At 31.3% G+C, this 144,179-nt stretch overlaps 11 protein-coding genes, 1 long non-coding RNA gene and 1 pseudogene across 14 annotated transcripts in view; 8 read left to right on the plus strand and 5 right to left on the minus strand.

Moving 5' to 3' along the window:
- Nucleotides 1–2,283: 2,283 nt before the first annotated feature.
- On the plus strand, nt 2,284–5,527 carry LOC126666037 (vacuolar protein sorting-associated protein 24 homolog 1-like). Its single transcript, XM_050358982.2, has 6 exons — nt 2,284–2,500; nt 2,631–2,707; nt 3,068–3,170; nt 4,002–4,123; nt 4,848–5,033; nt 5,126–5,527. The coding sequence occupies exons 1-6, from the start codon at nt 2,389–2,391 to the stop codon at nt 5,204–5,206; spliced, it is 681 nt and encodes a 226-aa protein (XP_050214939.1). The 5' UTR covers nt 2,284–2,388; the 3' UTR covers nt 5,207–5,527.
- A 5,179-nt stretch (nt 5,528–10,706) lies between these two features.
- On the plus strand, nt 10,707–14,735 carry LOC126664220 (serine carboxypeptidase-like). The gene is made up of 9 exons (XM_050356501.1): nt 10,707–11,038; nt 11,670–11,838; nt 11,928–12,047; nt 12,413–12,556; nt 13,093–13,243; nt 13,334–13,422; nt 13,508–13,766; nt 14,233–14,366; nt 14,466–14,735. The coding sequence occupies exons 1-9, from the start codon at nt 10,707–10,709 to the stop codon at nt 14,583–14,585; spliced, it is 1,518 nt and encodes a 505-aa protein (XP_050212458.1). The 3' UTR covers nt 14,586–14,735.
- LOC126664221 (uncharacterized) lies at nt 13,003–16,605 on the minus strand. Its single transcript, XM_050356502.2, has 4 exons — nt 16,324–16,605; nt 16,100–16,220; nt 15,191–15,345; nt 13,003–13,360 (listed from the first exon to the last, which is right to left on the minus strand). Exons 1-4 carry the CDS (start codon nt 16,525–16,527, stop codon nt 13,349–13,351), a joined length of 492 nt encoding a protein of 163 aa, XP_050212459.1. The 5' UTR covers nt 16,528–16,605; the 3' UTR covers nt 13,003–13,348.
- A 991-nt stretch (nt 16,606–17,596) lies between these two features.
- On the minus strand, nt 17,597–19,671 carry LOC126655884 (S-adenosylmethionine synthase 1-like; annotated as a pseudogene).
- Nucleotides 19,672–21,598: 1,927 nt separating this feature from the next.
- Nucleotides 21,599–26,747, plus strand: LOC126655893 (uncharacterized). Of its 2 annotated transcripts, XM_050350242.2 has the most exons (10): nt 21,601–21,716; nt 22,139–22,197; nt 22,761–22,827; nt 23,164–23,229; nt 23,523–23,616; nt 24,039–24,155; nt 24,257–24,357; nt 24,767–24,841; nt 24,923–25,015; nt 26,151–26,747. In XM_050350242.2, exons 2-10 carry the CDS (start codon nt 22,184–22,186, stop codon nt 26,415–26,417), a joined length of 894 nt encoding a protein of 297 aa, XP_050206199.1. In that variant the 5' UTR covers nt 21,601–21,716; nt 22,139–22,183; the 3' UTR covers nt 26,418–26,747. The 2 variants fall into 2 exon arrangements, with proteins under 2 accessions (XP_050206209.1, XP_050206199.1); XM_050350252.2 differs by lacking the exon at nt 24,767–24,841 and having other exon boundaries at nt 21,599–21,716.
- On the minus strand, nt 26,708–29,691 carry LOC126655878 (alpha-L-fucosidase 1). The gene is made up of 3 exons (XM_050350221.1): nt 28,937–29,691; nt 28,286–28,525; nt 26,708–27,662 (listed from the first exon to the last, which is right to left on the minus strand). Exons 1-3 carry the CDS (start codon nt 29,518–29,520, stop codon nt 26,846–26,848), a joined length of 1,641 nt encoding a protein of 546 aa, XP_050206178.1. The 5' UTR covers nt 29,521–29,691; the 3' UTR covers nt 26,708–26,845.
- A 33,892-nt stretch (nt 29,692–63,583) lies between these two features.
- Nucleotides 63,584–66,875, plus strand: LOC126665800 (uncharacterized). Its single transcript, XM_050358718.2, has 4 exons — nt 63,584–63,802; nt 64,194–65,294; nt 65,376–65,822; nt 65,898–66,875. The coding sequence occupies exons 2-4, from the start codon at nt 64,196–64,198 to the stop codon at nt 66,740–66,742; spliced, it is 2,391 nt and encodes a 796-aa protein (XP_050214675.1). The 5' UTR covers nt 63,584–63,802; nt 64,194–64,195; the 3' UTR covers nt 66,743–66,875.
- Nucleotides 66,876–67,240: 365 nt separating this feature from the next.
- LOC126674742 (extensin-like) lies at nt 67,241–69,147 on the plus strand. Its single transcript, XM_050369244.2, has 4 exons — nt 67,241–67,349; nt 67,425–67,820; nt 67,895–68,284; nt 68,384–69,147. The coding sequence occupies exons 2-4, from the start codon at nt 67,473–67,475 to the stop codon at nt 69,041–69,043; spliced, it is 1,398 nt and encodes a 465-aa protein (XP_050225201.1). The 5' UTR covers nt 67,241–67,349; nt 67,425–67,472; the 3' UTR covers nt 69,044–69,147.
- A 6,488-nt stretch (nt 69,148–75,635) lies between these two features.
- On the plus strand, nt 75,636–77,485 carry LOC126677812 (transcription factor RAX2-like). Its single transcript, XM_050372610.2, has 3 exons — nt 75,636–75,991; nt 76,158–76,287; nt 76,717–77,485. Exons 1-3 carry the CDS (start codon nt 75,856–75,858, stop codon nt 77,447–77,449), a joined length of 999 nt encoding a protein of 332 aa, XP_050228567.1. The 5' UTR covers nt 75,636–75,855; the 3' UTR covers nt 77,450–77,485.
- A 14,743-nt stretch (nt 77,486–92,228) lies between these two features.
- On the minus strand, nt 92,229–97,173 carry LOC126665897 (lactoylglutathione lyase). Of its 2 annotated transcripts, none has more exons than XM_050358832.2 (9): nt 97,013–97,173; nt 96,807–96,929; nt 96,668–96,729; nt 96,228–96,288; nt 95,965–96,044; nt 95,789–95,859; nt 94,803–94,892; nt 94,366–94,488; nt 92,229–92,687 (listed from the first exon to the last, which is right to left on the minus strand). In XM_050358832.2, exons 1-8 carry the CDS (start codon nt 97,127–97,129, stop codon nt 94,388–94,390), a joined length of 705 nt encoding a protein of 234 aa, XP_050214789.1. In that variant the 5' UTR covers nt 97,130–97,173; the 3' UTR covers nt 92,229–92,687; nt 94,366–94,387. The 2 variants fall into 2 exon arrangements, with proteins under 2 accessions (XP_050214789.1, XP_050214790.1); XM_050358833.2 differs by having other exon boundaries at nt 97,022–97,172.
- Nucleotides 97,174–111,271: 14,098 nt separating this feature from the next.
- LOC126665397 (probable CoA ligase CCL7) lies at nt 111,272–115,041 on the plus strand. Its single transcript, XM_050358185.2, has 6 exons — nt 111,272–112,349; nt 113,397–113,586; nt 113,843–113,988; nt 114,117–114,184; nt 114,286–114,388; nt 114,748–115,041. The coding sequence occupies exons 1-6, from the start codon at nt 111,354–111,356 to the stop codon at nt 114,871–114,873; spliced, it is 1,629 nt and encodes a 542-aa protein (XP_050214142.1). The 5' UTR covers nt 111,272–111,353; the 3' UTR covers nt 114,874–115,041.
- A 5,299-nt stretch (nt 115,042–120,340) lies between these two features.
- On the minus strand, nt 120,341–122,733 carry LOC126665208 (uncharacterized). Its single transcript, XR_007637563.2, has 2 exons — nt 122,452–122,733; nt 120,341–121,998 (listed from the first exon to the last, which is right to left on the minus strand). It is a non-coding gene; the product is annotated as an uncharacterized LOC126665208 (long non-coding RNA).
- Nucleotides 122,734–143,752: 21,019 nt separating this feature from the next.
- Nucleotides 143,753–144,179, plus strand: part of LOC126666237 (heavy metal-associated isoprenylated plant protein 3) — a 1,811-nt gene continuing 1,384 nt past the window's right edge. Inside the window, exons 1-2 of the mRNA XM_050359245.2 lie at nt 143,753–143,900; nt 144,050–144,179. The exon at nt 144,050–144,179 is cut by the window's right edge and continues 66 nt beyond it. Of these exons, the coding sequence (XP_050215202.1) occupies nt 143,892–143,900; nt 144,050–144,179 (139 nt within the window). The 5' untranslated portion in view covers nt 143,753–143,891. The remainder of the gene's footprint in view (nt 143,901–144,049) is intronic.

Below are 144,179 nucleotides of genomic sequence, written 5' to 3' on the forward strand. Positions count from 1 at the left end.
AAGACAATACTACAATAGTACATATCATCCTTTTCAATTGCAGAAAAATTCATGTTGCCCCTTTGAAAGTCGAGGGCGTATTATATGGCCTACCGACACTTTGATGGTACCATTAATATGGATATTTGACTATATATTCCATTTAATTTTATAAGTTGAAATTTCAGTAAATAAATTATGGGTTTTCTAAATTATATGATTTTATATAGTTTCTAACTAATTGAATTGTGACATTATGCAATTTCAGTGATATTATAATAATCATTAGTTAAGTTAGGGTTTGGTTTTAATAATGTCTTTGAAGGAATAATAAAACAAAGTGCGACAAATTAATTGGTTTAGGTATATGATTGTATATTTCAATGATTTTGGATATTAGTATGTATTTTTTATAGATTCCTTGATGAACATTATCTTTGAAAATTGGATAATTATCATCACAATTAGGACAAGGCCTACAATGTCCTTAGCTATAACAGTCATATGCATATGTAAGTGAACCTGTTTTTGTTTTTATATTTAGTGGCATCGATTTGGAGAGTGCATATAAAAATATGTTTTAAGAACCGAAACTATAACCGAACCGGCGAGGCCACATTGAGTAGGTTGTACATAAAAAATTATTATAAATATGGATTAATGTCTAATCGGTTCAATTAACCAGTTTATTTGATGAACCAGTTTATTTAATCAGAATTTGTCAAGTATAAGGATTTAAAAGTGAACAACTTTATAGTAGGGGTCTTTCGAACAAAACCGGGGCATAGAGGGGCCTCTGTATGAGTTTTGTCAAGAATACAATAATATATATAAAAGAATTAATCATTGAAAAATATCCTATTCTTTTTATTTTTTTTTATTTATGGCCAAACTTACAAAATCCTCAATTTTAGACTATTTTTTAATTATTTTTTTATTTCAAAGTAGCCATTTATTTAAATTGGAGTGAAATAAAGTTCAAATATGTTCTTGTTTGGAGTTTTTGATGGTAAAAGGCAATATAAAACAATATGAAGTGTATATTTAATTTTTTTCCACTCCAATTTGGACAAATGGTTACAATTTGAAATTGAAAAATAAAAAATAGGATAAAATTGATAATTTTAGAAGTTTTGACCATAAATGAAAATAGTAAAAAAGATGGAGTATTTTTAGAAAATAAGCCTATATAAAATTGGCAGGATAACAATTTTATACCGCTAAAAATAGATAATAAGACTAAATGCTACTTATTAGAGTGTGTATTCAGTTCAAACCGATTCAAAATCAACCCAATTAATTGTACAATTATATAAAATATTTAAAACTGAACTAAGACAACTTCGAATTTTTTTATCATCAAAATTAAATCTGAAAATAAAATAAAATATTATGATTTCAAACTAAATCAAACCGTACTTATCAGGTTCGTTACTACACATGACCGTCTCTCTCTTCCTTCCATCCTTTCTATTAGGGGTGTGCTTTTGCTAAAAACTACCTAATATTGTTCGTTTAATTTTCCGGTTCAATTATTTTCGGTTAAATTTATATTAAAATCTAATTGGGAAATTTTTAATGTCAAAATTTAACCAACCGAATACTTGAAAAAATTATTCTATGACATTGCACCGAATTTATCGGTTCAATTGTTTGATTTTGGTCGGTTTTTGAATACCTTTACTCTCTCTCCCCTTGTCTCTCTCTAAGTAAGCTAAAAAATATTGTATAGACCGTCTATATTCAATTATATTTTGTTAAGTCATTTATTATGTAACAAATTATATTTAACATTTTAATGATGTGGTGGAATGTAATTGGCTATATTATTCTCATAAAAGCTATTGAAATAAATGTTAAGCATAAGCGAAATAAAAAAAGTGAGACAAGACAAAAGGTAGAATCAAATTATTAGATTAATTTCATTATTAGTGTTATATTTTATCTTGATAAGTACTATTTCTTAAAACTTGTATTTGTCTTAAAGTGCTTATTATTTTGGCTTATGGAGTATTTGTAAGAATTATTTTATCTTTTAGAGAGATTTTTGTCAAATTGAAAATGTTGAGGTAAAAATATAACACTATATCATTTTTAGGAGATTTGTGTAAAAAATCCATTTAAAAACTCAAGCTCAGTCGGATCTGTTCTGAATCCATACAAACCGAACCGATGAATATGCGTACGCCAGATTGATTCGGTCCAAATACACCTAAATGCGGCCAAATATCCATGGGCTTACATAGGCCCATGTTATTATTACATCCAATATATTCAGGCCAGTTGGGCTTTCTATACTAACGCCATGTTTGGCTCCCATTTTCACTTTGGCAAAAACACGCAAAGATTGAATCTTCATCTCCGACAACAATCACTCACGCCTCATTCATCTGTAATTCAACAAACACAATGGAGAAAATGATGAACATAATTAAGCCTAAAGCCAATCCCCAGCAACAGTTAAGAGATTGGCAACGCAGACTTCGTCAAGAATGTCGCAATATTGAGCGCCAAATCCGAGGTAATTACCTTAATTTCTTCATGGGCTGGTTTTGGTTTTACAAATCAACTAATTTTGATTGGTGGGCTGCTGTTAATTTTGTGTTAGTGTTGATGGTTTATTGTTAACTTAAGCTTTTTTATTTGTGTAGATATAGAGAGAGAAGAGAAGAGTGTACAAAAGGCGATTAAAGATGCTGCTAAGAGGAACGACATGGGTTCTGCTAAGGTATTATTATCACATTAAATTATTGATGCTGTTCATTAATTTCTTTGATTGATCCGATTTTGTACTTATAGGTTGTTGCTAGTCTTGTTTTTATCGTAATCGGGAACGAAAGCGATTCTTAATTTGTGTTGTAGCTGATTTTTTATGTGCATTTTCTCTGAATGTGTTGAAAGTTAATATGAAAAGTGTTTGAATCAACAATTCTTGATGTTGTTGATATTTGGTTTGTTTTAGAAGTTTTACATTTGCTCTTACAGGAGTACCATTTGTTAGCCTGGCCATGTAATCTTACTACGGGACATAATTGAGGGTGTGATGTTGACCTTTTTTCGTGCTTTATTTTCTTTTGTAATATATCAGGTGCTTGCTAAGGAAATTGTGAGATCTAGAAAGACAGTAAACCGCCTTTATGAAAATAAGGCACAAATGAATTCAATATCGATGCACCTTGGTGAAAGTGTAGGTATGTTGTTTCTCATGCTCAGCTCATGTTGTGCTTTTGCCTATATGCTGTTTAGATTTATCATTTCTCTAAGTATTGCTGCTGTGTGCGAGTGACCTTTTCTGTTTTATATACATATTAGTTGGTGTATTGAATTCCATTAACATAAATTTCTTGTGTTTATTTGCTTAGTTGTGATCAGAAACATGGGAGTAGATTGTTAGTGTCAAAATTAGAAATTTTGATCAAATTAGGCGAGGGGCACAAATTCGCCCTTATGTGCTGCTTGTCATTTAGGATACGGTTACTAGTGAGTATCGTTTCTGTGCTTTGGAGGGTTGTCGGGTGCAAATGCTTAAGCAATCCTTTCAAAAGATCGTATTCAGTTATTGGGAATTCCTATCCGTGTGTCTTTTCTCAGTCCTTTTAGTTTAGCCATAAAGAAAATAAGCTGTGTTTGATGGTGGCATGTTGAATGAGACATTAGAAAGTTTTGAGAGTAATACAACTAAACTTCCCTGGAGTTGAAGTTGAAGATTGGCATATGAGGCTTGAGTTTGACTGGCGATACTTGAAATGAAATGAGTATCGAAAAATCATAAAATACTATACTTTAGATGAAAGATTAGTTTGGAATTTTCTTTTACTTTATTATGTTGTCGTAATGCTTTGCTCTTTATTTTGTTATATTTATTACTAATCTCTATCTCTCTCTTGATTTTAACTCATTAGCAAAAGTACACATCATCAACGTATTGATTTAATCAAGTATTTTGTGGGCTTGTTGTCTATGTTTAGCTTTGTTTCTGTTTCTAATATGATTCTTTGTATTACTTCTGGTTGATTGTGCAGCCATTGCTCGCACAGTGGGCCATTTGTCGAAGAGTGCTGAAGTCATGAAGCTTGTGAATAATCTCATGAAGGCTCCAGCTGTTGCCGCTACAATGCAAGAGTTTAGCAAAGAAATGATGAAGGTATTTTATTCAACAATTTTTTGTACCTTAAGAAATGATGGCCTATTGTTTGTATACTAATTGTAATTTTCATGATTCATTTTGTTTTGTATTAGAGCATTTTCATATCAATTGGTTCCTGCTCATTATAATTTCATCTCTTCGTCTGTACTTTCCTGTTCAAAGACATTAGGGCTATGTTGTACGGAAATTTGTTGAATTCTACGTTTCGGTGTATTGTTTCTGTTTAAAGAAATATGTTTGAGACCCCCAGACTTTCTATATCTAACCTATTTTTATACTACTTATCATTTCATCGTTTTCCGTTTTAGTTTCTGTTTCCATTCAGCATCAGCGGGGTTCTTCTTTCTTTGTGATGTCATTGCCTTTAAATGTGCTTAAGTTTGCTTCTTGATCTCGTATGCTGATGAAATTTTGACACTAATATGGTGTATCTCAATATTTATCTTTGAATAGTTACACCTTTCAACTAAGTAGTTCGGACACTTCATTCAATCATCAATTTTGGATCCGAAAATATGATGGATACTTGGTGTTTCGGACACAACTTTATTTTTAACATTGAAAATCTTAAAATAACACTGTATTGCCGTGTGTCCAAATGTTCCTTTTTTTCCGTATCTGTGTCCGAGCTACACAGCCTATTAATAAACTTATTGGCGACTGTATTCATATTATTGCTGAATCCTTCAGTAATAGGTATTTTTTTCTTTGCAATTCTCAGGCAGGGGTGATTGAGGAATTTGTGAACGATGCTGTCGACAGCGCGTTGGACTCGGACGATATTGAAGATGAAATTGAGGAAGAAGTTGATAAGGTCTTGACTGCTATAGCCGGCGAAACCGCTGCACAGCTACCAGAAGCAGTTAGGAAGCAGAGAGTGAAGCAGTCAGCTGGAACAGCACAAGAGGTATGTTTGAAATACTGACACCGGCTAATGAGCATAGTTTCAGATTTGTTAGCAGAAGAACATAAAATATTATTTTTTATTTATTTTTATAGGAAGACGCAATTGCGGAGGGCGCAGATGATGAGGAAGAACTAGAAGAAATAAGGGCCCGTCTTGCCAAAGTTCGGTCATAATGTGAGGATTAGTGTATTATCTGAGCATAACCATTGATCGCAATGCAACTGCTGCCGACTGATAATTATTTTACGGAGTATATGAGATGAAAGAAATCAGTGTGTCATATTGAAATCGAGATGTATCCTATATGTATCATACCTAACTTGCAGTTTCAGGCATTGATCCGGTGCCAGTTGTACACATTTTGTATAAAAAAGAATACTCTCGTGTTGGAATAAACCATTCGTTGAGCTCTATTAACGCTATGGTCGTATGTAAATCTAGCCAGATTTGGTGCATATTTTTAATGCATGTGCTGTGTTCTCAGGTTCTTTTTACATGACAAACATGTGACCTATAACTGAATGTTTCGGCCCGGAACTGTATGCGTAATCAGATATATAAAGTGTGTGAACATATTTGGCACCCAGCATCAAGTGAACCGACTTTTATCTTTTGCTGCATTTCTGTCACGAGCTTTAACAAATTTACATCATAACATTCATTGAGATGTCACTTTGCAATCATAGACATTATAAGCGTTACATGCCGAACCTGTTATAACTTTAAAAAAATTAATACTATGTTAAAAATTTAACAAATTCTCTCATAATTTAAATGAATCTTTTATAATTTAATTATCAAAATAATTATAGTAAACTTAAAAAATATTAATGACTTATCATTAAGAAAGATACAGGCCAACTCCATTTTTAGGCTCTTGTACTTTTAAATTTTTATTTATCTTATCTTTTCTAAATTTTTGTCTTTATTTAGTCTCTATACTTCATTTATTTTAAATTTGTAGGTTCCTTTTTGGACGGAACAAAAAAACGTGCATTATCTTTGCCGTAAAATGCGCGTGAGATTAAATTTAAATTTACAACTGACTTGACACGTTGACAAATGAGTCATATCATCAAATCTGAAAAGAAACCCAGATAAAATAAAAATTTATAAATATAAGACTTAATAAATAAACAACTTGAAAAAGAGACCAAATAGCGGAATCGAATCGATCGAGGCACGCCCCTACTCTTAATCTCAACAGTTGGTTATGGTGAACCCATTATTAAAAACACTTATTTGCAATTTTAGGATTGCTTGAAAACAAAAGGATTAGATAGCCTGAAGAAACAACAATATTTGATGGTAATCTAATGTCTTACCATTCTTTGCAGCAAAGCATAGTTATAGATTGATAATACAGAGACACGTTTTTATGAAAAGAGGACACAAACTTTAGACGTTGAGTGAAGACAATGTTTTGTAGTATTATTAAACATATGTAATATAATAGTATATGTTAATCACCCTTGTCTTAAGCTACTAATCTCCTCCACGCAATATCATCCTCTCTTTTTCACTTCTATAAAACAAACCCTCTATTACCTTTTTAATTTTTTTTACTAAAGTACTATTAAACTAATCTAGTTGATTGAATTAAACCGAATTGACTAAACTAAACATCTATTTCATCTAAATCGGTTAAAGATTTTGGTTAATTATTTAGTTTGGTCAGTTCAGTTTGATTAATAACAAAATTGATTCCGTCATTGTTGAATATTTTAAAATTTTGATTAATGAATATCTTTATATTTATTTTTAATTGTTAAATTTTCATCGGTTTAAACAAATTAACCTGTTCAATTTTGTATTTTTGAATTTTTAGTTAATTTGGCATAATCAATTTCGATTAAAATTACTAATTCAATCATCTCAATTAAAAAACATAGAGTAATTACTCATTTGGTTTTGATTAAATCAGTTCTTTCTTAACCAATCCAATCGTATCTGTTCATTTATATTCAATAAAATTCATAGTTTTATTTTTTTATGGCTAATATTTCTGAAAAGATCTTCCACTTTAACACAAATTAATGGATTATAGTTCAAATAGTATAAACGATGGATATCATTATATTAAAGTTGTGGGTTCAATTCCTCTCAAAAAAAAGGCGCTCTCTTCTCGATTCAAAGTAATTAGGCCCAATAAATTCCAAAACTCAAAATTACAACCCTTTTTTTGGACCAATTGAGCTGGTCGGTTCACAGCTCCATTTTCTTAATTAAATGAAGACTTAATTACTAAATTAAAGAAATAAATGAATTTAGACTCACATTTGTAATTTTTTTTTATATAATTTAAGAAGGGGGAGCACTTGTGGAAGGAAACGAACCCACGACCTATCAGTTTTCTGCTTAGCGCTTATACCATTTGAGTTAAAGTTCATTGGTTTTGTAATATTGTTAATTAGCTAGGGATAGTCAATCTATTGAAGGGACAGCTCATTAAGGTAAGTTAAAAGAATAGATGAGAGGGACTCTTCCATGGCTTGTTGGTCCGAATATGTATGGAAACAATTCAATAAATCATTTTTGATGCCACTGATGTGACCATCTTGTTATTCCAATTATAGTTTCAATTAATTATGATTCAAGATATATTTATTTTTCTCTGTTAAAAAATATCCATTTTACCTCTCGATTATTTGATAAAAAAAATTAAATAAAAGTTATAACTTTAAATAAAAATATTTTTAAGTCTGATATTTTATCTTCTTTTGCCCCTTAAGATGAGATAACTGAAAATAATTGGAGCATTACATATAAATTGAAGCTGAAGTGTTGGAATATTATTAGATAATTTGAAGTTGAAAGGATAGAACGAGTCGGATTGCAGGTTTGGAGGTTTCTTTTAAAATAACGAGCTTGATATTATTTAATTTTTTTATGCCAAGGTTATTCGGTATTTTCAATTATACAAGTTTAATATTTATATTTAAAATGGTTAAAATTATAAAACGAATTTTTTTTGATAATTGAAAAGGGAGAGCGCATGTGGAAAGACTTGAATCCACGACCTAACAGTTTGATGTCCAAAATTTATATTATTTGAGTTATAACTCATTGATTAAAACAAATTAAAATTGACGATTCGTTTTGAAATTACCTATTTCTCAAACTGTATAAAATTGACAACATAGCATATTTCTTTAATTTCTTTTTAAGATTAAAAAGGTTTTTTATGGAGATTAATTGGAAAGTGATAACCAAGTGATTGGTTGATAAATTGAGCATAAAGTTTTCAGTTTGGTATGCATGTTTTGGGAATACTTTTCTAACAGCTTGATGACGATTCTCCTCTAAGTTTATCATCCAGAAAATCAAACGATTGATAAAATTCTAAGAGTTCCTCAACTTATGAATTATATCCTTATTATACATAGAACTTAAAACTCTAAACAATTTCATTTTTATTGCAATTAAATTTCTCGAGTCTCAATTATAAATATGTAGTTAACCCTAAAATTTAGTAGAAATTATTTTACCATTCATATACCTTTGCCGAGCTTGAATCGCTGGTATCATATAAAACAACCAGATGGGTGTATAAAAACAGAATAAAAATCTTCCAGTACTTAATTTTATGAGCCAAGTTCATATAACCATACACTTGAAGACTTGGTCCAGTTGGCTAAGCTCTAATGATATGTGTATGAGGTTGAGGGTTCGACCCTCAACACTCACGGGCAGTGTGCCTATTTAAAAAAGGTCTAACATTAACTTCCGCTAACCCCCACTAATAATTAGAGTAGACTATCTTTGACAAAAAAAAAGTTCATATAACCATAAATTTTTAAAATAACATCAATTACACCTACTTCAATATTTTCAAAGCCGTGAAAAATAATTATAAAAACATTTTAGTTAAGATTTTACACCAACAGTTTTATATTTAATATCTTCACATTCTACTTTCACGCGCTTTGAAATCACATAAATAAATATGATCGGGCTAATTTAAAGAGTTACGACTAAATCATTAAAATTAATCTAGTATGGTTAGTTTGAGCCCGATTTACAAGTTCGAGAATTGTAATGACCTTTTTTCTAAAAACAAGTACTTCCTCTGATCCATAATATTTGTCGCATTTGATCATTTCACATATATTAAAAAAAAAATAATGTCTTGATTTGTATATACTTTTACTAAACTGTCCATATTAATTACTTATTTTGTTACATAATATTTGTCACATTTGAACATTTCACATAAATTAAGAAAGTAATATATATATATATATCTTGATTTGTATATACTTTTCCAAAATTGTCCATATTAATTACTACTACTATTTTTATATCTGACTAGCCTTTTTAACCTTATTAAGTTATTTATTGTTAGAGATAAATTTAGAAAATTAGCAATCAATGCTTTTTTGAAACTTTTTTTTTTGAAATAAAAACTTCTATTAATCAAAAGCTGATTGATCAGCCAGTACATAGAATTTGATAATCGGAGGGACATGCCCCAACCAATTAGATAAACTAAAATAGTCATATGCTACCACATGAGATTTTCTATCGTAATTAAAACAACATATATGCATCTCAATTAAGCTAAAGTAGTCATGTGCTATCAAACTGATAATATTACAAAGCAAAGAGTTGTTGTTGAAGGCATCTATTACAACCTTTAAAATAAAGGGAATTAGATTAGCTTCGCTTGCCATGATAATACTAACTTTAATCGCACGACTGCTACAACTAGCAGCTATAACTTCATCATTAGAGCCCTTAATCACATCTTCAGTGACATATCTCTTCTCTTGAACATTAAAGACATCATCTATACTGACGCAGAACATACCGATATTTGGTGAAATCCGTCGTAAGATGGTGACTCTAATTGTTTTAGAGATCCAAATCGCTTGCATCGCAAAAAACAATTTCATCTCCAACGATGAAAAAAACTATTCTTAATTTCGATTAGAATAGATCTAATAAAATTAAGATATTAAGGTAGAAAATAATTTCTAAATCTAGACCAAAATTGGCCTATAAAGAAATTTTATTCAAAATTAAAGACAAAAACTATGGAAAAGGCTAAAAAAACTGAATTTGAGAGATTGAAGAGGTGATTTTTGGCCAAGAATGGCCAAAAACCACCTCCCAAATGAACAAAAAGGTAAAACTTACTAGGATTTGAGAGGTTTTTCAAAAGAAAGAGACGGCTAGGGTTTTTTTCTTTGAATTTCCTTTGTTTTCAAGTTGCTTTTTTGAAACTTTAAAATGATAAATGTTATAAATCAAAAACAATTTTCAAATGTGATAAATATTATAGACCGGATAGGATTGCTATTTTTATATTTCACTAGTTCTTTTAACTTTATTAAGTTATTTATAAATTTGAAAAGATAACAATAAATACTTTTTTAAAACTCTAAAGTGATAAATAATGGATAAAAAAATTCTCAAATGCGACAAATATTATGAACCGGAGGGAGTAATTGTTATGGAATCCCTCGTAAGAAAAAGGAAAAAAAATAAGGGTAGGCTAACCAATAAAAAACAACATTTCAAGAAACTAAATAAAGTAATCATACAAGTTTACATTTCTTGTTCACACACATATATATAAGTATACAACATCTTTACTCTACCAACTTACTTCATCAAACTTATATATACACATATATATTTTATAAACTCATCAAGATCCAATACAATTATATGTTTCAAATCTCTCAAATGGCATCATTACCATGCTTTTATTTAATTCTTTTTGTCACCATTTCAACTTTCTCATCATATGCAAATTCTTCTTCTTCTTACAATGACCAAATTGCCCCTAAACAACAAGGGGAGAAGCTAATTAGAGGATTTAACTTGTCTCCTAAGCACTCCATTAATCTGCCAGAGATTGGTGATGATTTTTTACAATCTAGTCCTGATCTTGTTGAAAATCCTTTGAAATTCAATGTTCTTGGTGATCCTGGTCCTTCTGTTCAAGATTTTGGTCACCATGCTGGCTATTTCAAGCTTCCTAACACTACAGCTGCAAGGTAAATATATCAAAACTGTCATTTTTTTTTTTGGTTTTGTTCCATTACAATAGGAAAGAAATAGGTATCGGAAATGAAACGCTGAAACAAAAAACGTCGAAATAGAAACGGGAAAAACAATAGCTTTTATACAAATACATTATAAATATAGGGTTTCAGCATTTCGGAAATTCTGAAACGCCAAAATGAGAAGCACCGAAACAGAAAACGTGCAGACCAATATTTTACACAAGGATATGTTGTAAATAGAGTTTGGAGTTTCAAAAGCGCTTCCAAAAACTGATATGCCAAAATGAGAAACAATGAAATGGGAACAAGCAAAAAAAATTTTGTTTACATGAAAAGGTTATAAATCATTTTTGGGAACCGAAACGCCGAAAGGAGAAACATCAAAACGGAAAATGGGCGAAACAACTATTTTACACAAATAGGTTATATATATAACTTCTAGAAATTTAGAGCACTCCCAGAAATGAAAAAGGAAACGCCGTAACGTAGGACTCAAGAAGTTTCCTTGTTACATAAGTCCACATGAGTAATGTAGCAAATTTAAAATTTATAAAGTTTAAATAAGTTTGTGTTCTTTTGGATTTCTGTCAAATATTTTAAATGTTGCTAATTTTTTTTACAGGATGTTCTATTTTTTCTTCGAATCAAGAAACACCAAGGAAGATCCTGTAGTTATATGGTTGACTGGAGGGCCAGGATGCAGCAGTGAATTAGCTTTGTTTTACGAAAATGGTCCTTACCATCTTTCTAATAATATGTCTCTTCAATGGAATGATTATGGCTGGGATAAGGTATATTACAGAAAATTAAAACACTTTTTATACCATTTTTGATTAAAAAAAAAAATTGGATTTGAAAAATCTTCTTATGTTCTTGACAGGCATCAAATCTCATTTTCGTCGATCAGCCGACTGGGACAGGATTTAGTTATACAACTGATCAGAGTGATCTGCGACATGATGAAAATGGTGTTAGCAATGACTTGTATGATTTCTTGCAGGTCAGTTTCTGTGTTTACATAAGGGTTTAATCGAGTCGAATCGAACCACTATTAAATTCGAGCTTGGACTGACTAAAATATGTGTAAAAATTAACCAACTCTTAGTTAGGTTTCCGAACTTGTCAAGCCGAGCATCTTGATGCTCTTAACAATTGACTCGAAATTAAAGCTCGACTCGATTAATATCAAATACATTTCAAGTATTTTTCAAGTCAATCCCGAGTAACTCGCAAATTGACTCGACTAGGTTATCCCCCTAATTTACATTGTAGTTACCTTTTCTGTTTTTAAATTATATGTTCTTTATTTTCAAGTGTAAAAATTTAGTCTAAAAGTTTTGATTCGATCTATTTATGGGACAATAGGCATTCTTCACAAAGCATCCCGAGTTGGCTAAAAATGATTTTTTCATAACTGGAGAGTCCTATGCTGGCCATTACATTCCTGCATTTGCTGCCAGGGTTCATCAAGGAAACAAGAACAATCAAGGGATTCATATAAATCTCAAGGTACGGAAACAAAACACAGAAACGGGTTCGGGCGAAATGATATTTTTTAGGGTTAATTACATATAAAATCACCACCTTTACACGAATTCTCAAAAATAACACGACCTTTAAAACGTGTCAATTTAGGGCATCACCTTTCATTTCTTTTCAAAAACAACATGGGCACGTTTTTTGATAAAATTTTGCTGACTTGAACATCCGATGGGAGTGCCACGTGTCGTGCCACGTCAGCAAAAACGCCACTAAAAATGTGCCCGTGTTATTTTTGAAAATAAATGAAAGGTGGTGCCCTGAATTGCCACGTTTTAAAGGTCGTGTTATTTTTGCAATTTCGTGTAAAGATGGTGATTTTATATGTAATTAACCCTATTTTTTATATGAATTGATTAGAATACAGTTTCAAAAGCGTTTCTGAAAGCGTTTAACAGAAACGGAACGTTGTAATGTAACACTCGGGAAGTTTCCGAGTAACTTAGGTTGCACCAACATTAGTAATTGGTGTTCAATTGTGTTGACCATGCAAAATTATTTGACAGGGATTCGCTATCGGTAATGGCCTAACAGATCCTTCTATCCAGTACAAAGCATATACTGATTATGCCTTGGAGAATGATTTAATTGAACAATCAGATTACCAGAGAATTAATGAACTGATGCCATCATGTGATCAGGCTATCAAAGCTTGTGGTAATTCCTCATGCTTAATCTAATTCCCTTTCCATTCTTCGTTCTATGTTGCTCTTCATTTTTTGTACTGAACTTGGAATTATTTACCAGGTACCAATGGAGAATCTACCTGTGAATCTGCATACAGTGTTTGCAATAACATATTCAATGAGATCATGCATGTTGCTGGCAATATTAACGTAAGGAAGCGTTTCAACTATTATTCAAACAAATTAAAAAAAAAATCCAATTTTTTGATGAAAATGCATACTCTTTGATCTGCAGTACTATGATATCAGAAAGCAATGCGAAGGGCAGTTATGTTATGATTTTTCAAACATGGAAACGTTTCTGAACGATAAAATAGTGAGGGATTCTCTAGGGGTAGGCAACAGAGAATTTGTGTCATGCAGTTCAGATGTTTATGATGCAATGCTAAGGGACTGGATGAGAAATCTTGAAGTAGGAATTCCTGCACTTCTTGAAGATGGTATCAGAGTACTCATCTATGCAGGAGAGGAGGATCTCATATGCAACTGGCTCGGTACGATTATATGGTTTTGTTAGAACTAGGGGTGTAACAGAGTTGAGTCAATTCACGAGCTACTCGAGATTGACTCAAAAAGTGCTCATAATTGACTCGATATTAATCGAGTTGAGTTCGAGTTCGAGCTTCTTCGAGTCAGTTATCGAGGAATTTGAGCATTACTCAGCCCGACAAGCTCACGAGTCTAATTGAATTTTGGTTAATTTGCCTTTTTATCCTTTACGCTTATAGATATTTATAATAATACCTTTCTTTCTATACTAAAAAATTTTAATTTTTAAATATTTAAATAGATAATTGAGTCATATCGAGATCGATTCTCAATTATTATACTGAACTCAATCCCGAGTTCCTAAAACAAAACTTGATCGAGTTGAGTTGAACTTGAACTTAACTATATTTTGACTCGACTTAACATTCTTTCTGCTGCAACAAAATTACCGATATGACTCTGTTTGTGCAGGAAATTCAAGGTGGGTTCATGCAATGGAATGGACGGGGCAGAAGGATTTCGAAGCAGCTTCAACTGTTCCGTTCACAGTTGAAGGCGCAGAAGCAGGGCAGTTAAAAAGCCATGGTCCTCTAGCTTTCCTCAAGGTCCACTCTCTATTTTCATAAATCTATGTGTCTCTCTCTTCTAAACTGCAATTACGAATTCTAACTTGAGCGACTTTGATTCTCTATAACAATAATCAGGTCAACAAGGCTGGTCATATGGTTCCAATGGATCAGCCAAAAGCAGCATTACAAATGCTAAAGAGCTGGATGCAAGGGAAGCTTGATGACACTAACAAAGACAGAATTTCTCCAATCTGATTGATACAGTCTTAACTTTCCTCCCTTTTCTTAGCATTGTTCGACATAGTTTCAGAATGTGCGAACTTCAAATATACTGTTTTTCAGTTTATTCTACAAATTTAAAATAAAAATGAAAGAAACAAAATAGATATATCCTTTTAGCAATTATATACCAGGTTTTTCCTAATCCTATGTTGCACCTTAAGGGACGGATGAAACAGCAACAACTAAAACGAAAAACTGCAAAATGATATTCTTTACAAGGATATGTTATCAAATTTTCAAGTATTAGAAATTTTTCAGAAACAAAAACGTAGGACTCGGTAAGTTTTCATGCACTATAGCCCTTTATCTCATCAGCATTCATTTATGTCACCAACAACAATTGGTTCTCGGTTAAGTGATCAGCAAATCTATATCACCAACAACAACCGATAACAAGAGAAGAAAGCCTCTTTTTTGTTTCAAGAATGAAATACAAATCAATATCATGAAGATCAACTAGCCGTAAAGGAAGAAGAAAAGTAAATCTTAGTTCCTAGTAAAAAAGATACACTACCCACCCATGGCAAGTTGCAAATGCATGCAGGAATTACAAAGAAGAATCATGAACTTGCTCTTACCCCATACAACTTCTTTAATGTCTCAATTGCTGGCTGGAAACCGGTCCTCAAAGGCAGAATTGACACTGCTCGCATATGTCGTGCATTACCATTCTTTGGTTTTGACAATGTCATTCTAAACATCTCTCCTTCAAGAACTTTACTAGCATTAGCACCTGCGGAAATGCATACTATCAATTAACAAAGACACGAAATTGGCTCAGCCCAATTGCCATAGCAACACCCAAAACATCGACACTCATCACAAACCTATGGTGCACGAAAACTTATCAAGTCCTACGTCTCAGCGATTTGTTTTCATTGTCAGAAATTCTTTTAAGCTCCAGGAGTTTATATTTATAACTTATCCTTTTTAAAATATTGCTCAACCCGTTTTTTCAATTTGCTGTTTTCCATTTCATCATACATTTCAAATTCAATTTTTTTCATTTCAACGTTTCTGTTTCTGTAAAATGTAGAACAAACCCTAGATCATAAAACCTTCGATGCAGGGAAACTTGTCGAGTCCCATATCTTGGCATTTCATTTTTATTTTCAGAAAAGCTTCTAAACCTATTCTTACAATAATATGGCTTCCTCCTTTTTTCATTTTTCTGTTTTACATTTCTTCATTTTATACTTCAACATTTTCGTTTCCGTAAGATGTGGCACAAAACCCAAATCATAAAAACTAAGGGGCACGGAAATTTACCGGGGCCTATGTCATGGCATTTGGTTTTTATTTTTCAGAAAAACTTCTAAATTATGTAATATTCTTACAAAACTATGGCTTCCTCCATTCCTATTTCGCCATTTTCCATTTTAATATTTTTCATTTCAACGTTTCCGATTCCGTAAAACATAGCACAAAACCCAAATCATAAAATACTTGCAAGATAATTGAACAAAAAAACAAGTTAAAATGTTTACCAGCCAAAGGGTGAATCTTGGCAAAGTCAAAAAACTGATCAGCAGAGCATCCAAATAAGATCCTAGCAGCTCTATCAAAGCAAATTACATTAAACACCTTGGTATCAGTAGCTATTGAAACCTGCCCACAAAAATTAAAAAACAAAATAATAAGAAATATAAATTAATAAACAAGAGATGGGGAATTTTCTGTAGAATCAAACAAGAATTAAGAAAATACTCACAATGAGACGAAAAAATCTCTTGGAAGAAGAAGGATTGAAGTTATTACAGAGTCCACACTGAGAATTTGGAGTGTCTGAAAGAGTGCGTTCACATGAAGAACAGGCTTTGTAAGAAAGATTGGAGTGATCAATGGCTAGTACTGAACACATTACTGTTGTTTGGCTGTTCTTATTGTTATTATTCATGGCAGCGCTGGTGGTCATGGCGGCGACGGTGGTGGTGGTGGTGGTGGGGGGGGGGGGGGAGTGAAAGATTTTGACTTTACTGAATACTCCTGCTAATTGAATTGTATGGGTGGATCTATTCATGGGTTCGGGTACCCGTCAGGTTCACTTTTAAACAAAACAAGAGATCAAATATTCATTTTTTTTATTTGGCTTAATCACTCAAAAACCCCTCACCTTTAAACTTTTTTTCAATTCCACCCCGACGTTGAAAATTTGTCAATTTTACCCACTTTTGAATTTTCCATTTTTAATTGTACCCCAATATTTTAATTTTTGTTAATTTTTTCACTTAAATGATGAAATCATTCAATTAATTAAGTCTAAACATGAAATTAAATTCTTTTTTATTCAAAAAAGTACAAATAAGTCCTTTATTTTTAAAAACTAACTAAAAACCATAATCAAATTAACACTAATTTAAATTCTTAATTAATTTAACTAAATTTAAATAAATTTTAAAATTATACAATTAATATATGCGAGACATGGAGAATGTTTTAAACAAATTTCCAAACGCAAAAGACGTTAATTTAATTTTTCAGGGTACAATTGAAACACAAAAATGTAAAATAGGGTAAAATTGACAAATTTTCAACGTCAGGGTATGATTGAAAAGGGGCTAAAAGGTCGGGGTTTTTTAAGACATTAGGCCTTTTTATTTTGATAATATTAAATACAAAATTTATTGTTAAATTGATTTATTTTTATTATTTTTGTATTTACGGATATGATAAAATAAAAGAGAGAAGAAGAAAATAAAGTATAAAGAGAGAAGAAATTAAAAAAAAGAAAAAAATAAATTAAATATTTAAATTTAGAGAGAATTTCTTACGCTACACTACTTTCTACTCAAAGCAAATGCAAACTGCATGCACTTTAACTAACATATTCAATGAAACAGTGAGGATATATTCCAACAGAAAATGATAATTCCAAAGGAAAGGAAAGCCAAATTATGACAAGAGTTTGAAAACTTGTCAAATTTATATTCCGACATTTTGTTTATATTTTCGAAAACGCTTCTAAAGTCTCTAAACTTTGAATTTATAAATCTATTCTTGTTAAAAATAATGTTCAGCATTTCACATTTTGCATTTCAAACATCTCTTGTTTCAGCATAAGTTATACAACTAAAACTTTTGGAGTTCCCTAAGTATTTTCTAAAACAGATATAAAATGCCGGAACATAGGATTCGATAAAATTCCGTGAAACATAGCCCTCTGCTTCAACTATAAATTTATGTACAACATAGTATTGACTCTACGTCTTGGCAGGTTTGAGAGGTTTCACAGTCTCCCAGGTGAAATCTGGGTCATCACGGCCAAAATGCCCGTAAGCAGCAGTCTTCTGATACCTGAAATTGCCCCCTCTCTTCAAATTAAGATTGCTAGCAATCATTCCTGGCCTGAAATCAAACTTTTCTTTAAATAAACCCAAGACATCTTTGTCCGCAATCTTCCGGTCTTGTACGTGTCGACAAAAACAGATAACGGTTCTGAAATACTAATTGCATACGAAACTTGAACAATGCAGCGTCTTGCTAGCCCTGAAGCCACTACACTTTTCGCAGCCTGCCTGACGATATAAGCACCACTTCGATCCACCTTCGTGGGATCCTTTCCGGAGAAGGTGCCCCCACCGTGGGCACCCCAGCCACCATAAGTATCAATGATAATCTTCCAACCTGTTAAGCCAGCATCCCCGTGTGGGCCACCGATGACAAATCGGCCAGACGGGTTAAGGTGGAAGATAGTGTTCTCATCGACATACTGTGGTGGAATGACCGGTTCAATCACGTGCTCCCTCAAGTCTTTAGCGATCTGTCCATTGGTGACGGTCTCATCATGCTGAGTTGAAATAAGAACCGTGTGAACCCTGAGCGGAATCATAGCTCCACCTTTGTTCCGATACTCGACAGTAACTTGAGTCTTTCCGTCAGGCCTTAACCTTGGGCATGTTCTGTTCTTCCTCACCTCGGTGAGATTAGCTCCGAGCTTGGTTGCGAGTACATGGGTTAGAGGCATTAGCTCGGGAGTCTCATCCGTGGCATATCCGAACATGTGGCCTTGATCACCCGCACCAATCTCCTCGGATTTCTTCGTAAAGTGACCGTGGACTCCCTGAGCAATATCGGGCTTTGTTGTTCGATATTAACAAGGACCTTGCATTTATCAGCATCAAGGCCAACATCAGCCGACACAAACCCGATGCCTCTGCACGTATCACGGACAATCTTCTCGTAGTCCACCTTCGCTTTGGTCGTAATTTCGCCAAAGACCGTCACCATGTCTGTCTTAGTACACATTTCACAGGCGACTTTACTTTCGGGATCTTGCTCCAAACATGCATCCAGAATAGCATCAGAGACTTGATCGCATAACTTGTCGGAATGCCCTTCATTGACAGATTCAGAAGTGAAAAGAAATGTATCCATCACTGTATTCAGACAATAATACGATACAAATATATATATGCATGTTAGTTGGAATCTCGGGACGAAACAAATCCTCTTATAACATCAAACTATGTTGCACGAAAATTTGGCGAGTTCTAACATTCCGGTTTCATTTCATTCCTGAAAATGTTTTTGAAACTCCGAAATTTTATAGTCATAACATATTCTTATAAAAATATTGTTTCACAAACACAAATGCATCATTTGGAATAACTCATATCATATGCCGAAACTGAACTGAATTGAAAATTCTGGCAAAACTGAGATTAACTATATAGAATATAATTCTTGCATCCATACGAAAAAGATTGATCATACATAAATTCATTGAGCCATTACAGATGCATTCAAAATTACAAAAAAATTATCATATTTACACCAAATAAAATACAATTCTAATCTATCAAGAGTGAGAAACCACAATAATATCATTCTACAGAGAGCAGAACAAATTAAGAAGCCAGCTACAGAAAGAAAAATTTTGCGGTGAAGTTTTGATTTTGGAACAGTGATATTATATCAAATCCACTGAAGAATATACAAACAATAAAAAAACCGAAAAATTTCAAATTATAAATTTAATAGAAGAAGAAGAAGAAGAAAGAGTTGTGAATAATTCAAGAGCACATACCTAACCGAAACAGTAAAAGCAGCTTCTAACACTTCTAATGTTCTCGTCCGATTTTGCCGCTAAAAATAGTTTGGTTTTCTTCTGTTTATTAAACTAGTACTTCTTTTACGTGCTACGCACGTGGCTCGTAATGTAACATGTCAATAATTGTATAATTTTTAATTAACAATAGTTTAAACTAATAAAGTTTTTATATATTTTTAAGGGATAATATTATATTGAAAGTGTAATTAAAAAAGTTTTTTGTTTATTTAATGCTCATTCTTTTTTTTTGTTCATTCGGTCCCCCGTAGCCATATGTATTTAACTTTATGATGAATTAATAACCACAAAAATATGTAAGTTTGATTTATGTAGCGTAAGGATATAAAATAGCTATTCATAAGAAATTGAATAATTTTTTTAATTTTTTTTAGAGTTTTAAGAGTTTTGATTAGAGAGATTTTCTGATATAATGGAATTTCTAATCTAATTATGATTTCGGTAGGTGGTTGTATATCTAATTCAAAGAGTGTATATTAATATTATAATTTATAAAATATATATTAATTATTATATGCAACGAACATAAAGCCAAAAAATAGACAAAAGTTATGGACCTAACACAAAATAAATGATATGATAGAGTTTGTAAATATTATATTCTATATTAATTAATTATATTCTCTAAGAAAAATATTAATTAATTATAGATAACTATAGATAATCAAGAGTTTTTATATTCCAGAGTTATTCTAGCATCATTATCTGATTTAATTATATCCAATTTGAGATGAGATAGTTAAAGCAGTAAAAGTTTAAATAAAAAATTTGTTTGTTTGTATAATTCTATGTTATCAAAACGTAAAAGAAGAAATAAAATATGACAGAATTTGCTTTGTTTGTAAACTTGAGTTAATCAAGAGTTTGTGTATTCACATCACGTGATATATGTGGCTCGTAACGTAACTCGTCAATATACATATTAATAAATTTATTATAATTATATCAATTATTTATTTATAATTAATATTAAATCAATTAAGAATTTTTGTAAAAATAAATATAATATATTCGGTTATTAATTTTTTTTCATACTGAATTTATTCTTCTTTTGGTTTTATAATAACCATAATTAAATAATTAATTTTATTTTATTAATAATATCTTTAAAAATAATAAGACTAAAATTTAAATAATAATAATATATTGACCAAATACAGTATTTTAATTTTATAGTTCAATCAAACTAAAAGATAGGTATTCCTACTAATTTAGAAACAATTTAGTTATTTTTTACATATTAAAAACTAAATTGGAGATAATTTAGCTACCTATTCTAATTAGAAATTTAATTATAATAGTGATTAATTAAATAACTAATTAGTTAATGACTATAAAACTTCTATTTAGTAATAAACTGAAAAGAATTATTCAGTAAATTTGCCTGTCCCCCCCCCCCCCCCATCCGTGCTTTTATATATAGTATAGATAAATAAATATTTAATTATATAGTACTCTCTCGGTTTTTATTTAGTTGTCCATCTAGTCTAAATTGCACATATTAAAAAACTTAATCTTTTTCTTAAATTACAGAAGCAAATATTAGTATAATCTTATTTTTTAATAAATATTTTGTAAATTGAGTCATATAATTATTTATTAAAACATATAAATTTATAGTTAAAATTATCTTGAAATTTTAAATGGAAAAATAAATATAAATAAATTCATTTGGCTAGATAGACAACTAATAAAACGGAGAATTTTTTTTTATATATATAATAGGTAATTTTTCACAAATATTAATTATTGAAATGATAATTACAAAATATATTAATTAATAAATAAATAAATATTTTAATTTAAAAAAATAACTAAACTTACGTATCGTAATATAATAAAATTAATAATAATTAAGTAAAAACATAAATATTTGTATTCGTATTTCAGTAGATAGCCTAATTTCATACTGCAATTTTTTCTTTTTGGAATTGTTAGTGTATTAAATTGAGGTACAAATAAATAAATAGAATCCTCTTCATCTTTTGCCTGCATATTACACCAAAAGGACTTCACAGTCTCTGTCTCCATCTCAGGTATCATCTACTTGTAATTTTGCTGTCTGAGTTATAAATTTATTATCTTTTTTATAAATGTTAATCGATAGGACCAGATTTTTGATTTTTATTGATGATTTCCATTTAAAAATAGAGAAAAGAAATCAACTTTACTATTCAGATTATGAATTTCCTTTCTGGGTTTTTCGTTTCTTCTTCTGATTTTTAATTTAGTTGTTGTGTTCCTGATGGAGTTTTTGTTGTCATTAGAGTGCAAAAATTGTTAGGAATATGATATCACAGGAACTTTGCGATTGTTTAATCCGAAAGTTTAAGCAGATGATAGCTGAATCACTTGATTTCATTGTAGTAGAAATTTTGCATTTTTATCCTTTGTGTGTTGTGTTCTTGCATTTCTCTACTTGAACTCACCTCTTTTTTTTTCTTTTTACTCATTGTAGTAAAGCATATAGCATCTTGGTACCTTTGCCTTAACTACTTCAACAATGGACCATGACAGGTTTTCTTCATCTCTATCTTCTTTTGTGTGGGATACAATTCTAAGTTCTACTATGATCCATTGTTTTTTTGTGTTTCTGTTAGTTTATTTCTTGCACATTTGGGACAATGTACCATAAATCCTAATTCTTTTAGTTTTGGGTGCTGCTATGTTTATCAAGCTCTAGTTTTGGCGTTTCGTTTTTGTTTTCTTAAGCACTTGTGCAACTTCAAAACTTTAAAATTTTAACATATCCTTGTAAAAATTGTCGTTTCACCGTTTTCCATTTTGACGTTTCCGTTTTCGTGCTACTCGGCTAATATGTTTTTGTCCTAGCTTCTTCTCTCAAAGTTTGGTTTCTTATAATAAAATGGAATTTCTATCTCATTCTTAGCTTTTACATATGATAAAATAATAGTATAGGAGTGTTGCGTACAGTCTTTTGGTGCTCTACTTCTTCTTTTGAGAAATTAAAAGTATATGGCTATTGTGGAAAATGTTCTAGAGATCGGCAGCTTGTAGTTTACCTTTATATCATGCGTCATATATAGGTTTTATGCTAATAATAATACTTTAATCATCAGGTTGAATTCTCCAAGCACCTCTATGATCTCACTTGAACTTTTGGGCCATCAACTACAATTCTCGCAGGTGCAAATTTTGTTTTAGTGCTTGAATAATTTTCATGTCACTTTTTTAGATACATTGGCTTGAGATTAACATATATTGCATTTATGGTTTTTTTAAAAAAAAAGTAAGCTCATTCATGAATTGAAAGATCTTTTTATTATGTGTTTTCGGTTTATCTATGGGCTCACTTTGTGGAGGATTTTGACTAGTAAATAACTATAAGGATTCAGAATCTGGTACCAAGCACCAATTTTATAGTGTGGATTTTTCATTTTTCTCACGCTACAGTTAGTTGCAAAAAATATTTTTGCATGTCTCATAAGATTATAACAGCATAATTTCTTGTCATGGTGACAGGATCCAAATTCCAAGCATTTAGGAACCACTGTTTGGGATGCATCCATGGTATTTGCCAAATTTTTGGTAAGTTCTCTCTCTTGCAATTTTTTTTTTGTGAACTTTTTTTGCCAACTTGTCAAGCTGGGATGTTTTGTTGACAAATTAGTGGGCTACCAGAGTTGGCTAAGAGGTGATTCATTTTGATATAAGCTCCTTATTTTTTATGATTTCTTAAAGGAATAGAAATAGTGGATGACTGAAAAAGCTCTTGAAAAAGAAAATTTGTTGGTGTCTTTAACATATTTGAGAGCGGTTTACTGTTCTGCAAATTTACAGCTTCGAAAGTTTACAAATTTACATTACCCTGGTTAATTCAGGAAAAAAATTCCAGAAAGGGAAAGTTTTGCCGTTCCAAACTCAAAGGAAAACGTGTTATTGAACTTGGAGCAGGTTGTGGAGTAGCTGGGTTTGGTGAGTTTCAATTTGTTGCATAAACGTAATGTTTCATAAATAAGCAACAAAGGTTCATTTCGACCTTCCAACTTGGGAGAAAGGATAAAAAGAGCCCAAGTTCGTGGCTTTAAGGAAAAAAAAGCCGTCAACTTGTCAATCTTGGGTCAGTTCCATCCTAATCGGACGTCAGTCTTGATTGTCAGAGGTGGTAATTGATCCAAAATTGACAAATTAAGGGGTTTCTTCAAAGCCACAAACGTGTACTCTTGATATGTTTTCTTCCAAGTTGGAGGTTGAAATGAACCTTTATTGCATAAATAACATTTGGGTAGCCAATTATCAAAAAAAAAAAAACACATTTGGATAGCTTTCTGCCCAATGTATAACCCAGTTTTATATTTTTCTGTACTTTTGACTCTGATACAAACTGCTATGTACAGGGATGGCTCTGCTGGGGTGTGATGTTGTTACAACAGACCAAGTCGAGGTTCTGCCATTGCTAATGAGAAATGTAGAGCGTAATACTTCAAGAATCATGCAGATGGATCCTAATTCAGGTGTACGTTATGATGATTTTGATGATATGCATGCATTTTTTTTTCTTGATCTGACCATCAGTTTTGAACATTTTCCTACATGAATTATGTTATCCTTGTAGATTCATTTGGTTCAATCAAGGTTGAAGAGTTAGACTGGGGAAATGACGACCACATAAGGGCTGTTCATCCACCATTTGACTACATTATCGGCACTGACGTTGTAAGTTTTTTATGACATTTTTTTGAACATGTAATCAGAAATGAATAATATCTAAGTTGACATCTGTTTATGATTCTCGGAAATTTGATGTCACAGTTTGCTTTATGCTTAAACCTTTGGAATCATTACTTTTTCTTTAAATTAAAAGAATCTTAATTTTATAATCGGCTTGACAGAAATTGTGATGTTAGTATGAAAAATAAAACCTACCATGTAAAAAGCAAATGGAAAGTCAGAAATGTTTAAAGTCGATTGGTGTATTGCATTTAAGCTCCCATGAATAGCAATATTTAGACTTTGAGCAAATATCTTGTCATTTACGCGTCATTCTGTTGATCATATGGAGGTGCAGTACCATTTTGATCTCACTTCAATCAGGCCAGTGATTTTTGATTTCTTTGCCTTTAAGGTTTATACAGAGCATCTCTTGGAGCCGCTGTTAAAGACGATTTTTGCTTTGTCAGGCCCCAAAACCACAGTCATGGTGCTCTATCTTATGGTGTTATATTTTGTTTTCGCTTCGAAATTTGATTCATGATGCACTCAAGTTTATTTTTTCTTGTAGATGGGGTATGAAATCCGTTCTACAAGTGTTCATGAGCAGATGCTTGGAATGTGGAAAAGAAACTTTGAAGTGAAAATAATTCCTCAAGTTAAGGTATTTGCTTGATTGATGCTAATCTTAAATGCTTAATTGTTCCTACCTGTTGTTACATGTTAAACTTCTGCTGCACATCTGATTTGCATTTAAATAGCCCAAACATAATATGATTCCCTGGAGGCTGGATATCATCCCAAGTGAGAATTAGCATTTTTGTGAATACTATACCAGTATGATGCACAGAAATAGAAATGTTGAAACAGAAACAACGAAACAAATATTTTAGAAGAATAAGTTATAAATATAAAGATTTGTTGAGAAGCGTTTTCAATAATTAAAACGAAATGCCAAACTATAGAACTCCATCCGTGCAACACAGATAGGGCTCTGCTCCGCAAGTGGAAATGTCTTACCAGGTACTTAATTGTATTGGTAACAACTAACATACCATTTCCTGCCTGCATTTTCAACAGTAGTTGGAAGTTCCTACATGCACGGAAACCTTGAAGAAGTTGTGTTTTTCCGTTTCGGAAACATTTCCTTTTCCGAAACTATCATGAATTCTTAGAAAACGTTTTTGGGCCGTTTCTGTAAATAATAAAAGTTAGATATTCGTTTTCTAAAAAATAATTCTTCAAGAGTTGCCTATAAATAAAAAAATTCTAAAGAGGAGTTTATAAATTAAAATAAAAACTTTATTAGTTACCCACAAACTTTATTATTCACATTGGTCACAATACACAAACAAAAACTATTCTTTACAAACAAAAAAAACCTAATGACTTATATTCAAACGATTTATTTTATTATTGTAAGTACTAGTTATTTATTCATAAAAAATATATATTTTTTAAATAAATTTTAATATATAATATTTTATAATTTTTAATATTTGTAAATATATTCCTTTCTTTTTTTATTATTTACTCGTTTCTCTCACGTTTCCGTTTCTTATATTTTTAGAAAAAGCCGTTTCACGGTGTCTGTTTCCGTGCAACATAGGTAGGAACCGGTTTTATGTCGACATTATCTTTCGTAAGTGATGATTGGATCAAACCATCTGTATAATTTTGATAAATAATGCTGACATCTGTATGGTTTTGATAGCAAGGCAGATGATCCGTAATTGCATACATTTCTTTTACTCCATTTCTTTTACTCCGAATCATTCTAATTAGATTGTTACACACAGATGGACAGTAAGTATCAGCATCCAAGCATTCAACTTTATGTCATGGGCTTAAAGCCGGTAGCTGACAGCACGGAAAGTATGACTCAAACCATTGGAAACGGTGAGGATAATAGTGAGGTGAATAAGACGGATAATTGTGGTAATGAAATAGTACGAGAGGACAGTGAACCAGAGGTAAAGCTCTCGAGGGGAAAGCTTTCTGACTGGGAAGCAAGAAGGCTTGGCTCCATGGCTGCTCGGCTTCTTAGAGATGTAAAGATTACATAAGTTTTTCAGCCCTCGAGTCACCCACCTTCTTTTTTTTGTCAAAGCAATCCGCACGTAAGGTACCATCTGGTTCATTGGAAATCAAATTTGAGAAGATCTAATTAATGGACCTCGAAGCGGACGGTATCAGCATGCTGAAAACTCTTGCGTTGCTTGCATGATACAACTTTGATTGAAAGCTGATTTTCAACATCCATAACAGATTTAAAGATCTTGTTTTGTCTATCATATTAGGAATTTTCGATTCTTGTATGTATCAAATTGCTCCTGAATTTGTATGTGTTGGTCAATTAACATAGAAATTAATATTATTATTAAATTAGTCTGAAATTTATTAATTACTACCAATTTTGCAATGAAGTGCTTAAAAGCTTGTACAAATTGAAAGAAATGAACATTCAGCTTCAGAGCAGTTGCAATTGAAATATTCACACATTATATTCCAGCAGCTTGAGAATCATTTTCTTTAGCTCGCCAAAGTACTTGCCAGCAAATGAAATGCTCAATTTGCTACTTTGCTGTTGAACTACTTCGCGGCTGTTGGGGTGCATTTGCAAGCTATTATCAAAATCGTGACCCGCAATGGAAAATTCATCCATAAAAATTCCCAGATAAGAAATAAGCGGATCTGCTCGACTCTTGTCTACGACAAACTTAATATGACGAGATACCACAGTCGGAAATTGCAATATCCGCTTAAATCCAACGGTGGTGCCATTGGTCACTTCTGTCCACGCCCCGTCTTTTAGTATCTCTAGATGGAACTCACTGATCCGTTGTCCCATGTGGATCGGCTCTTCAACTTGCAGGAGATTGAAAGATGCAAATTCTTCAAATTCGAAATACAACTCCCATTTAGATTGATCATCCTCTGGAGCCCAGTACGTGTCGATTCCTTCTTGAAGAACATTATAGGGAGCGAAATCCGAATCCTCAGCGCCTCCGCGTGAACTGCTGGCGCTGAGACGAGCAATCTTACCAATATTATATGAAAAGATAGAGCTTCGAAGCTGAGCGAATTCTTGAAGTACTTTTATGTCTTCTGTTGAGATAAGACCTGAAGAATTTGGAGGTACGTTCAGTAACAACGGACAATTTCGGCCGACGGATTTATAATATATATCGAGAAGCTGTTTTGCGGACTTTGGGGTTTCAGATGCATGCCAAAACCAACCAGGCCTAATGGAGACATCACATTCAGCAGGCACCCAATCATGACCTGATGGATCTCCTTCCTGTTTGTATCTGTTGAAAATGCCAAAAAGCGTTACAATCATAAATGAAAATGCTGAAACAAAAAACCAGCGGAACATATTTTTCACAAAAGTAGGTAATAAATTTGAAGTTTCAGAGTTTAGGAAATGAAAACGAAAAACTGAAACAGAAGATCGCCCCACAAGTTCTTGTGCAATATAGTTTCTGTCTTTCTGCTTAGAAGTAAAAGATGCAGTTGCTCGTTATAGAACTAATTGAATAAACAAATGTATCAAAATCTAATATGGCAAAGAATTGCTTCAAAATTGATAGATGCAACGGGGGCAAAATAATGCTAGAAAGTTAAGTAACAACACGAGAATGAGACCTTCAAATTTAGCTCACGCATAAACGTTTCGTTATTGATAACAGCAATAACGGATGCAATACATTGTCCACATTTTGATCATACTAATAGCTTGACTATGTTGCATGGAAACAGAAATGTTAAAACAAAAAACGGCAAAATGATACCTTTTATAAGAATATATTATAAATATTAAGTTTTAGAGTTTCAAAAAAATGCCAAAACACAGGATTTGACGAGTTCCATTCAACATAGTAGCTCGGGCATATTCCATTGTTAAACTAGAGAATGTATGAAAAAAACTCACTTCTGATGGGTGCTTCCTCCGATCTCTACAGCACTCCGGTTGAATAGAGACCAGCATGTAGACCCAGCAACTCCAGCCTCATCGCCAATCCACCTTATGTCAGGACCGGCATCCGTAAATATGACAGCCCCAGGCTGTAATTGATGAATTAAACTAAACCAACTGTCGAAAAAATAGTCCATATCCTTCTCTGCCTCCCCTTTTGCACCATCCAAAAATACCTCCTTGACCTCTCCATGCCTGCCACAATTGCATATTATTCCAATTCTCCAAGTTTCTTAATTAATGGAGTAAAAGGAAAAAGTTGCAAATCAAAAAGGAAGCAATTGCATCAAGAGTTAAGCTCGAAATTCGAGTTGAACTACTCAGATCAAGTTCAATGCTCACAAGCCTGTCAAGCGGAGCATCCGACTCGATAATTGTCTCGAGTAACTCGAACTCGAGCTCAACTCGATTAATCAAACATATTTCGAGTCAATCTCGAATTGCTCAAGAATTGACTCAACTCTATAACACCTTCAGCACGGAAATCGACAACAAATACAAGTAACAAAGTCAACATATCAAAATGATCAATGAATAAAAACTGCAGAACCAAAGAAATCAAAACAAAACACAGCATTATATATGTATAAAAGCCAACCGACTCACCGGGTCAACAACTCGGTCATCTGACCCAAATAGAACTCATTATACTCCAAAGTCTTCCCATAACAACTCTCATGCCTGTCCCAAGGAGATAAATAAAGCCCTAAATCAACACCAATCTCTTGAGCAGCCAAAGCAAGTTCTTTAACAACATCACCACTTCCATTTCTCCAAGAACTAGACTTTACAGAATAATCAGTATAATCACTTTGCCATAAACAAAACCCGTCATGGTGTTTTGCAGTGAGTACAACCCGGTTAAACCCAGATTCTTTAGCCACTTGAACCCATTGTTTTGGGTCAAAATGAATTGGGTTAAATACTGAAGGATCAGCTTGGCCAGAACCCCATTCAGAATCAGTAAATGTGTTGGTTCCAAAATGGAGAAAAAGCGCCATTGATGAGAGCTGCCATTGAAGCTGCCGAGCTGATGGAATTGGTAAAATTGGAAGTGGTGGTGGCTTCTTTAGAGATGAGTGAGAAATGGGTATTGATGATAATGAAAGAAAGATTATGACTTTGACTAGAATTGTGTGATTTGAGATGGGTTTTGGGTTTCTTGGATTAAAGATGCTGTTTTGGATCATTTTTGTTCTTCAATGGTGGAATGAGAGTAAGGTCAAGTTTCATAAAGTGGAAGTCAAGACAAGAGCTTCTTCATCTTCAACGTCAAGTTTAACCTTGAAAACTTAAGTCAAGTAGTAACTAGTCAGAGTAAAACTTCATCGTGATCCTAAAATTTTTAAAGGCTTAACCTATTAGATTTTTAAACTATACGTTTACACTAAAATTTTGTCTCTTTGTAGTCCTTAAAATCAGAAAAAACAAATCTTCAAGTTAGATGTCTCTTAGAAATTTCGTTAGTAATATGACATTTTTTAACAAGTAACTCACCATTTTTAAGGCGTAAATCGCACGCTCTTAATAGACAAATTTAAAGACACATTTTTTATAAGTTCATGAACAAAAATAAAATAAAATTCAATCTACAAACGAGTTAATCAAAAGATGTAAAGTCTAAAACCCTAATAATTGATTTATCTTTTTTTTTTTGTTATAAAAATCGACTACTAAAGTTACAATCTCTATACCAATATTGAAACCCCAAGTGCTTCAAGAGTGTCTCATAAGAGATTGGAAAATGCTTTATATTCCATCTTTTTAACTAACTCTTTTAACCCACTTTACGTGGCAAGGTTCCATTCATCCAATTCTTATCCGAAAATATATATTTCAAAAAACAACATTTAATCAATCTATTTTTTAATTGTCACGTCAAACGATACAAAAAATAGATTAAAAATATTGTATTATATAGCATTACTAAAAGATTTATATTTAAGGAGTGGGTATAAAGGTTTTAACAAAAGACATTTAGTATGGGGAAAAGAGTTTCACTATATCGCACAAGCTAGTTATGATATAGATTTAAAAAAATACCCTCTACACCTCATTTTTTGAAACTTTTACAAAAATATTTTTTTTACCTCTAATTTATCAATGAATTACCAATAATCTACTAATAAACTATCAAAAAAAGAGTATTTTTATAAAAATTTCAAAAAGTGAGATATTTATGAAAAGAACCCTATAGATTTAAGTTAGTATATTGTATAATTGTTTTAAAAATAAAATCAATCTCATTTACATTAACATTATATTTATATAACTATTTTAAATTTTTCAAAACTAATATTAAATAAAAATAATGTTTTATATAAAAGAGATATAATTGATTAATTATTAAATGATTATGGGTTAAATTATTAAATCAATCATATTCGATATATATGAACTCGAGCTACAAATTCAAAGATGAAAATGACTACTTTTTAAAACTAATTACGATAGAGATATCACTGTAAATTAATCGAGTAGAGCTTTTAAGTATTTATGTTTAGTTTATTATATGAATAGTGTGTTTATGTTCAATACATATTTGTTCGAATTTTGAACGAGATATTCATGTTCAGTCCATTTAACCAATTTTTCAAATACACACCGATTAAAAGAAATTAAAGAACAACCATCAAATATTTCAAGGTTAATTCAACTGATGACCATCCAAAACATCAGAATGAAATAAATATCAAATGACAATCATAAAATATTTAAAAATCATATAATTTTATAATTATATCTAAAATAAATACATTATGAATATGTGTATCAAATTAAAAATTAATATTTTGTATCTAATGTAAATACAAAACAATCTGCAAACATATAATCGATCTCATATATGAGCTAGTATGTGAACTTTTTATCAAGTTTATATACGAACAGTTCGCGAACTTTTAATTGAGTTTATATATATATATATATATATATATATATGTTCATGAACTATTAAACGAGATTATATACGAGATGCTTATAAGCGTAAACAAATAGAACACAAATATGTTCAATCTCGGATTTTTTTAAATAAATAAACAAAAAGTTAAATTCGACCTCAGTTTGTTTAAGATACGAACAAACATGAAACAAATTTTTACCGAGTTGAACGTTGAGCCACTTGTGAGTAGCTCGGGCAACTTATTGAAATATTTATTATTTAATGGATATGAAGGAAATGTGGGCTTAAAATATTTCAAGTCCATATATGAAGTTGGGATATGGGTTTTTGCTATTCCAGATCTGTCTGAAAATTGTTTCTTTCTTTTGCCAATAAAATAAAGAGAAGTAGCTTTTAAGCCTAATTGCCTTATTTGTTTGGCTTTTTTAAGGAGTAAACTGAGTGTAACTACAGATTTCTCTTTCTTCAAGGCAGTGTCATTCTTCATTTGTGAATGAATGACTTGTAACAAGAAAAAAAAACCACATAGAAACATCAATATATTTTTAGTATATGCCATTTCTTTATAATTGAAAGTAGAACTTTCCTGAAAATAGTAGTAATTTTTTTGTTTGATTTTATTTCATTTCTTGAAATATTGAGAAACAAATTATCAAAAAAATATTGAGAGACAATTTTTTTGTTCATTTAAGAGAATGGCCTAGAAAAACTAGATAAAATTTTATTTTAGATAACTTAATAGTAAAATATAATAGCATGCATATACTTTTGCCATCGGATTAATTCCAATAAAGTACCAAACATTTGTGGAGTTTGTCAGGTATAACCAAACCTTTCAAAATTGGCTAGTTTAGTCCATTTTGGGATATTTGAAACTTTTTTTAGCCATTTGTGAATCAAACCGAAAAATTTTGTCGTTCTTAGATAAGTTAAAATAGCCGATTTTGAATGATTGGGGATATTTGAAATATTTTATAGTAAAACCGATCAAAATCAGCTAGTTTAGCCCATTCACGAATAACAAATTTTTCGATTTTTTCGCGAATGGCAAGAAAAGGTTTCAAATATCCCAAAATAGGGTAAACTAGACGATTTTAAAAGATTTAGTTATAACTGTAAAATCCATAAACGTTTGATATTTTATTTACATGAACTCTTTGCCATCAGTCTAAAGAACATTTCCAATGAATTATTATAAAAAATTAAATTTTTAATTTAAAAAGATTAACAACGAAGCCTCATTTATTCAAAATTATTCAATATTTGGGAAGTATACTTTCTATAAAGTTAATTATACAAAGAAGTTAAAATAAAAATTATATTTAATTTATAATTAAACAATTTTAAAGACAATAATATTCTCAATAATTAACTGAACTATCAAATTAAGAGATATGATTGTATTTTGTATCAAGTTAACTAGAGAAGTATGACTTACCTAAAATATTTTAGGAAAGTCATTTACCTAGTTAAAAGTAAGTCAAATTATCCGGATAAGAAAAGTGAATCAAATAAAATATAAGTGTTGCTTTCCAAAAAAATTATATTTTTTGGCTAATATGCTCAAAAACTACCCCCCTTTATTTTATTTTTTCAATAACACCACGACGTTGCAATTTCGTCAATTACACTATATTTCGTATTTTTACGTTTCAATAGCACCCTGAAACATTAAATTAGACTCTTTTCATTTGGATAAAATTCAAAATAAATCCATCATATTTTTCAAAAGTCCTAAATATCAATATGATGTTTTAAATTATTAAGATAAACCCTCTTCTCCACAAAATAAAAAATATTTAAATTAATAAATTAAATAAAATATTTTCGTCACCGCCTCCCTTCGGGCCCGCCGCTCTCCGTCACAACCGTTTCCAGAGACGAGATGCTCGTCTTTCCCGCCGAAAGCCCAGATCTGCTGGTCTTGCTTTGGGGAAGACGAGCTGGTCTTCCTCAAAAGAAGACCAGCTACTGGTCTTCCTCAATGTCTTCCTTTGGGAAAGACGATGGTTTATTTGAATATATTTTAAGTTAAGGGGCTTGTTAAAATTTAGCCAAGTAAAAAAAAGTATAAAATGACTATTAGATTTAGTTGTTTTATAAAATTTAATCCTTATAATAATGAAATCATCTATTTTTTTTAATTTAGAGTGCTTTTGAAACATAAAAATTTGAAATAGGGTGCAATTGACGAAATTACAACGTCGTGGTTCTATTGAAAAAAAAGTAAAGGTGGGTGGTTTTTGAGCCTATTAGCCTAAATTACATAGATACACTAAAAAAACATAAAAAATATACGATAACGTAAATATACCAGAAAAACATAAATACACAAGACAAATACTAGAAGTACACTATTCTATTATTTTTGATATTTATTGATATTTTTATGTGTTTTGCGATGTTTTGATGATTTTAGTCAGTATTGTTTAAACTAATCCTTAGTTCGATCAAGACTGTCTAGTGGTTTTTTAAACTTCAACTTTAAATTTTTGGCCTAATACCTTAAAAAATTCCGACCTTTTAGCCCCTATTCAATTCTATCCTAATGTTGAAAACTGGTCAATTTTACCCTATTTTGTATTTTTGTGTTTCAATTGTACCCTGAAATATTAAATTGACGTTTTTTTATTTGGAAAAATTAAAAAAACGTTCTCCATGTCTAGCATATATTAATTGTATATGTTGAAAATTTATTTAGATTTAGTTAAATTAACTAAAAAATTAAATTAGTTTTAAATTGATTATGGTTTTTAGTTAGTTTTTAAAAATAAAAGACTTATTTGCACTTTTTTGAATAGACATAAATTTAATTTAATTTAAAATTAGTTAATTAAATGATTTCATCATTTAAATAAAAAAATTGTAAAAAATTAGAGTACAATTGAAACGAGAAAATGTGAAATAAGGTAAAATTGACCAGTTTTCAACGCTAGGGTAGAATTGAGAAGGGGCTAAAAGGTCGGGATTTTTTAAGGTATTAGGCCAAAAATTTAAAGTTGAAGTTCGAACAACCACTAGACAATCTTGATCGAACTAAGGATTAGTTTAAACAATACTAACTAAAATCATCAAAACATCGCAAAACACATAAAAACATCAATAAATATCAAAAATAATAGAATAATTTATTGAAACACAACTAAAATAAAATAGGAAAAAAATTAGACAGTAGGTTGATAAAATGAAATTCCGGCCTAAGGTTTATCACCTTTAAAACAAAGTCGTGTATGTATAAAGTTTGAAAAGATTTTTCGAGAGAAAAATAATTATTTATGATAAATTTGATAATCAATGGGTTTTAATCAAATTGAAGTAATATTTTCAGCTTTTTTTTTTATAAAATTTTACTTAAACCAATCGGTTAAAAGTTAGAGGATAGTTTAATAACCGACCCGGCCGTTGCTCGCCCCTATCTATAGGTTGTGTCTTAACAGAAAGATAAATTAGCTTAATACATATCCAGTGAAAACCTAGCCCAAAATTTTGAATCACACTCAAAGCAGAGCCTGGCCCCAAAACCCTAAAAGATTAGTCCATACCCCTACACTGAAGGGCTTACCCTCACTAGCTGAGCCTACGATTCTTTTATTATTGACTGACCCAAAATGAATTAATATTGTATGAAAAAGATTATTACATTAATTGTTTAATATTTAAAAGTAGACTGACAACGCCTCTAAACCAACCTGACCAACCAAATCAAATGGCTGATTTACAATTAAAAGGATTGAAACAAAGATGATGAAGGAAGCGTGCACTTTGCATGAATTGATTGATGCACTGTCTATTACTATATAATTTGCTAAATATAGTAATAAATAAAGAGAGAAAAATAAATACATTTTCTAATTTTTATTAATAAAAAAATAAATATTTTTTATTTAATGAAATGAATAGGAAAAATTGAAAAGAAAACTAAATAAATACTAAATGTTATGAATATAAGCTAATTAATTAATTTTACATGAATATTATTTTACGTGTCATTTAAAATTAATTAATATTTTTCTGTTCTACTTTTAAGTTACTTGGCAAAATTCTTTTTCAAAATCTCACATTGATCGTTGCTTGATTTCAGCTTCAGCAGGAGTTGTGTGGCCTTTCATGTCCTTATCTGCTTTGCCGGGTAATCTATCTGATCATACTCCTATCTGTTTTCGGTCTTGTAATGACATTGATTAGAGGCCTTAAACCCTTTCGCTCGATGGATGCTTGGTGGGATCATGATGACTTTCCTTCTGTTGTGGAGAATTTTTGGGCTTCAGCATGTAACTCTTCTCCGAGTTTAGTTGCTAAATTAAAGAAGCTGCGACATCTTCTCAAAGAATGGAACGATAAAGTCTTTGGTGAACAGAATAAAAAAAATAAAAGACCTTACGACTGAAATTTTTGTTAAGGAAGGGATGGCAGACTTGTCTCCAATTTCTGAGGAAGAACGGGTGTCCCTAAACAGTCTCAAAGCAGATTTATGGCAAGCTGGAAAAAGGGCGGAAATTATTTGGGCTCAGAAATCGCGTCTGAAGTGGAGTTTAGAAGGGGATAAGAATACTAAATTTTTTCATAGTGTTGCCTCCCAAACATTATAGAACTAATTTTATCTCCTCAGTTCAAGTGGGTGATGTGGTGTTTTCAGAACCGAGTGATATAAGATCTCTGGTTAGAGATTTTTTCAAATCTCTTTATAGCGCGCAGGAAAAAGTGGAGTTTGATCTTTCTGGCCTGAATTTCAGTGTTATCAATGAAGAGGAGGCCGAAGGGTTGTTGCTCCCTTTTGCCGAATCTGAGATCCTTGCAGCTCTAACAGCTTGTGGTGAGAAGAAGGCCCCTGGTCCAGACGACTTCAATTTTTATTTTTATAGGTGGGCATGGGTGTTTATGAAGCAGACTTTCATTGACTTCTTTGATGGTTTTCACAGTATCAACACATTACCTAAAGGTATTAACACTTCTTTTATGGTTCTTGTTCCGAAGGTTGTCGGTTCTGCGAACATCAAAGATTATAGACCAATTAGTTTGGTTAACGGCTTCTTTAAACTTCTTTCTAAAACACTTTCTCTGAGACTGGCGCCTATCTTGTCCAAGATTATTTCAGATAGTCAGCATGCCTTATTAAAAGGAAGAAGTAGCCTTGACTGTTCTATGATTGCTAATGAACTTATTCACTTCGCTTCAAGACGTAAGGAAAGGTTACTGGTGTTAAAACTTGATTTTCATAAAGCATTTGATAACATTAGTTGGAATTATTTGCTTGAGGTTATCCGCTGTATGGATTTTCCAGTTAAGTGGATGGAGTGGATATCAGTTTGTCTATCTACAGCTACTACTGCGGTGTTGGTAAATGGTAGCCCTGTAGAACCAATCTTTCTAAAGAGAGGTGTTCGACAAGGCGACCCAATCTCTCCCTATTTATTAATGATTGCGGTTGAGGGTCTGAAACGCATTCTTGATAAATCAATTGATTTGGGTTATACTAATGGGTTTAGCTTTGCAGGAGATCAAGATCAGATTGTCTTACTTCAGTTTGCAGACGATACTCTTCTGTTTCTTCCTTACAATATGGATTATCTGCAGAACTTGACAAGGATTTTACGTTGTTTTGAGCTTATCTCAGGATTGACTATTAACTTCCATAAAAGCTCACTAATGGGAATTAATGTCAATAATAGTGATCTTTTACAAGCTGCGGGCGTTGTTGGATGCAGAATTGACACACTGCCGATCACTTACCTGGGTCTACCATTAGCGAATCGAAGACTTTCAGTTGGGTCGTGGGATTATGTTGTGGAGCGTTTTAAGTCTCGTTTGGCTTTATGGAAAGGTTCTCTGTTGTCTCCGGCAGGTAGATTGGTGCTTATTAAATCTGTCCTTTTTAGTGCTCCTGTTTACTACATGTCCATCCATAATATGCCGTCTAGTGTTTCTTCTACGCTGGAGATGTATATTAAACGGTTCCTATGGAAAGGGGATACTGCTTCAAGGGTTCTTAGTAAGGTTTCATGGTCAAATATCTGCAAGGATTTTGAAAAGGTGGATTAGGCATCTACACTCTTCGGGTTCGCAACCAAAGTCTCATGTTTAAATGGGTTTGGCGAATTCGTATCAATCATGATAATAAGCTGTGGAATAAAGCCATTCTTCATTGTTCGACCGTTGCCCGTTGGGAGGATTTACATATTAGCGAACCGAAGAAATTTTCTTACATATGGAAGGGTATCCGAAAAAGTTGTTGTGTTGATAAACAGGCTTGGAATATTTTTATTTCGAATGCCACGTTTAGTGTAGGCGATGGGAGTTTGATATCACTCTGGCATGATAATTGGATGGGTAGAGGTTTAGCTTCGGTGATTTTTCCTCGTATCTTTAATCTGTCTAATATGAAAAGGGCAAATATAAGAGACGTTTGGATAAATGGGTGGAGATGGAGGCGTCGGCTTCGTGGCAATGAATTGATTTTATTTACAGCTCTGAATACGATTTTCACACGTCTTATCCAGAATGTAAATCAACGAGACGAGGTTATTTGGAACACTACAAGAGGGTACTACACAGCGGCATCTTTCTGCTCCTTCCATTCAAATGGCCGTTCATCTGCTGCACTGGAAGTTGGAGCTGCTGCTGTGGACGATCTTGGAGCTGTTGTGGTCGGCGATTCAGTTGCTGTTTCAGATGGCCAGTGAGCTGTTGTTGAGGAGCGGGGAACTGCTGAGGAGGGACGCGGTTTTGCTGCTGCTACTGCTGGGGGTAGAGCTGATGAGAGGCGCACTGTGGTTGTTAGGAATGTTGATGAAGATGCAGCGGGGAGGGAGTCATGTTTTACTGCCATTCCATTTATTCAAATTTGGAAGTCATATGTGCCTCCAAGAATCAAGTTCTTCATATGGGTGGCCTTTCATAATAGAGTGCCAACGCTTGACTTCTTAGCTAGACGACTAACCATTCAACGTGAGAATGATAAACATTCTTTGTGTGACGTGGAGGAAACACAAGTTCATTTATTTATTCATTGTCGTTTCGCTAAAGAGGTGTGGTATAGTACGTATTCTTCAAAAGCTTGATATCATGTGGGTTTTTTCAAACTCTTTTATTGATTTTTACAGGCAATGGTTAGAGATCGTTCCTAGGGGTCGGTACTTTGAATTATGGCGGATGCTTTGGTTTTTGACAGTGTGGGAGATTTGGAAGCATCAGAATAATCGTATCTTTTAAGGGAAAACCGGTTCAAGCATGGATGTCACGTACAACTGCCTCTCGAAAGTGGGTTTTTTATTTAAATGTAAGAATATGAGTTTTTCGTATTCAGGTTTGGATTTTTTCAGGAATCCTTACTGTATTCTTTTTCGAGATGTAACTTTTAACCTTCTCTCTTAGTCGTACGTAGCCTCTAGTGTGCCATCTAGTATGTGCCACTTCATATGCGAAAGCTTTGAGTAGGAAGTTTTTGTCTCCTTTGGTGGTTTTTAATATAATTCGATTCATAAAAAAAAGTTACTTTTTAATATTCCATTTAAAATGTCTTTATTTTTAGTAATATTTTAGGTTAAAATTATTCTGTGTCTTTATTATATTATTAAATGAATAACTAATACTACTTTAAACCTAATTTGCAAGAATCATTAATAGAAATAAATAAAGAATAAATTATAAATATGAAAACAAAAAACATAGGAGCAAACAAATGCATAAAAAAAAATCAGAAACATTATTCGAATTTACAATTTAGTTATATTGCTCTAAATAATAAAAAATTGGCATTACCTATTAAACTTTAACATACTTTGTCTTCCTATAAATCCATTCAACTATATTGTAACTCGTTCATTCTCTAATCGCAACAGCCAAGGGTTCACATGGAGAAAGTACAAATTTGTATTTATAGGTATACACGTGGGAAGTGATTGTGTGAGAGTGAGTGCACGTAAGGTATGACATCATCACAAACACAGATTCATCAGACATCTATCAAACGCTCTGTCTGTGTCGAATCCCAGTTAGAACTTGTTTGACTTTTGTTTTTCTGTTTTTTCCTATTTATTTCTAGCCCCCTCTACTCTTTTAATATTTCTCATTTGCCCCACCATCATTTTTTTTTTCAATTTGACAATTCAGTCTTCACAGAAACTGATATGTGAATGTCTGTTTCTGATTGTCCAAAAACAAAGGATGATTACTTCTCAAAGTCTGTTCCTCATTAATTTCAGTCTGCAATCTTAAAAGTACATTTTAAGTTAATTATACTTTACATTGCAAAATTATATTTTTATGATTATTTACATTGCAAAATTATATTTTTCCGTGTTAAAATTAATAGATTTTATTTTGTCGAAACAATGACATTTTACATAATGTATATTGAAATTTAATATTTCCGTTTACGAATGATATATTGGATAAAGTATATATAATTTTTTTGAAATAGATGGTAAGTTTAAATTAACAAATCCACATACCATACTAATTTTCAAAATTTATGTTTAAGTTAAATTAAAATTAGCAAAAGAAAAAATTTGTAAATTTCATTGGAAATTCAATTGACCAACTTGAAGTTTTGTCACAAAACTAATAATGAGAACTTTATAGTTTATTATTAGCTTGCCAACCTTTGAGAAAATGAGAGGAAGTGTGTGAATCTTTCTTGTCTTAAGAGTCAATTCATATGATGACATTTTTCTTTTTGTTATTTTATCCTTTTTTAATTTTGATAGTGATTTATTTTCTACTGTACTTGAAAAAAAATTGGTTCATATTTTTTGTCGCTTTATCATATCAAAAAAACATTAAATACTATTTTTTCATGTTTGTCCCCATTAAATTATTAAAAAAAATACAATAAACAAATAAAAATAGTAATTATAAATATAAATAAATTTTAATGTAGTGTTAACTTAGGAAAAGTGTTTATATTAAGAGATATTAATTGTTTTTTAGTTCTTATGTTAAAACTAAATGCGACAAATATTATGTAACGGAGGTACATAGTATTTAATTAATGATCTATATTATGTAGTGGATTCCTTCAAGTCTAAATTTTGTTTCCTTAAATACAGTTAGATGGATGATATACAAGCAAAATAATATTTAATATAATAATTTTATTATTATTTTATTTATGTCATTCATCTAAATAAATTTGAGGGAAATTGAGGAAATTTCAATTTGAGGGAGTCAATTCCGTTGTTAATAGAACAGTTTATATTATATACACCCTTCTTAGTTTTCAATATTCTAAAGATTTCATGAGACTTTAAGAAAATACATAGGGAATAAGTTACTATTTATAGTTAGAAAAGCTCAATTAAATTTTATAAATATTTCAATTTAATTAATTATGGTTTCTACAAAATAATTGTTTTCATTTAATATGAAATTATAATGCATTTTAATACAATATAATTCTTTCACAAGTAAGATATAGATTTAGACGGTTTCTAAAATCTAGCTTATGAAGTAGACTTTTAAAAGATTATTATTATTATTATTATTATTATTATTATCAATATTAATTAAGAAAACAAGAGATTTAAAAATCTTTGAGTTGTGGACTGGGAACATAAAATACCGTATATGAAAGCTTATGATTAATTATAATAATACCAACAACATTTATAGTAAAAACAATTGCATATATAGCAGCCACTTAATAGCAAAATTGTATAATATCATATAATATTATAGCAGCCATACATTGATTTTTAAGTTATAATAACAACTTGTTAACGGATTTACTTATTCTTATTTTTAAGCTTCTAACGACCTATTCTTAATTGTTTGACTAATGAGAAGTTTTTATTTTGAATACTTTACCCAAGATAAAATGTGTTGCTTATGAGTTATGATCAATATTGTGAATATATATTTAGGAATACTTATTTAATAAATTATTTACATATATTGAGCGATGGAATAAAGGGAGCATGACGGCGACGCATCTCTTTTATGTATAAATATCGGTTATTCTTTATTATTATTTTTATAATCGTTTATTATGTCGTCTTCTACAGTCATCGGACGCTTTTTTTACTTTCCTCCTTTATTTTTAAGTTTTTATTTTTATATATTACAATAATAAAATAAATTAATTGACATCAATGTAATTATCAAAGTTCAAATGGTCAAATTAAAAATGAAACGAATTCCAAATAGTTTACTTATATTGCCCTTAATCAGAAATGGTTTATGGTAGTAGTTCCAGTGAGGCACATCTTCTCAGATATTTACTTTAATTAGTAGAAAAATTTAGGAAATTAATTTGAAATAATTCATTTTCCTAACATACGATTTGTTTAGAGCCTTATTTTAATTTTTCATTTCAAGTTGAAGGAGTGAAATATATATATATATATATATATATATATATATATATATATAAAACGTAAAACTCATTATAACTTACTTAATTGCATGCAAAAACATGAGCACATGAGAAGATACATGATAACTGGTGATTAAAATAAATTAAAATTCATTATAATTTACTTAATTAGTATACTCTAAACACGTAATATTATAAAAAAAAGCTTATGATTAAGATGTAATTAAAATAAATTGACAACAACACATCAGTAACTTAAATAATATGTAGCAGCCACTATATGTAATAAAAAGAAGCGTTAAATTTTAATAAAATACCAAATATTTGCGAGTTTTGTCAGTTTTAACCACACCTTTTAAAATTGGTTAGTTTAACTCATTTTGAGATATGTGAAATCTTTTCTAACCATAAATTTAATCAAAAAATTTATCATTCATGAATAGGCTAAACTAGCCGACTTTAAATAATATGGGATATTTGAAACGTTTTCTAGCCAAAACAACTAAAATCAGATAGTTTAACCCATTCACTAGTTCATACTTTATCTATAGTTGTTCGTTTAAACTTTTAAATCATATGACTAACCAATTCTAATTTTATAATTCTATTTTGAATAGTCTAAGATTTAAACTCATATTCCTTAATAATTCGTTTTGCTCATAAATATTCGCTAGCTTCGTAGTAGGGCGAATTTCCTTTAAATGTATATCATATTGTGCGATCGCACAATATAGTATGTGCATTTGTATAGGACAGACTGTGCGAGTTGTGCGCTCGTGCAGCCAATCAATTTAATGAAATCATGGCGTTTTCATTCTCTGTTTATCCGTCAAACAACTACACCCAATCAATTCGTCATGCTATATCATCATTTACAACAACTAGAAACAACAATATTTACTTCAACTTGAAATTTTGAAAATTCAACTAAAACCTAAATCTTCAATTTGATTATAACAATTATCACCAATTCTAATCCAAACTCAACTTGAATCATAAAAATACCATGATTCTTACCTTATGAATTAAAATTAGACACTAATATTTAGTGTAACCCCAAAAATCAGATGTAGGAATCGATAATTCCGTTAACATCTTTGACAGTGTGCAGATTCTTGTTCTCAGCCACCAATTTGATGTTAAATTTGAGTTAGAAAGGGATTTATATGAAGATTTGAGCTTTAGAGATAGGTTAGATTCGAAATTTTTGTTCTCTGATCGAGCAAAATGAAAAAATGATATGTTCTTGTAAAACATGGGCTATTTATAGTCCTTTTTATCAAAGGCATATTGTGCGTTGGCACACCTCCATGTGTGTTTGCACACACAATTGTGTGCGATCGTTCCGATTAAAAATTCGTCCGTTTGAATTTTAGATATACCTCTTAGCAAACCTTGTATCCCTTTTTAGCTCGATTCAACGGTTCAATTGAGAGAGATCGTTGTTTTACTAAACTGTATGAAGGAAGCATCTATGTACTATTTTGTAAACTTTCCAAAAATGAATCAAAAAGATATTCAATTGATTCTCACATGAACACTCATAATACCACTTCATGTATGATTAACATATACTTATTTTACCTCATTATAATAAGTAATTCAAATCCGGTTATTAACCAAATCGATTAACAATATGTAGTCACATTTTAATATAATGCCTTTTTATCATATAACCCTTTCAATTTCGATAAGATTTAATATGAAATCTGTATAACTTTGATTTCAATACAGTTTACTTAATATATAACACGTGTCATGTCGAGATTTTGACTATCCACATATCATACGTCAATAGTTGATGTCACAAAAGTACGGGATATTATATTTTCGCCCCTTAAAATAATTTTTCCTTGAATTATAACATAACTTATTTTCCAAGAGACTTTATTTTCATTCCCTTAATATATAGCTTTAAACTTCCTCATAACTCGGTAAATTAATCACTTACAACTCTGAATTTCTGTTTTCTTTCTTCTTAAAAAGTTCACATTTTCACATATTTTCGAACAAAATTCATAAATCATAGGTCCGACGTTCAAATCTCGAGATATTATTTAAATACACATCATCTTAGCAGATCCATTATTATTCTTCTATTTTGATTAGTTTTATCACCTTTTTTACTAATTGTTCAATTTTACATTTAGTTTTACATAATATCTATATATGTTATCTTTCTTATGTTACGATACCTCGGTTTCACTTACCGAGTAATTTCATTTATGGATAATCTTCAACTGAAGATTCCTCGTGTATTCGATTCATTTCTTTATGAATCGGCTACCCTTTTGGTCTATTTACTTAACATATGGGCCATACGCGGTATTCATATCATATCGTGCACCTAACTTTTTTATTTGCTCTATCAAAATAAAGATAACTTCATTCTTAACTAAACGTTATCAATACAATTTTACACGTACTGTAAAGCTACATTGTTCATATATTTAGAGTCGACATAAGACCTTTATTTTATAATGTTCTTTTGAAGACCTTTTCATTCTAACTCAAAACCTTTCTGGTCTCATTACTCATTACTCCTTACTCCATACGCACCTTTTCTTACTTACACTATCATCGTCCTATATTTTTATTGTTATTATAGAGTCAATGTAGAAGCGTATTCACATTTAAAATTTATTTGTTTAAAATCATTTTACTTTTTCATATATAAAATAATATCACAATTGTGCACCGATGTGATGACTAATCTCATCACCAAGAGTTGCAATGACATTCCTCTTATCTTTTCATACATACATAATGTATGTGATGCAAGTTTTAATAATAAATGTAATATGAATGTAGTGATGAAATTTTACCAGTGTCAATGCAAATGCTGTCATGAATCATGTCCGGGCACAATTATATATCTCAATTTTTTTTTTCATATTTAGAATAAGTTTTACAAAATGGAGTTTAAATTTCTATAGACACAAGACTCTACAAATTTTTTTTATTTCATAACTATCAACATCATCCTTTCTACAAACTTTATACATTCTTTGTACTTTTACAAAGAGGTCTATTCTATTCATCAAGATCATGCATAAATTGTTGAGTTAATTCGAACATGCTTTCATGTCCTTGATTGGTTGAGAAGCTTGTACCATTGTTAGGCCTCCCGTATTTTGACTTCCACCACCCCTACCCTTACCTACGACATAACCGGTTCTACCTGATTGAGAGCTGTTGTATGAACAAATCCGGATTATTGAGGAAGAGGTTGGTTCATATTCACCATTTTGTTTCGTTGCACGAAATACGGACATCCCCTTACATGGTGACCTTGTTGGCCACACACAAAACATGCACCCGTAATAGCATGACAAACACCCAAATGTCTTTTTCCACAATGTTGACAATTGAGGTTTATAAAGCTGAAGCATCTTTGCCCAAAATTATGACTAACGGTTCAAGCATTCTTGCCTTATTTTTCGTACCATCTTTTCTTATGGGTTTGGCCATGTCGTTCATTTTATTCACTTATTTACTTGAAGTTTGATATTCATAATCAAAATGCTCATTAATAGATTGATTTAATTGTGACGGATCATGAATTTCAACAAAATAAATCAATGCCCTTTCCAATTTCCTTGCACTATCAAAAACTTACACAAATTCAATATTTGTCTGGGTTAAAAATCCTACAAATGTGGTCTCAATCCTTCACAAATCTGGTATTAACTCGAACGTCATTTGTTAGTAAATCTGAAGCAAACCTGCTCAGCCAATTAAACTCGGAAACATAATCATGAATATATTTCTTACCTCGGGTTAATGATAACAACTTGTCTTTGTTACCTTTAATCACAACAAATGGTAGGAAAAAAATCTTTAAATAGGGTCACAAATTCCAACCACGTTATTTAACCCGTTATCGGTCCACTTATTTGTCGAAATTAATCTTTTGCTGGACCTTTTATTGACATTTGAATTAACAACACCATTTGACTTTCATCAGCTTGAAGTCGGTGATCATTTTGCTCGACTTCCTCTAAAAAGTCTAATGCATTACATGTTCCATCAAATTCCTTTGGATTCAATTTCATGTATGATAACACCAAATCTTTGTCAGTATTATTTTCTTCTTGTTGATGTTGTTGTTACATTCAATGTCCTATCATTAACACATAATTTTGCATATCAGAGACTCCCAATATAAACTAAGACATGTCAATATTTTCTTGTTGCAACACTCATGGTGCTCGCACGTTCTCTATTCGTTCAACTTCGGGTCCTTCTTAACCTCTACCGCGTCTGCGGCCCCTACCTTCCGGTTCAACCGGTTCATGTTCACCTTCATTAACTAAAGCCTCTCCTCGGACCTCATTCACTTGTTGTGCAGCTGCATGCGCTCAGGTATTCCTGAGCTCAACCATTTCTATAGTTTAAACTAGAAACAAGAATCTCCACTTCATCCTGCCGTCGCCATAAGAAAGCTAACCCGCCCTTAAGACCCTCACAATCAACAGAAAATAACCCATCAAAACCAATATGAACTCTTAACGCTTCTAGTCTAATAGACATAATTAAAGATTCACATAAAAAAAATAAAACAAGGCGTTTACTACTAACCAAGTCTAGAAAAAAATCAAAATGTATGTGGGTTGATAGCACACTATAATTCTATTAAGACACTCATTACTTTTAGCATGCCTTTTCTCCATGGCCTGTCGGACTAAAACTCACTGGGTCGAAAATCATATATGTACTTAGAAACATCGGCCCAAATTCACTAATCCTAAAACTCGTCAAGTTATTTTAAATCAAAAAATCTTATTGTAAATGTTAGCAAAAATACTAACTTGTAGTAATCCGGAAATACGGAATCGATCCCACGAAGACAAGAGGTTTAAAGTGAGCGAACACGTAATTGAAAATTCAATTCGGAAAGCAACGATCAATTGAAGGTTCAAGTATCCAATTACTAACTAAGAATTAAACTAACGTGAAATTGCAATTTAACAAGTAAGAGAATTAATTATCAAGAATCTAATTCAATAAAAGGGGAATGTCAAGGAGTTAGTAATCCAACCTAGGTTATGCAATCATGATTGGTCAAGTGTAAACTACTAAGGACCGAGCGAGGCCTAAAACGTCATTCCCGCTCTCTCGAGCCTCAAGGAATGCCAAAACCGCTATCTAGTCATTCAATCACACCAAGCTCACTCTCGTGTTACAAGGCAAACTAAATCAATATCAAACGATTAATCAATCCGCTCCAAGGTCACCTAGATTCAAACCCACTCTCGTGGAGCTCTAAAATCTAGGTTTTCTAACCTAAAGGTCGATCTAATCAACCACCTCTCGGTGCGTCAATCAAACTATGGCAATGATTAAGGTAGCTAATCCTAATCAAGCAATGAGTAATAGGAAAGAAACAAAAGCATACAACACTAAAGACCAACCAATCAAGCAAACCCCTAAATTATCATACTAACCCCCTAACAAAGGAAATTTAGCTACTCATATTTAGATTAACACAAACAATCAAGGAATGAGCAAAGTAGAACATTAAAGTAAGAAGAATTACCTTGATAAAATAAATAGAATAGACAACCATAAAGATAATGAAGATTCACAATAAGTAGCTTGTAATAAAAATGAAGATCTTGTTATCATAAAGCAAATAAAACTTGCATCAAGCTCCAACAATGGAGGAATCTCCAAGGAGAAGATGGCTAATCTAAAAGAGGTAAAAACTAGAGAATAATCCCCAAAATGTCTACAACTTGTTGTACCCTAAAAAAAAGATAATGTGCTATTTATATGGGTTACAAATGAGGTAAACAAAGGACACCCTTCTAAGGAGTGTTGGGCCTAAAATAGAAATTGAGCCCTTGAGTTTTGTCTTGTCTCGAAATTCAAATTCTGAGCTTCTTTTTTAAGGGGCTCGATCGAGCCATCCACTTAAGAGTGAGGGCTCGATCGAGCCTTATGCTTTGAAGAAACTTCTGGACAGCTTTGTTCATAGGGCTCGATCGAGCCTTCCTTCATAAGTGAAGGGCTCGATCGAGCCCCTCCTTTAAATGCCCATATCTTGCTCGTTTCTTCGCCCTTTCAACTCGCTCCTATTCCGATACTTGATTTCTTCATTCTTTAAGCCCAAAACACTTCGCATTGCTTCATTTTACCTGAAACGCTAATACACAAAATAAGCACACCAATACGGGGAAAAAGCGCTTCAAAGTATACTAAAAACAAGCGAAAACAACTCCTAAACATAGGTGTAAAATGCACCTATCAAACCTCCTCACACTTACCCTTTGCTTGTCCCCAAGCAAGAAATGAATCTTACTAACAAAACAACATTAACAACCTTGGTGATTATGAACTCATGTCAACAACCGAACTCCCAATCAATGAAGACACAAAAACAATCAACTAGTATTATCAACCACAAGCGATGCAAACAAATGAGGAATGAAATTATAATGACATAGTCCAATGACATTGAGAATACTATCGATATAGCATCATGTCAAGCAATCTCGAAGTTACAATCATCTACGGGACATGCACACATTGGTCCACAAGAATTGGCAATTCATGGCATATTGTTCATAGACATCAAGCAAAAGCAATTTAATTCTCTCAAGATGGCACTCCAACACTCAAGTGTTTCGGGTAAACAATTAGGCTCACTACATGCGAAAATTCACCATAAGCTTGCTCTTAGTCCCGAACTCCACTACTTGATTCGGTAATCAACAACTATCATATGGACTTGTGTAAGGGTTGTAGCTTGGCTAGGGGTTAGGGGTAGGAAAATTTGGATAATTGGCTAAAACTTGACTTGAACAACTAACTTATTATGCACTTTTTGACCTAACTCGGATTTTCAACACTTGTGAATTTTTTTTGTTTTTCTATTGCCTTTGTTTATTCTTTCTTTCTTTTCTTTTTCTTCATTTTTCCTCTATTTTTTTTTTAATTTAATTTTTTTATTTTCTTTTTCTTCTTGATATTGTTTTTATTCTTTCTTTCTTTTGATTTTCTTTTTCTCGAGGCAAATTCTTATTCTTTGAGCACTTTCACATTTTCTTCCTAATCATCAAGCTAGTGTCACAATTTTTCAAAATTAAGTTATTCAAATCAAATTTGGGTGTTTAAGAGGTAAAATGTTGAAGGATAATGGTGTATAATTGGTGTGTATCAAGGAAGGGTTAGGCTCAAATGGTGAATTCTAAGGGTGAAGGGTAGGCTTTTAAAGTGGTCTTAACCGAAAATGGGGTTAGTCCTAATGCCATACTCATTTAGCTATTGACACTCAACCATATAGTCTCGAACGGACACCAAGCAAGTTCTAGGAATTAGCAAGCAAACGACACTCATCAAAAATAATTAGGCTCAATCAAACACTCAAATAAAGGTGGTGTCATGCCAAATACTTCATTCCTATGAACACATGCCAATCATGCTATCAAATTTCAAAATGGCACCAATTTTTACAATTCTAAGCACATATCATGCATCCGCATTAAGTACCACGAAAATTGCCAAAATCACAACAACCAACTAATTGAATTCACCCTAATCTCATTGAAACATGTCATACACATTGCATTTCATTAAGCAAGCATCAACATTTGATTGATTAAACTAGAAAACACACTTGATGACTTCATTGATCGGGAAATACATTAGTTGACAAATTCCAAAAATACACCAAGGCCACTAATCATACTTTCAACAAACTAAAGCCAAAGATTTCGTGCTTAAGGTGACTCTAAACAACCCAAAATAAATAGCGCAAACACTAAAAGCAATGAGTAAAAAAAATAAACGAAAGCATAAAACATAAGAAAAATATAAAAGCAAGATACAATTTCACAACCAACCCTCCTCACACTATTTCTAGCTTAGTCCCGAAGCATGAAATAGAGAAAAAATAAAGCGTGAAATTGAATAAGAAAGAGTTGGAGAAATCAAATCTTGCTAATCGAATGTCGGGGGTTCCGGAGATGGTGTGGGCGATGGGTAGCGTGGCCCGCCTTGGGCGTTGAAATAATCCCTCAATTTCTCCTCTTGCCTTCTTTGCCTAGCCCGAAGGTATTTCATCATATACCTTTGTTCCTTCATGAATTGGCGTTGTTCCGCCTCAAAGTCACTCGGAGCTTGTTGATGACTAGCTTGGGCCCCTTGGAACTCGGTTTCGGGCCAATTTCCCCATTCGGCACCTTGCTCTTCTCCTTGAGCGCTTGTCTCCGCTACACCCTTGTCTCTCCTCCGCACTTGTTCTTTTTGAGGCCTTTGCCTCGGCGCCTCAACTTCTTGCTCTTGTTCTTGCTCGGTGTCTTCTTCTTCATCACTCGGTGATGGGGGTCTAGCACCATGGCGACTCACATAAGCGGCTCTTCGATAGTAAGGCACAATTTCTCCTTTTTTGACATATGAAGCCGCCCGCAAGTGCTCCATGTTGATCATTTTCGGCTTTTCCCATTTGTAGTCACCGAATTCCAACGTCTCCCTCTTAGCTAGCATAGTGACAAACCACCCAAAACCAATCTTCTTCGTGCTTAGCTCGGGTATTTCACCAATATTGCGCAAGAGCCTATACGCCGAATTAACTCGGTATGCTTCCACCTCCGGGTGTAACATGGCGTTGAAAGCCAAAAGATCCTCCTTAGCCAACTTGCTATATTCGTTTCGACCACAAAAAGTGTGACCGTACCATTTGAGGACTACCACATGTGCGGTATCCATCACTTCGTTGGTCTTGGAGGTGTTGGAGTTGTAATGATCCAACCCGGAGAGTTCCTTCCAAATGGCGTGCTCATCAAAACCGACCCCCGGAATGCATTTCAAACCTTCATTGCTCATTTTGAAATCCCATGTCAACTCGTCCAATTCATAATGAGCTCGCCTTCCACCCAATCGAAACTCAAACTCGGTAAGCGATTCTCCACTTGTTTTCAAAGTTGAGAAAAACTCATAAACGAGAGCTTCACAATAGTCATGAGGAAGTTGTGCCAATTCAAGCAAGTCTAAGCGCCAAAGAAGGCTCTTCACCATAGCTTCAATTCCTAATTTCTTCATGGTTTCCCAATCAATTTGGAATGGCTTGGTAATACCTCTTGCTTTGAGTTTCTCATAGAGCAAGCCTTCCTCTTCGGAGCGGATTTGAAAAGGTGCGTTGAAACGTCTTGTGAGAGATGCCGGAGTGTTAACCCCTACTTCTCTTGCTCCGGAGGCGGTAGTTTTCCGGCGAGAACGAATGGTGGAGGTGCGTGGAGCTTGTTCTTGAGGTGGTGGATTTTTAGCGGACTTGGATGATTGCCCGGATTTTCCCATTAGAAGAGTAAGGAAAAGGGTGCTTGAAAGTGTGGTTAGATTTAAGGTTCGCCGGAGGATGGTGGGGGTAAGGTGGTGGCCGAATTTTTTGAAGAAGAGGAGGAAAGCTATGGAGTTTTCTAAATGGGGTAAAAAGAATGAGGAAGAAGATGAATGAATGTGGACATTTATGGCAAAAATGAGGGGGAAACACCTTTGATTTTTGAATTTTGAATTTGAAAGCTTAAGATGAAGCCACCTCACCCATCCATGTGATTTGTGTTTTCTTTTAATGGCTTGAGATCATGCCACATCATCAATCCAAACCTCCACCTTTGAACCAATCAAATTAAAACAATCCATGTCTTCTTTAAATGGCTTGGCTCAATCGAGCCCTTGAATTTTAGTGAAGGGCTCGATCGAGCCTTATGTGGGAAAAATTCCCTGCTTCCGTTTACAAAGGGGGCTCGATCGAGCCCTTCACTTAAGAAGGAGGGCTCGATCGAGCCCTATGTGTAAAAGGGGGCAGAAAATTTTTCCTTTCCACTTGATTCCTACACACCAAAAACGAAACATACCCGGCATCAAATCGAACATAAATAACAAAAAAGATTAACACAAAAACATAAGATTAAAAGCTAAGAACATAAAATAAAAGGTAGAAAATCGAACCTCTCGGGAATGCCTCCCGAGTGCGCTTGTTTAAAGTCGAAAGCTCGACTATCTCGCGGTGAATTCAAGTAGGAGTGGTGAAAGAAACTTCATCTTCCACCCGATTGGTCAAGGGCCCCAGATATGGCTTGCATCTTTGTCCGTTGACCTTGAAGGTCTCACCCTTAGAATTCTCCAATTCTACTGCACCGTGATTTGCCACGTTTCGGATTTTAAACGGGCCACTCCAACGGGACTTAAGCTTTCCCGTAAACAACCGCAAACGAGAGTTATAGAGAAGGACAAATGAACCAACCTCTAGCACCTTGGGGGCAATATGGGCGTCATGCCATTGCTTCGTTTTTTCTTTGTAAAGCTTGGCATTTTCATATGCCATGAATCGGAATTCATCCAACTCATTCAATTGAAGCAATCTCTTTTCCCCCGCCTTCTTGAAGTCAAAGTTTAACTTCTTAATAGCCCAATATGCTCTATGCTCAAGCTCTAGAGGAAGATGACACGCCTTCCCATAAACAATACGGAATGGTGACATACCGAGTGGAGTCTTGTAGGCCGTCCGATATGCCCACAATGCGTCATCCAACTTCAAGGACCAATCTTTCCGGGATCCATTCACCGTCTTCTCGAGAATTCTTTTCAACTCACGGTTCGAAACCTCAACTTGGCCACTCGTTTGGGGGTGATAAGGTGTGGCGACCCGGTGATGCACATTATACTTCCTCATAAGAGCTTGAAATTGCCGATTGCAAAAATGCGAACCACCGTCACTAATAACCACTCTAGGAGTCCCAAACCGATTCACTAGCCGCTTAAGAAAACTCAACACCACTTTAGCATCATTAGTGGGCAAAGCCTCCGCTTCTACCCATTTCGAAACATAATCCACACATACCAAAATGTATTGGTTTTTGAATGAAACCGGAAAGGGCCCCATGAAATCTATACCCCATACATCAAATATTTCCACTTCTTGAACCGAAGTCAAAGGCATCTCATCTCTCTTCGAGATGTTGCCTACACGTTGGCACCGATCACAATGGTCAACAAACTCCTTGGCATCACGAAACAAAGTTGGCCAAAAGAACCCGCTCTCAAGCACTCTAGCGGCGGTTCTTGCCGAACCATAATGTCCGGTCTCATGACATGAACTCAAAATGGGCATCATTTCTCCCAAAGCCACACATCGTCTCAACATCCCATCCCCACATATTTTAAACAAGAAAGGTTCATCCCACAAGTACCTTTTAACATCGGATAAGAACTTCTTCCGTTGATGCGATGTCAAGTCCGGAGGCATGACTTCCGATGAGAGATAATTGGCGAAATCGGCATACCACGGCGTTTCTACTTCCCGAATCATCATAAGTGTTTCATCCGGAAACCGCTCATTAATCTCCATACCGATAGGAATCGGCTCCGGGTTTTCGAATCTTGATAAGTGGTCCGCTACCACGTTCTCCGTGCCCTTTTTATCCCGGATTTCTATGTCAAACTCTTGCATTAAAAGTATCCAGCGAATAAGTCTTGGCTTGGCGTCTTGCTTAGTAAAAAGGTATCTCAAAGCGGCATGGTCGGTGTAAATGATGGACTTTGATCCGAGCAAGTATTGCCGAAATTTATCCAAGGCAAACACTACCGCCAACATCTCCTTTTCGGTAGTGGTATAGTTGAGTTGTGCTCCCGCCATAGTTCTACTAGCGTAATAGATCACATGCACCCGCTTGTCCTTTTTTTGCCCCAACACGCACCCCAATGCTTGGTCACTAGCATCACACATTAGCTCAAAGGGCAAACTCCAATCCGGAGATGAAATAATGGGGGCGGTCACAAGTGCCGACTTTAGCTTCTCAAAAGCATCTTGACAATCCTTTGTGAAGTCAAACGACGCATCCTTTACTAGCAAACTTGTCAAAGGTCGAGCAATCGACGAAAAATCTTTAATGAAGCGCCGGTAAAAACCCGCGTGGCCCAAAAATGCCCGAACTCCTTTGACCGTAGTCGGAGCGACTAATTTTTCAATAACCGCTGTTTTTGCCCTATCCACTTCAATTCCCGCCTCCGATATCCTATGCCCGAGTACAATGCCTTCATCCACCATGAAATGGCACTTTTCCCAATTTAGCACTAAATTTGTCTCCACACATCGTGCTAAAACCCGCCTTAGATTCGCTAAACAACCATCGAACGAATCGCCAAACACGGAGAAGTCATCCATGAACACCTCCATAATATCTTCAATCATATCGTTGAAGATTGAGGTCATACACCTTTGAAATGTGGCGGGTGCGTTGCATAGTCCGAAAGGCATTCGCCGGTATGCAAAGGTACCGTAGGGGCATGTGAAGGTCGTCTTCTCTTGATCTTCCGGGAGGATTAAGATTTGATTGTAACCCGAATACCCATCAAGGAAACAATAAAACTTGTGTCCCGCTACCCTTTCTAACATTTGATCGATAAATGGTAGCGGAAAGTGATCTTTTCGGGTTACCTCATTGAGCTTCCGATAATCGATGCATACACGCCAACCGGTTACCGTCCTCGTAGAGATTTGCTCTCCTTTTTCACTCTCCACCATCGTCATACCGCCCTTTTTAGGAACACATTGAATGGGACTAACCCACTCACTATCCGAAATTGGGTAGATTATTCCGGCGTCGAGGAGCTTGACGATCTCTTTGTGCACTACCTCCTTCATATTCGGATTCAATCTTCGTTGCCTTTGAGCCGACTTCTTTGACTCGTCCTCGAGATTAATCTTATGCATCACAATTTGAGGACTTATCCCTCGAATGTCGGAGATTTGCCAACCCATTGCTAACATGTGTTCTTTCACCACTTGCACAACCTTCCTTTCTTGATCCTTAGAGAGCTTGTTTGAGATGATTATCGGCAAGGTCTCATTTTCCCCAACAAAAGTATACCGGAGGTGTGGCGGAAGCGGCTTCATTTCAACCTTCGGGGGCAACTCCGAAGATGGTGGAGTCACACCATTGCTCTTGTTTAAACTTTCCGGCTTCGGTTCATCCTCTCTAGTATATTCATCATCCCCCGACTCGGAATGAAACGAGACTTGAGAAATGTGTTGAGAAAAAATTTCTGCCCCCTTTAACTCATGGGGCTCGATCGAGCCTTTCATTAAAAGGGAGGGCTCGATCGAGCCCTTAGTGTTAAAGGAAGCAGAGATTTTTTCCTTTGCTTGATTCAACACTTGCACATTTTCTTGAAGTTGTTCTTGCACAATCTCATCAATCAAGTCTATCCTCATGCAATCCTCCTCCTCGATGGCATTCCGCATCACTCTCTTCATATCAAACTCTACACTTTCCTCATCAATTCTCAAGGTGAGCTTGCCGGCATGAACATCGATGAGAGCACGCCCGGTGTTCATAAAAGGGCGACCAAGGATCATAGGACATTCTTTATCCACCGCATAGTCTAAGATCACAAAATCCACCGGAAAGATAAATTTATCCACTTTAACAAGTACGTCTTCCACTATCCCATACGGCTTTTTGAGAGAGTGATCGGCAAGTTGCAATACCATCGAGGTGCGCTTTACCGGTTGATCACCAAACAAAGACCTAAAAAGAAACAATGGCATCAAGTTAATACTTGCCCCAAGATCACACAAGCAATTTATAGCATTCATATTTCCTATAGTGCAAGGTATAGAAAAACTCCCTGGATCCTTAAGCTTTGTTGGTAGGGTGCTTTGGATTATGGAACTACAATTTTCCGTGAGCGGTATTGTCCCACCTTGCTCCCAACTACGCTTGTTCATAATTATATCTTTCAAGAATTTTGCATATTGGGGCATCTCCCTTAGTGCGTCCGCCAAGCTTAGATTAATTTGCAACTTCTTGAAAATCTCAAGGAACTTATGAAACTTTTCGTTCCCTTGAGCTTTCCTTAACCGGCTTGGGAATGGAACCGGTGGTACAAACGGTGGCGGCGGTGGTGGCCTCACATAGGTCTCTTCAACCTCGACAACCACTTCCTCACATTCCTTTGGCAACTCTTGACTTGAACTTGCTATGTCAATTACCACTTGAGGCTCATCCTCCTCGACAACTTGCCTCTTTCCGTTGGCTTTCTCAAGGTTTCTCCCGCTTCGGAGCTCTACCGCCTTAACATGTTCTCTAGGGTTGTTCTCCGTAGTAGATGGCAATCCCCCTTGTGGTCTACCTTGAAGATTGATGGCAAGTTGAGAGATTTGAGTCTCAAGCATTTGATTAGTGGCGGCTTGATTCTTTTGAAGTTGCTTCATCTCTCTAAGCTCATCCATCAACTTAGCAAGCATATTCCCTTCATCCATGTTTCTTTGAGGTTGAAACCCGGGAGGATGTTGAGGTCTAGCACCCGCATTGTTGCCATGACCTTGATTGTGATGGTAATTCCCTTGTTGTTGGGGAGGTCTATTTCCACCTTGGAAGCTTGGACCCGCTTGATTAGGCCCTTGAGCATTGCCTTGCCCTTCTTGATTTCTCCACCCGAAGTTTGGATGATTCCTCCATCCGGGGTTGTAGGTGTTAGAGTAAGGGTCATTAGCTTGCCTTTGTCCTCCGATGTAGTTGACTTGCTCACTCAAGGCTTGACCCGTAACTAGGCATTCTCCTCCCGAATGGCCAAAATCACCGCAAAATTCACAACCTACTTGAACATAAGCCACCGGAGCGTTTCTTTGCATAGGAGCGACTTGTTTCTTTAGAGCATCCACTTGAGCTTGAAGCGAAGCATTTGCGGCTTTTATGGACTCCATCTCCCTCACTTGATCAAGAGTCATGAGTGACTTTTGAGTAGGTGGCGCTCTTCTTTCCATAGGACCCCAAGTACTACTAACCACGGCCAATTTCTCCACCAATTCAAGGGCTTCCTCATAGGTCTTTTGCATAAGTGAACCCCCCGAAGCCGCATCGATAGTAGCTCGGGTAGTGACATTTGTCCCATCATAGAAGATTTGTATAACATGCTCTTTATTGAGCCGATGATGGGGTACACTTCGTTGTAAATCCTTGAACCGCTCCCATGCCTCATGAAGTGACTCTCCTTCAAATTGGACAAACTCAAGTATGTCTTTAGTCAACTTTGTAGTCTTGCCATGAGGGAAATATTTGTTAAGGAAGGCTTGAGCCAACTCCCTCCAATTGTGAATGGACTCATTAGGTAGAGAGTGCAACCAAATGCTAGCCTTGTCCCTCAAGGAAAAAGGAAACATCCGAAGCTTAATTTGGTCCGCCGTTATCCCATGAAGCTTGAATGTGTTTAGAACACCCAAAAACTTGGCGATATGCTCATTAGGATCCTCATGACTCAACCCAAAGAAGGCACAACGATTTTCCAAAAGTTGAATAGTACTCGGCTTGATCTCGAAAGTTGCCGCTTGAACCGGCATTGCGAAGCATCCAAAAGTTGCATTGTCCACATCCGGCAAGAAAAACTCACCCAAAGTTTGTCTTTGTTGGTTTGGCACTTGTGCGTGCGCTTGGGGTCGATCATCCCTTGGGTGGTCTTGTTGCCTTGGTCGGTTCACATTCCCTAATGGAGGAGCGGGTGGATATTGTTGTTCCCCTCCATCCATTAGAGGATTGAACCTCCCCTCTTCATCATAATTGTTTCCCTCGTTATTCATAACTTCGGGTATACGGGCTCTTCTTCTTACACCTCTTTCGTAGTTACCGAGGTTATCTTGGAACGGTTCTAGTGGTAGATTTGCTCGTCGTGTATTGTGCATACACAAAAATCAAATTCCCTACACAAACAACAACAAGAACACCGAGTGTAAACCACGAAAGATAATTAATAACAATAAACCAAAAACAGAAAATAACGCTAACTCGACCGAATTTCACAAAACTTTCAATCAATTAAACGCAACCTTGTCCCCGGCAACGGCGCCAAAAACTTGTTAGCAAAAATACTAACTTGTAGTAATCCGGAAATACGGAATCGATCCCACGAAGACAAGAGGTTTAAAGTGAGCGAACACGTAATTGAAAATTCAATTCGGAAAGCAACGATCAATTGAAGGTTCAAGTATCCAATTACTAACTAAGAATTAAACTAACGTGAAATTGCAATTTAACAAGTAAGAGAATTAATTATCAAGAATCTAATTCAATAAAAGGGGAATGTCAAGGAGTTAGTAATCCAACCTAGGTTATGCAATCATGATTGGTCAAGTGTAAACTACTAAGGACCGAGCGAGGCCTAAAACGTCATTCCCGCTCTCTCGAGCCTCAAGGAATGCCAAAACCGCTATCTAGTCATTCAATCACACCAAGCTCACTCTCGTGTTACAAGGCAAACTAAATCAATATCAAACGATTAATCAATCCGCTCCAAGGTCACCTAGATTCAAACCCACTCTCGTGGAGCTCTAAAATCTAGGTTTTCTAACCTAAAGGTCGATCTAATCAACCACCTCTCGGTGCGTCAATCAAACTATGGCAATGATTAAGGTAGCTAATCCTAATCAAGCAATGAGTAATAGGAAAGAAACAAAAGCATACAACACTAAAGACCAACCAATCAAGCAAACCCCTAAATTATCATACTAACCCCCTAACAAAGGAAATTTAGCTACTCATATTTAGATTAACACAAACAATCAAGGAATGAGCAAAGTAGAACATTAAAGTAAGAAGAATTACCTTGATAAAATAAATAGAATAGACAACCATAAAGATAATGAAGATTCACAATAAGTAGCTTGTAATAAAAATGAAGATCTTGTTATCATAAAGCAAATAAAACTTGCATCAAGCTCCAACAATGGAGGAATCTCCAAGGAGAAGATGGCTAATCTAAAAGAGGTAAAAACTAGAGAATAATCCCCAAAATGTCTACAACTTGTTGTACCCTAAAAAAAAGATAATGTGCTATTTATATGGGTTACAAATGAGGTAAACAAAGGACACCCTTCTAAGGAGTGTTGGGCCTAAAATAGAAATTGAGCCCTTGAGTTTTGTCTTGTCTCGAAATTCAAATTCTGAGCTTCTTTTTTAAGGGGCTCGATCGAGCCATCCACTTAAGAGTGAGGGCTCGATCGAGCCTTATGCTTTGAAGAAACTTCTGGACAGCTTTGTTCATAGGGCTCGATCGAGCCTTCCTTCATAAGTGAAGGGCTCGATCGAGCCCCTCCTTTAAATGCCCATATCTTGCTCGTTTCTTCGCCCTTTCAACTCGCTCCTATTCCGATACTTGATTTCTTCATTCTTTAAGCCCAAAACACTTCGCATTGCTTCATTTTACCTGAAACGCTAATACACAAAATAAGCACACCAATACGGGGAAAAAGCGCTTCAAAGTATACTAAAAACAAGCGAAAACAACTCCTAAACATAGGTGTAAAATGCACCTATCAGTAAACAAATAAGGTGAAGCTTATTTTTTTTAACTTACTTAATTTGAAAATAAATTTATAGGTAAGTACAAACTAGGGAGAGAAAGTAAGAGTTATAGAGGGAAACATTTTGTCACGAACCGACTTCAAGGATCGGGACCGACGCTAGGGTATAGGTATGGTTGAACCAATACCCGTAGCAAGTCTTGTGGATAAACAAACAAACATATAAACCTACAGAAAAACACTTCTCGGGGGCAACAGAGACTCTAACCTAAGTCTAGTAGTTTATATAAACAGTTCTACTAATAACAACCACTTAAATATCTGAAATGCTCGGCTAAAACCCGAAAACAATATCATGCCTTATATAAATCAAATACGAAGTATAACATGCCAACATCAATATAAAAATAGTCGGACCACTCCGACAAACCAAAATATAAAATAATCATAATCGACTAACTAGTTCTACTGCGGCCTAAGAGTTTAAAACGGTTGACTAGTTTTATTGAAACAAAAAAACCTCGAAGGAAAATCAAGAAAATCGGAGATCGACCAACGCTCTCAAATCATAAGCTTGAAAAAATTGAGAAAACAACGGGGTCAGATATACTGAGATGAGTTCATAATGTTATTTATATTTATTAAAATTAAAACTCTTAAAACCAAATCATTTTATACTAATATACTTATATACTTGATTATGGAAAACAATATTGAAATGAAATCCCAAAGTATAGCCCAAAGTAGTTGGGAACAAATCCTCATCAACCCAAAGGAAGCTAGACATATAGTCAGCTAATCCCAAAGTACTTACCGGTGCACACAGTCTCGATACTCGCGTATCGAGTAGCTCGTTCCAATCTAGATCTATAATTATTTAAACCAGTTCTTAAACAGTTGATATACTAAAAGCGGTAAACAACACTACAAACTCACTGCTTGCGTATCCACGTGATAATCTTAGCAAGCAAGCTAACCATGCGTAGACTCCGAAACATGAGCATACGGCGAGTCTAAAAATAAAATATAAGTTAAAATCTATACAACCCCTAACTCTAAGAATACTAGACACCACAAAGGACTGGTATCTCAATCCAGAACCAAAGCACGAACCAAAGAATCCATACAAACCACATAAACAATTTAGACAAGTTAAGCTTAGGTGAGTTCTTATCTTTGAAAACAAAACCGAAGTCCATAACTTAAATAGTTTTTTTTAAAACCAAAGAACTTTCCAAAAATAATGTGCTAGTTTTACTGCAGTATGGCTCAACACAACATGTCGGGCGACACAAGTCTAACCCAACCCAAAGTATAGCCCAAGTAAAACCAAAGTTTAAAATCAATCCTTAAATAAACCAAAATCATTTGAAATAAGAACTTAAACCATAGCTTAACAATACCACCACAATGAAAAGCAAAAACCATATAGTTTTCCAACACTTGGCAAGTAATACCCAAATTTTTAAAATTGTGTCATAATTACCATCATGTTTTCTACCTTTTTCTTATATACCCACAATCAGTTTGGAGTGATGTGGCGAGATGCCATATATTTATGTGTATAAAATTAATCTTACGTGACGTATGTTAACATTGTATCCCATTAACTCTAAACTGATTGAAGGTATATTTGCAAAGGTTAACAAGTGATGTTATTAGCACAATTGTAAAAGAGCTAATGTCATAAAAATTCGTCAATTTTATACGTTTTGTCAATTTAATCACGTTTTTTAAAACTTCTCATTAAAATATACCAACTTCAATTTTTTTCCAAATTCATACACGGTATTGATGGTCACTCATTTATTGGTTAAAAATGACTTACACCTCTGCAAATTGCACCAATGAATGAGTGCCACGTCAGCACCGTGTATGAATTTGAAAAAAAAATTGTATGTTTTATGAGAAGTTTTAAAGAACGTGATTAAATTGAGAACACGTGTAAAGTTGATGAATTTTTATGATATTATTACATTGTAAAATATGGTATCTTTAACAAAATGCTTAATGTTGCAGAAGATACATATCTCAATTTTTTTTGTCCCACTTAAGAAGGTCAATTTGTGATTTTTGTGCCATTTTATAAGAAATTCTCTCTTATATCCTCATTTTCTTTTTCTATAATTAAAGCTAATACTTTACACACAATTACAAGACAATAATTAATAGGGTTTAAATAAAAAAATCAAAAGTAATTATTTTTTTCTTAATTTATGTGTATAAGGGTTATGTCCCTTTTTAAATGGGACGGAGGGAGTATAATATTATAAAGAAAGATTAGGACACATGTGGTAAAAAAAAGGTAAATAATCACATAATTCTGATTATAGAATACGTCAAGTCACGTTTTACTGATTCACATAAACATGAAAGATAATTAATTCTACTATTTTTATTATTAATTAATCAATTTATCAAAAAAATTTACCAGTGAGGCCTAATTCAAATGGATAGATTCTCCGAATGCATTCTCGAGATCTCGGCTTTGGGTCTCAATAGGGTCAAATGGTATAATGTCAATTTAATATTTAGCATCTAACTACTAACTATTAACAAATGACGTAATTATATTGTACCTATCGAAAAAAAAAAGCAATTATTAAAACTTCTTGAAATCTCAATATATATGAAAATGTTTTGGATCTGAGTAAGGTCAAGTGGTAAAAAGTTTTGAAATCTCAATACCTGATAAAGTTATATATATAAATCTTCATCAGGTATTACTGTAATTTCTCTGACTTTTAATTAAGCTATGCATAAAATTGATAAGAGCTGAATAAGTATTAAAGAAAAGAAAAATATAAATTACTGCTAAATCTTGGGATTTATTACGTGAAGGCTAAAAGATTTACATAGTGATACTAGTACGTAAAAAACCTTGTCAATTATAAATAATTTTGTGTGCATATATCATAAAAAGAAAGATTCTCCGTTGAACAAATTCTGCATAATTGCTTATCATAGATTAATTAATTAAAATGTGGTCCCTTATGTTTTATTAACAAGTTGATTGAGTCATTGTAAACGTGATACTTCATTTTGTTGTTCAAAGCCAACAGTCTTTTTCTATTTTTTATTTAAACACATTTAGCTTGATTTAATGCAAATTGGAGTTGAAAACAAATAGTAAGATTAAAAAGAATTTACCAAAGAAATTTAGCCATTAATTATTTTAATATAAGTTTTATTTGATTTCATATGATTTTTTTTGGTTAAAAGTTAATGTAATTGTTCAAATCAAGACATAAAAGGTAATACAAATACCGATGAGTTATAACTCCAATAGTATAAGCGTTGACATTATTCTGTTTAAATCGTTAGTTTATTTTTTTATAAGCGTTTTCTCTCGCCAAATTATAAAAAAGGGCACTGCGAACTTTTATAGAATAGGACTAATGGCTAATAAAATCTCTATAATTATAATCAAATTTTCTAAAATTTATAATTTTGTCCTAATTTAAAAGATTGTTCAATTGTGTTCCAATTTGAGTGTGCTAACTCAGACGTGGACCGCCACATAAGCACCATGCGAAGCTGATGTAGAATAGAGCAGATTAAGTGGAAAAATTTGGCCAACGTAAAAAAAATTCCAAACATTTTAATAAAATCTTTTACCTTATTTTAGACTAGTCGTAAACTCGTATATTTACATGAATTGTAATTAATAATTATTTAATTATTATATTTTTAAAAATAAATTCAAAGAAATAATGGCTAAAATTTAATATTTCATAATTTTTGAAATTTAATCTATTAATAATACTTTTTAGAATTAAATAAGTGTTTTATTGGTTTAAAATTTATAGAAATACTCATTTTGTTCGGTATAAGTATTTTATTCAAGTTGGAAAACTAATGAGAATTATCTATTAATAACAACTTTTAAAATTAAAATATTTTATTTAAGTTGATCAGAATTCAAGAGAATGTCTTTTTTGATCTTTTCAATTATATAAATTTAATCAAGTTTTTATTGATGAAAAATAGAAATTACAGTTTGATAAAAAATTAAATAAAACATTACATTCAATAACTATTAATAAAGATCTCACTGAAATAACCAAAATTTTAGTTTATTGATTTATTGTTATGATAAATTAGTCTATAATTAATGAAGGAAAAAATCATAAAGTTTTAAGAAATTATCTATTTAATTTTATAAATCAATGTTATTATAAAATATTTTTGTTATTATATAAAAATTTCTCCAAACAAAGACTACTTTATTGTATAAAGAATTTAAAATATGAAACTGTATTTTATTTTTATTATTTAGACTCCTAATTTTTCATTTACTTTTCAATTTTATTGGTTAAAAAATGTGAAATTATCAGACGAAACTATCAAATTTTTTATTCAGGTTATATTAATCAATTTTGTTATAATTGTGGATGTATGAATTTATTTTACCTAAAAACAATATTAGGACCTGAATTATTAATTAGCTTTGAACATGATTTTTCCACTATTTCAATTGTGAAATTAGGGGAGAAAAGCATGGGTTTTTGATATTTGGGTGCCTCAAAGGCACCCAAAAATCCAATATAGTGCCTCTTCTGGAATTAATTCCAGAAGAGTGCCTGGGACCAGTGTTCCGCATTCATGGAATGCGGAACACTGCCAACTTTACCGTTGGGAGCTGGTCTCCCAACGGTAAATTAAATGCGTTCCGCATTCATGGAATGCGGAACGCATTTAATTGGCCGTTGGGAGACCAGCTCCCAACGGTGAGGCTGGCTATAAAAGGGATGGGGGGTTTTTGATTTGTAAGAAAAAAAAGTTACTAAATCAAAGAAAAAAAATGAGAGTAGAGGGGAGAAAAAAAAGTAGTTTCGAGGTTATATTTTGAAAAATATTTCGGGAAAAAGTTGGAAGAAGTTATATTTCGGAGCTAAACGGATCTATTCGTGAAGTGTTATATTTTTTATTCGATATTTATTTAAAGGACTACAAGAGGTTAGTACGTGTAATTTTTTTAATTATTGTATTAAATAATTTTAGTGTTTATAAATGTTAGAAATTTAATAATATGTAAAATTGTTATAAAATTAATTTTAATATAGCAAAATATTAGACTTTAATTATAACTTAGAAATGCATGTATAATATAAAAAAAATAGGATATGTTTAATATAATTATATTAGAATTTAATTAAAAATTTCATGTAATAAGGAAGTGTATAATTAGAAATTTCATACAATTATATTAGGATATGTTTAATTTATTTTTATTTGAAAAAAATATTAGAAATAAAGTAATAGTAATTACGATTGATATGTTAACGCTATAAATTTAAGATTAGCATTTTAAATATAACGGTGTTAAAATTTGCTGTTTATTAATTAGAAATGACGAGTCCAAATATATCTTTGTTGATATGGTGTGATGGCCGTATTGTGAGTTCTCCGTGTGGAATAGAATACCACGGGGGTCGTCCGGTTAATATGGCGCTTAGCGAGAGAATGAGTTTCGAGGAATTACAAAATATTTGTAGAAGAGCAGTTTCTACCGACGGGGAAGTAGAAATTTCAAAAATCTACTTCCGGCTTCCAAGAATAGTTGAGGGTGCGATACGGTCGTACTCGTTGTTTTCTGTGGAGAATAACGAGCATGTGTTTGGAATTCTGAACGAGGTCGTGCGGTATCCGCAACTCGAGATTTTGGAATTGTACGTGGAATACGAGGCCGTGGTTCGCAACAAGACTTTACTAGATCAGTTGGTCTTAGGTGATTCAAGCGGGTCTGAGAGGGGTAGTGGTGAAGAGGAAGAAGAGGAAGAAGAGGATTTCTACGACAGCAACGAAGAGGATGTCGAGGAAGACTTAGGAGCAGATTCACAATATGAGTCGCAACTTCCTGAGCATGTAAGAACGGCGGATCTTTGCGACTTTGACGTCGCCCCGGAGGATGATGAAAAGATTATGTGGGATCCTGGGATGGAATTCCGAGTAGGGATGGTATTCCCAAATCGCGATGCCGTCCGAGCTTGTGCGACTACTTATTCGGTCGGGGTGGGAAGAGAGTTCAAGGGTCGCCGGACTACCAACTCGACAATAGTGTTGGCTTGCAGGCAGAACCCTGTATGTAAATGGTGGCTGCGCGCTACACTTCTGCAAGCAACTCAGACGTGGACGTTGACAAAATATATTGGCCCGCACACGTGCAATCAGCTGTTACCTGATCCAAACCATCGGAATTTTGGGTCTGTTGCAATCGCAGACTATATCAAGGGTCAAGTAAAGCTGCAACGTGATATACGGATCGATACCCTCAGAGCTGGAATTTGGCAACAACTTGGAGTTAGGCCTCCGTATAAACGAACCTGGAATGCAAAGGAAAAGGCAATAGCTGATGTTTACGGTGGCTGGTATGAATCATTTGGTATGGTTCACAAGTTCATGAACGAGATGATGCATGTCAACCCTGGATCTTTCTGGGATGCAGAAGGTATACGCAATAATTCTAATTTGTTATATAACGAGTTGCTTCAAGTAATAATTCTAATTTTGTTGAACTTGTGATTTGTAGGCGCTGAGGTGTACACCGACGGGATCCTTCAGCCGAAAGTCGTAACGTTCATCCGAATGTTCTGGACTTTCAAACCGACAATTGAAGGGTTTCGTTTTTGCAAGCCAGTTTTGTTCGTCGACGGTACTCATTTGTATGGCAAATACAAAATGACCTTGTTGATCGCGTCGGCAATCGATGGGAACAGTCACATCATGCCACTGGCATTTGCACTTGTTGAATCTGAAAGTACTGCCAGTTATGAGTACTTTTTTGAACATTTGCGTGAGCACGTGATTTGCGAAAGGAAGGTGGCCATTATATCTGATCGGCACGCTGGAATATTGTCGGTTCTGAAGCGTCCTGAATGGGCCGGTGTCGCCCACAAGTTTTGCATCAGACATTTCTGTAGTAATTTTCAGACCAAGTTTAGGAACAAGGTTTTGAAGAAGCTGGCGGATAAAGCAGGTAATGATTTTTTACGAGTCATTATAAACGCTACATAGGTTATTATTATGCGCTAATATTATGGTTGCCACATAGGCCGAGCATATCAGAAGCACAAGTATAAACGCTACATGGCAGCGATCGAGATTAGAAGCCCAGAAGCGTATGCATGGCTGACTAAGCAAGAAAAGCGGCCTAAAGAAAAGTGGACAAGGGTGTATGACAAAAAAGGGCAACGGCACAATGTGATGACAACTAACTATGCTGAGTCTGTCAACGCGACACTGAAGAATATAAGGGGGCTTCCGATCACATCAATGCTTGAGGCAATTTTTGCGCGGATGGTTAAAATGTTCGACACGCGTTGGAAGACGTATGAGGAGTTGATTGCTACAAACGTTCACTACACCCCAATATGCATCCAACTACTGAAGCAGAGGGGGGAGAAGGCCCGTTTTCATACAAGTCAGACGTACGACCGTTCTACGATGACATGCAAAGTGGAAACTAGGAAGAACGGCTCAAATGGGAGAGGAGGAAATACCCATACGGTAAACCTTCAGCATAAGAAATGCACGTGCGGTAAATTCCAGCAATTTAAGTTGCCCTGCTCTCATGCTATGGCCGTTTGTGCAAAGGAGAAGCTGAACCCTCTTGAGTTTGTGCATTGGCATTACCAGACCAAGTTTGCAATTCAATGCTGGAACACTCCATTTAAAGTGTTACGTGCCGGCACATACTGGAAGAAGTCCGGCGTAGACGAACCCCACTTCATTCCAAACCCTGAATGGCGTCGAAAAAGAGGGCGTCCAGTCAACCAGCGCTTCAGGAACGAGATGGATCAGGAATACAGGGAAGATCCGAGTCCTAACTGGTGTAGTAGATGTTGTCGCCGGGGTCACAATGCAGGAGATTGTACCAATCCTATCCGAGATGAGTAGATTATGACTGTTATCGTGTAATAGACAAGAAGTAGTTATGACTGTTATTGTATTTGTGATGACTGTTATTGTATTTGTGATGATTGTTATTGTTTTAATGAATGTTACTTTAGTAATGTATTATTCTTTTGAATCTCCTTTTAGTAATTCTTGCGAATATCATTCACTAATGTATTATTCTTATGAATGTTTGTTGTAATTTTTAATAACTGTTGTATGTATTTAGGCCACTTGCGCGATATTAGCTGGGGATCGGCTGTTCTGGCGTATTTGTACCACGAGCTATGCCTCTGCGCCTCTGCTTCGGCGGACAGACAGAACATCGGGGGCGCCGTGTGGATTCTACAGCTCTGGGCTTACGAGCGACTTAGGCCATTGCGACCCCGTTTGGCCGACTTTACCGTCACGGGGGGATTGCCTTTGGGTGACAGGTACAATTTTCGTATGAAGTTATCTTAATTTTACGTTTTTCAGTACGCTTAAAATATAATTTAATAATTTGTGCAGATGGGGGGGTCCCAGACAGCGGGAGCGGGGGACAGCACGAGTTCCCAGACACTCAGTTTCTCACTTCAGACTGTTATTGGACGGGCTGCGTTACGACGATGTAAGTTTTAATTTTTTTTTGAATTTAACTAACGTCCTGACAAATGTTAACTAAATTTTTAATTTACGTGCGCAGATCGTTTGGCAGCCATACTCCGACGACGTTCTCCAGTCCATCCCACAGATGTACCTGACAGGGCGACATATTTGGCGTGCCCGAGTACCAATGATCTACTATCACATCGTGGAGTGGCACCAGCCGGATAGGGTTCTGCAGCAGTTCGGCTTACAGCAGCCCATTCCCCTGCCTGCTATGCAAGATCGGCGCCTTCATAACATCCAGTATCAGGGGAGCTACAACTTTGATGAACTGCTCTCAGATTACATTCAGATTTGGAACAACAGAGCGGCTTACGTTGTTCAGGGTTACCAGCTCCAGCGTCCACCTCACTACCATTCAGCGTATATGGAGTGGTTTCGGAGCCGCAGCCGGCGTTGGATTACCCATGAGGGCGCAGCGGCCGGACAGAGTGTACGTATTTATTTTATTATTAAATTTCTCTTATTATTGTATACACTGACAATTTGTTTCTTTGATGTAAACAGCGCGACACTTTCGAGATGATCGCCCTTCAGAGAGACGCGCGTGCGTCTAGGATTGGGACTGCTGCACGCAGTTCTCAATTAGCTTACGGAGAGGAGCGCCGTGACGTCACACTGCCCCCACCAGAGCCAGCAGTTCCGGCTTACGTACTACCTCCTCTTCCTCCCCTGACCATCGATCTAGCTAACATCAGGGGAGCGCGTAGACGGCAGCCTAGAGTCGCCCCGCCTCGCGAGCCCCCGGCAGACCCTATCCCCCCACCGGTCTACTTCCACTTCGATCCTACAGCCACTACAGACAGACGGGGGGAGTACTATGGCCCGACTCAGTACTACGGTTCCACTTCCACTTCAGCATCACAGCCTCCGTGGCATCAGACCTATTTCCCACAGGTTTCATGTCATTTATAATTTAATTTATTGCTTTTTAACTCGTAGTTAAATATATATTTTAAATGTTGCGTTTTTAACTTTGTATTTCAGGAACCCCAGGTATCATCGTATCAGGTCCCGCCTTCGTCGATGCCGTTTTTTGAGCCGTCGTACGGACAGACAGCATATACCACTTCTCTGGGCACACCACCGGCGTCTCAGTTCCAGCAGGCCACACCGACGGCGTCTCAGTTCCGGCAGGCCACACCACCGGCGTCTCCGTTTCAGCAGACCACACCACCGCCGTTTGCTGCATCAGATCAGTATTACCGTCCAGCGCCATATACAGATGCTCAACCGTTCACGTCTTTCGATCAGTGTTACCGTCCCACGATGCCTTCGGATGATCAGCCGTCGACGTCACATTCGCGGCCATCTTCTTCTCACCAGGCCCAGGATCCATCACAGCTACATTTTACACTATCAGAGTCATGGTTATTCGGTCCGGAGATCGGTTCAGAGGCGTACGAGGAGCTTTTATCACGACCGGATCTCACACCTCCATCTTTTAGACTTCTACCGCCCACACAGGAGGAGACCGGTACTGCACCACCAGCAGCAGACGTTCAGCATTCAGCTCAGGACGAGGACGCATCCGACAGCGGCGAGAGCCCTCCGGTACCCAGACAGTTTCACTCGATCACAGACAGCTCGCGGCACCGAGGAGAGACTCACGGTTTGAGGGTACAGAGACCGAGGACTCGTAGATATGAGGATTAGATTTCATATTTTTCTTTATTTATCGATTTTTGTATTTTAGTATATGTTGTATGTTTACTATATTATGTATATTATATTCGTGTGTTATAATTGTTATTTTGTTATCAGTGTCTGTTATAATCATTAGTTAAATAAAATAAATATTTATATCGTCTGTTAAATTTTGTCGTTTATTTCTAAGCGTTTGTTAAATTCAGTATCGTCTGTTAAAATCATTAGTCAATATCGTCTGTTAAAATCATTAGTTAAATAAAATAAAATTATTTTATATTAATTTTTAGTTTATAATTATTTAAACAATTTTTTATTTTTAAAAATTTAATAATCAGCAATGATTGGGCATTTTAGTGCCCAATCATTGCTGCCCCAATGATTGGGGAGACAAAACTGTCTCCCCAATCATTGGGGAAGCGTGTTCCGCATTCCTAGAATGCGGAACATGCATTAATCAGCTGATTATATATTAATCAGCTGATTAATGTGGTCCGCATTCTAGGAATGCGGACCACCACGTGGTCCGCATTCCTAGAATGCGGACCACGTGGTCCCAGGCACTCTTCTGGAATTAATTCCAGAAGAGGCACTGTATTGGATTTTTGGGTGCCTTTGAGGCACCCAAATATCAAAAACCCGAAAAGCATGAGAAGGCAAAAGAACGAGTGGTAATTGAGAAAATAGATCGGAAGGGGAGATAATTAAAATAAAAACTAATATTAAATAGGTAAAGATTAGATTGTGAACATGCCTCACTCAAATTTAAAATAAACTTGAGAGAATCTTAATTCATAAAGAGTAATTGATGGATACCGAATCCTATCTTAATTACAATGGAGCCGAGTCGCAGAAGATCCACTCTCACGTGATACCGGATTCCCGTAAGAAGAACCAAATATATAAGGAAGATGGCCGAATCCATAGGATCCGTCATAATATTATTCAACAAAGTAAAGACTGAATCCGTGAGAACTCGACAAAGCACATTGATCCTGGGATTCGGATAGATCGCCAGATTTACTACATAATCTCGAAGTATCTTCCTATTTGGATACAAACTCCAACTTAGAAAGATAAGTTCTAACTTAGAAAGACGAGACTATTTAGGAAGACGTTCCTAAATAGGACTCATGTCTGAATAAGAAAGATCACACCAAATCAGGGTCAATCCCTATAAAGTATTAGAATGTACTTTCCTACTACAACACTGCTAGGTATGCAATCATCTACTATAAAAGGAGCATGAGGTATGCCTAAAAATACAATTACATTAATATACTTAAAACGCTGCTCAGCTGACTTTATCATCGAAGAGTTAATCGGACAACCACCGTCCGGTTAGCTTTTATCCTGTTTTGCAGGTCTTATTCATCGGATCAGAAGGCAGACTCCATCAGTAATAGTATAAAATAATCGATTAACCGGCGAATGGCGATTAAAGAGTGATACTTTGCTTATTTTTTAGGCTTAATTACTTAAAAAAACTCCACCTTGCGCTGTTTTTCGTTTATACTCTGACCTTATAAAAACACCATTTGTACCCAATTTTGGGTTTTTAAGTTTCATCCCTACCCAAAAATATTAAATTGTATTTTTTTCATTTGAAAAAAAGTTTAAAAAATCCTTCATTTTAGCCTACATATTAATTAGGTATTAATGTTATTAATCTATACTATATATAAAAGCACGGATGGGGGGGGGGGACAGACAAATTTACTGAATAATCCTTTTCAGTTTAGTACTAAATAAAGTTTTGTAGTCATTAACTAATTAGTTATTTAATTAATCACTATTGTAATTAAAGTCCTAATTAGAATAAGTAGCTAAATTATCTCCAATTTAATTTTTAGTATGTAAAAAATAACTAAATTGTCTCCAAATTAGTAGGAATACCTATATTTTAGTTTGATTTAACTATAATATTAAAATACTGTATTTGGTCAATGTATTATTATTTAAATTTCTATTTTATTATTTTTAAAAATATTATTAATAAAATAAAATTAATTATTTAATTATGCTTATTATAAAATCAAAAGAAGAATAAATTCAGTATGGAAAAAAAAAGTAATAACCGAATGTATTATATTTATTTTTACAAAAATTCTTAACTAATTTAATATTAATTTAAAAAATTGATATAATTATAATAAATTTACTAATATACACATTGACGAGTTATGTTACGAGCCACGTGCATAGCACGTAATGCGAAACTAGTAGTACAAAAATACCATCTTTTTAAAGAAATAATAATAATTTTTTAATTTTTTTAAATCTTTCAAGAGCCTCCGCCGCAAAAGGAGCGGCGACCGCTCCTTCTCTAGTTTTGGAACCGCTCCTTCTCCGACGCCGCTCCTCGTTAGTTCTGGATTTTTTTAAAAAGTTTTAATTTTTTTTTTTATTTTATAAAATTAAAAAAATTAATTAATTATTAGGATGTGTTTGAAATTTTTAAGTTGAAGGACTTGTTTGTATTTTTTAAAATAAAAAAAAAGTATAATATAAATTCTTTTTCAAATAAAAAGAGTATAATTCAATGCTTTTGGGTAGGGATGGAACTTAAAAACTCAAAACTGGATTCAAATGGTGTTTTATAAAGTTAGAGTATAAACGAAAAAAAAAGTACAAGATAATAGTTTTTTAAAAAATTTAATTTTTTTTTATTTTTTTAATTATTATTATGAGACGAGGTGGGTTGAATATGAGACTCTCTTGTCGACTTACAATTATCTACCACTAGGTAAAAACATAATCATGACAGGGAGCTTCAACTCATGAATTTTCATCTCACGTGAATAAGGAACTATTTAAGAAAATTGTGTATGTCAATTGATCACAAATAATCCTGGAAAATTTGTTGGAATATTCACCATAAATGCTTCAATTTCTCCTTTTGGAATGCCTTTTAAAACCTTTGTAACTCTAGTTCCAGTAAAAACACTTAGAAAGGGACTAAGTTCGATTTTTGTGTCCTACAAAATCTTGTAGGGTCCCCTTAAAACTGCTCCTTTAGGGCACTGTTCTTCAACACCATTAGCTTCATATAATAATTAATAACAAGAAGACACACCATGCAGCCGTAAATATTATTTTGATCCAACAAATTAAAATTTCTGTAAATTGGCTTTTGAATGTTTAGTCATCTCGGTTCTTAAGCTTATGAGTCGGATTTACAAAGACCAATCTTAATTTATTTTGACAATTTAGCTTATTTAAGATAAGATCAATTATCCGTAGCCAGAATATTTAATCGAAAACAAACTATAAAAAATAAATAAATTAATCAACGATTTTTTCGTACCAATTAAACCGAATTTGAAAATTGACTTTTTTAATGAAATTTATGTTTTCAACCAACTTCGATCTGGACAAGCTTACGACTCTACCAATGATTACATTCACTTGTGTGCTTTCAAGAGTCCATTAGAAGCATACATGTAAAGATTATTGATTATTATAGGGTTAATGTCATCATTTATCGCAACCTTTTACGTTTTTTATTTAAGCACAATTTCAAAACGTTTCACCTAATATCTCAACCTATTATTATGTGGCATATATTTATAACATAAATGTCTAAAACGACGTTATGGCCATTTACACGGTAAAAAACGACATCATGTTTACAAAAAATACAACATAAAATTCAAACCGGGCTATAAATAAAATTGAAAAGTTGGATGTTAGGTGAGACGTTTTATAGATTGTGCTTAAATCGAAAAAAAGAGAAAGGTTGTGATATATGGTGACAATAGCCCACCAATATTTTATATTATTTTTAATATATTTCTATATTTATTTAATATTTTATGTTAATCTTAATATATTTAAGTTTAATATTTTCAGGCCCTCTGGAATATGTATTAGTTGTCAAAATATATTAAGTTCAATTTATATGAGTCCATTCTACATATTCAAGTACGAGAATGGCCCTTTTTGTTCAATTCTTTTTGCACTTTCAAAACTATGTACACATCGTGTAAATCATCAAATTTTCAAAAAAACTAGTCATGACTTTCAATTGATGATGAGTGATCAGTCACAAAACTAACACTCTATACCTCATTTGATTTATGTAATTAAATTTTTAAGGACAAAAGGGTATTATAGGATGGGCCAAACTTTAATATGTTCTTCCTAATTATATATGTATACACCGAGTTTTAAATACTAACCGACAAGAATCAATGAATTGTACTGAATTAGAAATAGTTAATTAAACATAATGATTATTGATTAATAGTTTTGGGTATAAAATATCCTAATTATGTAAACTTATGAACGATTCAATTAGTTTGATGTTTTTCTTTACTTTACTTCATCTAAGACTATAGAATGTAGAGGTCTCGAAGAGACTTTAATTATTATCATGAGGTTTAGTGGTGTCAAAAAGCCAATTTTTTTTATTTTTAAAAAACTTATCTAAACTTTCTAAAAACTATAAATTTATTTAAATTTGATACATTCATAAAAGATATATATATTCATTTTTCCATTGATTTAATTATACTTACAATAGCAACTGAATATATTTTTTTTAAATTAAAAAGGAAAATAATTGTCTATTAAAATGCTCAAATTTGAATAGATTTACAATTTTTAAAAGATTTGGATAGATTTTTAAGAAAAAATGTATTAATCTACTTACACTTTACTCTTTTTGCCAAATATACCGTGATCTTTAAATCTTACCATATATTCCATCATCTTTTCAATTTTTGACAAATATTATCCACAATCCATTTGAAACTAATACATAGCAATATTATGTATATCATGTTGAATTGTTTTGTACATATAGACGAATAGTATTACGCCACATCAGCTATAAATAAATTATGGGTATATTTAATAAAAAAATAAAAAAAATGATGAAATATATGATACGATTGAAAGATCATGGTATATATATGGCAATTTTGTCAAAGTTGTGAGTAAATGGATACATTTGTCATTTTTTAAAAAGTTAAAAGAGTTTGACCCATTGGCCTTATATTCCAAATCTTACTTTTGGTTTTTCCGTAATGCACATTTCATACTTGTGGTTATAATTAAACGATTTAATCTTTCTGATTATTATAATTAACTTCCACAGAAAATAATCCAGGAGGTATGAATTTTTCTAAAAACATAGATAGGGCACATGTAGAATATGTGTGAGAAATGTAGTCATATACTATTATAAATGTATGACTTTTTACAATGTGTAATTTCTCGAGATTAAAATTAATTAATTAAATAAAGTAAGTTGAAGCCAGTTAGTTAAATTTATCTACCTATATATCACTTAGTCTAATGTTTGGAAAATGTCGCAATTGGAAGGCTGTAGCTATCAATTGAATTGCTTGTTGAATATTTTCTTATAAAAAGTGACTTTGGATGCCTTTGAGAATGGAAGTTAAAGGCTAAATAGCAAGGTTTTATATAAGTGTGTTTTTTAAGCCAAAAATTGAAAACATATGGAGACTTTTGTATATTATAGTAAAATAGATTAAAAATCAAATTAATTTATTTATTTATCCAATGGTAAGATATTTAATCTTTTAAAATAATGTTTATACAATATTTATTCTATTGTGCTTAAATTCGATTAGTAAACTTGAGTTTTGTAATAAAAAACAGCACTATTAAGACTTTTAAAAACTACATCCCTTGTGTTCGAATCCTTATGCTGAAATACTCGGTTATTGCGGCACTTCCAAATTTCCCACACAAAGATAATCCAAATCGTCGTCAAGAGCTTCGAAATTCCTTTCTTAGTAACAATTGCTAACCATTGTAAAAAGAAGTCCTCAAAAGAAGAAGGCATTACCCAGCAAATACCCAACTTTTGAAAAAACTCAATGTTTATACAATATTTATTCTATTGTGCTTAAATTCGATTTAGTAAACTTGAATTTTGTTGGTCAATTTTAAAATTGTAAAAATTAATTTTTTTCACTATACGTTGATTTTTAGAGTAAAAAAACAATCAATTTTTAGTATAAATCAAACGAAAAATAAATTGCACCGATGATTCAGTCCAATTTTAATTTTATTTTTTAAAAATAGTTTGTATAAAACTAGATTTGTTCTATTAAAAAAATTAAAATTTTAGATCAATTTCATCAACAGCTAAATAGAATTATGAACTATCATTTAATACGTGATACGTGACATGATTATTTACAACAGCTAATTAATTAAAGGCACATTTATTCTAATAAAATATATTAAATAATTATTAATAAATATGTCTTTCAAGTGCCACATATTAAATGGATGGTTCATAATTTTAAATGGTGAATCGAAAGTTATATCACTTTATTGAACACCTAAATAATTATTGGGAGTAAAAAGAACTCATGTTTGATCAAATAGCTGAACGAAGCCGTGATAATCATCATAAAAAATTATGGTAGCATAAATTTATTTTTCATAATTTAATTTTAAATTTAGTGGAGATAAAAAAAATTACTATATTATGAATTGAAAAAAAAAAAGTTGAAGAAGAAGAGGTGAGTTGGAAAACTGATTCAACATGTCTATCATTTTGACTTATGTGCTACATCTCTGAAATTTATAAACACAATAAAAAAATAAAAGTGCAATTTGTTACTGTTCAAAAAACACAACTCAAAAACCTCTTCCTATCTCTATATTTTCTCTTTACAAAGAAGTATATTTTTTTGTTTTACATCTCAAAAGAGAGACTCCATAAATAAAAGCTAGCAGACCCCCACACCATAAGAGTCTATGTAGAAACACACACACTTAAAGTTTTTTGAGCATTCTTTAATCTAGAGAGAGAAAGCAAGAAATCTAGTGAGAGAAAGATGGGAAGAGCTCCTTGTTGTGACAAAGCAAATGTCAAGAAAGGTCCTTGGTCACCTGAAGAAGACTCTAAACTTAAAGATTACATTGAAAAATTTGGTACTGGTGGCAATTGGATTGCTCTTCCTCAAAAAGCTGGTATGCTTTTCTTGGTTTCTTGATTTTCTTGATATGGTTTTTCTTGATTTTCTTGGTTTGGTGTTTCTTGATTTTCTTGGTTTCTTGATATGGTGTTTCTTGAGTTCTTTCTTGGGTTTGTGGTGTTGATTTTATGTGTTTTGATCTATGTTTTCTTGATTTTTAGGGTTGAAGAGATGTGGAAAGAGTTGCAGATTGAGATGGCTTAACTATTTGAGACCTAATATTAAACATGGTGAATTTTCTGATGAAGAAGATAGAATCATTTGTACTCTCTTTGCTAGCATTGGAAGCAGGTATTACTACATTCATTTCATGTTTTAATTTCTTCATCTCTAATTCATTAATATGATCCACTCATACAAAGTTTAAAAAAACACCCAATAAATTTTATTTTATTTTATTTTCATCAACTAGTATCAAGAACAATGACAACATCATCTCTCTAAAATGGGAAACAATGAAAGAGAAAGACAACAGTCATAAGTTTAGGTTATTTTTTTATTTTCTTTAAAGAAAATTTCAAAAAAACATTTTCTTGAAAGCACATGATCTCAAGAATCTCCTATTCTTGGATAATTGTTATGCATGCATGACAAGTTTTAGATCCAACATGAAAACACACCTACTTACAGCTGTTTCTTGAGAAAAAAAACATATGGGTTTTTAAAAGAATTCTTGATTTAGAACTTTTTATTAGTTTTGTTTCATGGAAAAATTTGCAGATGGTCAATTATAGCTGCTCAATTACCAGGCAGGACTGATAATGATATAAAGAATTATTGGAATACAAAGCTGAAGAAGAAACTAATGGCTATGGCTCCTCATCAGTCTCAAAGAAAATTACCATTCTCACCTCAAAATCTCCCATTATCATCAACTCATCACTCATTTTTATCATCCCTTTACAAAGATTTCAGTTTCAACTCTTCTGGTTCTTGTTTCACTTACACCCCAGCTACCAATTTCAAGAATTTCAATGGGTTTGATCCAAACAATGCTTCACTTTTTCAAGCTCAAGAACAAGGATCATCATTGATGAACAATCCCACGCAATATTTTCATGGAAAAGATAAAATGTTGGCGTTTGGAAATACTGATCATGGGAGTTGCAGTACTTCTAATAATTCTGATGGAAGTTGCAGTCAGATTAGCTATGGGGGAAGAGAGATTAAACAAGAAGAAATGGGATTTAAAAGCTTATTCTCAAATGGGTATCAAGAAAATCAGAAATTCATGCTAAGTTCTTATGATAATCATCATCAGCAGCAGCAGCAAAATCAAGAAAACGTGAGCCAGGGGTATTTTGGAGAAACAGGAGGAGGATTAGAGTATGATCTTGAAGAAGTTAAGCAACTGATTAGTAGTAATGATATGAATAATAATAATATCAACTTCTACAATAATAATATTGATGAAAACAAGATCACACAAGAGAAGTTTATGTACTACTATTAATAATATTTATAGATATTTGTACTTAATTATTGATTATGATTATTATGTTGTTGAATGATATATGAAGAAGGACTGACTGACTGTAAGTAAAATCAAGAAAGATTTGATAGGGTAAGGTTGTGAGATTTGATTTTTCAGATATGACTTTGTGTTGTTTTTCTGATCATCATTATCACAAAAAAAGAAAAAAATTGAAAAAATTATTTATTTTTGTGACAGTAGATGGAAAGTTTCTTTTTATAATTAATGGATTTGTTTGTTTTTGTACTGTCTAAATCACTCCCTCACTTACATCTCCTATCAGAAATCATTTTTATGAATTTCAGAAAGATATAAGTAAAAGTAATCATCATTACAGGTATTGCTTGAAATTTATGATGAGTTCAGGGTAAGTTCATTTATTCATATTTGACTCTAATTTTTTTGTCATTAAATTAAGTTTATGGCTCTAATGGTAAAAATGTTACTCCTACAATGTCATGTAGGCAAAATTTAGTTTGTACAAACATTAAAAGATAAATGTTAAATTAGTTGTTTTAAGGCCTAATACTTTAAATAACCTCCTTTTGATCCTACCTTATGTTGAAATTTGTCAAATTGTGATAGATTTACAACATTTAAAAATTTTGGATAGATTTTTAAAAGATTGATAATTTTTAGCCTTTTGACATCATTAGACCTTAATTATATATTTTGAAAATATTTATCGTTTGCTATTAAGTTTTGTATTTGCCACTGTGATAATTTCTTTATAACTAAAAATATATATAACAGTCGGTTGGAAGTATTAGTATGTTAAGATAACTAATCAAACTAAAATAATAAAATTGCATACTGCCTCCGTAACATTTAGAAAATCTCATTGTCATTTTTTTATGTCCCACTTAAAAAGTCACATTCTATCTTTTTAGCATAGTTTTTCCTTTTTACTCTTTTCTTATGTTAATAGAAAAGCTCATTTATAAGGTCATTAATAACATGCATAATTTCATAGCACAATTGCAAAATAAGAAGAAAAAAATATGTTTTATGTTTTTTAAATATGTGTAAAAAATAACAATGACACTTTATAAATAGGACGGAGGGAATATATTTTAAAACGCTTAAAATAGAAAGTTTATCTATATTTTAGAACAAATAGAGTATACTTTAATACAGGAGTTTCAAATCCGGTTTTTCTCTCTTCATTAAGAGTTTGTAATGACTTTTATTTTATATAATTTTTTGATACTATTAATTTTTGTTTTATTTTGTCTACTTTGAGATTTGAGTAGTAAATACTCGCTCCGGATTTTTAATATTTATCACATTTGAAAAAAAAAATTGATCCATAATATTTTCCATTTAAAGGAGCATTTGTCGCTATTTTACCAAATTTACCCCTTATGAATTTATTGAAAGGATATAATAATATAAATAAAAAAATAATCATAAATATCAATAAGTTTAAGATAAGGTTAATTTTGTAAAAATATTTATAAATTAAGACATAATAATTATTATTTTAATTTTTATATCAAAATTAAATACGATAAATATTATGAACCGAAGAGAACATATCATCTATCACTTTATATTTTCATTAAATTTGACCTTAGCTATAATTTAATGCTCATTAGTAATGCGTAATTTGATATTGGTTTCAGAAATTAAAAACTATGTTATTGCAGAAATTACAAAGTTTCCTTCGTTCTTTAGTTTACATCATGAGGCTACAATTTTTATTTATAATTATAAGTTGTAATTTTTCATTTTAAAATTTCATAAATTTTATTTACGCATTACTAATGTGATTTATTATTATTTCTTTAGAATTAGAAGTAAGTTGAATTGAAACTTGATCTTTTATAGTGATATTAATTTATGAAAAAATCTATTAGTTTTAGTATTAGTTTTATACTAAGAGATAAAAGTTTACGTTTATTATAGATATGGAGGCTAATAATCACCCATGGGCCATGGCCCCTAACCTTTAGGGCTATGAGCAAGAAAAACCTTGATGTTTAAAAACGGACACTAAACCCTCAGAGGAACAGATCAAAGTCATCTTCAAATCGGAAAAGATGACCGGAAAATATTCCGGCGGTGGTTAGGTGGCGGCGGTGGTTGGTGGGGTGGTGGTTGGGTCGGTTTTTGGGTTAACCGAATGGTTTAGATTAGATTGGATTGGTTTGGTTTGATTTTTTTGTTTTTTTTTTCTAAATTAAATTAGGGGTATTTTGGGTGTTTGAAAATTTTAAGGTATATTTCTGACGTGTCAGATGATGTGACAGTGTTAGATTTTTTTTTTTTAAGAATGACAGTTGACTGAAAAAGACGGCGTCAAGGGTATTTTGTTCATATTTGGGGTTTAGGGGGTTTTGTGAGCGCCGCCACAAAGATTAGGGGGTTTAGTGTCCGTTTTTAAACAGGGATTTTTTTTGCCCGTGGCCCTAAAGGTCAAGGGCTATAGGTGATTATTAGCCAGATATGGATAATGAAAATACAAGTTTGCCATACCATGAGAAATAATTGTGACCATAAAGAGAGTGAGATTTGTTTGGTTTGCTATGGTTTCTGAACAAAGCTAGAATCTTTTTACATGAACTAGGTCTGACTCCAAGGTGGGAACTCTGTCTACTTCTAAATTAAAAAACAAGATGATAATTGTTTTAATTTTGGATTTTTCTGGAGGCAAAAACCTTTTTAAATTCACTGATTAATTATTCATAATCTCAGTCTTCTTCCATAATTCTCATTTGTTTATTATGCACTCTCCATTTTTTAATTAGTATAGTACTATCAATGTTAATTTAATGAAACTTTAATTAATTTTTTATGCATAGGCACAACAGATGGCTTCATCAACTTGTTTATTCATTAATCAACCTTGACATTATTTTTTTTTTCCTTAACCTTGACATTATTGTGCTTATATGAACTTTGTCTCATTTTAGACAGAATTAAAATTATTTACACTTTTGGTTTATATCAAAGACTATTTTCAACAATATTCTTGCTATTCACATTTTTTTTTGAATTGCTTTTCATGAGTATAATATAAAAAATAATAGCTACAACCCTCTCTTCTTTTTTTCCTTTCATGAATTTTTTTTTCTCTTTTGAGAAAATATATTTTAGACACATTAGTTTGTTATTGTATAATTTTTACTTGATCTCATTGACTTCCAAGTTGTCATGTACAAATTCATTATGAAAAATAAATAAAATTGGTGTTCCTGTAAGTATAGTCTTAGGGATGCCGATAAGAATATTATAATGGATAAATTTTTATATCCATAACTATGATCAAACTGATAAAAATATCTTTAAAAGAAATTTATAGTTTAATTTGTCAACTATTAAAGTCATAATAAAATATCAAAGAAAGATAAAAGATAAAGAGTATAATTAATAAAAGAAAAATAAAATTCAGTATCTTAAGTTATTTTTATGAAAAATTGGTTCATATAGAGAAGTTATTTGTAAAATTAAAATAATTAAAACATTTTAATAAGAATATATAAATTTTCAATAAATTAGATAGAAAATTAACCAAAATTTAATGATTTTTCTTTGATTAGGGACTAATTTATCATAAAAATAAGTTAAAGGAAATAAAAACATATTTTATTTTTATCAAATTTTTTTTATATATTTCTTAAATATAATTGTCAAGGTTTATAAAATTGAAAGACTAGATTGTTTAAATTTATATTTTTCTAAAATATTCATATCAATTTAGTTATAGTTGTGCATATGTAAAACTATCTTCTCTGAAAAAAAATTGACTAATTTAATGAGAGAAACTTTATTGATTATCTTATAGCTTTAACCTTAATTCTTTACTTAGAAGGGGAAAATAATTTAATTGTGTCATTATTTTGTGATCACATATAAACTAATTTCTTTGAAAAATTGTGAGAGGAACATATAGTCCAATTGAGAAACATTTGGTACTAATTTAGCTAAACAAACTTCACTTTTGCCCTATTCATAGTGTATATTGCATAATTGAAAAATTGAAAAGGAATATAGAGGCAATGTATAGAGTTACCAAAATAGTGACATTATTGACTATTTGTTGAGTATATGAATGATGATTACTAAAAATGGCCATGCTAAATCTTTATATGTTTTGGAATATACAATTAAATGATGGAAACCCAAATTATTATTTTCTATGGGAGCAGGTAAGTACTATGGATTTAATAGTAATACATAAACAAAAATAGAAAATTTATGTAAATAATCATAATAATGAAACTAAGTCTATGTGCATGATGTTTCAACATCTTTCCATATGATTTCTTGTTGGGTGATGATGCAAAAGTTTTATAACAAACAAAAAAAATGTTATCATCCTCATATAATATATTTGGCCTATAATCCAAAAAACAATCATACTGTACTAGTCAATTTTTTTTATCAATACTAGTTAATTCTTTTAATTATAGAAATAATTTAAAGAATTTTATTTTAATTATAGACAAGTATATTCAATTAAATAAATTATATATAATTTTACTCATGTGATAGTTATTAAACGGCTACTAGAATAAATTCACTCAATCGATAAAAATGTAAACACAATATTACACAACCATGTAATTTTACCACGAGAGTGACTTTGTTGATTTAATTGTGCAAAATTGACTATAATTAAAATAAAAATATAATTATTTTATAATTATTAAAATTAAAGGGTTCGGTAAAATTGATATATATATATATATATATATAGAGTATATATTTGGATTTCTTTTTATAATTACACCTATATAATAATTGTTTATTTTTTTTATCTTTAAAAAATTAATACTTCTTATATCACATGCACTCTATAGGTGCTCTGCATTATTGATATTCATAACATTGACATATAATAAGCATATTACTTCAAAGTTAAATGGCTTAATGGCGTAAAAAATCATAAACTTTAGCGTGTATTGCAAATTTAACATAAACTTTTAATTTTGGCAAATTAATACATAAACTTTTGATTTTTTGCAATTTTAGCACCGATCAATTTTCCTTCAAAAAAATAGAGAAAAATGCTGATGTGGATGCCGGAATAGTGGTTATTTCGGTGTACACATCAGCATTTTTTTGAAGGAAAATTTATCGATGCTAAAATTGCCAAAAAACAAAAGTTTGTGTATTAATTTGCCAAAATTGAAAGTTTATGTTAAATTTGCAAAACACGCTAAAGTTTGTGATTTTTTACGCAATTAAGCCAAGTTAAATTAACCATCTTTGTCCCTAAATGACAAACCTAATTATACAATGGTGTTTTAAAGTTTTCAAAGGAAAATAATTGTTGATTAACAGTGAAAACATATTTAAAATAATAATTGGGTGTCCAATTTCTAATTAATATTAATATTACCATTACACTTCTAACTGTGCAGAAATATATTTATACTTATCTTTTTTCTTTTGCTACTGAAACCATTTTGATTTTTTTTAATATTTGTAAATAAAATATAATAATAGTCTATCATCTATAAAAAATGATAAATTTGTTATTTTCTTTTCACATATGATATAGAAGTTAAAATAAAAGATTGTGACAACCGCAAATGTTTAAAAATTTACAAATTTTGATACTCTTTATGTTCCGAATTAATTGGCTATCTTATTATTTTTGGCGCGTTCCGAATTATAGGCTACTTTTTATTTTTTATAGTCATTTAAAAAAAACTTAATGAATTAATTACTTCATATCTCAATATATAATAAATACACCAATACAAAATAATTTGGATTAAATTTATTTGATGTAGAATGTATCATACAAATTGTAAGTAGAATAAGAGCATCCCCAATGGTATTCTTTAAAATAAAGAGCATCTTTTGTAAAATAAAGAACATCTTAAAAATAAAGAGTGATATTTAAAATTTTACTCCAATGGACTCTTTAATATCAATTTTTTATTGTATATAATTTTAATAATTAATAATAAAATAAAAGTATTAAATAATAATAATATTAAATTAATTGCCTCTCTAATATTAAATTTTATTTTATTTTGTTTTCATATAAAATATTAATAAAATATTAAATATTAACAAAATAATTTTTATTTATTTAATTTTTTATTCATTTATTTATTCAGTTTTTTGACTAAAAGTAAAAATATAATATTTAAAAGTAAAAATAACTACCTTATTTTTTAAAATTTAAAATTTTACTATTTGAAAAATGAAGTAGAGAGTGAAAATGGCTCTTTACATATGGAGAGTCATTTTCAGGCTAATAATCACCGACGGTCCTCGACTTTTACCCTAACCTTCCGTAAACTCCCCAACCTTTCAAAAGCTTCCCTAAACCCCCCAACCTTTGTGGCGGCGCCATTCACGGCCCTTATAGACGAAACTACCCTTTTGGTTTTGGCGGCTGTCCTTTTTTTTGGAAAAAAACAAATAGTGGCGCCACATGTTAATTGACACGTCATTTAATGTCAAAACAAAATTGAAACACCCAAAATACCCCCTAAAAAATTAAACCAAATCAAATTTACTTAATCAAACCCAACCCACGGTCAATCCGCCCGCCAACCCGAACCACTCACCGCACCCGCCGCCGACCACCACCCGCCGCCCGCCGCCGACCCATCGGAATCTGCTCTTGGAGAGTAGATCTGAATCTGTTCTCCAAGAACAGATTCAGATCTGTTCTTGGAGAACAGATGCATATCAAAAGAAAATTAACCATTTAATTAACTTAAAAACTAGAGTTTATCATCATGAACATTAACTCTAATGTACGGTCAAAACTAACAAAAAATATTCATTCAGATCATCATAATTGCACCACTTTGTGTGCGAAGCATATATTTCCATTTTGGCATTTACTGGCCTCCTGCAATTATTAGATCAGAATGTTCATATTTAAAACAGAAAGACCTGAAGGTTGACGATAGTATGAAACTAATGCGGCAGATTTACAGTATACCTTCTGAATTACACGGTAAACTCCGTCTTCTCAGATCTGAGAAGACGACGAGCTTGGTCGTTTTCTCACCTGAGAAGATGACCGGAGGCGGGTTCGGTTGTGGCGGTTCGGTTTCGATAATTCAGTGGTTTGAATGGGTTGATTTGCTTTGATTTTTTATTTTTGTTTTAATTAAATTTTAATAATTGTAAGGGTGTTTTGGGTTTTTCAATTTTTTTTAGATATTTTGCCACATGTCAGATGACACGTGGCGCCGTCTTTTTTTTTTTTAGAATTGTAGCCGCCAAAAAAAGACGGCGCTTAGGGGTATTTTCGTCCATAAGGACCGTGAATGAGCGCCGCCATAAAGGTTGGGGGGTTTAGGGAAGCTTTTGAAAGGTTGGGGGGTTTACGGAAGCTTAGAGCAAAGGTCGAGGACCGTCGGTGATTATTAGCCGTCATTTTCACTCTCTACTCTAAATATAAAGAATAGAGAGTCCATTAGACTCCTAATTTATTGTCAAACTCTTTAATTTAAAGAGTTTGACAATTTTAGAGAGTTCATTGGGGATGCTCTAAGGCCATTAATATGCTATTTACGTACTAGACAAATATAAAAGGCTAAATGTGAACAAATAGACGAAAAAATTACTTTAGCTAACTTAATTATCATTTAACGATTTTAAATTTTTCTATTTCAAATTATATGCAGTCAATTAATAAACAAGACATAGGAAGTATTTTACTAATTAAAACAATATCATAACTAGTAATAATGGAGTGTTTTTCAAAAAAAGATAACAAGAAGTACGAAAAGATAAAAGTTAATGCTACATTAAATAAAAATAAAAATAATTATTTTTTATAAATTAGCTAGTTTTCCTCATTTAAAAAAATTTAAATCTCTAATATCCGTATTTATGTCAAACTGTCCATTGATTTGAAAAAATGGAGTAATAGTTAACAATCAAAACCAAAAAAAATAGACTATCAAGTAAGGGTGTGTAAAAACCGAACTGAATCAAAAGCTAATCCAAAATCAAGCTGAAATAGCCAGTTTGGTTTTAAAATTGTGATTTTTTTCATATTGCGGTTCGGTTTGGTTTTGAGTTTTAGAAAACCAAAAAAACCGATATAATAAATTTATTGATTTTTTTTTAAAAAAAAAATACTATTTTCTCTCATATATAAGTAGTATTGTGTATAAAACATTACAATTTGACTTAGACTTAATTTTTAATTATTTTTTTGATTTTTGTTGTTTTTTCATGAGTAAAATTCTAAAAAAATGTATTATTTTCCTATTTTAGTAAAACCGAATCGAACTGATTTTTTTGATCAAAGTCCTGACGGATTTTCAAATCTTCAAAAAACCGGGGTAATTAATCCTGAAAATCATTGAACTTTCGAATTTTTTCATTTCAGTCACTAAACTATTTTTTTTTTTTCATTTTGATCACTGAACTTTCATTTTTTTTTATTTTGGTATTTTCCGGCCAAAAATACTTAGGTGGCAGCCGGAATTAATTTTTTTTAACCTTAAAACTTGCCATATATGCATTATTTGATCCAAAAACTCATTTTTAAAGTGAAATTATGCATGTATGATAAATTTTCAAAGTAAAACTTGTAAAATCCGGTTGTCACATGTCAACTTCCGGCTGCCACCTAAGCATTTTTGGCCTGAAATACCAAAATGAAAAAAATGAAACTTCAATGATCGAAATGAAAAAGAAAATAGTTTAGTGACTGAAATGAAAAAATTTGAAAGTTCAATGATCTTCAGGATCAATTACCCAAAAAACCGCTTAGTTTTGATAATTTCACTTTCAAACCGAAAAGCCGAATGCACACCGCTACTACCTAAGTAGAAATCTTATCATTTATTAGATAAGGAATAATAATAAGAGTAAATTACTTTAAAACCTCTAATTATATTATACTTAACTGTTTGATATTCCTCATTTCAATTTTTTTTAACGGTCTCTCATTTTCAATTCCGTTAACTATTAGACCCTTCAGTTAATTTCGGCAATTACTTTCAAACGATTTGGTATACCGCTATGATTTTATTAACCATTCGATCTCTCAGTTTTAATTTTGTCAAGGATTTGATACCTCATTTTCAAACGATTTGGTACCTCACTTTCAATTCCGTTAACGATTTGGTACCCCACTTTTAATTTCGTTAACGATTTGGTACCCCACTTTAATAGAAGGGTCTAATAGTTCATGGAATTAAAAGTGTGGGACTATTAAATAGATTTTTTAAATAAAAAATATCATACTGTTAATTATATATATATTTAACATAATTATAACAATAATAAAAAGATAGTAAATGAAAATAATAAATTTGCAATAAAGAAAGAGGGAATCCCTATTGGGAAAGCACGTCAAAGAGCTCCAAAATAGCATGATCACAAGATCTCTGTCAGACACTAACTCACTGTTTCTGCTTCCAGCCTTGTTGTATTGTATAGCTTGCTACAAATAATATTTTTTTTATTTTTAACATATTATTTAAATAGTTTACTAAACTTGTAAAATGAACTGCTTGCAATTTGCATTTTAGTGTTTTAATAATTGAATCGGACCTGCCAGCTCCATCGATTCGACTGAAAATTGAAAGCCAGTCCGGCTCTATTCGATCTGAATGCAAATCAGAAGACAGTTTGGTTCGATTCATTAATAAAAATCAAGAATTCAATTTAAACTCTTTAAATTAGAAAAGTCGTATAAATCAGAATTTATTAAATCAGTTAAATTGTAAAATTGTCATGTATTATATATAAGTATATCTGATTTTACTTAACTAATTGAAACTGGACATAATTGATGATAATAATATAGATGAAACAACTGTAAAAGCCACTAAGTTCAGAGACCATAATCAGGCTTAAGCCTCACTGTTCCACTGAGACAACCAAAATACCGTGACAACTAAATTACCGAGATGACTAGCTCATCATAGATATCGCCAAGATGACTAACCAATTATACCGAGATAACTAGCTCATCACATATATCTTACAGACACGTAACCATACCGATATAGCCAAATGGTCGAGATTAGCTACCTCGGAGCCGAGACCACGTACTAACACCCTGACAAAAAACATCTTGTGACAACAAGTGTCTCTAACACTATGTTTGCGTACCTCGCAACAGACAAAAAAAAACAAGCATATCAGCCACGTCATCCTGGTTTCCCACCAACCAATATCACATCGTTGAAAGTATATTTTCATTATCGCATCATCATTCTCTATAAGTATCCCAAAAATAGGTAAAATTAAGGTTATTTTTTTCCGCTCTTTATAGTATATCCTTTCACTTCTTATTTCTTCCTCTTGATCAAATTTACTTGACCGTCGGAAAAACACTCTTGAATTCCCTTCCAACATACCTCTAACCGTTGCTTTTCTGTATTTCAGGTCAACTTGAAGGATCGTTTTGGCCCAAGACCCGCTTCAGTAATTTACAAATTATCAATAACTAATACCTAAATATTTCTCTCTCTCTAAAATTTTGGTGCTCTCACTTCTCTCTTAAAAAACTTCATTTCTCTTCATCTTTTTGAGGGTGGGAGAGGATGATTTTCCGGCTAGCCGGAAAGATCATCTTCTCCCCGCCCATACTACTAGTTTTTCTAGATCTACTTGTTTAGTTCAATAAATCTAAAAATAAAAGTCTAGTTTTTGCTTGATTTGGGTTTTGTTTCTTGCTTGTTAGCAATAAAGTTTAAATCTTTTCCCTCCTTTGTTTATATTTCTTAGATCCACAAGAAATTTAAGTGTTTGTTTTGAGTTTAACTCCAAAGTATTGTAGATCTAAGAAATGAAAAGGATATGGATCTATCTCTATAGAGTTATAATGAAGATGAAGATCGACGATCGGAAATAGTAGGCTTCAACGGTTCAAGCGGTTTGATTGACAAATCGGTGCAAGAAAATTTCGAAACACCCTTCCAACGATTTCGTTGTGTTAAGTTTTGGGGATTTATGTCTAGAATTTTCTTTGTTTTTCGATTTCTTTTGCTTGTATCTTATTGTTGTCTATTATTTTGTAGTTTAATTTTTTTGAAAGATCATATATAAGTCCTTGTTATATGACTTTCATCCCTTGTAAGTTGAATCTTCATAATTAACTCTACCTTGGGAAAAAAAATAAAAATAACTAATACCTATATTAGTCTGTTATTGATTGGATCTTTAAAAATTAAAACACTGCTACATCTCATAAGTCATGCTAATTAAATTGTCAGCTATGTAATTTCTTTAATTAAAAATAAATTTCGTGGTTTCAACTTTTTTTGGCTGAAGGCATTTTCTGGGAATGTCTTTTCTAGTGAAGTGTAAAGGTCAAAAGGTGTGGCACCTACTGACAAATCCAACACTAAAAAAATATTTAATCTTTTTACTGCTTGTTTAATTTCTTTAATTAATATTCTAAAGATTAATTATGTGATTTATTGTCAACTCTCACAAAGGATTAACAGATAAGTTTTGGATGTTTTCATCAATAAATAAATAAATATTAGCATGAAGCATCTGACCTTCTTTAAGGGAGCCAATAATGTCAACAAAGCAATTTAGACATTTTCTAAAATTATTTTATAAATATTTTTTGTTAATTATTTTATTGCTTGAAACCTGTATAGAGTATCCAACTGTCCAAGTTGGGACCTTTTTTGACTATTGTTTGTGACCTTGGTTGGTTAGCCTCTTAATTAAAAATGATAGGGATAATACTAAACAAGTTAATCGAGAAATTTCATACAAATGAGTAATAATTAATTAAAGCTAGAAAAATTAATGTGGACAATCAAGTACGTTTCCAATAATCTTGAGTTGTTTTCACATGAAATCTCACTAATGATATTATAATTAGGAAGGTACACTTTTTTGTTTTAACCATGAAAAAAAGAGAGTTGAATCTCAAATTTTGGGATATGAACATTATAATTCCACTTTTAACTAACTATCTTTGGTTCCACTATATTTTACAAAAAATTCATCTTTTAACCTTTAAAAATTAACAAAATTACTCAGAAATTAACCTTTAAAAAAATTCTATTACCGTTTTGAATATTGGCTATGCTAATGTAATATATATAACAACAAAACCTAGAGGCAATAGAGGAGACAATCTGGTTCCGCATCAATCACCGTAATTTGAAATAGCGATAGAACTGAAAAAGATAACGGATGACATTATTAAATTTTCAAAATCGTCATAAGCTTATAATTTAATATAAAAATATAAATTTATCTATAAATACCGCGTCATAAAATAAATTCTAATATGATAGAACAAAATCAAACAAACCAAATAAAGGGTAAGCATAATATTTCCTTCCTTTTTGTTGTGTTTCCTTCATGGTGGAAGCAAAAAGTATATGAAACAAAGAAACAAAAAAGTGTTGTAAATCATTTGTCCATGATTGGTTTTGGGGACTTCAAAATTTGAATAAAAGGACAAGGCTTTTGAAATTTTAGACCATCCCCACATGAATATTAGCTTTAGAAACTCCACTTATTTAAGTCTAAAGAGTCAACATTAAGATGAATAAAAAAAGGTTACCCTTTCCTTTTCTCTTGTACCAAACTTTGAAGCCTTGAATTTAGAGGATGGTCACACCCTTAATTATAAAAAGTTATGATACATAGCCAATAGTACTCATTTATTGAGAAATAATGTCAATTCTATTCTTTAGCTTAATAGGGTTTTTGTGCAACACATGCTTTTGATCAATTCATTTGGATTTTTCTTGTGTATTGTCTTGTTCATTATTAGCAAATAGGTGAACTAAAACAAACTGAAGTCGTAGGAATGGTTCGTTAAAAATATATGATCTAATTCGATTTATACTCTTGTAAATACACCATTTATAGTTGGCTTATCCACTTAAAAAAAAAATATCTCCCTTCATTTGCACTCTCACGTTAAAAAACCACCAAATATGTCTAAATTACGACCTTTCACTTTTAATTGCACCCTCAAATATTAAAATACACACCTTTTGATTTCATTTACCCCCTTAAGCATCAAATTAATATTTTTTCGAATACTTCAAATTTTAATAAATATTATAAATAGTTCTCAAAGTTATAATTAAAATAAAAACACCATCTTGATTAAATTTTCATAAAATAATAATACTATTTTATTAAAAATAAATAATTAAATAATTCTTTTAAATATAAAATAATTTTTATTTTTAAAAAAAATTAAAAATCCGAGACGAACCCGTCTGGGTTTGTCTCGAGGAAGATGACCTGGTCATCTTCCTCAGCTGAGGAAGACGAGCGGGGTTTTAATTTTTAATTTTAAAAAATTAAAAATTAATTTGTATTTAGACTAATTATTTAATTTTTAAAAAATTACGAAATATAAATTTTTTTAGAGGGTCGGATAGTAGCAATAAAATCATTCAAATATCGGAATCTCGTTAATTAATCTTGCATGGTTGTGGATATGAATTTTTATAAAATAATATATTTGTTTATATTAAATAAAAAATATTGTTACGTTTTATAATTTTTGAAAGAATAGTTTTGTTTTTGTTTTAAATACAACATTAAGTCCTATTTAGAATATATGCTAAAATTTAAAGTATTGATTAGGATATTTTTCAAATGAAAAGAAGTCAATTTGATGCTTGAGGGTGCGAGTGAAAGTGGAAGTTCGTAATTTGGGTATATTTGGTGGTTTTACAACATGAGGGTGCAAACGAATTGGGACTAAAAGGTGGGGTGTTTTTAAGGGATAAGCCTTTATAGTTTGATTTGAACAATTTAAAAACTGAAATAACCAAAATGTGTTATAATAGTTACAAATATTTAAGAAATTTAACAATACATTCACATCCTTGTATATCCATTGATGATTTTTCAAATATGAATTATTCTTCATAATATACATATATGGAATTCTTTGTTGATAGTAAGTTTTTAATAAAAAAATAATTTTAAAATAAACAAAATAGTCCATAAAAATTAATAACCAAATTTTATAATAAAACCAAACCGAACCAATAAATATCCAAGTTAGGTTTAGTGTTAGTTTGAACTTGCAATATGACTTGATTCGGTTTGGATATTTGGCACATTTTGGTTAGATCGATTTCGACCAATTCCGAACTGAACATGTCTACACCCTTAACTACAAATTTCAAGGGGAGATTGTTTAAGGCATCTAAGCTTCATTGATGGATTTCCAATTCTTTGCTTAGTCTGAAATTATCAAACATTCTATTGTGAAGAAGAGCTCATATAATAACACTCATAGATCATTGACCAAACCAACAAAATTTTAATTTTAATCGACGAATCAACTTTATAAAAAATCTAAAAGTTTCAAACTAAATCAAACCAAACTAATCAAATCAATTCATTTTTTTCAATTTGATGATTTACACCAAAAGAAAACTCAAATTTCTTTACTTCCCAAATCAACCAGACAAAAATCCAAACTTATTTAATAATCTTAAATCAAACGAAACTGAATTTATCAATGTGATTTAGATTGATTTTTGCAGTCCTAAATCACTCTATCTTCCATTTTTAATAAGGTGTCAAAATAAATCATGACATGTAGACACGATTCACCAAATCCGAAAAAATTACAGGCAAAGATTGAAATTTAATGTGTCCATGGAGTGTTGTTACGAATTGACAAGCAAACTCATTTAACACGTTCATGACACGGCTTAAAATGTGTTGTAGTGTGTCGTATCAACCCGACCCAAGACTTATCAATAAATATATCGTATAAGTGTTACCCATGTTAGAATTATTTAAATAAATAGGTTAAACATGTTTTGTTAGTATGGCATATATTCAATCCATTTATAATAAATAAGTTAAATGGATCGTACTATTATGACCCATAATCAATCCCCCAGATTAAACATAATCAATCCACCGGATTAAACATGTTGATACACATAATTTGTTTAATTTTTGTGTTGTGTTCGTAGGCACGATCGCTAATTAACCCGTGTTCGTATTGATCCTAAGTGCATCATCAAAGTGGATCGACACGACACGACACGGACACGACTCACCAACCATTTTAAAAGAAAAGACAGTTCAAACATCTTTTAAGTTCTGGCATTGATGGATATCAGCAGTCCAATAATGGGGCCTTTCGAGGTTTTAAGAGTAGCACAAACTGTTAAATAGAGATCCAATCTCTCATTCATACGGATTGAATCTGCATAAACCAGGATATAGGTGTGAACTGCATTTTATAACTTTGCTATGGGAGGACTTTTACCAGGAAACATATCTTCAGCTCTAGAAAAGCTCCACTTTCCTGCGATAAGAAACAACGAATTTTAAGATATAAGAATTTCTTTTACTGGAGGATGACTGAAGATCCATACGTGTTCAAAAACTAGAACCGAACAGTTTAGTTCTTGAACTTCATCAGTTATCGTTAAAGGAATGAAGATGCCAGAACATACTATTCCTACCTGGAAAATCAAGCTACCTTATCGTTGCTTAGCGCCAAAAATCAATGATAATCAATAGGTCGCACTACTTAATATAATCACTATCTGGATTGGTAGCTGATGAATACCGGAGCCCTAAGCCCGAACCCTGACCTATGAGTCTGAACCCTATCAAGTATAGCAAAGCAAACGACTCTTCGAGGATTGAACAGAAGACTGAATCCTAGGGATCCGCCTCTCTCAAGGACCGAACCCCCCAAGATTTTCCATGAGCATTCTCCAAATCATCAACGTAATTCAGATAAGACTTATCCAAACATGAATTCCTTGTCTCAAGACGACTCTTACGTCCATTTAAAAGGTTACTACATCTTCTAGAAGATGATACGAGATAATCCTATTCCACTATAAATCCTCTACAAAATAGGAATCATAATTCTATACGGACTCTACTAGGTACACTGAGCTATTTAGCATTCTAACCCTCGTTTTGCAGGTTATCGTCCAGAAATAGACTTTACAGATAATAAAAATAAAAATAAAAAATCAAACTGCTTTGTGAACTTCTTTAAAGTTTTCATAACCAAAATGTATCGAATGCAACTTTTTCCTTTATAGCAGCTAAATAGCAATGTGAACCAGACGGTCATAAGATTTACCATCAATATGAACAGTAAAATCATGCATAAGTACACATCCGTGGCGCTTTTTTAAAAGACTAGTTTTGCGTTACATGCTATGCACGTGGCTCGTAACGTAACTCGTCAATAAACATATTAGTAAATTTATTCGGTTATTAAATTTTTTTCCATGCTAAATTTATTCTTCTTTTAGTTTAATAACCATAATTAAATAATTGACTTAATTTTACTAATAATATCTTTAAAAATAATAAGATATAAATTTAAATAATAATATATTGACCCAATACAGTATTTTAATTTTGTAGTTAAATCAAACTAAAAGATAGGTATTTCTAATAATTTGGAGACAATTTAATTATTTATTATATACTAAAACTGAATTGGAGATAATTTAGCTACCTATTCTAATTAGGACTTTAATTACAATAGTGATTAATTAAATAACTAATTAGTTAATGACTATAAAACCTTTATTTAGTAATAAACTGAAAAGGATTATTCGGTAAATTTGTCTGTCCCCCCCCATCCGTGCTTTTATATATAGTATAGATAGATATAGATGTAGCACAACACTATTTGCTGTTCTTTCCCAAAAAATGTATAAAGCAGACTAAAAGAGGAACTAGAAGAACCTAAGAAGAAAGTTTCTCTCTGGGAAGAATATACAATGGTATGGTAATGCAGCTTTGACAATCTTCTTTTGAATCAGTAAGAGTTATACATAGTTATTTATTACGCTTTAAAACTCTGGTCTCAAAGTAACTAACTCTAATAATGAAGTAAAAAATCTGTCTCTATAAAAAGCCAACATGGTTCGCATGCACATTCCATGAAATATCGGAATAAATGAAATCAACACAACATTGAAATTAAGAAAAAAGAAGATGGCAGCTACCTTATTTCAGTATAACATTATGTCAAGCAGCACCCCCAGCTGCTTTCGCGATATTCTCGAGGTCAAAGATTTCAATTGAATAACCATCAGGATCCTTAATGAAAGCTATCCCTTTCATTTTCCCTGAAATTTGACACACAAGCTTTGAGGCAAATAAATAGCACATATATCCATTTGATGGTAAAACAAAATCAGATAAAAATACCTTGTTATACGTTTAAAATAAGAAAATTTCTCCATTTTACTCTAGTACCAAAATAGCAGGAAATTCATTTCAGAAAAAAGGGGAAAACATTAGTGGACAGACAACTTGATAGACAACACTAGTTTAACAAACATAGACCTTTTACATAGAAAAGTAAGTTACAAAGAAAGTACTGCTTGTGGGTAAATCTGACATAATGATCATAAAATTAGAAAGGCCAGAAAATACACACCATCTTCAGGTTTCTTTAAGAACTCCACTCCTAGGCGTTCAAATCTCTCACATGCCTTGTACACGTTATCTACCGTAATACCAATATGCCCTGAAAAACAACATACGGAATGTTTAAAAATCAGCCACTATAGATTTGTGTATAGAGATATATGTATTTATAAACAGAAATGCATAGCAAGAGACTGAATATATCTTAGGTGTCAACTAATATCACTAGAAGAGAGTTAAAATCTCCAGCAACTGCACATATTTCATGAATGGCATAATAACTTTGCATGCTGTCAGGATAAAAGTAGCTCAGTTCCAAAATGCTGTTGGTAACAATATGGGTTTTACAAGCATCCAGCAAGAAATCAGCATCCATTATGGCACTGCAGTCGTATTAAAAATAAATCAAAAAATATGGAATTTAATCAAATCCAGCTATGTAGGATAACCCCCATACACCCTATTCTCAGCCACATATATATATATATACTAAGTTGCACGGAAACTTATCAATTTTAAATTTTGGCGTTTCATTATCATTTGTGAAAATTCTTTTGACACTATATTTATAACCTATTCTTATAAGAAGTGTCATTTTGTTGTTTTCCATTTCATATTTCCACATAGTGTATGTATATGTATATCATAAGTATCAATTCACAGCTATATAAACAGCTCAAAATTGAGCAATTTATGCAGCTAAATAATAAAATTCAGTACACTTATAAAAAGATCTAGACATTAACTGCAAGGCAGCCACATTGAAAGCAACTCTCATAATTCTATAAGCAAAAAAGACCAAATCTAATAGCACATCTAAATCATTCATTCCAAGTTCCAACTGTCCGAAATGCTTAAATATAGCCTGATAGGGAGAAAAAGAATGCATAGAGCTGACACGCATCAAAAAGTAAAGATGTAATCTAATGCAGTATGCATATGAAAATTATCTCCAACCAATCTTTAAATTTATAACGAATCTTTAAATTTACATACCAAATCCACGAGGTTCTGAATTTCCACTGTGATATCCTTTAAAATCAGGATCACTTTCAGTACCCCAATTACTGTCATAAACAATTGACTGTTATTAGACAAAAACACAACAATGGTGCAAGAAGAAACTACCATAAAAGCACAAACAAAGTCGTCATGTAAATATGTGTTCTTACTGAGTAAGTTCAACTGTAGCCTTACGTCCAAAGTTCCAAACTGTTCTTTCAACTGGATCAGCTGGAGCTGATGATGTATCCTGCATCAAACATATATCTATATCATAACACTGAACATTTTAGATTAGACATTAAACCAACATCTTGAAAGATAGAAAGGAAGGGAAATGGGAACTTCGTGGTCAAATTCAATTACAAACAAAAAACTTATTAAGGTAATAATAACTTCAAAAATCAAAACATGATTCAATGTTTATTATTACCTCGTAGCCCATAAAGTACAAGCTAAACTTCATCTCTGGAAAGTCCAACCTCTTAAGCAGCCTAAAATTTCAAAAAGAGAGAAAATAAACATTAGCCCCGGAGAAGAAAAGCACTACATTCAGAACATCGTGTGGCAGGAGAAACAGATAGTGTCAAAGGTCAGTCTGTGTTGTACTGAAATTTATCCAAGTCCTAGTTTTGGCATTTCGTTTCTAGTTACAGAAACCATTCTAAAACTCTAAAACATTATATTTATAACTAATTCTTCTTAAAAAAAACATGTTCTACTTCAGTTTTTGCGTTTCCGGGCAACACGGAGACTTAAAATCAATAGCATCCGGCAATAGATAGGAAATAGTCCAATTTCAATACAATGTGTGTTCATGAGCAGATAGACACTAATATAGACATTAAAATCAGAAAAAATGAAAAAACTTACGACATGCCCAGAACACGAGAATAAAAATCAAGACTAGCTTTCGGATCCTTAATCCGATACATCTGCAAATTAAACAAACAAACACCATCAAACCCATTTTAAATAACAAGAACAAAATATAAAATGAGGGCTTACTTACAGTTTGTTGCATGAGGTAGCCTTTAGTAGCATCATCGACAGTAGTATGGAGGCCTGGATTGTTAGCAGCTGATTCTTTAGAATTTGACGACGCCATTGAAAACACTCGTAATTGATTTAGGTTCTGCACAGAGAAAAAACAAACGAAGTCATAAATTAATTATTTGAAATAGAAATTATGAGAGTGAAGGGGAGATTTGAGGGTACAGATTGAGCCTTTGATTTGGGATAACGGAAAATTGATTGGATTGCGGAAGAAGATGATGGAGATTGAAAATGTGGGCAGCGAGATAAGAGTGTAGTGAAGAAAGTAATAGCGGCCATTGAAGTGGATATTTATAAGTAATCAAAACGTTACGTATTTCTTTTCATTATTTCTTTTCTGCACAAGGTAAAAAAACCCTCAACTTTTTTTAAAAAGTACAGATACAAATCAGCCCTTTTATTTTTTTTTAGGCACAATTAATCCTTTGTATTTTTAAAATTGAACAATTAAACTCTTGTTGTTTTAAAATTGAACAAAAAAACCCTTTTAGTTTACTTTTAGGACACTTACCCCTCAAATTTGCGATATACTATATTTTAAATATCAAAACTATTTTGAACTTTTTTTCTATATGATTTATGAGAGACGTGTTAGCTATTAACGAGTTTTTCTAATAGTGTTGGACGAAAAGGGTTGTTTGTTCTATTTAAAAATAAATAGAGTTTAATTATATCCAAAAAAAGTAAAAAGGTTGATATGTATTTTTGTGAAACTATGAGGTTTTTTTTGTACCTTTTGCCTTTCTTTTCTAATTAAATTTAGGCAGAGAGTACAAAACAACCCTTGAGGTTTCCTCAAAATTACAGATCAGCTCTTAAACGTTTCTTGGACATAAAAAAATCTCGTTGTTTCAAAATCAAACAAAAAAACCCTCTTTGTTTTATAATCGAATAAAAAAATCTTTTTGCTAAATATGGTAGTTGACAAAGCTAAATATGGTAGGAAAAATGTCTAAAAAAGTAACCTTAAGGACTTAAATGCATTTTTATCTTTTTGTTAATTTTTTTTAAAATAAAAATAAAAATAATCTTCTCCGGTGGCCAGTAACGAGCGGCCGGCACCGCTACCGACCGCTAGAGGACAAAAAAATGGAGAGGGATGAAACCCTCTTCATCTGAGACGATCCAGACTGATCTTAGTGAACAACCAGTCTTTCGGGCCAGTGACGGTTTTAAGACAGGTGGTAGTTTCCGGGCGAGCGGTTTGGGGCCGATGGTGGTTTCGGCAATTTTTGAAATAGGTTTTGATTAAATTAAATTTAGTTTAACTATTTTTATTTGATTTAATTGGAGTTTTTTTAATTTAATTACGCCTAATTTGATTTTATTAATTGAATTTTGATTAATTTAATTAAATTTCAGTAATTGGGTTTGATTGGTTTAATTATTTTCTGATTAGTTTAATTGTGTTTTATTAATTAAATTATATTTGGTTTAATTATATTAAATTAGATTTAATTGGGTTTTTATTTGTTTAATTGGATTTTAATTGCTGGTCGGCCGAAGTCAAAGGGGTGACGGTGGCGATGGTTGGGGTGCGAGAGGATTTACTTTTGTTTAGGAATAAATACAAAGTCTCGAAATAAATTGAGATTTAATAAAATTAAATAAAATTTCTAAATTTATTTTAGTAAATCAACTTGATTTAAATTTAGGTACAGTTATATTTAATTAAATTAATTAGGACTTTAAATTAATTTTAATTAGTTAATTAAAAAATATAAATTATTTTTAAATATATATATATATATATATTATAATAATAATAATAATAATAATAATAATAAAATTAATTGATTTGATTTTAGTTTGGTTTGGTTTATCATATGGTTTGATTGGATGAAGAAGAAGGTGCAATAATATTTAAAAAATCTTTAAATTTAAAATTTGTAAATATTCCAAACTTTAAGGATAATTATGAACTTTTTCCTTTGCCACGTCAGCATTTTAACGGCATTATGTAAAGATGATGGACATAAGGGTTTTTTTTGTTCGATTTTGAAACGAGTGTTTTTTTATGCCAAAAACAAATATTAAGGGTTGATCTGTACTTTTAAGAAAACCTCGAGGATTTTTTATATCTTTGGCGTTAAATTTATAAATTTTGTCATTTGTACACCAAAAGATATTTACACTTTTAGAGTATTTAATGATGAAAAAATGAATAAAGAATCAACTCACCCCCTCATCTTGATACGAAATATCAAAATAGTCAAAAATCGTGAAAAGATGTAAAGAAAAACAATAGTTGCGAAAAATACACACCTCTGACATAAAAAGAGAGTGGGATAGTTAATTAGACCTAATTAATCCTAATTAACTTTAACTAAAATTCTAATTAACCTTATTTCTTATTTATAAATCTAAGGACCTTTTTACACCTTTTACATTCATCTCCTAAATCAAATTTTTGCAACTTTAGTTTTTCATCTTTTACATTTCATTTCTCTCCACCGTCGCCACTACAACCTCCCGAAAAATCAAACTTCTGTCCGACCTATGATAACCCTCGATTACTGTCAAATCATGAGGCAAATACATATAATCAAATATTTGATTCGTTCGAAATTAAAAGCCTAGAACTTAAAACAACTTATGAATCTGATATTCAAATCAATTGTTTAATCCAATGGCCCGGCCCCGGGATAACTCAACCGCGTTAGCCGCTGCCAACCTCTTAATCCCAAGTTGTGGGTTCCGGGATAGCTCAACCGAGTTCAACCCACTAGATACGGGTCCCGGGATAATTCCACCGAATTCAGCCTCGTATCTCTCATTCATATTCCAACTTCCATATTCATATCATGCATACATATAAAATCATTTCACATAGTCTAAACACATTAGACTGACTCAATTACTGGTGATCACACAGCCTATCGACACCTAATAGGTAGCAAGTTTCTTCGGATCGCATACTAGCTTCATATATATAAGATTCAATCATAACATATTACATATCAACAAGTCATATATAATGTGATGCGTTTAAATAATATATATAAGATATAATATCAAATAACTTTTATAGATAATACACGAAAGTAAAGGGCAACTCACTCGGACTGCTATCCAATCTATGACGTGGTCAATATAGTCGTATGCTCGGGCTAGTCCACGTCTGTTGATCTCGCCACTTGCTGACACGTTTGATACATATTAATTAACGTTTTGTAGTTAGATGTGAATTTCATGTTTATATGCGTAATACTTTTAAATTCTAGGTTTTAGTTTCACTTTTAAGGTTATTCATGAACTCGATACTCTTTTATCGTATCCACGACATATCGTACTCCATTTCTCGTATTCAAAGATTATATACTTTTCTTAACGTTTTCTACTATCGTTAATCCTTAAAACGTCGAGCTTATCTCGAAACATTAAATTATCGGGGTCCTTAATTCATCTATAGGGTCTAATATTCGTAAATATTGGAATCTAGGTCGAAATAGGGCAAAATGCCCATATAGGTCCTTCGGGCCCACTGTGCGGGCGCACACGAGCACTGTGCGTCCGCATAGCAGGGCCTTGCCGTGCACAGTCCCAGAAACTTATTTTTCGGGTGCCTCGCCGATTTCTGACACCCCACACACAAACACGACCTCCTTCCTTACCAAACCTGTATCATAGCTTTTCCAAAAACCTCAAAACCGAGTTAGATACGTTAAATTCGATATAAACACCACACAAACTCTAAAACAGCCCATATAATTCGAATTTTTAATATTAATTCTCAAAGTTTTACCTTGAAATGAAGCTTAGAATCAATAGAGGATGAAATTTCAGAGAGATTGGCGCAAAAATCGTCCGAAACGGACTCCGAACGGAGAAACCGTGGCTTGTGAACGAGATGGACGATGAAACGATGATGAAGCCTCTGGACTCTTATCTTCCTTTCCTGATTCATATCTCTTCTCTTTATATATTATGGTCAAAGTTCCACTTAGGTCCTTGCTTTCTTTGTTTATTACCATCCTTTAAACTTTTCTTTTACTCGATCTAATCAATCGATTAATCGATCAATACTTTAATCAATTCGTATACGTATTATTATATCCAATAAATAATACGATCCAAGAATTTATATTTTCCCGTCAAATGTTCATAATCTTCAATTCTTGAGACTTAATTAGTTAAATTACCAATTTAGTACCTAAACTTTATTTTGTGACTTTTTCTTAACATTTTTCCTTTTAATCCCAATTCCAACTTTTAAACTAGGATATAATATTAAATTCCCCGCGATAATTTTTCTGAAACCGACCTACTAAGATTTTATTTACCTTAATTTCTGGGGAATCTTTCCGATGCCGTCACTACAGCAACTCAAATCTTGACACATGGTCCAATTAGATAATTTATACTTATGGGATATTACACTGCAGTAGTCCTATGTTACTTAATAACCAAACACCTAGGTCAGACAGACACTTTTCACAAACTAACAATGGTGTCCCGAACCAACTATACACAAATCATATACTAGCAGTGGTAACTGGACCAACTACTCTGATACCAACTTTGTCACGACCCGAATTCTCGAGCCGAGAACGGCGCTAGGGAATGAGAATGGTAGTTCCGAAAAATGTAGCAAGCCTAAAATTCAATAAAAAAATTGAAAATATCAATCATATACTGACCTTACAAACTGAAGCATTTAACAAACATATATTTATACACCACAACTTGCTCGGGCCTATCAATTTTGTACCCCGTACGTACTAGCCCGACATATACTACTAGTGTTCAAGGTCACTTCACGAGAATCTACCTCGGAGGAACAAAATATCATAATCGTTGCCAAACATACATATATACACTGGCAACAACTATAAACATCATAAAAACATGTTGTTGTGCTAGGCCACGACACTAGTCAGACATACTACTAATGCAGCAACTACGGAAGTCAGGACTATATACTGCAAAAATGACTTCCGATCAAAAGATGGACTTCTAGCCAAGTCCAGAGTCTAGGCACCTGAAAAACATTTAAATCAACAGGGTTAAATTTAAGCTAAGTGAGATATATGTTACTTAACATATTATCAAAATAAGCATCGTATTTTAAAACATTTTACAATTTTATAATTTTCTTATTAAAATTTCAATATCGACCTACTCGGGTCCTCTTTAATTTAATTATTATTCTAATTTCCTTATTTTTCTCATTTTAACAATTTAAAATGAGATGCACCGCTTACTTTTGAAACACCTAATTTTCAGGGTATTACACTTTTCTTCGTTCTTTCTTTCTTCGAAACCTCCTTTCACTAAAATGGCAAAAACAAATTTGATGCTATGGATGATGGGCTCATGTTTTTAAGGAATGTAGCTGGTCTCAAAGCTTATGGTTGGGGTCTCGTTTAGGCATTCGGGTTGACTTAAACCCTACTCCAAACATGATGAAGAAGTTGAACAAGACAGATTTGGCTTCCTTTGCATTTTTATTATGGCAGATATGGTTCTCCATAAATCTGCTGGTCCACGAAGGAAAAATGAAGCAATAGATATTGCATTGTGCTGAGTGAAGTAGATTTTGGGAATGATGAGTTTGCAAGTACCACAGCGATCGGGTCTGGTTGGTAAACTCCATTCCTAAATTTTTTGAAACTCAACGCTAATATGGCTATGGATTCAGACGGGTCAAAAGTAGGTTTGGGTTTCATTGTTCGGAATAGTGATGGACAGATTATGGTATCTGGTGGCAAGCCAATTAATTATGTTCACAGTGTTGCTATTGGCGAAGGTTTAGCTATTTATTTTGGTCTTAAAGCTGCTACTGAATGCGGCTTCTCGGCTGTGGAGGTGGGGCGCGATTTTCAATCGGTTATTTAGCTGTTTTGGGGAGGAAGTTCGGACCTATCGCAGATGGGTATGGTTATTGACGATATTTGCAGTTTGATTAAACATCATAAATTTTGTTTTTACTTGTTGTGAGAATAACAAAACCGCTCATTCAATTGCTAAACGGGCATTAACGATTGCAGATATTTTAGTGATTATAGAGGATGTTTCATTTTATATTTGGTCTTTTATTACCGAAAATATCGCCTCGGCTTTTGCTAATTAATACAATGTCCATTTTGATGATAGAAAAAGATATTATTAATTTACCTATCATCGGTATATGAAAAACAAAGTTATTGTGACCACATGTCTCTAGAATTTTAAAGTGCATTGAGTTGGATAGATGAAGACTGGTGTGCAACTGGACTAAAGCCATTTATTAGAAAACATTAAAACAAAAATGTGGTACGTAATCAAAAGCCAATTTAGACTTATGTGCAAATGGACTAAAGTCATCTATACTATATATAAAAGAGAAATTTAGGAAAAATACTCCAAAATTAAACATATTTATAAAATATACCTCAGCGCTAAAAAGTTAAACAAAATACTCTCTATTTTTTAATATTTCTGTTTCTACTCTGACATACTTTATTATTTATTGATTTACTCTATACACTTCTCTAGAATACTCTGTAATTTTTTAATTCTTATTTTTTTACTTCTCTTTCTCATTAATCAATCTTTCATCTTCATCTACATCTTCTACTCTTTTTTTAATTTGCTGTTGCCGGAGAAGATCTCCAAATCACCACGGCTGGCAGAAGATCGTTAACACTAATGGAAGAAGTAGAGACCTGGCGGAATCCGCCGCCGTTTCCCAGATTGATTGAGTCAACGGTACGGGCAAGGCGAACATTTTTAAATAACTGAATCTCGATTATCTTATGCTTTCTAAAGATTTGAATGTTCTTGATAATGATAATAATGGTAAACCTTCTTTACATGATGCTATTATGGCTTTGCAATTGATTGGGTTCTATTAATTTTAGCTTGAAAACGATTAATGATTTTAACAATTTTAGGTCATATAGCTGAACTACAAAAGTGTGTTTAAGGAAGAGAAGTTAGGACTTAGAAAGTACGTCAAACTCTGAATTAGAAAGCTTTGGGTGGTGCCTCAATCCCATAGTTATCATGATCTTTCGCAATTACATGAAATTAAACTTTATTATGCTCCCCTGCTTATATCTATTTATCATGGAATTTGTTAAAACAACTTTTTTGTGGCCTAAATAATGGTAATTGAATTGTTTGTAATTTTAATTGGCTGGAACTAAACATGAGGCCAGACTCATCTAAATTGCTTCAAATGATTCTAATGTTATTTTTCACTTTAATCGATTGAGAACCAAACAGTTTCTTTATTTGCTCATTTGTTCAACTATAATTGTATTATTACAGGAATTACTAATAAAAGGATGCTGCCAATTAGGCATGGATTTCAGTCAGCTTCAACAACCTGCATATGTTTACTTTGAAAATTGATTGTAGCATTTAAGATTACGGATTTGGATTGGTTATTTGTATCACCAAAATTATTGCACGGGGTGTGTTTTGTTCCTTACATAGATTTGAAGTAGTAAGTGTAAAGCACAAACTTAGGTTATGCATCTACACGGTAATTCTAGACTTTAAAAGTCTATAAGCTATATACACTTTGTTTGTACAAGAACACTTGGTTGATAATACTATGATGATAATATTATAATAAGCCTCTGATAATATTATGATAAGCGCATGATAATATTATGATAAGGCTATGAAAATATTTTATAATAATATCATGATAAAATTATGATAATACTTCATGATAATATAATGATAATATCATGATAAAATTATTAATATTTCATGATAATATTATGATAATATTTCATGATAATATATTATGATAATATTTCATGATAATACTATGAATTAAAAAAATATTATGATAATGTGATGATAATATTATGATAAAGTACGGAAAATAAATTCGCAATATTAGAGATAAAATTATGATAAGATTATGATAAGAATATGATAAGTTTATGATAATGTAATGACGATATAGTGATAATATTTTATGATAATATAATAATAATATTATGATAAAATTATAATAAGATCATGATAATGTAATGGTAAAGTTATGGTAAATTACATAAAATAAATTTGCAATATTATGATAAAGTTATGATAATATTATGATAAAATTATGATAATATCATGATAAAATTATGATAATATTTCATGATAATATAATGATAATATTATGATAATATAATGATAATATTATGATAATATAATGATAATATTATGATAATATAATGATAATATTATGATAATATTATGATAAGGTATGATAAAGTACGTAAAATATTTTATGATATTATTATGAAAATTTTATGTAATTTAGCATAAATTATGTAAAATAATTTATGCAAAAATAACAAAAATATTATATTTGGTTAAGATAATACTATGATAATATTAAAATATTATAATATTATAATGAAATTATTATTTAATTCTGCATAAATAATATAAAATAATTTTATATATGTTATGATAAGATTACAATAATATTATAATAAATTATGTAAAATAATTGACAATGTCAATAGGAAAAAAATATTAATTATCCTCTCAACTTTCAAATTACTGGTATTTAGGTCATATTTTTTTTATTATTATGTTGTTGGCTTATTTAATTTTAGTATTAATTTTTATTTTTTAAAATTTATAGGTTGCAGGAAAAATATAAATTTTTACGTATCTTGTTTTTTTACGGTATCTAACAAAAAAATAAAAAGGAAAATCCAAGTAACTATTTATTTAATTTTGTTGACAACAAAAATAAATAAATGAGCAACTTTAATTTAATCATTGTGGTAGTCTTTTTGGATGCAGGTGTGTGGGTCTAAAGGTGCAGAAAGCACGTGAAGTGGTAGAGAGCAGAAGCACGTGGGAAGGAAGAGAGTGAGGAAAGGAAGAGAGGTATGAGTTATACATACATATGGAGTAAAATTATAATTTTTTATACACGGAAGAGTAGGAACATCAAGGTAAGGAAAACGTGAGGTATTTTTATTAAAGTTTACGTGTTGAGGTAGAATTTACTAATATTTTTTTATTTTAGGTAAATTCATAAATTTCTCTATATAAAAACACGGATAGAGGAAACATATAAATTTACTGAATAATCCTTTTCAGTTTACTACTAAATAAAGATTTTATAGTCATTAACTAATTTGTTATTTAATTAATCACTATTGTAATTAAAGTCCTAATTAGAATAGGTAGTTAAATTATCTCCAATTTAGTTTTTAGTATGCAATAAATAACTAAATTGTCTCCAAATTAGTAGGAATACCTATCTTTTACTTTGATTGAACTATAAAATTAAAATAATGTATTTGGTCAATATAATATTATTTTAATTTCTATCTTATTATTTTTAAAGATATTATTGATTAAATTAAGTTAATTATTTAATTATGGTTATTATAAAACCAAAAGAAGAATAAATTCAGTATGGAAAAAATTTTAATAACCGAATATATTATATTTACTTTTACAAAAACTCTTAACTAATTTAATATTAATTATATATAAAAAAGAGAAAATAACAAGAAAACCACAATAATGACTCACTATTTCACATAATACAATATTAATTAGTTTGTTTATTTTATTACAATTTTTCTTTCATAAAATACCAACTCCTATTATTTCTTTTCAACAAGCACCACCTTTTTCTCAAGTCAACAAATATACACCACATCAAATATGTAAAAACCAAGAAGACCCTCACTATTTGAACAGGTGCACATGCAATGAATGACCCACGGGTCATTCTTAGTAAACTTATGGTGCACCATTTGGTTCACCTGCTTAACAAATTTTAGGTGTCCTTTTGGTGCACCTGATACATTTTTTCTTTGTTTTTTTATTTAAATTATATATTTATATATTCATTTAAATTATACAGAAAATTTATTTATTATATTTAAATTTTAACAATATTAATTTTAATTTTAATTTTAAAAATACAAATATTTTTTTTTGTATATATCTCCGATACATATTTGATACGTCTCTCATATACTATATAATGATATTTTTCATATATATATATATATATATATATATATATATATATTTGATAAATATTCGATTGTTCGAACTTATTTCTTATTTTTTATACATTTTATTACATATATTTTTTATACTTATTTGATACATTTTTGAGATGTGTCAAAATATTTATATATATATATATATATATATATATATATTATATATATTTTTTATACATATTTGACACATCTCCGATATATTATAAGTACATTTTTAAAATTTATTTAATAGATACATCTCTGATACATTTAATTGAAATTCGAATGTATTTTTAATATATTTTTAATTCATCTCTGATACATAATTTATACATGATAGATACATATTTGATACATTAATTGAATTAACTGACTAATTTGATTGGTTCGTTTTTATATTAAGAAAAGCTTATAAACATATATGTAATGATACTAATTAAAATGAACTAATTAGTTCATTTTAATTAGTTATAATTATTATTTTGTATATATTTGATTGGTTCGATTTCATGGTTTGACCGGAAGCCCAAGGTGGAAGAAAGGAAAAAAATGAGTAGAAATGCAAAATATTCGATAAATATTTGATACATCTCGGATACATATGTGATACATTTACGATACATAATTTATACGTATTTAAAAAACTATTGTCAAATTACGTTGAAAATTGAAAAATTATCAAATATATAATTTAATACATCTTCGATACATATATGATACATGTTTGATACATTGCTGGTACATTTTTTTATTTGTCAAGTTCTATACTTTCAAAGACTGCCATCGTTGGAGTATTATTTGTAGATTGAATACATATCTGATATATTAAAATAGATTATCGTCAAATTTTATAAAACAGATACATCTCCTATACATATAAGATATATATATGATATATTCAAATAGATAATCGTCAAATTTTATAAAACGGATACATCTCTTATACATATAAGATACATCTCGGATATATATTTGATACATATTTGACCATTCAAATTCTCTTTCTTGTTTTTCTATAGACTTCTTTTTTGTAGTTTTATTACATATATTTTTTTATATATATTTGATTCATCTCTAATACATATTTAATAATCTATGATATATTATTTATATATGATAAATATAATTTTTTTACTATATAATATATGCATGACACATATAATTATTTATATATGAGAAACACGTCATCAATTAACGAGTGTTTTTACTATATACTATATAATATATTATTTATATATGATACATATAATTATTTTTTATGTTATTTATATTTATAATATTAATTTATATATGTATAAATAATGTATTTGTAATTTATAAAATTAATTTTTTTAAAATTATATTAACCAGAAAATAATAATTTTTAAGACGGCAATGGTAGAAATACTCTTGTAAAAATAGATAATTATATTATATATAGAATCAAAATAAAATGAAATGTTAAGTTGAATAATAAAATAATAACTACCACAACCATTTCTCTAGCAACAATTCATAAACAAATTTTTTTGATCCGCACAACACACAAGTCATTGCATTTGATGCAACACGCGGGTCATTGCAACATGCAGGTCACTGCACACTAACATCACTATGACATAAGCTTAGGTGGTGTTTGTGAAATTTATTTCTAGAAGATGGTGCTGATGAAATAGAAGTTGGATTTCTTGTAAAGTCTGAAAATGAAAGTCTATATTGTGTTATTTTTGTGATTTTCTCTATAAAAAATTGATATAATTATAATAAATTTACTAATATGTTCATTGACGAGTTACGTTACGAGCCACGTGCATAGCACGTGATGCAAAACTAGTTTATTAAAAAACACAAAAACACAAATTTGCTACGTAAACCAAAACACAATATACATATGATACTGATAAATTAAATACTCATTTTTTCTGTACATTTATTTTTATGATGGGCGATAACACTATTATCTGATAAATTCAGAGATTTTTACCTCGAGGAGAAATTCACTATGATTACTGAATGCGACATTGGATTTCTATTTTTTTAACGTTTTAAAATCTCAATTAGTAAATTTCTATATGCATATTTTATTTAGATCCTAATTGTGATAATTGAATATTATATCTTGAAAGAAAAAAAATTATAAATGACATAAATTACTGATATACTAAAGACAAATGTGATATTTTTTTATAAATTAATTTATTTTAAAAAAATCAAAATTCTTAATATCCATATTCATCCTAAATTACCTATTAATTTGGAATGGGTGAGTAATTTAGCTAAATATATATTTCTAATAATAGATGATCTTTTATCTGTTCTTTTTTAAAATACTTTTTTTAGCAAAACACATATGTTAAAAGAACAAATAAATATTCAATTTAAAATATAAAATGTTTTATAAATAGAGTATTAAACTTGTGACGGTACTTAACTATGCGAAAATTTCAAAATGAAAACTGAATCTTTTCTTATTATAAAATGGGTATTAAATTTAGCGAAACGTTACAAAATAAATATTCCGATGACTTTGCTAACGTAGCTTCTTTTTTGAATAAAAGGTCAATACGCCCCCTAAGCTTGTGACACGGGGTCATCTAACTCAATTTATACTTTTTTGAGCAACTAACCCCAAAACTTTTCATTTTTGGGTCAAATAACCCATAATTGTATTTTTAAAACGCATAAAATACAAATTGGAGGTGAGGGATGCAAAAAAATAATTAGATACTTCTCTAATTGTCGCGATAAAATTATCTTAAATCCATTTTTTGAAATAAAAAAATATATTTATGGGGTTATTTGAGCCAAAAATGAAGAGTTTTGGAGTTAATTGCTCAAAAAAGTATAAATTGGATTAGATGACCCCGTGTCACACGTTCAGGGGGCGCGTTAACCCTTTGTTCCTTCTTTTTTCGCCCAATCAGGAAGAATATCGATGTTGTCTCAATAAAATGTTGGATAACAGCAAAGTAGAGTCTTAGAATTCATGGATCAGGCTCTGAAACCACCAGATCGCTAATGTAGGAGTTGAAAATTCAACTTATGTTGCGGATGAACGTGCAGTAGCACGCTGTTTGCGTGAACTCAAAAAATTGGATTATTTGTCAATAAGATGATGAAGAGTGAAGCTCATGTGAGATGGGTAGTTTAAGACAATTAACAAGATTAAAAGAGGAAAGGTGCAAAAATGATTCTAATAACCCGCGTATTTTATAAGCACCTCATGTATTTTAAATGTTAAAAATAACTATAATGTTTTCAAAACGCATTACAAAATATAAAAATTAGACGGTTTTAAACAAAAATGTAATAGTGTGGAGCTTTTTTATGTCTTTTTGACTCATTTTTAAAACGTCAGGGTCATTTTTAAGATCTAAAATACATGATGTGCTTACAAGAGACGCGGACTATATATTAAGGTTATTTTAATAATTTTTTCCTATTAAAAAATATAACTTGTCTAAATAAAATAAATTAATTTATTAAAAAATATCACATTTGTCCTTATTTTATATAGTTATAATTTTTATCTTTCTATTTTTTTATCTTTTGTATTTTTAATTTTTGTTTTAATATATCCATTATAATTAAAAACTGTATATATGATAATATTTTTAAAGTAAAACTTAAGTGTATAACTTTTTTAAAATGATAATGTCTAGTCACTTAGGATAGAGGGCAAAGGTGCAAGTTTTTTATTAATTAATTTATATCAATTTATTGAAATTAAATTTTCACTAACTCTATATTTTTTGAATATGAATTTTCACTAACTCTATGTCCCTTCTTAAGTGGGACGGAGGGAGTAATATTTATGATGTGTATTTATTAAAATTACTCGATATATTTATAATTGACCTATTTATTATGTAATATACACATAATATATTTATATGTGTATATATATTGATAATTAAAAGATGGGAGAGCACTTATTAAAAAAATCGATCTCACGATTTAGCATATTGTTGCCTTGCACCTGCATAATTTTCTAAAAGTTGTGACAGTCTGTAGAAAAATTCTATTACAATACCAAACCCATTAATAAAGCATTTTGTTATGCTGTAAAATTTCAATTACCGTGTGATTCAATTATCAAATCCGAACAACAACAGTTAAAATAGTAACGTGACACTGTTAATTTCCAAAAACCAAATTGAAACAGATAATTGAATAGTTTTTCTATTTACAGTAATTTTTGTTACGTCACAGAAAAATAGTAATATTGTTCTTAAAATATAAATATAGATTATTTTGTTCATATAGACATTAAAATTAATTAACTATTTGCTTTTCATTGGCAGATAAGTCTCACAGTAAAACAGTCTGTTCAAAAGTCAAACTTTTCCATATTAATTAATTAGCAATAAGTAATTTTTTTCCACTATTGAAATTGAATTCTATTATAACAAAACACCCAAAAATACGGAACGTGTAATAATTTATCTTATCTGTTAAAAAAAAAAACCTCGTAGTGTGTGTCTATATATTCTAGTTTTGTCTGTTTAAATTCAAACTCAAAAACCCATCAAAATTTACAATTTTTTTTTTCTTCAAAATTCTTGACGAACATGGAGAAATCTGGGTACGGAAGAGATGGAATTTACAGATCATTAAGACCAGTTCTTGTTCTACCCAAAGATCCAAATACGTCAATGGTGTCGTTTCTTTTCAGAAACTCAAATTCTTACCCACATAAACCAGCTCTAATCGACGCAGATTTATCAAAGAATTTCTCATATTCCCAGCTTAAATCCGTTGTCATCAAGGTTTCTCATGGTTTAATCAATCTGGGTATCAAGAAAAACGATGTGGTGATGATCTTCGCTCCCAATTCTCATCAGTATATTATTTGTTTCTTAGCCATTGTTTCAATCGGTGCCATTGCCACCACTACGAACCCTCTCTACACAACTGCAGAAATCTCGAAGCAGATTAAAGATTCTAGCCCTAAGTTGATTATTACAGTCCCTGAATTATGGGGTAAAGTGAAAGATTTTAACCTACCCGGTGTTTTCCTTGGTTTTTCTAAAGAAACCAACTCGAAAAACATAAGTTTTGATCAGCTGGTGGAGCTTGGAGGATCAAGAACCGAATTTCCTGACTGTAAAGTGAAGCAATCCGACGTGGCGGCTTTGCTATATTCGTCAGGAACAACCGGGGTCAGCAAGGGTGTGATCATCACACATGGGAATTTCATTGCTTCTAGTTTGATGATCACAATGGATCAAGCAGTGTCAGGTGAAATGCATCATGTTTTCCTGTGTTTTTTGCCTATGTTTCATGTGTTTGGACTGGCTGTGATTTGCTATGCACAGTTGCAGAGAGGGAATTGTGTGGTGTCAATGGGGAAATTTGAGTTTGAGACTGTTTTGAAAAATGTGGAAAAGTATAGAGTGAGTCATATGTGGGTTGTTCCTCCTGTGATGCTTGCTTTGGCTAAGCAGAGTTTGGTTAAAAAGTATGATCTTTCTTCTTTGAAACAAGTTGGCTCTGGTGCTGCTCCTTTGGGGAAGGAGGTCATGGAGGAATGTGCTAAGAATATCCCTAATGCTATTATCAATCAGGTATCTTTTAACTCAAATTTAGTATTAAGTTGTTGGTGATTTGGTTGTATATATAATCTTAGAGGTGTAATCGAGTCGCGTCGAAATACGGTCGAATTAGATCTTGACTCGACTCTAAAATTCAAAACCTGAAACTCGACTCCATTGAATTTCATATTTGGAGCTCGAGCTTCGGTAGAATAATTGAGAATCGAGTTCGACTCGGCTCCATATTTAAATTTTAGCATTAAAATATAAATAGGTGTTATAACTAAATCAACCAAAGATTTAGGGAGAATTTAATTTTTATCCGGACCTTTCAATTTTACTAGTTATAGCCTATTTTGATTTGTTTGTTTCAATTATAGACAAATCCATCCAAACTTTTGGAATTGAAACGAACTAAATCAAGATTGGCTGAATACAACCAAATGTTTTGAATATAATTGAGATTCTCACTAAACGTTTGATTTATTTGGACATTAAGCCTTAAAAATATATATAATTATGAATGATATAGAAGTAAATAAATTAAAGTTTTGTTAGGTTTGTGAGTCCATTCTTTTGATAATCTATATCTCTGTTTTTTTTGTCAAAATCTATCTATATGTCTGTGGATGGACTTCTTATATTCAATGTAACAGTAAACTTGTTCTCAATTCTAAATTTCATGAGTTAATTTTCACCCTATCTGTAGATTGTTAAACTGCTCTCTTCAGTGACTCTGATGAAATATTTCTAAGTGACATTGCATAAAAACTTTTCGACTTCTACATTTCATCCTTTCGTTTTTTGAAAACGTTTGTGAAACTCCGAAATTTTATACTATTAACCTATTCTTATGAATAAATGGGGTTTGGCCATTACTCATTTAAGTATTTGCCGTTAAATTTTTTTGTTTCCGTACAACATAGTGTCTAAGGTATATAATATTAATATCAAAACAATGGAAGTATTATCATAATAATATTGTCAACATTCAGCAAACTCATACCAAATTTGAAAGAATTTGGAGGTGTCTGTATATATTTTCTGAATTCTGATTCAAGATACCCTCTGTGGTTTCAGGGCTATGGTATGACTGAGACTGCCGGAATTGTTGCGGTGGAGAATCCATTGTTAGGAGCTACACATTCAGGTTCAGCTGGAATGCTAGTTTCTGGAGTTGAAGCGCAGATAGTTAGTGTAGATACTCTGAAGCCTCTGCCTCCAAAACAATTAGGCGAAATTTGGGTTCGGGGACCCAATATGATGCGAGGTATGATACTTAATTTTCTGCAATTCGAGCCTTTATGTCACTAGCTACGTTATCAATTTGTTTTCAAACAATGCTCAAGAATGTAGTACTAGGATGTCGATGTTCATAAAGATGATCTGTTTTCTCTGTTTAGCAGATGACTTATTAGTATGTAAATGATCCGTTAGCTCAACGTAATTGCAGTTTAATTGGCCAATCATCTGCAATTATAGCGTTCCGGGCATCAAAATTTGATATGATCATGTTTTGTTGGCAGGATATTTCAATAATCCACAGGCTACAAAGCAGACCATAGATAAAAAGGGTTGGGTGCATACAGGGGATCTCGGATACTTTGACGAGGAAGGACAGATATTTGTTGTTGACCGTATCAAAGAGCTCATCAAATACAAAGGATTTCAGGTAAGTTTCGTAAATGGAAACTAATATTTTATCAAAAGAATTGTTCGATACCAGTCAAATATATTAATCATTATTGGTTTTGAGTGTAATGGCTGCTTGATTATGTTTTCATTTGATTCTATCGTTAGATTGCACCAGCTGAGCTTGAAGGCCTGCTAGTTTCTCACCCGGAAGTTTTGGATGCTGTCGTAATTCCGTAAGTTAGAAGTTCTAAACATATATGCTACACATCACTTAACTACAAATCTTATTCTCATTTTACACGCGATTGATTATCGAATCACTTTAATCTTGTAGCTTTCCTGATGCTGAAGCTGGTGAGGTCCCTGTTGCATATGTAGTGCGCTCGCCCAATAGTTCACTCACCGAAGAAGATGTTCAGAAATTTATTGCTGATCAGGTAATTAACATTTGTGGCATAAGATCGTAAATAATCATTAGTTGATTGCAGAAAATCTAGTGCTCGATCTTGTTCTGAAGGATAGTAAATGAGATTAGACTATGCAGCATGAAAACAAAAAACACTGATGGAACAGAAACGACCAAATGTTATTTTTTACAAGAATATGTTACATACTTCCGAAAATGAAAATGAAATACCAAAACATAGGATTTGACAAGTTTCCGTGCATTTAGGTAGTAGATCATCATTATTTAAAATGCCTGCCAATACATGTAATGTGCATAGACGGAAAGCTCCTCTCTGTTTTTCATATATTCTTGCATAGCATCTGTAACTGATTTCCGTTTCTGTTGCAGGTCGCACATTTCAAAAGATTACGGAAGGTAACTTTCATCGATACTGTCCCGAAATCAGCTGCAGGAAAAATCCTTAGAAGGGAGCTGATCGATAGAGTAAAATCCAAGATAAAATCCAAGATGTAAACATATGATTGTCTCGGCATAATAATAGTTTATCAAATACAGTATGTCATGTTTTTTTTTTCTTAATTTATATTTTCAGATTTATCAAGTGTAACATATATACACTGTATAATAAATTTATAAGGACTCAAAATTCAATTTGAAGTGGAAAATTTGTTTAGTCTAGTATCTTTGTTCTTCAAAAGAATTTAAAAATTTATAATTCAAAAGTTATTTTTTGAATAAGTTAATTGCTGAATTTTCTAAAATTATATAATAATTTAGTGTCTCTATTTGATTTAATTTCATTATCATGTAAAAATTGAGCCTCAATATTTTTTAATTAATTCTTATTGTGCAAAATTAGTTTTCATATTGAAATATACATAAAATTATAATTACATTAGAACTCTATTACTAAAGTATTTGGGTGATTGTTGTAATTCAACAATTAGGAAGTATAATTCAATTTGAATTAATATTTCAAATGCTATAAGGAGAATTCGTTAACTATAAACATCCAACCTTATTCATCTTTTAGAATTAAAAAAACATAACCGAACATATAGACATTAATGCAAATAAAAGACAAAAAAAAAAGGTGTATAATATGAGAAATATAAGTTAATTCTAACGTTACTTTTTATAGAGAGTTGCACATTTTATGGGTTTTTCGAGCATACTATAGATGTTCTATATTTGGTGATTTTTCATGATTTTTTTTTTATGATCAGTGGATTTCTTTCGCCCGTAGATGTACGTTTTAATGTCGAATCACGTAAATCTCTTAAATTATTTATTTATTTATTTTGCTATATAGTTATTTGTAATTCAAATTCATAATTAAATACCTATCAAATGGTTTCAATTCCGCTGCACATAACAATCCGGCCACGAACTGGTCACAACAATTGATATCAATGTTAACATACATATTTTATTGGAATACTCCCTCTATCCCGTTTAAAAAGGAACAAATGAGTTTTGCACCAAAATTAATAAAACAACATTTTATTTTATCATGTCTACCCCTATCAATTAGTATAAACTCACCTAATAGTAGAATAAATGTATTTAAAATTGCATTTAATGCGTATTGAAATAACTAAAGAGATAAAAATAAAAATTCAATATAAATTGACATATAAAACACGATATGTCCTTCTTAGATGTGGCATATAAAAATTAAATATGTCTCTTCTTAAACGGGACAGAATGAGTATTAATTATGCAAAATTGGATTGCGTATATAGAAAGCCAATTAAGGCACTTCGGAATATAATTTTGTATTGTTAGTATTTTTATGTATATGTTAAATCGACCAGAACTATTAAAGGGATAATTACAAAATTATCCTAAAAATCACTTAATTTACAAAAATACGCACTTAATAAAAAAAATTATTTAAAAGTTAATTTTTTTACATAATTTACGTATTTCTTTAACCTTAAAAGTACATTTTTGATATATGTTTGATATATATTTGATACATTATCAATACATTTCCGATACATATTTGATATACTAACAATACATCTCTGATATAGTACGTAATATGTGAAAATATATTTCGTGTTTTTATAATTTTTTTAGATATTGAATGTAATTTTTTTAGAAAGTACATATTTTTATAATTTTTTTCGTTTTTTAGATTGTTTTAGTTTTCCCATTAATAGATTTAAAAGAATTGAAGTGTCCATTATTTTCGATTGGACATTAATAAATAAAAGATAAGCTAATCAAATCAAACATCAGTCCACCAATGAAATCAAATTGATATAATTATAGTACAACTTATCCCAAACAGTATAAACCCATATTTGATTTCTTGTCTGTTTCTGAACTGAAAAGGACTTCTAAATTAAGAAGTTTTTTTATATAGTTAATATTATCCACATTTACAAAACTTATAAATAAATCTATTTAAAAATCTTTGACTTTCCCACTTTACATCTTTGAGCTTTGCATGCATATCTGCAAACAAATGCAGATTGTTTCAGTTCCATAAAACAGTAGTTACTAATAATAATAGAACTCTTTATGTACTTCTAAAATCATCCACCACGGTTCCTGATTTTAGGCCCTCCAATTACAAACGTTTTTAAATATTATTTTCGATCCCAAAATTTTATCATTTTTAATTTCAAAATCACAAACTCCTCTTATTTAAAAAAAATAACTAAAATACTCCTAAACATATGTAATTAAAAAAAAAATCTAATTCAATCAAACCCAATAAAATCAAATATAAAACCACATATAGTCAAACTTAAAACTATCTAACCAAACACGCAGCCAAACCCACCGAAAACCATATTCACTATCTCCAGTATTCACCGTCATCCACCCATCGCTAATTTTTTTTCCAAGGACTGCTCATTCTCTTTCAAGGAGCAAATCTGCTCCTCGTCGTCGGAAAAAAATTGACGGGGTGGTGACGGATACCAGAGGTGGTTTAATTGGCGGGTGTGTGTCAGTGGATGGGTGGTGACGATTTTAGATTTGATTAGATGGTTTTAGGTTTGATTTTGTTGGGTTGGACCGAATTATAATTTTTTTTAATTATACGTGTTTAGGGGTATTTTATTCTTCTTCTTTTTTTGATAAAAGGAGTTTTGTGATTATCAAATCAAAAATTAGTAAGTTTTGTGATCGAAAATAAAGTTTAGGGACGTTAGTGATTAGAGGGTTTAAAGTCAGGAATCTTAGGTGATTTTAAACCCTTTCTATATATGTTTCCAATTAAAAAGATAAATATTTGAGACTTAAAACTTTCTATGCAGTGTTTCTATCTTCCCATTAAAATATTAAAATATACTATTTTTAGGTTTTATCTTTTTTTTATAATGACCATGAAATATCCTAAATGGGTTCTAAACTATAAAACGACGCCTTTAAGTCTTCCACGTTCAGACTAATACCTACTCGAGCCGGATAGGTTATTTGCGGGAGACAAAACTCTAGCCCTATGTTTTAAACAGCTGCATACACGAGTACGGTTCGAACCCGCGACTTTATTTAAATAAGACGAGCGCCTTACCAACTCACATGTTTTTAGTTTAATAACAGTTAGTTTAATTTACACAACCATTAGTGTCGGTAGGTATTGCTTAACAATAACAATCTCATATAGGCATATAGCAAAATGAGCTGTAAATCACACACAATGAATGAGTTGATAGGTTCTTTCCTAATATTTTAGTTCAATGTAAAAGGAAGATTTGACTTATCTAATGCCTAAGAGTGAGAAAAAAATTAGTTAATTTTTAAATGTAGGTAAAAAATAGTAAATTAAATCTAAAATTAGGGTTGATACTATTTTTTTTCATACAACTTTCGCCAATCCATTTCATTTCTGAAGACTATAATTCGGAATATTTTAGTAAAGAATTACTTATTTAGTGTCCTAATAATTCTGAAGTCCTATGCATTTCCTTATGTTTCTTTGGGATGAATTAATTTATTTATATTCAATTAGAGAGGGTTAGTCCTTTCAATTATATGCATGATACACAATCAAGTTTCAGTAATTATTAAGGTAAGGTTCAAGATCAACAAATATCTTTGAATCTTTGAGTTTATTATAGCCTACATAAAATATACTCCATATATGCTAGTAATGTTCTGTCGACATTGATCTCTAACAAATTTACTTTTCATTTTTATTGACACATTCAAATAAATATTTCTCATATTAGCACAAAATTATGCTTATATATACATGTTAAAATATTTAATAAGAATGTCATATTTGACTACTTTTAGTTCATGTAATAAAGAAAAAGAATTAAATAATTTTTTATGGAACAGAAAGAAAAGAAGGGTTTAATTGAGCCAAAAAAATTATTTTGTTTTATAAATGTATCTAAAACTTGTAAAGTTTACAAATCTATCCCAATTTGATAATTTTGGCCGAGGTCTGAAATGTCTTGAAATCTAGGGTCAAGAAGCGGGGTCAAGATTCAGGCACGGACTCCAAATCGTAACTTTGGGGTTGAGACTAGGGTTTGAGGTCGTGGTCCAAGGTCAGAGAGATGGAGTTTGGAGTTGGAGATCCAAAATTGATGGTTAAAGTGCATGATGAGAATCGAAGGTCAAGAATTCGAGATATGAGATCCAAAGTTATAAGAGGTTGAAGTTTAAGATTAGGGGTTAAGGTCTGCATTTAGTTCAAACCGAACTATAATTTTTTAAATTTTTTGTCAAAATTAAACCAAATTGTAGATATCTTAAATCTGAATTTTTTCTTCTTCCAATCTAAAGTTATAGTTCGAATCCATAGTAAAATCTATGAAATACTCCCTCCGTCCCGTTTAAGAAGGGACATATCTCAATTTTTTTTGTCCCACATAAGAAGGCCAAATCATGATTTTTGTGCCATTTTACAAGGAATTTTCTTTTATACCCTCATTTTCTCTTTCTTTAATTAAAGCTAATACTCTACACACAAACTATAAGACAATAATTAATAGGGGTAAAATAAGAAAAGCCAAGAGTATTTATTATTTTCTTAATCTATGTATAAAAGGGATATGTCCCTTCTTAAGTGGGACGGAGGGAGTACAAATTATTAAATGAAGAATAACTTCATATAAATTGCTATTACATAAATTTATAGAATTAATATTCCATGAATTATCTATTCTTTGTTTAAACTTTGAGATAAAATAAAAAATAACAACTTTATATAAATATTTATTCTATTTGTTTAATTTTATGAATCAAACATAATCTTAATTAAATTACAAATTCTTGAGAGAAAAAAAACCTAGAATCCTTCCACTCGATTCTCAAATCTTATATTTATAAGTTAATTAATTACTTCATTTATTTCATGTCTATTGAGTACTATTCTGAAACATAACTTTCCAAAGTCATGTCTACTGAGTACTATTTTCTAACACAACTTTCCAAATTCATGCCTATTGAGTACTATACACAGTACAATTAATTTTTGAAAGCTTAATGTCTTAAAAAAAATCCTGACCTTTCATCCCCTTTTCAATCCTACTCTGACGTTACAAATCTGTTAATTTTATCTCATTTTGCATTTTTTCATTTCAATTGTACCCTAAAACATAAAATTGACCTTTTTTTAGTTGGCAAAAATTCTCTAAATTGACCCTTTTTGCATTAGATTAACTTTTTATATTAAATTAACCGTTTTTAAAAAAAATATTGAACTTTTGTCAAATAAATAAAGGTTAATTTTATGTTCTAGGGTACAATTGAAATAAAAAAAATACAAACTGGGATAAAATTGACAATTTTTCAACGTCAGGGTAGGATTGAAAAGGGGATGAAAGGTCGGGGTTTTTTAAAGCATTAAGCCATTTTTGAAATCACAAAATACATTAAAAATCATATTAATTTTGCTTCTCATTCTTTACCCTCAGCAACACTTCAATTAGCATATATTATACTTTTTGGAATTAAATCAACAAAATATTAAGTTTTATTTAAAAAAGCAGATATCTAGCCTCAGTACTTGAGCAAGCTTCTTTTGGTATACTAATCATCAACCTTCTGCTTCGCTCATAGTCTCATACCATTCAAAACAAAGTAAATACATTTAAGTGCACTTAAATTTTAGGTTACTTACAAATAAATTCACATTTTTTATCTGAAATTACAGTCACATTCTTTTAAAGTTAACAAATTTATTTACCATCGATTTTTTTTTATAATTCTATCAATGTTGTAAAGTTCCATGATTTTTCAGCTGACATGTACTATGTGGTAAAAACAGGCCAGCATCAATCTGTAAAAGGTTTGGTTTAACTTTGATAGCTACGATAGCTAAAATCACAAGATTTTGAAACAGATAGAACTGCAAAAAAAAGTTACGGTAAATGAAATTACCAACTTTAAAAAGACGTGTGGTAGAATTATAATTTTATATAAAAATTATACTATAAATTTATTTGTAACTAACCACAAATTGTATCTATGGTTTTATGTTTTAAGTTTTATCACTCTGTCCGCACGAGTTTGACCTAATGGTCTAAATTCAGTCAGCTAGGCGCCAAGATCGCGGGTTCAAACCCCAGTTACTCTCTTTCTAAAAAATGGAGTGGTTGGAACTGGATTACTGACCATTATAGCTCGGATCTGTTAGGTATGTGAGCTTGCAGGTAATCTACATTCCGAAATTTAACAATGATCTTAGGTTTCGGTTCAGGGGAGTCAATCCTCGTCACAAATTTTTTTTATCACTCTGATCTTCTTTACTTACCAAAATATGTTTTGAACTGTTCACTAATTTCTCGTCAAAAAAAAAACTGTTCACTAATTTAAACCAATTAACTTAATTCTTAGTCTAGTAGGTTGCCTCTCAAGTCTTTTTTGCTCACCAATTTTGACTAATTAGTAGACTTTTATAATTACTTCTTTTAGATACTAATTAATTTGGGATGTACAAGTCTGGTTTGCGGTTTTTCTTTTTCCTTTCGACAATTGACAAAACCTAAAACCCAAATTTTAAAAGATGATAAAACAGTTACTTAAACTGTGCTATGATATCTCAAGTGCTTCTTGTGATCCATTGAAGTTGAATTTGTTCTTCATGACAATTTAAGAAACTTAATGCAAACTCATAAGAAACTTGCAATTTTCTAATACTATTCTTGTATCAATGCTTGCTTATAGTTGCCTTTCAACATCTTTGTCCTATTTAGAAACATAATCAATTAAGAAATTAAAGAGATTTGAATGACAATTACTAATTATTTAATATAAAATGCAGATTTTATCCTTTCAATTGAATCTTTTAATTATATTTTTATGCATATATATTACATAGTTACAAAACAGAAGATCTCTTGAAATCAAGACAAATTTTTCTGACATGGACATTATCTTTCAGATTCTTAGAAAATCATCTAGGGTTTTCATTATTCAATTCTTTTGGTTCATTGACTTTAATTAAACAAAAACAACATATATTGTATTAAAGTCCTTCACTGTAGTACTTCCATTACTTGATTCATCGAAAAAATTTCAAGAAATTTAAAGAGATTGGGATGAAAAATCTTATTAGCTTGAGAAACCCTAGCTTTATATAGCTTTGTGTTGGATCTATCTATTTTTCCAGAAAACCTCAAGAATTCCACTCCAATGACTGAAATATTTACTTCATAAAACCACCTACATGGAGAAAACATAGAGAGGGATCAATCTTGATTCTGGATTTTCTTGGAAAACAAACAAGAAAAATTTTCTTGATGTGGAAAAATAAAACACTTAATCGTACCAAATGATGAACAAAATGATAAGTTTGGCAAGGAAAATCACATTAACTGAAAGATTTACTTCATAAAACCATCTACATGGAGAAAATAACATAAAGTGGGATCAATCTTGATTACTGAAATACCAAAATTTTCTTGATCTTGAAAAAGAAAACACTAAATCTTTACCAACAAAGAACAAAATGAAGAATTTGGCAAGGAAAAGCACATTAACTTAAAGATTTACTTCATAAAACCACCTACATGCATGGAGAAACAAACATAAAGAGGGATCAATCTTGATTCTGGAAATGTAAGAGGGAATCCATTTTCTTGATCTTGAAAAAGAGAATAACACTCTTAATCTTACCAAAAATGGACAATATGAAGAGTTTGGCCAGGAAAATCTTAGTGAGTAGGAACTAAATTAACCAAAATGGCATTCATCTGCACTTACATCTGCACCTATTTTGCTTGTTTCAATCTTTTCTTGAATAAACAAGATCAAGATATACTTGATTCTTGAATTTCAAAAAAGGAAAAGAAAACTAATTTAAGGTGCAGGTGCAAATGCAGATAAAGGCAACATTGGCATTACAATGTTTATTATATAAACTATATATATACTACTTCTATATGCATATAATTTTTTATTTTGAGGCTGAAGAATGAAATTTTCCAAAGAGATGGGCAAACATTTATAGGAGGAGAGAAAGAGGAAAAAGAGAGGTGAACAAATTGCAGAGAGCAGAACAAAGAAAAATGGGACCCAATTATCAAAATGCAAAACATTATTATGGATAAGGATTTGACAAGCACCATCATATTGTCCACACTATTAAATAAGACCTTAGTTTATAGTATCAGTTTTAAAAACTGAACTGGCAGCCGAATCTGTGCGGCCACCGGTTTTCAGTTCAAACTGTCGGTTGAACTAGTTAAGCTATGTTATAAAATAAAAAAACTAGTTAAGTAAAACTTTTAAAAGGAAGATATTAAACCTAGCTTGTAAGGTTTATCGTTCAGTTGTCGGTTAAATCGGCTTTTCATAGATGAAGGTCTCCAGTTTAACTAGTTGATCCGGCCAATTTGATTATACATTAAACAATGATTTACATTATTGAATATTTTTTAGGAACGTGCGGAAAAATCGAATCAATAAATTATTTCGATTAGATTTCATAATATGGAATAATTAGTTTGTTGGCTTGATTTAATTTTAATCATAAATAGATGTTAGTTGATTTTAGTAGAGATCAAACAAAAAATTGAACTAAAGCAAAAATTCATCTAAATTGACTAGACCAGACTGATTTAATATTTTTTACATTTTTATTAACTTAATTTAATTAATACTAAAAAATTAAATTATTGGATTTAATTTTTTACATCCTTTATTTTTACTAATATTTAAAGAGACATTATGGAATTATTTTTTAAAACTTTAAAAATGTATTTAAAATAAAAATCGAAAGAAAAAATATCAAAAGTTTTTTTTTTTGAAATAAAAATTAGGCATATATTTGAATCTTTGCTAAAAAAGTTTTAAAGTTAATTTTAAAATAAAAAAAGTTAATTTTTAAGTTTTATATGTAAAAAATAAATACATTGACATAAACTATTTTAATACCAATCTATTTGATTTTGATTTGAAATGTGTTAAACTTTATAACAAAAAAATATCCCAAAAAAGGAAAAAATATACTAATCATTATTCGTTACTGTTCAGTATGATGTTTGTTGTTGGACAAAATATGTGTACAAACGCACAAAAGCCCACGTGATGTAAAGACCCCAAAGCACGTGGGATTTGAGAATTCAACAAATGGAAGAGTGCCATGTGTAACATAACATCTGACACACCACTTGAATTGACTGCCTTAGCTCGTGGCCTCCATGTATCTTTTGTTGTAGACGATAGCGAAGGGACTTGTTCACTATTGTGTGGCCGCAGAAACAAAGTACCTGCATTTTTGCAATTATTAATTCTTAGGTCATACTTGGTGTCACGGCTACATTGATATAATTTGTTGAGGTGAAGGGTATTTTACACCAATGAATAAGTGCAATTTCAGCACTGTGTATGAATTTGAGAAAATGTGATAGTTCATGTATGAAAATGAGAAAATTTAAACTGCGTGATTAAAATGAAAAAACGTGTAAAGTTCATAATTTTTTTTTGACATTAACCCTTTTTTATATTTAGCTTTAATAACTTCCACAATCATATTATGATTTTCAAGTTGATCGGAATTCATGTTACTTGTATTCATGGTTAGTATGTGATGATCATGAACCCTTGTTAACTCTTGCATGACGGTTATCTTGTCTTGTTGAGTTTTGTTGTATGTTGAAGTGGGAGGAATCTAACATTGTATTTCTCTTACTTTTCTTACTTAACTTCATCATTTTGTTTGCTCGTCATCTTATCTTTTCTTTTACCTTTGCCTTTGCGACCTTTGCCGCCTTTTAACCAGTCGGACGAATTTCAACCTCACTATTATCGATGTCGATATTTGTATCCGGATTTAATGAAGATGTGTATGCACCCGTTTCATCAAGTCTTGTTTTTTTGGAAGCATGTTGAGGAGGGTAATTTGCTTTCTTTTTGGATCATCTTTCAACATAACCCACATGCTTTTAAGAACAAAATGATTTTATGAATTTGAAAATAAAGCTCGTGGGCACGCTGTCTTAGTTGATCTTCGCTCCATCCGCGATGATTTCCGCCACATTTGGAGAAGGAACAGCTGCTCCTTCTCCAAACGGAGATGGAGTGGCCACCGCTCTTTCTCTGATGAGAAGGAGCAGCGGCGGCTCCTCGGTTGGTACCGGAAAGATTGTTTTTTAATTTATTTTATTTTTAAAACAATTAATTAATTATTAGGATATATTTGAAGGTATTTTTATACAATCAATAACATCAACGTCTATTTAGTATATAAATGTAAATTAAAGGATTATTTTAAACTTTTTTTAAAATGAAAATAGGTAATTTTAGTATTTTTGGATAAGGAAGAAATATAAAAATACAAAATTGGATACAAATAGTTTTTTTTTTCAAGATTAGAGTATAAACGAAGAAAAAAAGTTTAAGATGATGAGGTTTTTTTTGAAGTAATCAGGCTAAAATAATATAAAGACTTGAATCCTGAGCTTTTTAAAGTTTTTTTTTTGAATTCATCGGATCTCATTAAATTGAATATGAAACAGTTACATTTGTAAGAAACTCGGGATAATTTGAAAACTAAACCCGATGACCTGACATGGAACAGACAACATGCTGTCTGATTCGCAGATCTTACTTACGAAAATAAAAATAAATTACTAACTGTTTCGCGAATTTATTACAGTCTTCAATCACTCTTCGTTCAACCTTCTCCAAACACCCGCAAACTCACAACATCCTATTCAATTAACACTTGATAACTCCTTCTAAAAAAGAGACAGCAAATCTTTCACAGAGAAAGGACAACAAACCTTTCATAAAAACATTCATAAAAAAGACAAATAATAAAAAATTAATAAAACTAATATAGCTCATAGACGAATCCATTTTGTTACTGAAAGATCTTCAATCTATCTCCGCTTCTTGATAATTGAATTGCGCTTCGTGATAAATTGTAATCCATCAGAAAAATGAAAAAGTGGCTATTTATTATATTCTATAAAATTAAAATAATATAAATAAAGGGGTGGCTACCGTCAACAGAAAAATTAAGCGATTGACGGCTGCCGAAGAAGAAATAAGAAAAAAACTTTAGACGGCTAGTGTTTGTTAGAGAGAAAAGAGAGAATAGAAAGCGGCTAGGGTTTGTCGTAGAGTTTTTAGCTTTTTAAAGTTAAAAACAACATCTCAACCACAAGACTAAAGACATTCTTTTCGCCTTAACAAGTAAATATTAATCATATACAACAAAAAAAGAATTAATGCATACACAATTTTACATTTAAATAAATATATTTTATAATTTTATATTTATAATATGTAATTTAATTTTGGTTGAACTACTCTTAAACTTTAATCCTTTTCCCTCGAACCGTATTTAACAACATAGTTAAATCTCAAATAAATCCAGCTAGCTTCTTCATAACTCCAGTGGCCTGCATGTTCTCAATATTTCTTTAGCGTCTGGAGAATCTATGTGTTCAATCATCAATTCTTTTTATTTTATATAAATAATCTATAGCATCTTCAAAAAATAATTAAGGTAATTGTTTACCTCATCTTTTACAAATTACGAGGCAGTTTAAAATAAAAACTGATAATAACAATTTAATTCATATAAATAAAACAACTATTTGTCTTTATTAAACTAATTTGCAAATTTATATTTTTCTATTTTTTATATGGCAAAATTCACCCAAAAGTTTCTATATTTTATCACTTTTATTCAAAAAAACTCTTTACCACAAATTTATTTATGTCTAAGTTTTTCTATTTATTCAATTTTAATTTAAACACTTTTAGTTGAACGGAAATTAGCAAGTGATGAAGTTTGCTCTCCATTAATTATTAAAAAATAATATCGTGGCTTTTCTTTTTATACATTAAGATCTGTAAAAGCCTCTATTTTCTCTTTATTCTCTAAAAAAACCCTAACCGTCCATAGCTTTTTTCTCAAATTTTTTTCGGCTGTCGTCAATGGTTTAATTTTTCCGTAAACGGTATCCATATTTTCTTTTTTGTTATTTTCATTTCATATAGTATAATAAGTAGCCAAATATTTTTTAATTTTTTTCTTGTTGGATTAACATTTTTCGACAAATTGTAAATCCAATTTAAATTTTCATAAATCAAGAATCGAAGATAGATTGGAGATCTTTCAACAACAAAGATGAAATCGTTCATGGGTTATCGTAGTTTTTTTTTTAATATTGTATTTTGTTTGTTTGTTTTGATAATTTTGTTTTATCCTTTTCTATATGAAAGGTTTGTTGTTCTTTTTATGTAAAAGGTTGTTGTCCCTTTTTATGAAGGATTTTCATGTGTTGGTTGTATCCGATGTCACGGCTACAATTTTATAAATAAGTTTGCGGGTGATGGTGAAGATTGAGCGAAGACGGCACTTTAATAGCGAATTCAATTAGATAATTTATTTTTTATTTTCGTAAGTAGATCTGTGAATCAGACAACATGTACGCTGTTTCATGTCAGATCATCAGATTTAGTTTTTGAATTTTTCCAATTTTTTTATAAATATAACTGTTTTATATTCGATTAATAAAATTTAATGAATTTAAAAAAAAAATCTACAAATTTGGTCAATTTCAGAGTCCTAATTTGATTGGAGCAAAATGCACATCCCTTCTACCTTTTGTGGTAATGGACATTGGACGTTCACTATTTGACAAAGGGTGCCACCATCATTCCTAAATATCCCAGCTCATATCTCATACATATGTGTGACAAAGACATGGTAACTTATTGAAAATCCTTTGGAGATGTTTTAATTTTTATTTATATTTCCGTACAATTTTATAATAATTAACAATTATTATTTTATGTTCCTATTGATAGACAGCATAAGATAAAAGAGTATAAAAAATTGAACTTGTTTAAATATAGGCTTAATTATTTAAAAAAACCCCATTTTAAAATATTTTTTCGTTTATACCCTGACCTAGGAAAAAGTTCATTTGTACCCTTTTTTTGATTTTTCGTTTTCAACTATACCCCAAAATTTTATTTTTTGACAATTTAATTAATTAAAGGATGAAAACATTAAAAATAATTAAATAGAAAGGTTATATTATCTTTTTTCTGTTTGAAAGAATACAAATAAGTTAAAAAATGAAGGATTATTTTAAGCTTTTTTTTAAATAAAAAAGTTCAATTTAGTGCTTTAGGGTAGAGTTGAAAACGAAAAATCAAAAAAAAGATACAAATAAACTTTTTCCTAGATCATGGTATAAACGAAAAAATATTACAAGGTGGGGTTTTTTTTAAGTAATTAGGCCTTAAATATATGAGTTAATTTATAAAAAAAATAGTAATTTAATTTTTTAATATTATTTTATGTTATTTTAAATGCATTTCATTGTAATAATAAAAAGTACGTAAATAATAAATTACTATATATATTGTAAAGTAAAAATAAAAACAACAATTATTAATTTGGGACAGAGAAGTATAAAATTAGTCAATTATTCCGTCAGATATTCCTGTTTTAGGAAATTATGGTAGAAAAGAGGAAATAAAGAAAAAAATTCCTTCGAATTGGTAGTGATGTCTCCACGCTACATGTCATGATGCCACACGTCCGGTAGTTCAGACATAAAAGTTAAGGTTAAAAATATCTTGATAATAATGGTAGCCAATGGTCGGTTGTACAAAAAATCAATTAATTTAATTAAGATTAAATTAATTATATTAAATATAATTTACATCGTACTAATTGAATTTCAATTTTAATTAAAATTAAAATATTTAAAATACAATTTGATTAAATTAGGTGGTTAGTTAGTTAGTTTGTTTTAATATTATGGCTGAATTACTTAAAAACCACTCACCTTAGACATTTTTTTCATTTATACCCTGATCTAGGAAAAAAATTCATTTATACCCTGACGTATGTATTTATCTTTCACCTCTACTCTAAGACACTAAATTAACCTCTTTTCATTAAAAAAAAAGTTTAAAATAGTTCTTCATTTTTAACCTAAACTAATTAGAGTTTAATTAGAAATGAATTTTTCTCTAAATAAAGAACTATTTTAAACTTTTTTTTTAAATGAAAATAGGTTAATTTAGTGATTCGGGGTAGAGGTGAAACATAAGCACATACGTCAGGGTATAAATGAATTTTTTTCTAGGTCAGGGTATAAACGAAAAAAAAGTTCAAGGTGGGTGGTTTTTAATTAATTAAGCCTAATATTATTGGGAAGAATGAATATTTGTGAGAGGAATTGAACCGACGATTTTGACAGAATGCCACTCGGCACTTATACCATTTGAATTATAATTCGTTGGTCGGTTAGTTTAGTTAAAATGATGAAAAATATAAATATTTAGTTGTGAATGTGGTACTCTGTCGTACATCTGCATTATATAATTTATTTTTGCAATGTTCCTTTAAAAACATACTGAGTAAATTACTTTGATTCTTCATATATGTCATAATTTACACCCCCACATATGTTATAATTTATATTTTTGTTCCTCCTATTTGAAAGTCAAATAATATGATTTTTTTATTTTTATTTCTATCAGCAATTTAGTCATTCTTTTCATTTTTGGTGTTTGTCAAATGAGTTAAAAAAACTAAATTAAAAAAACAAATTCAATAAAATTGTTACTTATATTTTTAGTATGTATAAATAATAATCATTTTATTGTGAGATTTAGTGAGTTAATAACTTCAATTTAATTTTTAATATTTTTTAAATTTTTTGCAAAAAATATTTTTTTAGTATAAATATTTTTAATTTAAAAAAAATAAATGAAGTAAAATAATTAAAAAAAATAAAAAAAAGAATTAAAGAGTAAATAAATTGAATTTATTAAGCCACTAGATTTCAAAAATTTCTATTATTTATTTATATTTCTGTTAAAAAAAGTTTAAGTACTAAAATGAAATTAATTGTTTTTAGTTAAAATTTTTGATTCAGTTGACTAACATCAAAATTGGACAGAGGGATTAAACAGTTGATGGAAACAAAAGTAAAAGGGCAATTCTATTTGATTTCAAATAGAAAGAACGAAAGTGTAAATTATTACATATGTGGGAGCTTCTAAATAATTTGCTCAAACATATATGTATCAGTGGAGGATGTGACTTATTTACTATGTTATTATATGCGTAACTATCATTAAGATTTGAAGGCGCCACTCAAAAGTTGAGAAGATATCGGTAAGCTATCCAATGAGATAACTTTGGAGTTTTTGAATTCATATGCGAGACTACTAATTCGACGCTCCGGAAGAACTCTGAAGGAGCTGTTCCCAGTCTGTCTTTCGGCCAGCACGCGGCGACCCGCTCTCGCCGCAAGAGCAGCTCGAGCAGTCTTATGACAGCTGACAGGTTCGGGATTGGAACCCTCGAGCGCTGCGATCTGAACACTTCATCGGACCATTCAATCGGTAGGAGTTACGGCGGTGTGTACAAAGGGCAGTGATGTACTATTTAATACGGATATAAGTCAAAAGTTAGACAGATGAACCTATTAACATGATTCATTTTGTTTGGGGTATTGGCAAAAAAGATCTCAACGTTTCATTTTTTTAGTGATTTAATTCCAACGTTTAAAATGTTTTGAAACAAATCCTAACCTTTTTTATTTTTGTAATTTGTTACTCCAATCAATTTTTCGGCAGTTTTTTCTCTCTTTTTTAGACTACAAAGTGCAAAAACACAAAAGGTTAGGATTTTTTTTTGTTGAAACATTAGGATATAATATGCTAATACATGTATCTAATATGGTTGCCACGTATGCACAAAGTTGCCTGAAAATGGTTGGAGCTACAAATTGCAAAAATAAGAAAGACTGTCATTTATTTCGTTACATTTTAAACGTTGGGATTAAATCGTTAAAAAATGAAACGTTTAGATTTATTTTGTAAATACTTTCTTTTTTATTTTCAAGTATGCATTCAATTAAATGTTTAAATTGTTATATCAATATTTTGCATGTGAGTTGAGTTTGCACGTATTATCAATTTTATTATCAAAATTTAATTGATAAATCGTGTACATGCATCTTTAGTTAGTTTATAGACTATGCACATTATTAATTAAGTTTAATATGTGAGATTGTTTGTGATGAATTTAAATATGCGAGTGATGGATGTGATTTTATTTAATGACTTTGTAATTTAAATAGTTTATTTGTTATGTGTTATATATAGTGCTATATTTATTGACAAAGCAGATCATTTTTGCCATCCATTTTCCAGGAAATACCGGAATGACTCATCCATCTAGATCTGTGCAGTCAGCTGATTGATTTGATTAGGTAGGTCAACGATATTATCAGAGTTAGAAAATTTGTTCAGATGTAAATATAAATACTATATTAACATTAATTATTACTTTTAAGATTTTATTATTTTAGGTCGTGAATAAATGTTTGATCAAAGATATTTTAAGATTTTATTATGAGTGATGGATTGGTGATGTTGTGATTGTAGTTTTACACAGATCCGAATTTTTTAGAGATATATTTGGTTTTATAATATATGGGTGTACAAGTTAGAATGCCTGATCCTATGAGAGTTTTAGGATTAATCTATTTATAGGCAGGCATGCATTCTTTACTTTTCCTAGTCGGCTTCGTAAGAAAATAATTAAGAGCATAAAAATTGAAAAATAAATAATTAGAGGGATGTAGAGAAAATAATTTTACGATACGAACTTTCTGAATAAAAATAGTAATATATAGGGGCCTCATGATGGATATGGTTTAGATCTAATGATGTTGTTTAGGCCCATCCATGAGTGTTCATTTAATTGTTCATGAAAATTCATGTCTAGCCCATTGGGCCTTAACTTCCAATCATTTCAGTTTTTGCTTCTTCTTTTTTGAGTCAAACAAGTTGTGACATGTGACTCGTGAGTTATCGCTCCTTGTAGAGTTTTCACTATTAAAATGATTAATTTATTCCTATCAAACAAAATTATTTTCTATATAACCTTTTTTCTTTATTTATTTTAAAATAATTACTATCAACTACTGAAATTAAATCAGCATCACTATTTGTTTATACTAATATTGTTTATGTGGTTAACATGTGGCTCATAATGTGATATATAAGTAATAATTTTTTTTAAAAAAGTATAAGTAATAGTTATTTTATTAAGTATATAAAGTATCATTTTACTATACAATTTTAATTAATTATTAACTACTAAGTATATTAAATAGTAGTACTTTATTAATAGAGTAATTAACATTCTACAAATGGCTAATTATAGAATAAATTATGAATTTAACGTGTTTGTAACTGCAACACGAACTTTTAATTTTGGTAATATTGGACATGAACTATCTATCTTTTATAATTCATAGGAACAAGTAATTTTTTGATAAGAAATATATTGATGCAGATGCCAAAATACTGTATATTTTAGTACCAATTTCCCCGATTGCTCTCAAACTCGTGCATTATTCTGATATCAATTGTTGGATCAAGTGCCTATCACTAAACAAAAAATTATAACTGTTAGTTAGGGTGCAACTCTTTCTTTTTAAAATTATTCAGTTCAAGGGTCGTGGTTCAATTATAATTTAGCCCAACTTAACATCCGTTATAGGATAATTGATGCCTTTTGTCTAGTCCAATATAATCATTTTCTATTTTTCGTTTTATTTTGAATTTTCATTAATCTCTCATTAAATTTTCTAAATAAACCGTTAATATTTTAAACACATATATTATTAATAAAAGTAAATAAAAAAATAAATATAATGAATATTTTTTTAAATGTATGAAAAACACAAAGAGATTTTTAAAATAGAATGAAAAGATTATAATTTTTTTAAAAATATTGACAAACAAATTATAACGTTTCAACTTTATAGAGATTTAATCCAAATGTTCAACACGGTACAAAACAAACCCTAACCTTCCTATTCTTTTTTTTGCATTTTGTAACCTAACCCGTTTTCGGCAATTTGTGTGCATACGTGATACGTAACAGTCATAATAGATACATATATTGACATATTAAATTTCAATGTTTTAAAATTGTTGCAAATAAAATCTTAACCTTTCGCGTTTTTGCATTATATAACCGCCTAGAACTTTTTTTTTATTTCTTTTTCGGCAGCTGTCAATAGTTTAATTTTTCTGTTGACGGTAGCCACCCATTTTTGTGTTGTGCAGGCATCGATGAGGCCAAGCATTTGCTGATTACGTGTTCGGTGGCTTCAGGTTGTTGGCAAATAATTCAAGTCCCAGATCTTCAAGATGGCATGACAGTGGCGGAATGGATCCTTTGTTGGTTGGTTAATTTAAGCGCAGAGGACTGAGTGTTGGTTGCGTTTATTTGTTGGAATCTATGGCTTAGTGTAGTTTGGAGTAAAAAACCTTCTTCAGTAGAGACAGTAATAGGAGCTGTTGTTGCTCAGATGGTGGCGTGGCGCATGGCTCATTTACCGTCGGCAGAGAAGAGGTTAGTGGAGATTCATAAGGATGATGGCAGGATTAAATGGAAGCCACCTGATCATGGTTGGCTAAAAAATAACATTGATGCTGCAAATTATTCAAATAATGGGGGAACCGGTGTGGGTATTATTTTGAGAGACCGGAATGGCAGATTGGTTCAGGCAAGGCAACTTCATATTGTGGAGAATGTGGCACCGAGAATGGAGGAGACTATTGGTATTAGAGAAGCGTTGAGTTGGAGGGAATCCCGAACTTAGTCATTGAATCGGATGCAATGGATGTTATTCTGAATATTAGAAATCCAAATCTTTTCGGAGGAGGATGTTCTAGTTGGCGACTGTGTGGACTTAGCTAAGCACTTTAGTAATGTTATCTTTATTTCCGTGAGATGATCTGTGAATCAGGCAGCGCATGTATTGGCGCAGAATGCCTGTTCCATTTCAAGTCATCAGGAATGGTTTAGTCATTTCCCTGAATTTCTCACAAATGTAACTGTTGTTGATTATTAATAGAGTCCTACTTTGATTCTAAAAAAAAGAACTATATTTATTCTAATAGACTTTTACGATATATTCTGTTATTATTATTAAAATTGTAAATATTTAAATTTTGATGAATTAATAAATGTGTGATTTCCTAGAAAAACATAGAGAATTTTGAAAAAGAAGAGATGGGAATATTTTATAAAATATTAATAGCTAAATTAATCAATACTTGTCAAACTGTATTATATTGAAACTTAAATTTTTAAAATATTACATATTTTACTCAACAATATTATCTCTAAAGTTAATAATTAATGAGTAAAAAAGGAAAAAATGAGTTAAAATTTATATAAAATTTAAGTCAAACTTTTTAAATAATTTTTTTACCACGTCCTCCGTAAATAAAGCTAATCACGCTAAATTATAATATTAAATGTATAAAAAGAATAGAATCATGACATTATTATTGTTTTAATTAATATAAATGGGAAACAGAGTCTATCTAAAAATTGAAATAACATTTCATTTTCTTACTCGCATCACAATCCAAAATGTACCTTCTTAATAACTTGTTTTTGTTCAATACCAACTTCTTAATAACTTGTTTTTGTTCACTACCAACTTCTGGAGTATTTAATATTAGTACATTTATTACATATAACTTCACGGACATTAAAATTTAAGCTATTATCAGCTAATCATGCACTAGAAAAAAAAATCAACATTTATAGTATATCATTAACTAGACATTAAACCAATTGATTAACATTAACACCAATACTTACAAAAAGCCAATACTTACAAAAAGGGTGATATGTATTACTCCCTCTGTTCCAATAGAGTTGTCCACTTTGCTTTTATCACACAGTTTAAAAAAAACAATTATTTTTTATAGATTTTGTAATTTTTTTTTACTTTTCTTATCATACCCCTATTTAATATAGGGTCCACTTGCAATTTACTCATTAGTGGATTTTAAATAGGGGTAATATAAGAAAGTTGAATGTAAAAATTAGTTAATTTTTGAAAATGGACAAGAGGTTTGGGACAAAAAATTTTGGGTTTTTTACACAAATCCCCTAAAAATGCTATGGTGTTTCACTTTTCCCTCACCATTTTGATTTTGGCAAAAATCTCTCAAAAAAAATAAAAAATTTACAAAAATCCCTCATAACCCAAAATAAAAAAAAAAATGAGACAATATTGTCCTTGATATTTGTCAACATTTCATTGGTCTATGTTTGAATCAATCAAATGATGACACGTGACAAATGTGGATTTGGTTAGACAAACTAACCAACCGTCACCGACCAATTTTCGGTCCGACCGGCCGGACCACCGCGGTCAACGCCGGTCAACGGCCGGACCACCGCAGTCAACGGCCGGCCCACCGCGGTCAACGTTCGGACCACCGCGGTCAACGACGGTCAACCAACGGTCAACGGGCAATCAACTATAGTGGTGAGATTTTAAAAGAATTAAATAAAATATAAATTTGCTATTAGTAGGAATAGAACCCATGACCTCTCACTCTTTGTCCATGTGTCTAACCATCAAGGCAAGACATGTTTGTTGTCTTTATTTACTCTTTTATATATATACATATACTCTTTAATAATGTATAAGAAAGCATGTAAACTATATATAAACATATTAAAATGGTTGATTATAAAATACTAATAAAATATTACGCTTGTTAAAATTTAAATTAATTTCTTCTAATTAAATTAATACTAGTGTAAATTAAATATTAACTTAAAGTAAATTAAGTTAAAATAAATTTATAAATTAATGTATTAGAAACACAATTAACTTAATGTCAACTCGATATAAACTCAAAATAAATAATATAAGTTAATTTAGTTGATATTAAGTTAGTTTTTAAAATTATAATAAATTACTAAAAAAATTGCTTCAAATTGACATGTAACCTTCATCAAGTTTACATTGAGTTGACATTAGGTTCACATCGAGTTGACATTAGGTTCACATTGAGTTCACATTGAGTTGATATTAAGTTACATTTCAAAATTAAAATAATTTACTTTTTCAGATTGACATTAAATTTATATTGAGTTGACATTAGGTTTGCATTGCATTGACATGATATTTACACTGAGTTGACATTAGGATTACATTGAATTGACATTACGTTTACATTGAGTTGACATTGAATCGTCATTAAGTTGATATTAAGTCGACGTTGAGTTAATATTAAGTTAATTTTTAAAATTATAATAATTTACTAAAACATTTACTTTGAATTGACATGTAGTTTACATCAATTTTACATTGAGTTGATATTAGATTTACATTCACTTGACATTGAGTCGACATTGAGTTGATATTAAGTTTAATTTATATTAAGTTTACATTTAGTTGATATTAGGTTTATATTGAGTTGACATTGAGTCATCATTGAGTCATCATTGAGTTTACATTAATTCGACGTTGAGCTGACATTATATTTATATTGGGTTGACACTGAATCATCATTGAATTTACATTGATTTGACGTTAAGTTGACATTAATTTACAAAAATAGTTGCAAAAAATCTTAAATAATTTACTTTCAATATACAATTAGTTTATTTTTAAAAGTATGAATTATAAAAAAATAATTTTACTATTATAATAAAAAATAATTTCATTTAAAATTTATAATTATTTATCAAAATATTTACTTTAAGTTGATATTTAGTGAACATTAAATTTACATTAAGTTGACATAAATGTATATTAAGTTCACATTAAGTTTACTTTGAGTTTATATTGAGTTGACATTGAGTTCATATTAAGTTTATATTCAGTTGACATTGAGTCATCATTGAGTTTACATTGATTCGACGTTGAGTTGACATTAGGTTTATATTGGGTTGACACTGAGTCATCATTGAGTTTACATTGATTCGACGTTGAGTTGACATTAAATTTACATAAATCATTGCGAAAAATCTTAAATAATATACTTTCATTCTACAATTAGTTTATTTTTAAAAGTATGAATTATAAAAAAATAATTTTACTATTATAATAAAAAAATAATTTCATTTAAAATTTATAATTATTTATCAAAATATTTACTTTGAGTTGATATTTAGTGAACATTAAATTTACATTAAGTTGACATAAATTTATATTAAGTTCACATTAAGTTTACTTTGAGTTTATATTAAGTTGACATTGAGTTCATATTAAGTTTATATTCAGTTCATTTATTTTAAATTTACTTTCGACTCATGTCAATAAAATCTTAGATAGTTTGCTTTTAAATTACTATTACTTTATTTGTCATTTTATAAATTATTTTTAATAGTATAAATAATAAAGTTAACATTAAGTTGTCATTGAGTTGACATTAAGTCGTTATTAGGTTTATATTGAATTTTTGCTCACCATGGCGGGTCCCACCACCACGTATCCGACCACGACCACCTCGGGTTTGACCAGCAAACCATTATATTTTTTAATTTTAACAAGTGAAATATCTTAATAGTCTTACTCATGTATTAATAAAGAGTGTAAAATATAAATATATGTATATTTTATATTTTTACTGTGTAAATATTTATTAAATAAATTAAATTAGACTTATTTAATAGTACCTTTAATTTAAACTGATATTTAGTTTATATTTAATTTATACTATAAAAATAATTTCATTCTAATAAATTTATAATCAGATGTATATAATATATAGATACATTATAGAGCAAATGTTGACAGCAATAAACCTTTGCCTTAATGGCAAAGCACTTGGTCATTCTTGTAAGAGGTCAAGGGTTCAAATCCCCTTAACCCCAATATGTTGTTTTATTTAATTTTTAATTATTAAACAAGTATTGGTCCAACCATTAAAAATGGTCAGACCACCAACCATTGGTGGTCCGACCGGCGTTCACCAGTATTGGTCTGACCGTTGACCGCGGTGGTCCGGCCGTTGACCGCGGCGGTCCGGGCGTTGACCGCGGCGGTCCGGCCGTTGACCGGCGTTGACCGCGGTGGTCCGGCCGTTGACCGGCCAATGATGGTCTGACCGGTGGTGGTTCGGTTAGAATTGGCCGGTTTATGTAAAATGAGGAGAAATTATTAGGTGTAATGAAAACACAATAGGTAAAATACACCATAGGGATAAAATAGTAATCACAACTATTAAAAGGTAGGGATGAAAAGAATCTTTTAAAATTGAGGGATTTTTGCAAAAAAAAAAGTTGGGTGATTTATACAAATTTTTGAGTTTTTGGGTGATTTGGTGTAATTTTCTCAAAATTTTTTTCAAAATGGACAATTCTATTGGAACGGAGAGAGTATTATAACTTCTCACTAAATTTGTTTACGGACCGGATTTGAGAAGGCTCAAAACAATCCAACAAAATTTGATTCTTTTAAATATAATTTCAAGCTCATCATAAGGCAAGGCTTATTCATGTTATCGTGTCATGAATATGTTGTGTGTGCATTTAAAAATAGACAAATTTTTCCCATTCAAATATGACTCGTTGAATTAATCAGTGTCAAAATGTCAAATTCAAACACAACATGTTTATCAAATTGTCCACTCCTTCAAACAGGTCATAATAGATTAATAGATCACAAATTTAACTTGATTAATATTAATGACACCTTCAACCTAGGTAATAATTTTTCTCAATTAAATAAGTATGATCAAACAACAAATTTAAAAATCAATCAATTTAATATTACAAACAACAATTAATAAATTATATATATTAAATGAATATATTAATCATATATAATAAATTTATAAATTAAACATAATTAATAAACAGGTTTAAACGTTTTTTAGCGGATTAGACAAGTTTAACATATTTAACCTGCTATTTACCGTGTTATAAATGAACTGATTCGTTTATGACTTGATAAGCTTAACCTGAATCCACTTAATTGTGTAACCAGTCATATAATTGGATCGTGTAGGAAACTTTCAACCCTAACATGAGGTTTATTCATGCCTTATATCTATTTTCAAGCCTGCCACACATTCGTATCTATACAGATCGAGCCAAATTTTTAAAACATGCTTAAAATTCAAAAAAAAATATACGAATTGGAATTCATTCATAACAATAAATCTATATATTTATATAATTGAGGCTAATAATCACCCACCCCCCTCGACCTTTACTCCAAATTTCACTAAACCCCCTATACTTTTAAAAGCTTCCATAAACCATCCAGATTTTATGGCGGCGCTCATTCACGTTCCTTATGGACGAAAATACCCCTCAGCGATGTTTTTTTTTGCGGCTATCATAAAAAAAAAATTGGCGGCGCCACGTCAACTAAATACCTTAAAAAATTGAAAAGTCCAAAATCCCCCCAAATTAATATTTGATAAACAAAAGCTAACCCAACCCAAACTATTTATTCAAACCCAACCCACCCGATCCAAACCCGCCCGCCCTCTCCGGCCGTCTTCTCAGGTGAGAAAATGACAGGAGCCGGTCATCTGTTCTTGAGAATAGATTTTCGAAATTCGTTCTTCTTGAGAAGAACAGATTTCAAATCTGTTCTTTTTAAATATGTTCTTCTCAAGAAGAACAGATTTCAAAATCTGTTCTCTTTGGAAGATAACCGGAGGGCGGCGGCAGGCAGTGATGGATAGGTTGACCAGGTTGGGTTTAATTGAGTGTGGTTGGTTTGAATGAGAATGGTTGGATTTATTTGAGTGTGGTTTGATTAGTTTGGTTCGGTTTTAATTTGATTGGCTTATTTCATGGGTATTTTGGGTCTTTCATTTTTTTGAATTTTTATGACATGTCAGATGACGTGGCGCCGCCAGCCGCCAATTTTTTTTTATAAGGGTAGTTTCGTCCATAAGGGTCGTGGGTGGAGCCGCCATAAAGTCCGGGGGTTCAAAGAAACTTTTAATAGTATGGGAGGTTTAGGGTAAAAGTCGAGGGGGATGGGTGATTATTAGGCTATAATTGAGCGGACAAACGGCGGCCTCTCATTAATTCTCACCAAATAGAATTCTCTCATTAATTCTCACTAAATAGGATTCTCATAAGTTGCCACTTTTTTCAAATCACTTATTTAAATTATATTTATTTTAATGAATATTTTAATTTATATTAATTTCTAATCTCTACACATTATAGTGTTTTAATCTATATTAATTTTTAATCTCTACACTTTATAGTGATTAATATATATTAATTTCTAATTTCTACAAATTATTTATTTATTAAATATTAATCTTTAAAAAATGAAATTAATCTAAAATTTTGACAAATTCACATATTATAAAAAATATTTATTTAATATTTATGATTTTAATATTATATTTTATTTTATTTTTACCTAATATAAAAATTATTATTAAAAGAGTATTATTAATATTAGCGATCATCATTATTTTCAAATAATCTATTATTAACATCAAAAGAGATATTTATTTTATTAGTCTGCATATTATGAATTTTTTTCATATTTTTTATATATGTTTTTTAATAAATCTATTATTTAAATAAATTATTAATTAAATTCCGTGTAAATACAAGGAACTTACGTCTAGTTTGTTATAGATTCGGATGGCCTAAAACAAAATATAGAAAAATTATTGCACACAACCGTTGCGCCATGTCATTCGTGTAACAAACCAATTATGCGTTAGCCATGTGGAAAATTGAATGATAAAAAAAATAAGTAATCATTAAAAGATTCCCTATCGCAAATGCTTATTGGCTTGATGTAAAAATGACGTGGCGCAACGGTTGCATGGAATAAATACTCCAAAATATAACTATTTAAATCCGGCAGAAGACGGACGGACCGAGCAGGTATCGAGAGCCACCGTGAATTCTACTTCTGGCCCCATAAAATGGAACAAAGAATGCCTAAAGACAAAAAGAATAGGAAAGGAAAGCACTATAAGAAGCCTCAAATTGAAAGGACAGCCATCTGCCAGGAAATTGCACTAACCCAAACAAATACCACGCACCTCTCTTCTATATTCTACTTATTTTTCTCTATCTCACATACATTTTGTTATATTATTTAAATATTTTAAAAATCTTTAGATAAGAAAAATATGGAAATTTTAATAACTTTTTGTTTTTTTTTTGTTTTTTTTTTACAAATTGATTAAAGATAAAATTATAAAATCTTTAATAAATATTATTTATAACTATTAAGGTTAAATTTATGTTTTTACCAAACATTTATTTCGTTTATATCATCTGCCACCGATTGAATTTTAAGTGCTGAACATGACAAATATTAAATTTAATAACTATATGAGAATTTTACTGCTGCAAATTGTTTATTTTCATTTCAAAGTTGTACTTTTAAAACAATAGTCACTAAAACACGTTCTTACATAATAGTCGACAAAATCAAATCCAAAAAAACACTTAATACAAAACTAATAAATACTAAAAACACTCATATGTAATAGTCGACAAAATAAAAAAAAACGCTGAAAACACTTAAATTACACCTACAAAACACGTTCTTATATAACAGTCAACAAGTCAACAGTCTACTACTCCATATGACTGCGATGTTGACTGCCGTCGGTTGGAATTTTTTTTTCTAGCCAAGTTATAGGGACCGGCCACCGGACTCCAACGCTGTTTATGGTGTTCTTATAAAATATAGTATTTTTATAAATAAAAATTAAAATAAAATTAAAAGTGTCAAGTTTCTAAATATGAGCATAATTTTTAAAATTTTACAGTATTTTATAAATATATTTAAACAGACAATAAATGGTGTACTTTCCTCTTCATATAATTGCATTAAAATACTAATTGTCAACTATATTGAAAGATAAAATAGAAATATATAGAAGCATCTCCAATAGTATTTTTATTTCAAAAATTATTTTTAATAATAAAAAGTAAAAAAATTAATTGTATTCAACAAACTCTTTATAGTTATTTTTTTTATAGTTATATGACTTTCTCTTTATTTTTATTTTCACTTTGCCTCTCAGTTTTGTTATAGGGCTGTACATATATAGATAACTCTTACAAATTAAATTAGCTAATTCATAGACAAAAAGAAAACATCTTCCAATCGAAGTTTTTTTTATGCTTAGAATTTTTGGATACAAATGTAAAGTAGAATTCAAACAAAAAATATGAAGTTTCAGAGGCTTGATGCCATTAGAAATTTAATTGAAACTTTTATGAAACATGGACAATTAAAATAGATTGGACAACATCTCTTCACATCCATTATGAGCTGAGATGTTCTTTCATGCTCTTATCACCAAAGCCCTTGCCACTACTAATTGCCCATCCACCCGTGGCACATCCCTTAGAATTAGAGATGGATACAAAAGTCAAGGAGGGTGGAGAGGTAGATGACGATTAATTATTGAAACTAAAGAAAAAAAAATACGATCAAAGAAATAAACGAACATACATAGAAACAAAAATTCGAAAATTAAAAAATAGTGAGTAATTGACACATTGTATTTTTTAAAGAGTGTTTATTCCATGCAACCGTTACGTTATATTATTTTTACGACAAGCTAATGAAAATTTGTGATAGGAAATCACTTAATTATTATTTAATTTTTTTGTCATTAATTATTCCACATGGATAACGCATTATTGGTTTATTACACGAATTACATGACGCAACGGTTGTGTTGTATAGTTATTCTTTTTTAAAATATAGAGTTGGATTGGCTCTCTACATATGGAGAGACAAATAGGCTCTTTATTTCTATTTTTAAAACTACAAATTTAATTGGAGTACTATTTTATAATTATAATCTTCAAAATAAAGAGTTAATAGGGAATCCATTGTTGATGCTCTAACTGTAAAATTTATGATTTATTGTTGATATTGTGACGATAAGCTAAGGGTGTAATCAATTTAATATTAAAATTTGTAGTAAACATAATAAATACTCCTTCCGTCTCATTTAAGAAGCCCCATATTTTATTTTATAATGTCTCATTTCTATTTTTAAAATATTTTTTCAATGCATATCCTATTTTACTCTTAATTTAATCATCTTAAAGAGATTCCATGGCGAATTCCACTATTATTAATAGGAAAAAACATAAAAAAATATGAAAAAACAAAAATAATAGATATTTTTTAAAGCTTAATTACTTAAAAAAAATTCACCGTGAATTTTTTCTTCATTTATACCATGACCTTATAAAAAAGTCATTTGTACCCAATTTTGGGTTATTAGATTTCATCTCTACCCAATACAAAAATATAATTGACAATTTAATGAATGAAAAAATTAAAAACAATTAAATAAAAGGTTATATCATACGTCTAATTAGTATATAAACATAAATTAAAGAAATATTTTAAACTTTTTTTCAAGTGAAAAGAGGCAATTTTAGTACTTTTGAGTAGAGATGAAACCTAAAAACCCAAAATTGGGTACAAATGACTTTTTTACAAGGTCAGGATATAAACGAAAAAAAATCAAGGTGGAATTTTTTAAGTAATTAAGCCTTTTTTTAATCTGTGTGCTAAAACAAATGAAACTTTTAAAATGGGATGGAGGGGGTACATTTTTTAAGGTAGCTCTATAGTTGTTTGTAGTATAATTTATCGAGTATTTATCTAATGCATTGGTTGTGTCATATCATATTTACAACAAGCCAATGCGCATTTGCGATAGGAAACCTTAAAATTTTCATTTAATTTTTTTATTATAAATTTTTCCACATGGCGAACGATCATAGGTTTGTTGCACGAATGACATGGCGCAACGGTTGCGTACAATAATTTTTCATAATTTCTCTATTCAACAATTGAATGAAAATAATAATTATTTACCAAATATAATAAACGGACAAAATAATATTTATTTTATAAAAATAAATAATCATATAAAGTATTATTTATCAAATATAATTTTAAGTAATTTGAACTTAAAATAAAATAAAACAAATAATTAGATTAAGTGATAAATGAATGAAATGGAATAAGGAAACCCGACATTTAGAAATGAAAGTATAAGGACTCAAAAGGTAATAAATGAATATGAGAGGGAGTTAAATATTTGTTATTTCCTGAATGAACACCACATCTGATCCATGATTCATCCATATATATCCATAACCATCATCATCACCATTCTCACTCAACCGCCTCTCTGCCTATAAATAAATACCCACATACTCCACTCACCTTCTCTCTCACATTTTCGTTTTTCCATTAGCATTTCTGTAACTGTGCTCTCTCTGTGTTCTCTGTCACATTTTACACCAAATGGGCAAGGTCAGTATCATTTCTTAGAATTATAAACTAAAAAACAACTAACCCACATTCTATTTTTCCTCTCCCATTAATGGGTTCTGCTTATTTTTTTCTGGGTTTTGCTTATCATCACAATTTAATGGTTTTTCGCTCCTTTTGTTTCACTGCAGAAGAAGAACAAAAGCAACAACAGCCACGAGCATGAAGAACAAAAACATGAAGAACAACAAAAGAAAGAAGACGGAGGAGAAAACAAGAAGAAAGAAGAAAATAACAACAAGAAGAACAACGATGTCGTTT

Source organism: Mercurialis annua, linkage group LG1-X, assembly GCF_937616625.2.
Source record: "Mercurialis annua linkage group LG1-X, ddMerAnnu1.2, whole genome shotgun sequence".
In the NCBI taxonomy this organism is placed as follows: domain Eukaryota; kingdom Viridiplantae; phylum Streptophyta; class Magnoliopsida; order Malpighiales; family Euphorbiaceae; genus Mercurialis; species Mercurialis annua.

Excerpts from the sequence above, each read along its gene's own strand:
- LOC126665800 (XM_050358718.2), top strand. The coding sequence starts at position 64,196 with ATGACGAGTCCAAATATATCTTTGTTGATATGGTGTGATGGCCGTATT. Across the intron at positions 65,295-65,375 it reads ATCTTTCTGGGATGCAGAAG|GCGCTGAGGTGTACACCGAC; the intron begins GTATACGCAATA and ends TGTGATTTGTAG. Across the intron at positions 65,823-65,897 it reads GAAGCTGGCGGATAAAGCAG|GCCGAGCATATCAGAAGCAC; the intron begins GTAATGATTTTT and ends GTTGCCACATAG.
- LOC126655893 (XM_050350242.2), top strand. Across the intron at positions 22,828-23,163 it reads ATCAACTACAATTCTCGCAG|GATCCAAATTCCAAGCATTT; the intron begins GTGCAAATTTTG and ends TCATGGTGACAG. Across the intron at positions 24,156-24,256 it reads GCAGATGGATCCTAATTCAG|ATTCATTTGGTTCAATCAAG; the intron begins GTGTACGTTATG and ends TTATCCTTGTAG.
- LOC126664220 (XM_050356501.1), top strand. The coding sequence starts at position 10,707 with ATGTTTCAAATCTCTCAAATGGCATCATTACCATGCTTTTATTTAATT. Across the intron at positions 11,039-11,669 it reads CCTAACACTACAGCTGCAAG|GATGTTCTATTTTTTCTTCG; the intron begins GTAAATATATCA and ends TTTTTTTTACAG. Across the intron at positions 13,767-14,232 it reads TCTCATATGCAACTGGCTCG|GAAATTCAAGGTGGGTTCAT; the intron begins GTACGATTATAT and ends CTGTTTGTGCAG.
- LOC126677812 (XM_050372610.2), top strand. The coding sequence starts at position 75,856 with ATGGGAAGAGCTCCTTGTTGTGACAAAGCAAATGTCAAGAAAGGTCCT. Across the intron at positions 75,992-76,157 it reads TGCTCTTCCTCAAAAAGCTG|GGTTGAAGAGATGTGGAAAG; the intron begins GTATGCTTTTCT and ends CTTGATTTTTAG. Across the intron at positions 76,288-76,716 it reads TTTGCTAGCATTGGAAGCAG|ATGGTCAATTATAGCTGCTC; the intron begins GTATTACTACAT and ends AAAAATTTGCAG.
- LOC126674742 (XM_050369244.2), top strand. The coding sequence starts at position 67,473 with ATGTACCTGACAGGGCGACATATTTGGCGTGCCCGAGTACCAATGATC. Across the intron at positions 67,821-67,894 it reads GCGCAGCGGCCGGACAGAGT|CGCGACACTTTCGAGATGAT; the intron begins GTACGTATTTAT and ends TGATGTAAACAG. Across the intron at positions 68,285-68,383 it reads ATCAGACCTATTTCCCACAG|GTATCATCGTATCAGGTCCC; the intron begins GTTTCATGTCAT and ends CAGGAACCCCAG.
- LOC126666037 (XM_050358982.2), top strand. The coding sequence starts at position 2,389 with ATGGAGAAAATGATGAACATAATTAAGCCTAAAGCCAATCCCCAGCAA. Across the intron at positions 3,171-4,001 it reads GCACCTTGGTGAAAGTGTAG|CCATTGCTCGCACAGTGGGC; the intron begins GTATGTTGTTTC and ends TTGATTGTGCAG. Across the intron at positions 4,124-4,847 it reads TTAGCAAAGAAATGATGAAG|GCAGGGGTGATTGAGGAATT; the intron begins GTATTTTATTCA and ends TGCAATTCTCAG.
- LOC126665897 (XM_050358832.2), bottom strand. The coding sequence starts at position 97,129 with ATGGCCGCTATTACTTTCTTCACTACACTCTTATCTCGCTGCCCACAT. Across the intron at positions 96,930-97,012 it reads CCAAATCAAAGGCTCAATCT|AACCTAAATCAATTACGAGT; the intron begins GTACCCTCAAAT and ends TTCTCTGTGCAG. Across the intron at positions 96,289-96,667 it reads TCTCGTGTTCTGGGCATGTC|GCTGCTTAAGAGGTTGGACT; the intron begins GTAAGTTTTTTC and ends TTGAAATTTTAG.
- LOC126664221 (XM_050356502.2), bottom strand. The coding sequence starts at position 16,527 with ATGACCACCAGCGCTGCCATGAATAATAACAATAAGAACAGCCAAACA. Across the intron at positions 16,221-16,323 it reads AGAGATTTTTTCGTCTCATT|GTTTCAATAGCTACTGATAC; the intron begins GTGAGTATTTTC and ends TTTTGTGGGCAG. Across the intron at positions 15,346-16,099 it reads CAAGATTCACCCTTTGGCTG|GTGCTAATGCTAGTAAAGTT; the intron begins GTAAACATTTTA and ends GCATTTCCGCAG.
- LOC126655878 (XM_050350221.1), bottom strand. The coding sequence starts at position 29,520 with ATGATCCAAAACAGCATCTTTAATCCAAGAAACCCAAAACCCATCTCA. Across the intron at positions 28,526-28,936 it reads ATGACCGAGTTGTTGACCCG|GCATGGAGAGGTCAAGGAGG; the intron begins GTGAGTCGGTTG and ends CAATTGTGGCAG. Across the intron at positions 27,663-28,285 it reads GGAGGAAGCACCCATCAGAA|ATACAAACAGGAAGGAGATC; the intron begins GTGAGTTTTTTT and ends CATTTTCAACAG.
- LOC126665397 (XM_050358185.2), top strand. The coding sequence starts at position 111,354 with ATGGAGAAATCTGGGTACGGAAGAGATGGAATTTACAGATCATTAAGA. Across the intron at positions 112,350-113,396 it reads CTAATGCTATTATCAATCAG|GGCTATGGTATGACTGAGAC; the intron begins GTATCTTTTAAC and ends CTGTGGTTTCAG. Across the intron at positions 113,989-114,116 it reads TCAAATACAAAGGATTTCAG|ATTGCACCAGCTGAGCTTGA; the intron begins GTAAGTTTCGTA and ends TTCTATCGTTAG.